This window comes from Ceratotherium simum, chromosome 9 (assembly GCF_057802395.1).
Source record: "Ceratotherium simum simum isolate JZ-2026a chromosome 9, ASM5780239v1, whole genome shotgun sequence".
Classification (NCBI taxonomy): Eukaryota; Metazoa; Chordata; class Mammalia; order Perissodactyla; family Rhinocerotidae; genus Ceratotherium; species Ceratotherium simum.
The window spans coordinates 1,409,706-1,553,884 of record NC_141908.1 but is presented as its reverse complement, the minus strand read 5'-3'; the positions used below and the strand labels follow the sequence as shown (position 1 = coordinate 1,553,884).

At 39.7% G+C, this 144,179-nt stretch overlaps 2 long non-coding RNA genes across 4 annotated transcripts; both read left to right on the top strand.

Annotated features, from left to right (window-relative positions):
- Positions 1 to 32,960: 32,960 nt before the first annotated feature.
- On the top strand, positions 32,961 to 118,844 carry LOC147916209 (uncharacterized). Of its 3 annotated transcripts, XR_015553135.1 has the most exons (5): positions 32,961 to 33,167; positions 90,967 to 91,238; positions 91,572 to 91,773; positions 107,945 to 108,170; positions 111,542 to 115,320. It is a non-coding gene; the product is annotated as an uncharacterized LOC147916209 (long non-coding RNA). The 3 variants fall into 3 exon arrangements; XR_015553136.1 differs by lacking the exons at positions 90,967 to 91,238; positions 91,572 to 91,773 and adding an exon at positions 116,531 to 118,844 and having other exon boundaries at positions 111,542 to 111,660; XR_015553134.1 differs by lacking the exons at positions 90,967 to 91,238; positions 91,572 to 91,773.
- An 11,073-nt stretch (positions 118,845 to 129,917) lies between these two features.
- LOC147916208 (uncharacterized) lies at positions 129,918 to 134,255 on the top strand. Its single transcript, XR_015553133.1, has 3 exons — positions 129,918 to 132,008; positions 132,673 to 132,774; positions 133,926 to 134,255. It is a non-coding gene; the product is annotated as an uncharacterized LOC147916208 (long non-coding RNA).
- Positions 134,256 to 144,179: the final 9,924 nt, after the last annotated feature.

Below are 144,179 nucleotides of genomic sequence, written 5' to 3'. Positions count from 1 at the left end.
TGATAAATTCTGGTGAGTGACTTAGGTGCCAGCTTATTGTCTGTTTTTTTTCTTTTTTGCCTTTGATTGAAGTGTTGAAGGAAACATTAAATATGGTAAAAAGTGTTCTGTTTACTCACTGCCATATCAGTGAATTTCAATGATTTTTCTTGTATTTTTAAAAATTAGTAGATTTTATTTTTAGAGGAGTTGTAGGTTTATAGAAAAATTGAGTGGAAAGTACAGTTTCCATATATCCTGTCACTCCAACACACAGTTCCCTTATTATTAACATCTTGCATTAGTGTGGTACATTTTTTGCAATTGATGAGCCACTATTGATACATTATCATTAATTCAAGTCCATGGTTTACATAAGGTTCACTCTGTGTGGCTCATTCTATAGGATTTGACAAATGAATGATGACATGTATCCACCACTACAGTATCCTACAGAGTAGTTTCACTGTGCTGAAAATCACCTGTGTTCTACCTACTCATCCCTCCCTCCCTCCCCCAAACCCCTGATTTTGCCTTTCTTAGAAAGTCATATATTTGGAATCATACAGTATGTAGCCTTTTCAGAGTGGCTCCTTTCACTCCTTGCATTTGTTTCCTCCATGACTTTTCATGGCTTGACAGTGTTTCTTTTCATCATTGAGTAATATTCCATTGTCTGGATGTACCACAGTTTATCACTTCACCTATTGAAGGATATCTTGGTTGCTTCCAAGTTTTGGCAATTATAAATAGAGCCTCTATAGACATTTGTGTGCAAGTTTCTCTGCAGGCACAAGTTTTTTTAGCTTATTTGAGTAAATACAAAGAAGGACAATTCTGGATCATATGGTGAGGGTATGTTTGGTTTTGTAAGAACCAGACAAACTGTATTCCAAAGTGGCTGTACCATTTTCCATTCCCATCAGTAATGAATGAGTTTCTGTTGCTCCACATCCTTGTCAGCATTTGGGATTGTCAGTGTTTGGGATTTTAGCCATTCTAAAAGGTATACAGTGATATGACATTACTATTTTTATTTGCAATTCTCTGATTACATATGATGTTAAGCATCTTTCCATGTGCTTATTTGCCATGTGGCTATCTTCTTTGATGAAGTGTCTGTCCAGACCATTTGCCCATTTTGTAATTGGGTTGTTTCCTATTGAGTTTTAAGAGTTCTTTGTATATTCAATATCCTAGTCCTTTACCAGGTATCTGTTTTTCAAACGTTTTCTCCCAGTCAGTGATTTATCTTTTCATTCTCTTAACAATCTCTTTCACAGATCAGGAGTTTTTAATTTTAACTGAATCCTAGTTATCAATTTTTTTTTCATGGATTATGCCTTTGGTGTTGTATCTAAAAAGTCATCACCAACCCCAGGGTCACCTAGATTTTATCTCCTATGTTAGGAATTTTATAATTGTGTGTTTTACATTTAGGTATATGATCCATTCAGAGCTCATTTTTGTGAAAGCTAAAAAAATCTGTGTCTAGATTAATTTGTTTTTTTGCATGGTGATGTTCTAGTTTTTTGTTGAAAAAATACTTTTTTCTCCATTGAATTGTCTTTACTCTTTTTTCAAAGATCAGTTGACTATTTTTGTGTAGGTCTATTTCTGGGCTCTCTATTCTGTTCAATTATCTATTGTCTCTTCGGCCAAACTACACTGTCTTGATTAAGGTTGGGTAGTGTCAGTCCTCTGGTTTTATTCTTGTCTTTCAGTACTGTGTTGGCTATTCTGGGTCTTTTGCCTTTCCATATAAACTTTAGAATCAGTTTGCCAATATCCACAAAATAACTTGCCAGGCTTTTGACTGGGACTGCATTGAATCTATAAATCAAGATGGGAAGATCTGACATCTTGACAATATTGCATCTTCCTATCTGTGAACATAGAATATCTCTCCATTTATTCAAATCTTCTTTGATTTCTTTCATCAGAATTTTGTAGTTTTCCTCATATAGATCTTGTACATATGTTGTTACAGTTATACCTGTGTTTCATTTTTTGGTGCTATTATAAATGAAATTTCATTTTTAATTTCAAATTTCAATTATTCATTGCTTACCAGCAATTGATTTTGTATATCAACATTAATTCCTATAAGCTTGTATATACTTTTTGTTTTTTTTTTTTTTGCTGAGGAAAATTCACCCTGTGCTAACATCTGTGCCAGTCTTCCTCTATTTTGTATGTAGGTCGCTGCCACAACATGGCTGCCGATGAGTGGTGTAGGTCCATGCCTGGGAACTGAACTCGGGCCGCTGAAGCAAACTGTGCCAAACTTAATCACTAGGCCATGGAGCTGGCCCCTCAATTTGTTTACTTTTTACTTCCTTCTTGTTTGTTGTATTAGCTTGGCATTCCAGTACAATGCTGAATAGAAGTGGTTAGAAAGGACATCCTTGCTTTGTTCCTGATTTTAGGTGAAAGGTATTCAATTTCTCATTATTATGATGTCAGCTCTAGGTTTTTTGTAGTTGTTTTTTTTTTTCCAAGTCAAAGAAGTTCCCCTCTATTTCTAATTTACCATGTAAATTCAACTTGTTTTCTTTTTCAGCAGGAAAGCTGTTCTAAGAACTCTTGTTCTTTTCTGATTCTGCGTATATAAAAATGCCTCTAAAATTCCATTGTTACATAAAATTTAGGGCTTAATAAGTTCTAGTGAATTATTTAAATTACCACCTTATTTTCTGCTTTTCATTTTCTTTTATTGTTGTGGATTAAAGTGCTGAAGAAATCTGATTTATTAAATATAGTAAATGTGTTCTTTCTGTTTACTCACTGCTACATCTCAGTGAATTTTGGTGATTTTTTTCTTTGTATTTTCTTCAACTGAAATCTTTAAGTTAGAATTTCCTAAAGTGTATTCTGAGAAACACTAATTCTTTGAGATGCATGGTCAAAGAATACTGGATAAGTACCCTATCCTTCTTGGAAAGACCTATTGTACATTATTATACTAAAGGCTCCAAGTCAATCTGCAGCAAAAAATCTTGAATAATTCTGCCAAATATACTTGATTGTGAAACTTATTTTTCATTTTCACTCACCAATATTCCACAGATTTAGTGATTCACAAAATACACCTTGAGGAAAACTTCTCCTAGTGGTTCTGTCTGGGTCAGAGAATAAATAAGGCACAGATTTTTTTTTTCTCTACTAGACATAATGCTTCAGGCACATATGAATGATTAATACATCCTGCATAGCCAACATTTTTTTCTGAATTTACAGGCTGGTTTATTTCCAAGACAAGGTGAAGGATATTCCAGCTTTGATGTAGGTGAGTAACAAATATTGTATTTGGTAGAACCACTCTATGTCACCTTTGAACAACACTGGGTCTGCTACTTGGTCCTCATGAGTGGGGGCCATGCAGAGACACTGAACTACCATCTCTGTCACTGAAACCTGATTTCTGCTCATCTCTGGGCCTCAATGGCTTTGTCTGTAAGAGGACCAGATAACTTCCACATCTTCAAGGTCTAGAACTTGATGGACCTGTCTGCACCTTCGTTCAGACTCATTACACTAGTCCGTGTCCTCGCTTGCTCTGCCTCAGCAAGTGTGTGCTCTGGGGTTGGAACTGCTGGCTTCCCAATACCCAAAGTATACTAGCAGAAACTGTCATGAGGGAAACAAAGGCTCTGTCAGGTCAGCTTCATCAAAAAGGCTTGGAAAAAAAAAAAAAAAACAAGAACTACGCTGTCAGGGTAACATCTTTTTTTTCCATTTTAACTCTATAAAAACACAGGGTACCTTATAACTTAGTGATTCTCAGTGGAATTTGTGTTTAGATTAAAGAGAGCTTTAAAGAATTCTTTAACACACTGAGATTATCATTGAAGTATTTATGGCAAATTATACTGTAAAGTAACAGCCTCACTCTGTGGCTGGTTAGCTTAGTTATAGGGTCATAAAACGGTCAAGTATAAAATTGAAGGGGATCTTGGAGGTCATTGGCCTTACTTTCACAGCAAAGGAGGAATCCTCCAAGAACTCCTGAGAAAGATTATCTACCCTCTGCCTTAACCATTCCAGTGAGGGCAGCTTCCTACTCTCTAGTAAGCTGGCTCCACTCTGGGGGATCCCCCTTCCACTGCTTGGCAACAATGCCGCTTTCTCCAAAGCCCTAGCACTAGCCTGTGATGATGGAGCTCGGTTTCTGCTTGTCTGAAGACTGGACTTTTTACCACCGGGGTTAGTTGGTCGTAAGATACCCCCAAAACCCACTGAAGATTCACCTCAAAATCTGGACAAAGAGTCGCCCACTCACCTCAGGCATAGTCTTACTCCTAACCTGAGGATCAGGATTTCAGCAACAGTCTCCAATTTTCAACATCTCCAATTTTCAACAGACCCCTTCATGGGCTCTACATCATTGGTCCTTCCCAAGACACCTGGGGCAGAAGTTAGGGCAGTGTTGATAGTCATCAAGAGAAAAGAAATCTCAGTAGAGGTAGGTGATGAATGCCAAGCCACACACACCCGGAAATGGCCAAGCCGAGCTCCAGATATGGGGTCTGTTGTGATCTCACTAAAGGGTCTCAGTGGTGCTGCACCTACCAATGGTGTTCAAATGTTAGTGTGCATAGGGGTTGCCTGTGTGCTTCTGCAGATTCCCAAAGTTGCTAACTCAGTGGCCCTGCAACATGTGCTTTCCACAGGCAAATCCATGGCAGGTGGCTCTTGGGCCACACTACCTTGTGCTGCGTGGCCAGGTCAGGAGACTAGACCCAGATCACAGACTGACTCTCAGTTCTCATCAGCCCAGCTGGCAACAGTAGTGAGTATAGGCCTCTATGCCTGCTATGAGGAAAATGCCCCAGAGCGCCCCTCACTGAGGTGGTTCAGCAGGGCCATCTACATCCACGTATATGAGCTTCCCAAATAATCCATGCATAATCCAAATATCCCCACTTCTGATTCCCATCTTATCCTGCCCCGATGTCCTACAATCATAAAAGCTCGGGATCGCAAGGGACCTTGAAGTCCTCCTGATCCAATCAATCTTTTACCCATTTAGTTTTGCTTTATTACTACAAACTATGGAACTTGCTATTTTCTATTTGTAGTACTCTTGGACATTGTGAAACTCCCTTGAATAAGCTATAGTCTTGAACCATGATCATATTTACTCAACAAATACTTATTGAGTATCTACCCAACATGTACTCAATGCCCTGCAAGCCCACAGCCTGGTGTATAACAGCCTGGTGCTGCACTCATGCAGCAGCTAATTTTAGGCTCCATTGTTTTAATTGAGATCTAATTTTAAGGAGAAACCACCTAATCAAAAAATATGTTAGGTTATCTACGCTTTGATATAAAAAGTCTGCTAATGATTATTTGGAGCCACTTAGCTTTATAAGGTCAGACTTTGTAAATAAAGTGGCAGAAAACATCGTACAAGCTCATGCAGGGAGGCAGACAAGGTGAAGCCATACGGCTGTGGGAAGGTGCTGTAGACTGACCAGGCTTGTGCAGAATAAGTGTGATGTTGTGTTAGTGCATCCCGAGAGCAGAGGCCAAGTGTCGTGGTCACAATAACTTCAAGGGCAGAAGACGTGGCCCACAGTCTTCATCTCTAGTCTCTTAGTGAAGTGTTCAGAGCAGAGAGGGTACTCAGTCATGTTGAAAGATGGATGGATGAATGGATGGACAGATGATGGATCAGAGTCTAATTTCTATTAGACCAGAGATTCTCAAAGTTTTCATTACTTACAATACTAAATTTTTCTCTTAAATAGTAAAAAAGGAATCATTCTGCTCTTAATTCTTATCATAAAGGTAAAAAGAACCCAATGGCTGATGTAAAAGTGAGATCTTGGGAGAAAGAGATGGTATCCCCTTAGAGCTAGAACACCCAGCCCAGTTTGATCTTGGGCTGCCATTCACACCAGCACTCAAAGTGCCAGGCACTACTTTCTGAGAAAACCCAGAGCTGCATTCATCATGACGAACTAAGACCACTTAACTTAGTCCACTGCTATCCATCTGTAAAATAGTAAAATCATGCATTTATTCCCTTCTCTGTCTTTCTGGACTCCAAGGTCATCAATGGGAAAAAAAATAAGATGATATAGATATACAAAGAGATATAAGTTTTTCTGAAATTTCAACTCCTTTACCTCCCTCTCCATTATTCACAGCCACTCCACAAAACTCCAATCCTAGATGACTTCAGCATCTGCTGTCGCCACTTTTACAAATATGTTACTAAGCATCATTTGAGAATAACAGAAAACTATGTAGATTGCTGCCACTACAAACTTTTGGTCTCCAACCTAAACTGTGAGAATAGGCCTTCTGTATTTCCCTGAAAAGCCCTCTGTCCCAATCCCCCAGGAATGCTTCATCCAACTTCTAAAACCCCTCTTCTTCTTCTCACCCCACCCCTCTCAAGACGACATCCTTCTTCATTACGAAAATGGACTCCACTTAGTGCAAATTTCACAAACTTCTAGTGCCCACCACAAACATATCTAGATCAGAGCTTCTACTTGCCCCCTTCCCCTTTTGCCCATCCTAGGGGAAGAGATTTGCCTCCTCTGCACCCCATCCTCCCTGCCTACTCTCAGGGGCAGACCTCAGTTATCCTTCCTTTCCCTTCCTTCTGACTCCTTCCCATCAGCATGTTAATTTAACTCACCTTAAAAAAAAAAAGTTCTGCCACAATCATGCATCCTTTTGCTCTTGTTCCCATATCTTCTCGGTAGCCAAACTCTTGGAATTCTCCGTACTCACCGTATGCACTTCGTCTCCTCCCATTCACCCCTCAGCACAGGGCAGCCAGCCCATCCGTCCACTCAGATTGCTTCTGTCAGAGTCACAAAGGCTTCTTTACTTCTAGGGCTGACCAGTATCCCTTGGTTCTTATCCTAGAAGATCTCCCAGCATCAGTCATCACCATTGTCCATGCCCTCCTTATTTTCTTGGCTCCCTTGATACTACACTAGCTTATCTCTCCACACACACGTTCCTGCCTTTTTCACAACCTCTGCATAGAACTTGCTTGCTTCATGTGAGTATTCACAGGGAATCCTATCTTAGGATATTGTCTTTTTAATTTTTCACCTTTTCTCTGGTTGAGCTCATTTATTTCAATGCCTTCAGTTTATATACTGACAACTCAAAAATCTATAATTCCAGTACAGGTTTCTCTTCTAAGATTCAGGCATGTGTATCCAACTTTAAACTGGATTCTCAACTTGGATGTCCATAGGTACCTTAAAATCAGCAAGTCCAGTGTGGAGTTGATCATCTCTCCTCACTTTCCACAAAATCAAAACACAACGAGTCAGACTACAATGCACTTTTCCTTTCGATTTCTCTCTCTCCCACGGAAGACACAGCCATCTAGCAGTTTCTCATCATCTCTGCCCCTCTCCATCCCCACATACAAAAAAGATTCAAGTATTGTTACTGTACTTTCTAAATGTCCTATAAAAAATTTAAAAGTTTTCTTCATAACTGTGCCCTTTTCAAGATGGAGCAGGGTGCTGGTACAGCCTGGAAATGGGCATTTTCAAATTTGTTGATGAGTATTTTGTCTTGGAAAAGTCATAGAATTCATACTGAATATAGTTAGAGTTATATAGGTGCACTAGTCTGGATATGCTGTGTTATGCTACATTAATAAATAAACCCCAAAATTCCACTGGTTTAACAAAGGAAAGGTTTATTTCTCACTCAAGCTAAGTTCAAGGGGATTGGGTGGTCCTCTTGTACCTTGTGGCTTGCCACCTGGAACAGGGAATCCAGGGTGAACCCCATCACAGAAGAGGAAGAGAGGGCTGGATTATCAGGGGGTGCATGTTTAAGATCCAAGCTTGGAAGTCGTTTACATCACATGTGGCTACAACCAACAGCCCACAGTGCAGTCGTTTGACTCCAGCTGATTGCAACAGAGGCAGGGAAATGGACATTTGGTTGTACCAACGGTCTCTGATCAGTAAGGAATATGTTTTGGTTAAAAATACCATATTAAGTGGAAAGAACTCTAGCTGATCAAGTACTGAACATAAAAAGTTGTAAACATTCGTTAAATTTGACCATCTTTAGTAAGATAAAAATGCAGTTCCCTGTTACTTTGACAAAGGTTTAGAAAGAAATGAGGCAGAGATTGATGAGTCTTTCTTCTGCTGCAGCAGCCTTCTGGAAGATGGTGTGCCAGGGTGCTGGCCTTCTGACTGTCAGAAGCTTGGGGAAGAAGTGTACAGAAGCCTGAGTTTGACCAGGGTTGGGACTGACTTTTTGGTCATTTTGGCAGTTCACATGATATTTGAGGATAATTTAACCTCTTATGATTTCCCCTGTGGAACTAACGGGTAAAACCTGGTGCTGAGTGCAGTCAGGGTCTATGACCACCTACTGATAGCAACATCCATGTTGAGGGAGAAATTTTGGGTCTCAGGATTGTCTTGAAATGAGAGAAAAGTTGACAGGAGGGTGGTGGGTGGGCAGTTGGTGCCACTATTACCAACTTTGTCCAGGAAGTCTGATATGCCAGCCACTGCTCCTTCCATGAGAGCCTGGTATTAAGCAATCTTTTATCCCTATCAGTCAGAAAGAATTTTTAACATGTGGCTTTCAAGTTGCCATCTGCCATATTGTCTCTATTATCCAACCATAATCTCAATCTCTGCTGCCTCTACTGATTGATGTTCAGACCACCGTTTCTGGATGATTGAAGTGGACTCTTAAGTGGATTCTTAGCTCCCGTTTCACGGGACCTGCTCTGGAAGAGTAGAGTTACTTCCAGCCTCATCTTCAATACATTCTCCATGGATTGTCTAAATCAGAAATCTAAATGTCATGGCCATCATTAAAATGCTTCCAACTGTCCATACAGTTTGATCTGAGTTCCATGGCCTGGCATGACCAGGCCGCTCTTGCCTCTGCACTTTCACCTCTCCCTCCACTCTTCATGTTCTATACGGATTGAAATTCTACCACTTCCTTGAAAGTTCCAACATTTTCCTAATTTCTTTCACGTGCCCTCCCCTCTGCTTGAAATGTCTTCTGTCCACACCACCCAACTCCTGCCAAGCCTTGACATGTCATCTTAAGACTTGCTTAATCCACATCTACCTTGCTTCTTCCCACCAGGTTCAAGAAATTAAGGTCAGCCCTTAGCAACTTCCATCTCCCCTTTGGAAGCAATTATTACTCTGTGTTTTCACTGCCTCCTTGGACAAAGGTTTTGTCTTATTCATCATTCTATAACCAGAGCACAGGAGAATATGAGGTACTAAATTAATAATTATTGAATTAAGAGCTTCCCCTCTCCCCCTTTTCCATCTGACTAATTCCTACTTGTCTTTCTAACCTCAACTCAGGTGTCACCCCCCTTTATGAGGTCCACTATGACCCTAGTTTGGATTCAGCACACAGTGATTCCCTCCATCAGAACATTCATCTCACTGTGGTATAATCGTCTGTCCCCACCATTCAAAGAAAGGACAGGGATGGTGCTTAATCCACATATTATCCCCAGTTACCATTATAATGCCCAGCACAGAACTAGCATCAATAAGTAACTATGGGATGCAGGAATGAATCCAGAATAGCATCAGTGCCTAAACTGGTACTTTGACATAGTTTGAAATGCAGACAAATAATGGCTGAGATGACCTTATGTAAATGATCTGAATAAAAGGTAACCCTGCTTTATTGACCTAGCTGATAAGTAGCTGTCATCCACCGGTGCATGAAGGTACATTAGAAAGCCCTTCTAGACAGAGCCAGGGTCATTCTCTAAAACCTCTCTAGATCTGCTTCAATGCTCAGAAAGACTCTCAGTCAAAGCCTAGAGGCTTACCACCCCTGGTGTAGATCACTTTTGCTTGACTCAGGCACTATTGAGGGGCCCTTCACAATGACCTTCAGGTCACTGTTATTTCATTTCCTGAAACCCAGAGATCAAGGCAGGCCCATGAGTCTTATTATAGGAGAAATCAGTGCAGAATAAGCAAGATCAATCCTAGTAAAATAAATAAGCCTCCTCAAAGAATATAGATTTTGTCAGCATGTGGTCATGATGCATTCATATTTTTTTCATGAACATTCACTGAACACATGATGCGTGCCAAGGGATGAGTTAAGTGCTGTATATGCATGAACACTTCATTCCTTATAACTTCTTCAAGAGTCAGATACTGTTATCCCTGTTTTAAAGATGAAGAAACTGAAGCTGAGAAAAGTTAAATAAATGGCACAGGATACCCAGCCCCTTCTTTGTATAATCCCAAAGTTTATGCTCACCAATATCCTCTCAAAGACAGGGTCAGTCATTTATTTTACCACCACAAAGAAGTCTCTACACAGGAAATATCTCTCTATGTTGGCCAGGCTCACACTCTTTCTAACTCTTCGCTTCACTCGTTCTTCATGAACTCTCAAGTCCTGCATAGCCTCTTCCTGTCCTGTCTAGGTATCCCCAATAAGAGTCTCACTCATGCTCATGTGTCATCTACTCCTGAAGAACTGCGTTCTTCTGCCTGGAGTTTCCATTAATGTGTGGGGTGAAGGTTTCTCCCTCCATCAACAGGGTCTCACAGTCTCACTGTTTGAAATGTCCTTGTGAGTTTTTAGCGAATCTTAAGTCCAGCCACCCTGCACTCCATGAAACTCAAACACAAGCCCACAGGGAGCATGGGCAGTTGACATCTAGGTCACTGCATGCCATACCATTATTTGCCTCTCCCTGTGTCACTAGACCAGCTTCCTGTGCCTTGATCTTTCTTCTCTCAGCAAGCTCTTCTGTTAAATCTACTGTGAAAGTAGATTTCTCTTGTCCCATCCATGTAGTCACTTTTAGGATCTAGCTTGCAATCTTGATACATAAATATCTTCTTGGGGCCAACCCCAGTGGCATAGTGGTTAAGTTTGCACACTCCACTTGGTGGCTTAGGGTTCACGGATTCGGATCCCAGGCACGGACCTACATACCACTCATCAACCCATGCTATGATGGAGACCCACATACAAAATAGAGGAAGATTGGCACAGGTGTTAGCTCAGGGACAATCTTCTTCACCAAAAATAAATAAGAAAATAAAATAAAAATAAAAATAAATAAATAAATACCTCCTTGATATAGTTGAGGACCCCACCCAGATTCTGTATATACTACCAAGAACAGACAGACACAAAAAGGTCTGTTTGAACCACACACTGTAAAGGACAATGAATTAAACAGTGCTCCCTGGTCTGTTTTTGTGCTTTTAGTTCAGCTCCTATGCTCTGCACTCTCCTCCTTCATGGGGAGGTTGTGCTGTGGGTTTGGAAAGCTTCGAGCTCCAGAATTCTGTTACGGCAGTACATTGATGGTGATATTCTTTCCTCTCATCCAAGAGAATCCAAGGGCATTCTCATGTGATTCCCTCTATTTCTACAGAGTGCTCTGCTATGGCACTGCTCTAGGAGGCACTTATGTGGTGGCTGCCTCCCACAGCCAACTAGAGTGACTCTCTAGGATTAATGAGTGTCCCAACATGTCCACTCTGTGGGGACCTCACCCTTGAGCATTGCTGTGACATTCCTGGTTCTCTGAGTAGGTAGGCAGGGCCTGCTTGAAGGGCTGAGGGCACCTTTGGGAGGAAGCAGAAGTTTTTCTGCTTCTGTGTCTCGGACTCATCCTGACTTGTTATGGCTTTGTCCCTATCAGCACATAAACTGATGGGGGACGGTGTGGCCCGAGAAGCTTGCTTCTGAAACTCTGGGCCTCTTTGCTTGCTGGATGGTGCTGTCATGGGGGATCGCTACTGGCCAAAGCTAGTGACACAAATGTCTGTATGAGCCTTGTGGCATTTGGAAATACACGCACACATAAACACACACGTGTGTGCTGCGTTATTTCACAGCGTTGGTGAAGCTCTGAAACAGATCTTTAAGTTATGCAGCTTGATTTGGGTTGAAGATCTTTAATTATTTTACAATAGCCATCCAAGAAACCCATAAAATGGCCCTGAAGCATTTATAGTGTTTATTTGACTATTTAATAGGAACTGCACATGTCAGTCACTTTGAATCTCAGGCAAAAGGCATGGAGGGTTCTGTCCCTTCCCTGCCCTAAAGCCCCTGGGCTCTGCACATTCACCCTCCATTTCCAGGCAAGCTGCCAGCTCTGCATAGAAATAGTTTCTTGACAGAGAATAAAGCATCAAGGCCTTGACTCAGCAGATTTCCTGACTATGTTTAAAATTAGAATTGTTCTATTTTATTTTATTTTATTTGGCTATTTCCTCAAGAATTCTTGTCATGTTCTTTAAAAAGGCAATGGGAATAAAAAGAGTTATCTTTTCTAGTTCTACAGACTCGGAAATTACTGGGAGCTGAACACCACGAACGCAGTCTGAGGCCGCCCCGACTAGGCGTCACATTGCGCCAGCGATGTAAGGGACTCTGCTGCCCGGAGCCAGCGGAGGGCGGGGCAAAGACGGGCACGGCCAGCCGCTCCGGTTACTTACCTGGACACACTGGGTGGTTTTAATGCTGGTGAACGTGACCATTTACTGCCTGGAGCTTGAAGGTGAGGATAACAGCCTTGCACATTTCACTGAATGCTCCCTTGAGAAGTCAATCAATTCAGAAATTCTCTGCAACTCCCAGGGTATGAGCCTGACAACAGTGCATGTGGAAGTGCTGTGTAAACTGTGGAGTACTGATAAAGGTGAACTGCAGTTAACAGCCATTATTACTGATGACACCTGGGAGACGTCGGGGCTGTCTCAACATCAGGCTGGCTATCTGGAAAGCAGGCAGATTTAAGACACAGATGTGCTTGGCTCTGGGGAGACGCACAGCCCTGGCTCACCAGTACCACTTCCTGGTAAGTTATGTACACATTGCCACCTCAGTTTCCCAGTGATAAAGCTGGGATATTCACCATCCTCACCCTCATCACCATCGTTAACATTTGCCACATGTTCACTCTAGCCAGACACTCTTCTTGGGGCTCATTGTAGATGAATTCATTTATACCTCACCAGAACCTCTGAGGTGGAACAATTATTATCTTATCTCTACTATTCAGATGAAGAAACTGAGAGGTGAAGCACTTTGCTCAAGGTTAAAACGGAGAATGCACTTACAAGGCTAGGAGGAATGCCTGACACACAGGAAGAGTTCAAATCTGTTCGCTATTTCTACTGTCACAGGAAGAGCTGGATTCGTGGTCAGAAGAGGAGCCGTCATCTATGTAGGAGCTTTGAGGAATGTGAACAGAGGGCATAGAAGAACACAATCTGCCCGGCCAGGAGAAACTGCTGTCCCCAGCCTGCTGCTGCCTGCTGCCTTTTGACTTGTGCTGTGTTGTTTCCTATGCCTGACAGACACACACACACACAATCACACACACACATCACACACACACACAGACTACCCTAGCATCCCCTGTCCAGGGCTAGCTTAAGTGTCCCCTCTCTGTGCTTCTGAGCCCTGTGCTTCTCGCTCTGTAGAGCTTACCACAAAGCAGGACCCTGAGAAGACTGTAGGACACTGAGAAGGGCTCCTGTTCTCTAAGCACTTCTGTAAATCCATACCTAACACAAGGATCTTCTCATAGGAAATGCCTCTAATGATTTTTAACTTAAATTAACTGATGCTTGGGAGTAGAATAAAGAAGATATCGTTTGAATCTTGCATATTTATTCATTAATTAACCAGATGCACACTGAGCTACTGAGCACTGAGTGTGTCCTATATAGCCTTTTATTCATTTATCTTTTTGCAAAGTGGTAGTATTCTTTCTAGAAGATATGACCAGAAAAACAATGACAGGCAATATTTGCAAATTACTTGCCAAATATAACATTAGGAAAATTGCTATTGGCAATATGAGGGAAAGTATGAAATACATTGCTATGGAAACTGAAGGAAAGATTAAAATTAATTTAGGCCAATCATACAAAGTTAGAGTCCTCCTTTGGAGGAAAGATAAAAGGCATTCCAATAAAATGAATTTTCCTTTCTAAAGAAAATATGTCCCCCTCACTGTCTGCCCATGGTGGTAGAGTCAAGCATTTCCATTTGAGCAGACACAGTCAGTGGAGCAAGTATTGCTGACTGACTCCCAGGTACTCAGTGCCAGGCCAGGCTCTGGGGCACACAGACACAAACAAGATGGAAATTCACAGCCCCTTGTTTTGGCACACACTAAAACTGGTAATCTGTTCTCCATATCTACAATTTTCTTATTTCAAAAATATTGCATCAATTAAATAATACATTATATAACCTTTGGAGATTATCTTTTTTCACTTAGCATTATTCCCTTGAAGTTCATTCAAGTAGTCGTATAATAATAGTTTCTTGTGTTTATGAGTGAGTAGTGTTCCATGGTATGGACGTATCACAGTCTGTTTAACCATTCACCCTTTGAAAGACAATGGAATAGTTTCCAGTTTTGGCTTTGACAAACAAAGCTGCATGTAATTTATAAAATTTCCTTTGAGACTTTCTTTTTGACCCAAAGATGACTTAGAAGTGTGCTGTTTAAATTCCATGTGTTTGAAGATGTCCCTATTATCTTTCTTTGATAGATTTCTAGTTTGTTTTCACTCTGATTATAGAACATACCCCGCATGATTTCAATTCTTTTAAGTTTGTTAAGTGTTGTCTTATGACTTGGGATGTCTTACATTATTAGTAAAACTTCTATGAATATTTGTGCATAAGTTTTTATGTGAAAATAATTTTTTTCTTTCTCTGGGAAAAATTCCATGATCTACAGGCACTTGAATAGAGTGTAGACTCTGCTGTTGTTACTTGGAATATTCTATAAGTATCAATTAGATCCTTTTGTGTGATGATGTTATGTGATCTTCTCTTTGTCTGATTTTTTTTTTCCAGTAGTTCTATCAATTGCTGAGAGAGGGATATTTAATTCCCCAACTATAACTGTGCGTTCATCTATTTCTCCTTTCAGCTCTGTCAGTTTTTGCTTCATCTGTTTGGAAGCTTTGTTGTTTGGTGCCTATACATGAATCATTCTTCTAGGTCCCTGTTGCTGTTTTGCTCATATCCTGTTCTTTTGGCGAGAGAGAGCAGATTTTTTAATTTGTTTGTTTCTTGGTTGGTTGGTCTATACCTAGTAGAAATTCTTGCTTTCAGGCCTCTCTAGAGCACAGTCTGGGATATACAGCAAATAAAAAGAAAACCCAGGAAACCTACCACAGTGTTTTTCCTCAAATACGAAAGTCTCTACCAGTCTGCCTTCTTCTTTCTACGTTTCAGAGTCATTTTATGATTATCTGTTAAATCACTTCTAGGTTTTTCACTGTATTTGGAGGGAAAAGGCAGGGAAAAGGGAATCTACATCCTTTTGTCCCAGAACCACAAATACTTATATTTAAACATTTTTATTTTCATTTATATATTAGAAACTTAGTAACATTTATAATATTAGAAACTTAAGTAATAAAAATCAGTTATCTAAAAATAAAATAAAACAAAACAAAATAAAAGGATAATACTTTGACTTCTTCTACTCCCCATAGAGAAGAGAAGAGAATGCTTTCCCCTTACCCAACCGAGTCAGGAGGCCCCAGTAGAAAGAGAATAGGAGTGCCTGGGAGTCAGACAAATGGGTGTCCTAGTTCCTTGGCTAGAGACTTCCTGAGAAGCAAGTTTCCATTGCCTGCATTTGTTTTTATTGGTGGGGATGTTTTGTTGATATTGTAGGTCAGAATGAGATTGTAGGGAGGGTTGAGAAATAAGAGATGACCATTAACAAGTAAATTTAGGACATTATCTTCAGGATTTATGCTCTGATCAGACGCCCCCACCCTCCCTGTTTGGGTTGGTGCCCACTGTACTCTATCCTCACCCCCTAGAGTGAAGGATTTATTTGGAGAGAGCTCCTGGAGCATATGAAACCCATTCTCCACACAGATGAAGAAGTTAGAAAGAGAGAATCAGGTCTTGTTTGACCCTGTCCAATAGAACCACCCGAGAGCAGGGGCAAACAGGTGTCAACAAAGAAGCTAGAAATCCACCTTTGGAGTAATAGGAGCTAAAGTTGAAGTAAACAACAGACAAACAAAGAAAAAGCACTTGAACGTGGGTTATGTGGGTCATGTAGGTCGAGGGAATTGCGGGTGTGAGACGCAACAGTGAGGGTAGGAGCACAGAGTGTCAGGGTGAGGTGTTCAGGGAGAGAATCAGCTTAAATACCTTCCAGGCACAGAGCATAAGGCCAATCCAAACCATGCTAGTCAGGGAAGAGCTTTCCTGCCTCCTTTTCCTCCCTTCTCTGGGCGTCCCTTTCTGAGCAAGATGGATAGAGGAGTAGGTAAAAGAGGAAAGGGGATAGACATGAGTCAGACCACACCTCACCCTAAGAATATGAGATGCCCATCCACAACCATGGAGGGAACTGAGAAAAGAAAAGGTCTTATTTTAAAATGTGGTTAGAAGTTTTGATCAATACCTGAGATTATAAAATTCTAATTACTGAAATACACAGTGGCGGGTAACTTAGAGTGATTGTAAGGAATCTCGTTAGCAAAGAGTGACAGAAAAACCTTTGACTATCTCAATGGCAGTGGAAGAAAGAGCTCCACTGAATAAATACAAAGGGGAAGTAGGAGACAAAAATTGTGTTACGTTCTGATTACAACTAAAAAGTTTTGCTAAGCCCTGCATGTTCTGCCATTACTGCCATGCACTAGGTACCGTATTGGGAGCTTTAGGTGTGAAATGTCAATCCTCCTAGGAACCCTTATTTGTCAGTGTTATTGTTCCCACTTCATAGAGGAGTCAACAGGCTCCAAGAGATTATGTAACTTGCCTAAGATCTCACAGGTAGGAAGTGACAAAGTGATACTTTAGACTCAGGTCTCTTTGGTTCCAAATCTTGTCGTCTTTCTATTATGGTGCAGGCAATCATTTACTTGACAAGTAACTATTGGACATCTCCTATTTGCCATTTTAGGTACTGGAGAAATCATAATAAGCAGAATCCCACATCGTCCATCTTCTTAGGGAGCCTGTAGATTAGTGGGTGCGTGAGACGTCAATAGGATACTCACAGATACTCAAGATAAATAAGTGCCTGATTACCAAATAAGATAAGCGCTTTGAAGGAAATGGAGGTGGTTCTAGGTAAGCATGTAAAGAAGGGTCTGGCTTGGGGTCAGGGAGGCCTCCTGATGTGGGGGATGAGAGGATAACTGGGAAGAGAAGGAAGGGAAAGAGGAGGCATTGCTCTTTCAGTGGGAACAGTACACACAAAACTCTTAGGAGGGGAGGAAGCTCAGGGCCTTGCAGTTCAGGGACGGGAATGGCAAGATGGCCCAGGAGGCTGGAGCATAGCAAAGTAGAGGAAGAGGGGTGCGATGAAAGAAGATTGGAGAGTTCTGCAGGGGCAACACATCGGGCCCTGTGGTCCATGGTAAGGATTTTAGTCTTCACCTTAACAGCCAAGGGCTTTCTTCCCATCCTGTAATTGAGACCTTGGATCCACTGGCTCATTGAACTCCCTTTCAGGTAGGTATGAGGCCCATATTAGGGAGTCAGTATACCATATAGGTAAAAAGCAGGGACTCTCAAAGATGCCAGATAGAACTGGCTCTGCCTCTTATTATCCATGAGACTTTGGTCATGTTAAGTTACCTCTTGACTGACCTTCAGCTCCCTCACTGTAACATGGGGACAATAGTGCCTACTTCACAGGGTTGTGGTCAGAATGAGTAAGACTACATAAAGGAAGTGGCACCCAATCAACCCAGCCTGCAGCAAGTGCCCAATAGGTGTTAGCTATGGTCACTACTTCCCTACACAGTCCTCGAGGAGCCCACATATCCTTAGGACGTTCCACCCATAAGGGACTGGCCTCTCCTTTGGCCCCTGGGGAACTAGTGTATGACTCTTCTAAACCACTGGCGGTACTGCGGTTAAATTTTGGAATAGGAAGCCCTCCTCTTTGGCTTAATAAACAGAGAATGAATTTCTGAGCAGTTTCATCTGCCTCTGTCCTTATTAAATGAAACACAAACTTCCCCTTAGGCCATTCTGTCCCACCACATAATGAACACGTTGACCATGTGGTTTGGAAAACAAGAAAATAAAATCAGGTCTATTTAGAACGCACAGGGCTGCCATATCAGAGAAAGGATGAGAACACATCAAATGTGCCCTTGTCCAGGATGAAAGCACAGGCAACAGTTGTTTCAAGAAGTGGTTGGTAGTCGATTAAGGGGGGAGATGACATTTTATATTAACAAGATGAGGAGAGGAGTAGTATTGTCACTCTGATACAGCTAGACATGACGAGATGTGTGAGCCTCTTTCAAAAAATTCTGAATTTTAGAGTGAAGACCAAGAAAGTAAAAAGAATTTGGGAGGATAAACTCAGGGGAACATAAGAGTGACAGTTATGGATATACTTACATTCTTTCCCATCCTACTGGATTCACTAGTAGTGTTACTAAGACTTGCACTGATCAAGTGCCTGCTCTGTTCTTGCACCTGTGTTTTGTGCTTCGGACCAATCGTATGTGGTGGAAAAACAGATTTTGTAGAGTATGGAGATATCTCATTTTTCACCTAAATTTTCACCAATACTTAAAAGAATGACACTGAAGTAATCCTTAAATTTTCTGAGCATCAATTTCTTCTTATGTAAAATGTGGGTAATAATACCTACTTGTAGGGCTGTTGCTGAGAGAAATGAGATGCCACCTGGTCAGATTCCAATATTGTAAGATTGCAAATCCAATGGGCATAGACTGAGCGGGAATGGGTGCTATGAGCATTGCTTAAAATAGGGCTATGCACAGATTGTGAGGATGATATCTAAGGCTTGACAGAGAGCCTTTCCTCAGCACAGGTGTGCCCCTGACCCTTACTGTCCTGGTCACACTTCTATCACCACTTCCTCCAGACTCACCTGGAATGTCTGGATGACCCATCTCTTTTCCACATTAAAGACTGTGATGAATACCTCTCTCTATTACCAGTACATTGCACAAAGCCTGGCAAAGAGCATGGGCTCAAGACGTTTTATCAAACCGAAGTGCAGTCCCCAACATGAAATTCCAGAGCTGTGACTGGATCTCTGGTGATAGGCAACTAGAGATGCCTCAGACATGGAAGTAAACAGAAGGTACGCAAAGTTAGACAGGAGGGGAAACCCAAGCATGGCTTTGGTGGCCAATGGGAAGCCACTGGTGTCAGTTTTATTAGAAGATGTGTGCTATTATCTGCCCTGCAGATAATAGTCTGTCTCTTAAACTGCTCACAGACTTCCACTTCTAGCCAGAATAAAGTAACAGGAACTGGATTTACCCTCCTGCATGAAAAAAGCTAACAACAAAAAATGAGACAAAATATATGAAACAGTGGTCTTCAAGACACTGGACATCTGGTAATGATACCTAGATCATATAGTAGGTATATATTTAACTTTTTAAGAAGCTGCCAAACTGTTTCCCAAGATGGTTGTACCATTTTCTTTCTTTCTTTCTTTTTTTTTTTTTTTGATTTGTTTGTTTCTTACATTTGCACCAGCAGTATATTATAATTTCAGTTTCTCTACACCTTCATCAGCACTTGGTATGGTCAGACTTTTTAATTTAGCCATGCTAATATGTCTGTAGTGACATCTCATTGTGGTTTTAATTTGTATTTCCCTGATAAATTGTGCTTTGGGTGTCATTATTAAAAAAATCACTACTTAATCTAAAGTCACAAGAATTTTCTCCTTTGTTGTCTTCTAGAAGTTTCATAGTTTAGGTTTTACATTAGGTCTATTATCCACTTTAAGTTAAATTTTGTATGTAGTGTGAGGTATGGATCCTTTTACTGTACTGTTGGGTTCCATTTGATAAAATTTTATTTATAATTTCTGACAATACATTTATGAAGATCAGTTTTCAGTTTTCTTGTTTTCAAGGCAGAAATTTTTGTTATGATAGAAAAATTGTCTATTTTCTGCATCCAATTTCTTGAGGATAAAAATTTAGCTCTAAAATAAAGCAATTTGTCAATTCAAGTAAAATGAAGTTTCTTATGTTGTTGAAATTTCTATTTTAATTTGTTTTTGTTTTCCATGGTTCTGTTAGTGGGAAGGAAAATTGGTTCTGTTAGTGAAGGAAGGAAAGCCAACTCTGGTTTACCATGGTTTAATACATAGATTAAATTTCTTTGTAAGCATATTTAAATTTGTAAATTAAAATTAATGCAAATATGATAGCACAATGGAGCTGGATGTACTGGTGTAAGCAATGTCAATCTTTCTGATGGAAGGCATGGCAGGAAATCTGAGTTACCTGCCTCTAGCACCCCATTTACAAAACAAACGCCCAGTAATGAGAGACTGGTGTTGATGTAATTATGATCTGCTTAGAGTAGTATGGATGTTGTATTCTAGGTGGGGCAACAGGATAAACAGAAAATGCCGTGTGGAATGAGCAGCTTAACTAGAAGTCAGGCTTCCATTTGCAGTATTAAAAAGGGGAGAGCAAAAGATCTGGGGGACATGAGTAGAGTGAATCCAACAAGGGAGAACCAATGTAGATAAATCAAATTTAAAATTTTCAGAGGGTGAATGACATCTTTTGATGGCTAACATAATGAAAAAGAGGCATTTGAGTTATACTTTTCTTGCTCTGGATGCTATCTTTGGAGATGAGTTATTGACGGTCTCTGCCCTGCAGAAGGTAACCATCTAGGAGAATAGATGTCTCAGATCACATTCCAGAGGCTGCTTGATGCAGTGGAAAGAGCATAGTATGTGGAGTCAGTATTTTGCCAGTGACATTGGCAAGCAACTTCACCACTCTGAGTGTGTCTTCTCATCTAAAAACTAGAAGTAATTCTCTCTCACTGGAGAGAGGCATACAGCAAGGCTTCAAAACTTGTGCCATCGTCTTTGCTTGTAGAGCTGAGTGACCACTATGTGCACCCACCCCACCTTATCCGTCTACATGAAGGCCCCTTAGGTACCTGCTTGCCCCTTCAAGAACCTGTGCAGGAACAGCTCCAGGTGTGCTCACCCACCCAGTCTGCCCCACCATGATAGAAGCTCTGGACCAGGGGAGGCTCTGGCCTGCAAGTCCACCCGTCACCCTCACTGGTCCACAGCCCAGGCCTGACTCCAGAGTGGGCACCTATGGAGATATTGAGATGGAGCACAACTTTCAACTCATTGCTGCCAAATATTTTTATGAACACTTCAGAAGCCTAAATATGGCATAAAGAACATACATATATATTTTATAGATCTTTACTCCAGAAATAAATAAATCAAGTTTCCTTCCTTGTGAATAGCATGAAAAATGTCTTTGCTTTAGTGGAAACCCCGTAATAGTGGTCTTGGCTTTTTGCCATCAGCAAATGTTTATAAGCTAAGGTCTTAGACGGAGATGAATTGATTATGTTTTTTTTACTTCGAAGCCTCACAAAACATATTTTGCCTGAGAGTTCACTAGAAAAACAGGATTTGTCATTGTTCCTAAAGTTTCACTATTTAATGCCAAACAGCTTAAAGCCACAGTAGTTGTTTTTTGTGTTTCATTGACTGCCTTTGATTACCATGCTAATTATATTGTAAACAGACTCCAAGATTCTTAGAAAGTAGCAACTTTAACGTTATTTCAAGGTAAAGGACTTGTTCAGAGATCATCAGAGCAGGACTCACTCCATCCTTCTGTGCATGGAAAACCAAAATAAGCCCTTCAGGAAAGGCCCTGCAAACTAACGTCATTTTCACATACAGTATGCTGCTTGCTTGCAACACAAGGAGCCAGAGAGTTTCCATCTATAGAGGTCCAAAGCAGATAGCAGTGTGTGTGTGTTTGCGTGTGCATGTGTATGATAGGTGTGATGGGGGTGGGTGCCAGGTCTGGGGAGACTCCTCTGAAGGCTGTGTGAGTCCATTTCATCCCACCTTGGAAGGCCTATGGCAGAGCCATGCTGCTGCCACACCCTCAAGGACTCCCTTGAGCTCCCATAGCACTTCTAAGATCGCATAGATGAGGCACAGCAGGCCTCTATGTGGAAAAATGCCATGTTTCTTCATTGTGATGTCACAGGAGCCAACAAGCCAGAAGATAAAAGGACAACCCTTGACCCGTTATTCTCACTCCCAGGTTTTGAGGGCAAGATTTAATATTCCATTGCTGACTCCCTGCTCTGTGATTTCACGTCACTGATTTCTTCCCATATTTACTTCTTGTTGCTTCTTTTCCTGCTGCTCATCAACAGGGAAAAAAGTAGGGGGTTAGTCTGTGCTCAAAGGTGTGCACTGGCCCCCACATTCCCACCACCTTGTCCCATAGAGATTTAGGTCTTGTGTAAGGAAAAGAGCATCTTTGTCCATGGCCAGATACTGATGATGTAATGGAATCCAGCTTCTCCCTCTCTACATGAACACCAGATGTCACCAGACTTGCACCTCAGGTCAATCGAGGGGCTCTATAGAGCTTCGCCCCTTTCCCCTTCCAGTGAACACTGGCGGAGTGGAGAGGATCCAGGGGTTGGAGTCTGTGGCAGAGACAGGGAAGATCCCAGGGATTGATGTTCCCTTTCCGTGGTGAGTAACTGTGGCTGGGATGGGGCTACCTGGCCAAGTACTGACTCCCACTCTCTTTGCATTGAGAGGTGATCATGTTGTTGGTTCTTGCCAACACAATGCTGGTGGAAATGGTGTGAATGTTTCTCAGGCTGAGGTTGCTAAGTATTGGGCAAGAGATCCTCCATGCCATCCTGCTTTCCCCATCTGGCAGCTGGATGATGCCAAGAAAACCGAAAAGTCACAAAATGGCGAGCCTCAAGGGGAGGCAGCCTGGGTTGCTAAGTGACTGTCTGGGGGAGGGCTCTTCCAGGAACATCACATTGGACTTTGCATGAGAGAAAGAAACTTCATGATATTAAGTCACTGAGATTTGCAGGCTACTAGTTATAGCAGCTAAGAAAACAAACCTGGTAAATACATGGTCACATTGATCTGAATTGGGATCTAGTCTCTGCCATGTTACCCTAGATCCTGGGCAAGCTACTTACCACCTAAGAGGCTATACAACCAGGATTATGATATGTGTTTGTGAACATAATATGTAAGTAGACAAATAAAATCCCACAAATCTTTAATTAAATTTAGCTGAAAAGAGGGGGCACTGGCTCACAAAATCCAAAGAGGCATTAAAGGAAGCCATGAAAAGACCAGGAGTGCTCTCCACTAGGATGTGATGGGGCCCAGGGCTTCAGCATTAGGGCCACCATCGCTGCATCACAGGTCTACCTCTCAGCTTTGCTGACTGTGGATACCATCCTAATATTTGTTCATTTGAGATCATCTTTCTCCACACAGCCAAAAATGTAAAAATAGAGCTGCCAACACCACCTATGCTTTACACCTTACAACTTCCACTCCAGGGAATAATTGATTTGGCTTTCAAGTCCCCAGGTCCAAAATGCCAAGACAGGGATCTTTGGAGCAATTGGCTACAACAGATGGGGTGCAACATCACGGGACGGGCTGTGTCACAAAATGTTAGCTTTATGGAAGCCAATGCACAGGGTGAGAGCTAAACCATCAGTGTCCACTATGCAATACTGACCCCACAGGATTATCAGCAGCACAAGAAAATGGACAGGCAAGCCTGAACACGAGCTCTCTTTCAGCTCTGAAATAATTTCTATAGCCCCTAGGTTTGCAAACATCTAATGAACCTCACCATGACCTGTCTGAAGTTGACTTTCCGTGGCTTCAATGAGCTGGTCTTCCTGGTGTCCCTGCTCTTGTGAGATGCCCCACCTCTCAGCCACCAAAGCTGAAAACCAGAGGCAAGGTGTATCTCTCCATCTCTGGTCAGTCCCCGAGCCTTCTTATTCTCTAGACGATAAAGACCTCATAAAAACTCACACGGTTTCCCCACACACTCAGCAGTGAGGCACCTCTGGCCTCCATTCAGCTATCCCCCTTGAAGTGTTCATCCTGTACCCTCCTCATCTCTCTTCCATTCTCCTCTCCACAATCAGCCGAGCAACAAGTCTCCAGGAAGCCCACGATCACCACCAGGCTGCCCTGCGGACCTGCCCAGTTCACGCCCACCTTGTATTTTAATTGCACCCACCCATCTTCTTCCCCCACTGGACTGCGCCTCCCCAAAGGCTGTGTAGACAGCTGTCGTCGCACGGCTATGTTTCACCACTGACATTTGGCACAGTACCTGGGTGGCAGGCACCCTGAAACGCCTGTTCAGGTGAACTAGGCGCTATGGGAAGAACACGTAACGCATCCAGAGCATCTGTCCCACAGTTCCTCCCTCCAGCCCTCCTGTCAAAAGGTTCTTTGTGGCTCACATAGCATGACTCTCCCCAACAGCATCCCATGTCCTCACACCCACAGGGCGCTCACTCTGGAGCCCGAGGCACTTGGTAATTCTGAGGTTTTCGCTGGTCTCTCTGGAAGGCACCTGGCCTGAGCACATCCACAGTACAGAGGAGGATCTGTGAACAGGTGCAAACCAGACACGATTTCCACGGGAGGAACTGAAATCTACTTTGTAGAAAACAAATCCTACGTTATGTTGTATTACAATGTAGTGTAATAGTAAAAAGCGTGTGATGAGAGGACGTTTATCAGAAATCTTCCCCTTTTCAGCCAAGTGACTTTGAGGAAGTCACTGGCTCACTCCGACTGCAGCTGTCACACCTGTCAGAGTTAAGACTAGGCTCTAGGGAGCTGTGCAGCTCGCGTGGGACCATGACTACAGAAGCAGTGCCGGGCCCGCAGCACACAGAGCCCTCACCCACCGCTGCTTGTCATCAGTACTGCCCCCAAATAGTTTCTCTAGTCTATAAGTAGTATTAATCAATGTTCCGTAGTCCATGAGTAAATACAATGTTAATGATCTTATAATATTTCATGCCATGCAATTATAAAGAGTAATAGTAAAAGCCAACACATATACTAAGTTCATTCCAAACACTCCATGTAAATTAAATCGCTTAATCCTCATAGCAGTGCTAGAAGTAGGCCTACTAGCATCCCTGTCTTAAAGATAAGAAACTGAGACCTGCAGAAGGTAAGTGACTTGCCCACGGTCACCCAGCTTTGGGAGGCAGAGGTGGCATCTGAACCATGGAGCCCCTGACTCTGTGCTCCTAGGAGTGTGTTATGGACTAAGTGTTTGTGTCCCCCTAAAATTCATCTGATGAAGCCCTAACCCCTGGTGTAGCTGTGTTTGGAGATGGAGCCTCTGAGGAAGAGATTAGGGTTAAAGGAGACCATGAGGGTGGGGCTCTGATCTGACAGGATTAGAGTCTTTACAAGAAGAGATACCAGAGAGCACCCCCATCTCTCTCCACCATGTGAAGACACAGCAAGAAGGCAGCCATCTGCAAGCCCAGAAGAACATCTTCATCAGAAACCAAATCTGTGGACGCCTTGACCTTGGAATTTCCAGCCTCCAGAACTGTGAGAAATAAATTTCTGCTGTTTCTTGATTTTCTCCTCTCCGTCCACCCATTGCAGGTGACTCAGACCCCTCGAGGTGAGTGAGAGGTGGGCAGGGTGGGATGTGTGAGGATGGGAGACTGGCAGCCAGTGGGTCTATTCACACCTGCTGCTCTCTTGGAAAGCCTTCCCTGGACTGTGCGTTTAGGGATAAAGTGGACTTAAAAATATTCCCCCAGGCCACAATCAGTTATCATTATTCTGCTTGCACAGACTTGGGCCAGCTAACATCATGCCCCTAAACCGCTATAATCACCTGTGTGAGTAGAGTTAGCATGGGCAAGCTAAACTGTCCACAGCCCCCCGAGGCAAAACTTCTGGTAAGAGGTGCAATGTCAGACTCTGGTTCAGCCTTGTGATCTAATTTTTAGCTCAAAAAAAGATGTGAGGTGGTAGAGGCTATAGTAAGGAGGTTTGATTCTCAGTGGTGTTTCCATTTTAGAGAAATGAACTTTTTAAGTACAAAAATTTCTTAAACCTCCCAGCACTGGGTCTGTCCACACAAGCGGAAAGAAGGGTATAAATGCTCCCCACTAACATAATGCTCAGAGCCTCCCAGCTTGCACAGCCAGACTCCTGGCAACCGGTCTGAGCCTGTCCTGTCTGGTCCAGGGCTCGCTAAGGTGTGCAGTGCAGAGTCCCTGTGCCTGCCACTCACAAAGACGTGCTGGGCACTTCTTGGTGCTGAGAACTGGCTGTCTGCGGAGGACGCAGCCTAAACACAGGGAGGGACAACACTGAGTACTGATTGTAGGGCAGAGAGAAGGTGTGGAGCCAGAGCTCTGACCTCCTGGGGAAGCTCAGAAAAACCTCATCTGTAGCCGGAGACTTTCCTCTCATTTATGGCCTGACAAAGACTCTGAAGGCATTTTATACGCTGTGAAGCTTTCATGAATGGAAAGGAATCTTTGACATGGCCCAGAAGGGAGCTATTCCAAGAATATAATTATGGGGAATATATTTTCATTATTAATTAATTCATTAATTTCTTTATCTGCATTTATCAGATCTCTATAATGGGCCAGATCCTGTATTAGAAATGAGGATAAAATGAGAGGTCAGTTGTGGTCCCCATGTAGAGTTTAGTAGGGGAGACGGAGATGAAAATAAAAACCAAGAATTGTGATATGATTGACTTTTACAGGCACTTTCATCACCAATGACAAGTTTTGTACCAGGCCCTTTGCTACAAATATGAGAAGGCCTGGCGGCTGCTTTCTCAGGCCAGCCTGGCCATGTGCAGAAGACTAGGACGAAGGCGGGTCCTAAAAGCTCTCTCACAACTTCAACCCTGGCAGACGGGCCGTGGGCTCAGCCTGTCAAGGGACCTGACACCTGTGCCAGATCATAAAAGAGGAGTGGAAAGTTATGAAGTGGATAGATGGCAGAGGAGGACAATTGTGACAGAAGGACCAATCACACAAAGGCACAAGGGCACAAATAAGGCATGCTGGGATCTTGCCTGGCTCCCAATAACTTTGTGATAAGCTGGGTGGGTTAACTCTATCGCTTCCTGGGAGTCATTGGCTCATGGACTCACCTGACCTATCCCTGCGGGTAAGGCGTCTAGGATGGTAGAGTTCCTGCCAGAAGGGGTGGTAGGGAAGGTGCAGGAAGGAGAATAGAGCTGGCCCTCACACCACCTGTCTCTCACGTTCTGTTACGCCTGCTGGTGAACACAGCTACTCCTTGCACTAGATGCTGAACCCGGGTAGGGACATGTCCTATTCATCTTCACATCCATCCTTCATCAAAATGTCTTCTTCAGATTCTGAACTTCATAACAGTTTCTTGACTGTGAACTGAAAACTGGACAACTTTCCATTCTCACTGAGGAACACAGACTTTCTGGCAAGTCTTAAGTCACTTTAAGGAAACAAAATAAATTTCAGGAACAAAAGTGCCCCATGCAAATCAAACTGCTGAAGGAAAAGCCTGCCTGGAAATTGGGCTGTAAGGATTCTGAAAAGAATTGCTTCTACATCAGACCTGGCTTGTAATATCAGGGATCCTTGTTCTATTGCCACTTTTTGGTTGAAAAGTTAAAATGCTGGAGAAAATGAAGCAAGATCTTCCAAGTTTTCAAAGTCAGCTGAAGCCAGTATTCAAAGACGTCAAGCGGCTGACATTTCATAGCAGTGAAATTAAACAAATGTAATTTGCAGATCCTCCACAAGGTTTAGTAATGAAATGTAACTTTACATATTGCAGTCTCCAGAAAGATCTCACCATTTCTACATAGACTAAATCAGATAAAAACATCCTAGATGTCTCATTAATTTTTATCTACTTGAGAGACAAGATTTCTTTTGACATATCTAAAGGAATTCAGTTAATGCCATTTGCTTCTCAGCTGCCCTCTTGTGAATTCCAAGAGGGGACCTCATTCTGAGCTGTGTTTCAGATTGCTCAGATGGCCTTTAAGATGTGAATGTGTTTTAGACACGTGAGACTATTGTAATGTGTCTCAAGGAAGTAAGAAAAAAACTAAATTATAACTAGGATTCTACAGTCATTTTGCACTATCAGGACTCTAGGGGAAGGTGAGGCAGGTGGTCCTTCTTTACTTGTCAGCCTTTCAGAGTCACATTTCTAATCCTTGCGCTCTGCTACAGGCCCAGTTTGGGTCCAGTCCCAAGCAGCCTGGGTTCTGTTTGGAATTTCAATAGCCATCAATTGCTTTGTTTTGTAAGCACAAAACAAACACAGTCATCCACTCCAGGATGTAGTTAAAGCATTACGTCTGGAGAAGCAGTGTGGTCTGGGTCTAACCTTAGATTTGAGGGTCCAACTTAATTTTTCATCTTAGTAATTGTGGTTGGCTGATCACATTAACATCATCCTGTCGTCGGCATGTGTGTTCATGTAATTTTATATCCCTTCACTCTCTCATTATGGGCTTAGCCATGCGACTTGCTTTGACAAAAGGATCAGTAGCAAGATTGACACAATAAGTCTTGACAAAGTGCTATGTATTTCATTTCTCTCTTATTTATCTTTCATTGCTATTAAACAAACAAACAAACAATAACAACAAAACAAAATCCCACCAAGGACAGCCTGAGAACATTCCTGGGCTGGCCTGCTGAAGGGAGATGAGAGAGTCTCTACATGAGAGACATACACAGAGGCTCGTGGAGAAGACCCAGTTGCCCCAGCTGAGGCTATTCTAGACCAGCCTGCAGCCAACTGACCTGTGTGAGAGAACCCAGTCAAGAGCAGCAAGGTATCTACCCAGCCTGCAACTGAGCACAGACACAAGAGACCAGAAGAACCACCCAGCCAACTTGTAGACCTGTAAGGGATACTAATGACTTATTATTTTAAACCTCTGAGTTTTGGGGTGGTTTATTATGCAGTAATGGACAAAGATACACTAACTCTGAGAATTTGAGCAAATCATGTGATACCTCTGAGCTCCTGAGTGTACACACACACACAAGCCCATCTCTTTGCATTGCTGTGAATACTGAGATAAAATACCTGGTATTGAGTAGGTCTCAAACAAATAGAAGTCACTCCGCCTATTGCCTTACAGTGACACACTCATTGGCTTTTCTTATCCCTCTCCTATTCAAAATATTCTCCATTTGTTGCTTGAAAAAGTTCAAATTTCCTAATGTGCTGTTCAAAATGTTCTGCCCCATATCTATTTCTCTATTTTATTTCCTCTATTTCTGCCATTGTTAACTTTACTCAGAGAATATTGATTATGAAGGAGAGACGGTGAGACTGACTGTATATGCATTTCAGCATGCATGGCACTATTTGCCAAGCATGTTACTGGATGTTTTACATACATGGTCTCACTCAGTCCATTCTCCTGGACAGGTATGATCGTGTCCCTTTGCAGATGAGTATACTGAGGCTTGGTGAAAGTAAGGAGCCTGTCACCAAAATTACACAGTTGATTAGTGGCTGAACTGGGGTTTGAGCTCAAAATTGTCTGACATTAAAACTGATGCTTTCCCAAATATTCCCAATAACTCTTCAAGATTAGGTAGACTAGACCAAGTTAAAACTTTGAGGAAGATGATAGAAGCAATCTTGGTCAGGAGTCTGGGGACAATGAAAGTGAAATGTTAAACAGCATAAGTGAACAATCCTCAAAATGTCAGGACCTACTACTTGGAGACAATATGCCGAGGGGTTGGGTGGGGAATGTATATAATTGATATTAAGGCAAGTGCTGAATATAAGCATATATACTGGGAGAATCAATTCATTGAGAAAACATGGGACATAAATGGAAAAGGACCCGTGTCTTCTGGCTTGGCGTTTGGGGATCCAAAAGGGCGAGTTTTAGTAGATAGGTTTAAAACCCGACGGTCAACTGATGCTGGAGCCTTGCTCTTCTCTCATGTTCCTATCCATTCCAGCAAAGAACAAAACGTACAGAGCTTTCTCTTTTAAATAAAATCACAATTTCCTCTAATATGAAACTATTTGTATCAAAGTGGATATGAAAACAGTGAACGTTCTTAAGAACCATTCACAACTATTACCATTTTTACATTTTAAAAACACTTTTTATGTTGAAATAAATATGATTTTACAAGAAAGTGCAAAAGAATGTCCAGTGAGATTTTGTGCAATGTTCACTCAGCCTCTCCCAATGTTAACATCTTGCAAAACTATAAGACAGTATCAAACTAGAATACAGTATCAAACTAGAATATAGTATCAAACTATAATACAACATCAGACTAGAATCTGGTATCAAACTAGAATACAGTATCAAACCAGTAGACTGATATTGGCACATTCACAGAGCTCCTTCAGACTATTCACTTGTGTGTGTATACGTGTGTGTTTAACTCAAAGTAATTTTATCACGTGTAGCTTTGTGTAATCACCACTGCATTCAGCATGCTTAACTGTCAGATCGCCACGATACTCCCCATACTCCCTGTATAGCCACACCCACCCTGCCCCCTCCAGTCCTAACCCTTGACAGTCGTTACTCTGCTGTTCATATCTGTAACGTTGTTATTTCACGAATATCTTATAGAAGGAATCCTGCAATATGCATTACCTTGAGATTGGCTTTTTTTCGCTCAAGATAACTTCTGTGAAGTTTACGCATGCAGTTGTGTGTCAATCATCTGTTCCTTTTTATTGTGGAGTAGTGCTCCATGGTACAGATGCACTACAAGTTTGTTTAACTTTCATTCACTGAAGGAAATTTAGGTAGTTTCCAGTTTGGAGGCTGTTTACTAATAAAGCTGCTATGAGTAATTTTTTTACAAGTTTATGCCTGGAAATAACTTCATTTCTCTAGGATATAAGCCCAAGAGAGCAATTGCTGGGTTATAAGGAAAGTCCATTTTTACTTTTGTAAGGAACTGTCAAACTATTTTCCAGAATGATTGTACTATTTTACACCCCTACCAGCAATGTATGAGAGATTCAATTTCTGGTGGTATCCTCACCAGCATTTAGTGTTATCAATTATTTTAGCCATTCTGATAGGTATATAGTATCTCTCATTGTGGTTCTAATTTGCATTTATCTAATGTCTAATGGCACTGAACAACTTGTCATGTGCTTATATAACATCTATATAGTATAACTTCTTCAGTGAACTGTCTATGCATTTCTTTTCCCATTTTCTTTTTAATTACTTGTATTTTACTGCTGAGTTTTGAGAGAATTTTTATGTATTCTAGATATTAGTCTTTTGTTACACACATAATGGGCAAATATTTTCTTTCAGTCTGTAATTTGTATTTTCACCCTCTTAGAGTCTTCCACAGAGCAAAACTTTTTAATTTCGATGAAGTCCTATTTATCAATTTTCCCTTGTATGCATAGTGCAATTGGTTTCAAGTCTAACATTCTCTCCTATGTGTTATTCTAAAAGTTTTATATCTTGCACTTAAGAATGACGATTCATTTTGAGTTAATTTTCATGTAAAGTGTGAGGTTTAGGTGAATATTCACTTTTTTGCCTATGAATATCCAATTGCTCCAGCATCATTTATTAAAAAGGCTATTCATCCTCAATTGGGTTGCTTTTGCTCCTTTGTTGAAACTTAACGGGACGTGTTTGTGTGGATCTATTTCTGGGTTTTCTATTGATCCATGTCTATCCCTCTGCCAACACCACAGTGTCCTGGCTCCTGTAGCTATACAGCAACTCTTAACATAGGGAAGAGTGATTTCTCTCACATTATACTTTTCTAACCTTTTTCTGGCTGTTCTAGAATGTTTCCCTTTCCTACAAATTTTAGTACACATTTATCTACATTTACAAAAAGTCTTGCTGAAAGTTTGATAGGAGTTTTCTTAAATCTACATATCACTTTAAGGAGAATTGATTTCTTTACTCTATTAAGTCTTCCAATCCTGGAACACTATGTTTCATGAAGCATTAAGGTCTTTGATTTTTTTCATGAGCATTTTCTAATTTTCATCATGCAGATCCTGTACATGTTTTCTCATATTTATACTATGGTATTTCATTTTTTTTCCAGCAAGTATTGCATTTTTATTTGGGTTTCCACCTATTCATTGTCAGTATATAGAAATACAATTGATTTTTGTGTGTTTATCTAATATCTTATGACCTAAGTGAACTCACTTATTAGTTCTAGGAGGTTTTTGTTGTTTTTGTAAATTTCTTGGTATCTTCTATGTAGACAGTTGCACTGTCTGCAAATAGAGGCAGTTTTCTTTCTTCTTTTCCATTTTTCATGCTGTTTATTTATTTCTCATGCCTAATTGCAGTGGCAAGAACTTCCAGAACCTTGTTCAATGTGTGTGGTGATACAGGACATGCTTGCCTTCTTCCTGGTATTATAAGCAAAGCCTTTAGTCTTTTACTGTTAAGTGTGATGTTGGCTGTAGATTTTTGTAAGTGCTTTGAGTTTGAGGAAGGTCCCCCTCTATTCCTTCTGTAATCAGATTTTTTTACCATGACTGAATTTGAGTTTTGTCAAATACTTTTTTTCTGTATCAGTTGATGTAATTATGATTTTTCTTCTTTAGATTGTAATATTGTGGATTACATTGATTGATTTTTTAAAAATATTGAACCAGCCTTGTATATCTAGAATATATCCCACTTGATAGAGGACTATATATGTATTGTTAGATTGGATTTAGTAAAATTTTATTGAGAATTTTTGCATCTGTTTTCATGAGAGATATTGATCTCTAGGGGTATGCATGTGTGTCTGTGTGTGTGTGCAGGCCCACGCTACTTGTCTGGTTTTGATAACAGGGTGTCTTGACATGAGTGCAGCCATGTTTGGCCACTCCATTGACCTACAGCCACCAGCACAAAAAGAAGTATAAACGCTGCTTTCTGCGTGGTGGGAACTGGCCCTTCTGCCATGGAGATAGTTGCAATGTGTAAGAATTTCAAGGCCCTTCGGGCGCCGCAGCCTGGGGCAGACTGGCCATCTATGCCGAGCTGGAACGATAAGCAGGGTAAACAATGCATGAACATAACTACTGGGGTGGGACGATAGCTAGGGGCTCAGTGCACGTCCGCCACTGATAACCATTTGTGCATGGGAACACTAGATGCTTGCTCTGAAAAAAGCTCTGTAACTGCTTACTCTGAAAATTATTGATGCTATAAATAACTGCTGGGGACTGAGACCTGGTGAGAGTTCCACCTGTGGAAGGGACGCCTTGCCCAGGACGAGTGATCCTTGCCCAGCCGTGTAGATTGACAGGACTCTCCCGGCAGTAGGGCGTGGATGTTGTGAGTAATTGATTTATTGTGGAGTAATTGATTTATTGTAAAGTAATTGATCTGATGTGTTCTCTTTTCAGTCAACCTGGTGTTTCTCTTTCCGGTTGATTTGTGTCATTTCCCTTCAGTCGATCTGGTGTTTTCCTTTCTGATCCATCTGATGTTTTTCCCTCTTATTATATGACCTATCCCAATCTGCTGCTGTCTCAGCTGATGTGGATGTTTTCCCTTTCCAGTTGAGCTGGTGTGTTTTCCCTCTTATTATTTGACCTATTCGGATCCGTTTGCAGACTATCGCCCTTACTATCCTCTATATAATAAAATATACCTTCAGTCCATTTGTTTGAAGTGAAAAGTTTCTTTTACGTCTCCGATGGAATCCCGGAACCTCTCATAACAAAGGGCAATTTGACCTCGCAAAATGAGCTGGGAGGGATTCCCTTCTCTCCTATTTTCTGGAATAGATTGTATAAAATGATGTTAGTTCTTTTTTAAATGTTTGGTAAAATTATTCAGTGAAATCTTCTGAATCGAAGATGGGAAGAGGGATTTTAATTATGAATTCAATTTATTTGATGGTTATAGGACTATTCAAATTATCTTTTCAACTTGACTGAGTTTAAGCAATTTTTGGGTTGTGTAATTAATTGGTATGTTTCTTCTAAGTTGTCAAATTTATGAGCTTAAATTTGTTCATAGCATTCCTCTATTATCCTTTTAATGTTTGCAGGATCTGTTGTGACATATCCTGTCTTAGTTTGATATGGATGTTTTTATCTCATCTATTTTTACCTTTATAAATATTGCTATAGTTTTAACACTTTTTTTATATTTAGACAAAAGTTTGTCTCATTGATTTTCTCTGTTTTCCTCTTTTCAATTGCAGTCATTTCTGCTGTCTTTATTATTGCCTTCCTCTTCCTTTGGATGTATTTAGTTCTTTTTCTAACCTTAAAGTAGAAACTTACATTGTTGATTTGTCCTTCTGTAAATGTTGATTCAACATTTGATGGATCAGTGTTGTTCAGTTCTTCCATATCCTTGCTGATTTTCTCTCCAGAAGTTTTACAATTGCTAAGAGTAGAATATTGAAGTCCTCAACATGCATGTCTCCTTTCAAATCTATCAGTGTTTTGTTTCATGAATTTGAAGGTCTGTTGCTGGTGCATATACATTAGGGTTTTTATATATGCTTGTTGGATTGATCCATTTTATTGTTATGCAATGTCCAAGTTTGTCCCCAATAATTTCATTTCATCCAAAATCTTCTTTAACTGCTATAAGTACAGCCACATCTACTTTTCTTCTTCTACATTTGAAGTAATTATTGATATGTTAGATTTATATCTACCATTTTATTATTTTTGTTTAATCTTTCTGTTTCTCATACGTCTATTTGTTTTTTCTTGCTTCTGTTACTTGAACATTTGGGGGAATTTTATTTTGATTAATTTATAATGATTTTGAGCATAGTGCTTTGTATAGTTTTTAGTAGTTGCTTTAGATATTACCATACACATATGTAAATTATCACAGCCTACTGGTGTCCATGTTTTACCACTTTGTGTGAACTGTCGAAACCTTACATACATTTAGTTTCCTTTACCTTTACCACTTGTTAAAGTATAATTACCTTAAGTCTTTTGTTTACATTGAGTACCACATCAGATGATGCTATAATTTCTGCTTCAACCCTAAAATATTATTAAAGAAACTTGTAAGGAGAAAGATAATCTACTATGTTTACCTCTACTTTTACACATTCAGTTACATTCTTCTTTTCTTTCTGAACATCCAGGCTTCTTTTTTTTTGTTTTTCCTTTTGTTGGGTAATCTTCCTTTAGTCATTCTTTAAGTATAGGTCTGCTAGCATCAGGTTCTCTTACCTTTTCTTCATCTGAGAATATCTTTTTCTCTCTTAATTCCTGAAGGGTTTTTTTCATTGGTATAGGATTTCTGATTGACAGTTCTTTCCTTTAAGCACTTGAAAAATGTGTCACGCTCTCCTGCCTTGATGGATTCAGATGAGAAATATTTTTGTCATTTAAATTATTTTCTGCTATAGGAAAAATGGTTTCTTTTAGGATATTTTTCTTCGTCTTCAGTTTTCAGAAGCTTAAACATGATATATCATGGCATAAATTTCTTTAAATTTATCTTACTTGGGATTCTCTCATCATCTTGGACATGCAGGTCTATGTCTGACGCTGTATTTGGGGATTCTTGAATGATTATTTAATAGAATACTTTTTCAGCCATGAATTTGTACTCCTTCTACAACTTTCATGATACAAATGTTAGATCATTTTTTAAAAATTTTGTCTTACATATTCTTGAAGCACTGTTCAATTTTTCTCAGTCTGTTTTCTCTCTGTTGTTCAGATTGAGTAAATATTATTAATCTATCTTAAAGTCCACTGATTCTATTGTTTATCACCTTGACTGTGGTATTTTGTCCATCCAGCAAATTTTTTTTTTTTGGGGGGTGGGGAGGAAGATTATCTCTGAGCTAACATCTGTGCCCATCCTCCTCTATTTTATATGTGGGATGCCTGCCACAGTATGGCTTGATAAGAAGTGCATAGGTCTGAGCCCAGGATCAGAACTTGCAAACCCTGGGCCACTGAAGTGGAGTGTATGAACTTAACCACTTCGCCACCAGGCCGGCCCCCGTCTAGCAAATTTTTAAATTTCTGCTATTTTACTTTCAGTTTTATAATTTTCATTTAGTTCTTTTTAATATAATCTATATATTTGCTTAGTTTTTGTATTTTTTCATCTGTTTAAAGAGATTTGTAATTGATTGTTGAAGCGTATTTACGATGGCAGCTTTAAAATCCTTGTCAAACAATTTCATGTTTTGTTGGCATTATTTGATTGTGTTTTCTCATTCTACTTGTAGTTTCCTGGTTCTTTTTTGACAAGTGATTTTCCTGTTGTATTCTATACACTTTGTTTATTATACTAGGAGACTCTTGATCCTATTTAAGTCTCCAATTTTAGCAGATATTTGTCCCCTCTGCTTCATTCCTCAGCTGCAGCTGTGCTCCTCTCATTGCCTGCTGATGATGTGTGCAGTGGTAGAGGCACTTCCCTGGGCCACCTACTGTCACTAGGTGACATTCTGGGGGAAAGAAAGAGTAGAAGCCACTCGACAAGGATTTCCTTATGCCCCTGAGTGCAGAGCTTTTCTGTTGCTCCCACTGTGAGTAGATTGGTCTTCCTGCCAGAGAACTAATTGTGTATCATGGGCTGGGATGACCAGAGTTTTGCTGCTGCTGCTGCTGCTGCTAGTGGATTGGACTCCTGGGCCTAGGCTACGGAATGAGAGAAGATGATCAGAGCAGATCAGACCACCCACTGGGGCTACAGTTGTGGGGCAGGGGTTGAGTCTACACTTGGTCTTGGTTGGGCTTCCCCTTTCCTTGTCCAGTGGACAGAGAGAGCAGGCTTTTTATTTTCTTTTTTGGGGTATTGGAGGTAGGAATGGGGTTTCAGGCCTCCCTGGTGCCCAATCCAAGGATATATAGGAAACAAAAAAGGAAACTCACAACAGTATTGTTACTCAGTCCTAAGATTCCTAGTCTTTTACCTTCTTCTTTCCAGCCTTCAGAACCATCTCATTGCTTGATGTATAATTTCCAGGGGTATTTAGTTGTATTTATAGGCGTCATGCAGACAAAACCACCTGTTAGAAAAAGTAAGTCTATACCACCTTGTTTGGAAACTGGGCAGGAATATCTTTTGCATTTTGTAAAAATGAAAAAATGTGGCCTTAGTGTGGGGAAGGGTGACATTCTCATTTAGTTACAAATTGCTTGTATTTTCCATTTCTTAAGAAAGAGCAAGGGAAGGTTGCCTGTCTGTAATAATTACCAAAATCTTTCCCCAACCCTATTTTGTGATGCCCGAAATTAAATAATGATTTTTCTCTTGAAGTGATGTGTGGGGTTTCTTAAGTTATCCTTCCTTATTGTGAATATATCTGCAATTTTTAGTCATTAACATTGTGGTGGAAATAGTTTTTTTGGCCCCTATGGTCACTGCCAGCTAATGTATGCAAGGTTTAATAAAAAGGGGAAGTCTAACTCTTCATGGGGCCCCACACTGGGGACCCTGGGAAACAAGGAGGCAAGACGAGAGCACAAGTGCCCAAAAGAGCGACGTGAGGGAAGGGTGTTGGAAGGAGACAACTGAGTCTGACTCTACAGGTGTCTTAGGTTTCATCCTGCTCACAGTGGATGGACTGTGGAAGGACTGTCCCCATCCACCCACTCATCACTCTCTACCAGTGACCCAGCTTTATTTTCTTGTTAGTAGTTCTTGTTATCTGGTATTTTAGAGTCTATTTAGGTGTCTATGGTTTGTCTCCCCTCATGGGCATATAAGCCCTGTGGGTGCAGGGCCTTTGTCTGTCTGCTGTATCCTTGGCACCCAGAAATGTGCCTCAAACACAGTTGTCACCCAATTGTTGGCTGAATATGAAAAAGACTGAGCAGAAGTTTGTTCCCTCTGGTCATCACTGGCAATGCCAACTGGAGGCAAATAATCGTACTTCACGGGCAGGGGCAGCCTCTAGGTTCAGCTGAAGATGTGAAAGAGGGAGGAGAGATTGAGAGTGATGAAATCAGACAGTGCTGAACACAGAGGCATGAGCGCTGCAGGAGTGGAATAGAGCCCAGGAAGCAAAGGGAAGAGCATCGTCTGTCTCCAGCATGTCCACAGCATTAGCCCTGAGGCTGAGGGGAACAAGCGAAGGAAGGACTCAGAGTTCAAGGGCTGAGTGGATCTATTTCTTAGGGAATTGGTTCATCCTTGGTAAACTAGACAACATCAATGAGATAAGGTATGAGAATAAACAGAATTGACGTGTCTAAAATAAATATGCTAGGCACCGATGTAGACTTGCAAATAACATTAAATGCTCAATTATTAATATTACTATTCCACAAATGAGATAACTATATTTTTGAGAGCAAAAGCAACTTCCCCAAGGCCACATCACCACTAGGAGTTGTTGGCATGAGGATTTTGAACCAATAACCTTGATTACAAAGTACAGTCTCTTACCTACACCTTCCCACAATCCTACTGTTCACACCTCAGAGCCTATGTTCAAAGAAGAGATAGAACAATATGATTAAATGTAAGTGTATTTAAAAGTATTAAAGGGGATTTAAAAATGACTAAAGACCATAAGCAAACAACTAAATAAAACTTCTAAAAATGAAATATATGTATTTCATCATATATATATATATAAACACACATATATTTTCATTGAATTAAAAAGACAATCGTGGAATACAGTCATGTGCTGCATAAAAACATGTCAGTCAATGAAGGACTGCATATAAAACAGTCCCATAAGATTAGTACCATATAGCCTAGGTGTGTGGTAGACTGCCATCTAGGTAAGTACATTCTATATTTGTACAATGATGAAATCTCCTAACCACGCATTTCTCAGAACATATCCCCATCGTTAAGTGACACATGGGTGTATAGTAGTACTAGAAAGAAAGATCTGAAGATATCAGCCAGAATTCAGTACCAAGGGATAAGACAGAAAATATTTAAAGAGAAATGAAGTGTTCAGCTCTGACATGTAATGAGCTTGGAAGACATCACTCTCATTCTTATCAGGAAAAGCTGGACAAACTGAAAATCAATGACTTTTCTTGAACCCATCAGAGAACTGACATCACAGGGCAAATTGCCACCCTGAAATCTAGAGACTCAGGTACATCCAGAGAGAGCCAGCACCCAAGAGTTGCTTACCCAGAGTTGCTTGCAAGAGTTAAGCCTCTGAAGGCACAAACTTGTAGGACCACTTAAGTAGTCATTGTGACAAATTGCTGGAGGCCAAGTGTGGACTAGTTGAGTGAGAAATTCCCTGGGAGCTGCAGTATTAGGGGGGCCCCCACACTTTCATGGCTTTCCCTACCACCAGGCTCTCATGGTAAGGATCTGAGAAAAATCCACTGGCAGGGAGATGAAAATATTACTCATTGTGAAACATGCCAGAATTTTCTCCATAATAAAGGCTTACTTTCCAAGGGAAATGACCTTACCAGAGCATATTTCTGAAACCTTATCCAAGCTGGGAATGGTATTCTTCCTGACTTCAGCCCCCTCTAGCTTTCTTATCTCACATAAGTGGAGAAAAATACAACATCAACTCCACACAAAGTCGACTTGGCTACAGCCAAGAAAATCAGTCAGAGGGAAGGGGGAAGAGAGAAAGGAACATGCATGAAGGCCATAGCCTGAGACACAGGCCAACTGAAAGAATGAGCGTCCCTCAAAGATTGTAAAATGTTTTCATCTCCAAAACTCTGTCCCCACACCAAGTCTCCAGTGTAACACAGGATTACGTCAACAAGAGTTACAAGACAACTTCTCTTTGAAGAGTTGTTTATAAGGAAGGCTCAAGCCAAGATGGAGACAAAAATAAGAATACTAGAGGATTTGAAGACTCTGGCACAGACAACTACAGTAAACATTAAACACAGCTGAACTTATAGAAGTATTAGCATAAACCCTCACACTAAAGGCCTGTTTACCTCAGTACCAGTTACCTACTATAACATGTATGCTTTCAATAAAAAAATTACAAAGCATGCCAAAATAAAAGAGCAAACAGTCTGAAGAGACAAAGAAAGTATCAATTACACTCACATCTGACATAGATGTTGAAATTTTCAGACAGAGAATTTGAAATAATTATGATTATCATGATAAGGTCTCTAATGGAAAAAGAACATAGTATGTAAAACCAGACAGAAAATGTCAAATGACAAATGGAAATTATAAGAAATAATCAAAAGAAAATCATTGACACCAAAATCACAGTAATAAAAATGAAGAACATCTTTGATGAGCTCATCAGTTGACTCAACACAACTAAATAAAGAATCAGTAGACTTTAAGAAAAGTTAATAGAAACTTTCCAAGTTAAACACAATGAGAAAAAAAGAATAAAAAACAAAAATAATCCTGAGAAATCCAAGAACTGTGGGATAAGAGATATAGCATACATGTAATTGAAATACAGATGGAGAAGAAAGAAAGAACAGGACATAAGAAGTACTTGAAGTCACCATGACAAGAAATGAATGTCAGCAATGTTCCAAGGAATGGAAGAGGAAAACTGTAAATACAAGGTGCCTGCACTACATGTTATGTGGCATAGTACTATTTGAAGATGAACTTAGGTTGGTTAAAAACGTATAGAGTAAACTCTAAGACAATCACTATTTTTTAAGTAGAAATGATATGGTGAGAGGAGATAAAATGGAGTCATATAAAATGCTCAATTAAAACCAAAGAAGGCAAAAAATGAGGGGGAAAAAGACACAAAGAACAAATGCAGTAAATGAAAAATAGTTACATGATGGAGGATAATCTAGCCACATCAATAATCACTTAAAATGTGAATGATCTAAATGCACCAATTAAAACATAGAGATTGTCAGAGTGGATTAAAAAAAAACCATAACAGCTATATTTGTTGACTACAAGAATCTTGTTTAAATATAGGGATTCATGTTAAAAAATAGAGGAATAGAGTAACACATGCCCTGCTAATGCTAATCAAGAGAATGCTGCAGTAGCTATATTAATTTAAGAAAAAGCAGACTTCAGAATAAGAAGGATTGTCAAGATTAAAGGGGGGTATTAATTATAAAGGGGTCAATTCTCTAAGAAAACATAGCAATCCTAAAAGTGTATGCATCTAATAAAAGAACATAAAAATATGTGAACAATCATTAACAGAAGTGAAAGGACAAACAGACAAATCCACTATAATAGTTGGTAATTTCAACATGCCTCTTTCAATAACTTACAGATTAAGCAGGCAGAAAACCTATAATGGTATATATGAAAAACAATGTGAATCAACTTAATCTAACTGACACTTTAGAATAGTCCATACATCAACAGCAAAGTATACTTTCTTGTCAAGCTAACATGGAACATTCACCAAGATAGACCATATTCATGGCTATAGAAAAACCTAAACTAATTTAAAATAATAGAAATCATATAAAGTGTGTCTTAGAAGATAATGGAAATAAATTAGAAATCAATAACAGAAAGATAGCCAGAAATTTCCCCAATACTTGAAGATTAAACAACATACCTCTAACACTAAATAACAAAGAAAAATTTAGAAATTCAAGAGAAATTTAAAAATATTTTGAATGAAATGAAATAAAAAGGTAACATCAAAACGGGAACAGCTAAAGCAATATTTAGAGGAAAATTTATACTATTAAGTGCATATATTAGATGAGAAGAAAGGTCTAACATCAATTACTTGAGCTTCAACATTTGGAAATTAGAAAAAAATGAGCAAATTAAACTTAAACATTCAGAAAAAAGGAAATAATAAAAACTAGAAGAGGGCTGGCCCCATGGCTTAGCAGTTGGGTGGGCGCGCTCTGCTACTGGCGGCCCGGGTTCGGATCCCGGGCGTGCACCGATGCGCCACTTGTCCAGCCATGCTGAGGCTGCATCCCACATACAGCAACTAGAAGGATATGCAACTATGACATACAACTATCTACTGGGGCTTTGGGGAAAAAAAAAGGAGGAGGATTGGCAATAGATGTTAGCTCAGAGCCAGTCTTCCTCAGCAAGCAGAGGAGGATTAGCATGGATGTTAGCTCAGGGCTGATCTTCTTCACACACACACACACAAAAAAAAAAAACTAGAAGACAAGTCAATGAAATTAGAAATAGAAAAACAACAAAACCAAAACTATGTCTTTAAAGAGAGCAATAAAGTTGAAAATCTTCTTGCCCATCTAGCCAAGAGAAAGAGATAGGACATAAGTTACCAATATCAGAAATGAAAGAGGATTCACCCAGCACTGATCCCATGGACACTAAAAGGATAATAAGGGAATATTATGAACAGCTCTATGCCCACAAATATGACAACTTAGATGAAATGGACCAATTCCTGGAAACAATCAAATGTTTAAAACCCACTCCAGGATAAAGAGGTAACTTGAATATCTCTACATCTATTAAAGAAATGGAATTAATAATTCAAAGCTTTCAAGGCCCAGAGAGTTTCACTGAAGAATTCACTCAGGTATTAAAGGAAGAGCTAATATCAATTCTCCACAATCTCTTTCAGATAATAAGAGTAGAGACACTATCCAATTCATTTTTTGAGACCAGGATTACTGTAAAATCAAAACAAGCTAAAGACATTAAAAGAAAACTACAGATGTTGATATTAGTAAATCAAATCTAGCTACATATATAATATATATATAAATGATAATACATCACAACCAAGTATGGTTCATTCCAGGAATACAAGTCTGGTTCAACACTTATAAATCAAACAAGCAATCTAATACATTATATTAACAGACTAAATATGAAAAGAACATATTATTATCTCAATAGATAGATGTAGAAAAAGCATTCAACATAATTCAATATGCATTCATAATAATAATAATAATAATAATAAAACTCCCAAAAACCTAGGATTAGAAGGGCTCTTCCTTAAATTAATAAAAGAAATATATGAAAACATACAATGAACATCATACTTAAAGATGAGCAACTGAACACTTTTCCTCTTAAGATAGGGAAAAAGGCAAGGATTTCCTCTCTTACCACACCAATTCAACATTTTCCTGGAGGTCCTATCTAGTGTAATAAGCCAAGATAAAAAAATAAAGGGAACACAAATTGAAAAGAAAGAAACAAAACTGCATTTATTCCCTGATGACATTATCATTCCTGTAGAAAAACTATAGGGAATCTAAAAAAAAAAAAAACTAGTAATAATAATCAAATATAACAAGGCTGCAGGATACAAGGTAAATATACAAAATTTAATTGCTTTCTCATATACAGTAATAAACAATTGGAATTTTAAATTAAAAAAACATCTTTTACAATAGTGTCAAAAAATGAAGTGCCAAAATATACATGGGATCTACACACAGAAAACTAGAAAACTAATAAAAGGAATCTAGACACAGACCTGAAACCTTATGCAAAAATGATGTCAAAATGGATCATAAACCTAAAAGTAAAATGCAAAAGTATAAAAATTCTTGAATGAAACATAGGAAAAAAATCTATGTGACTTTGGATTTGGTAATGAGATTTTAGATAAAACAATAAAAGCATGATCCATAATATAATAAATAGATATGTCGCACTTTATTAAAATTAAAAACTAATTCTCTACAAAAAATGTCTTTAGGAAAAGACAAGTAACTTAGTGGGATAAAATACTTAGAAAACATGTATATCTGCATAGCATTTGTATGATACTGCACAGTACAATATTGTATGATTCTGTACAATATTCTGAGGATAGATACATAACAACATGCATTTGTCAAAACCCATAGAACTTGTAGCACAAAGAGTGAACCTTGATATATACAAATTTTTAAACATTATTTAGGAGGTTGGGGTATCCCAGGATGGGCTACAGACAGGGACAATAGAATCTAACTGTATTACAAATGTATGATACATCCTCACTGAAGGGAGTTTGGGAAAAGGAGTTGACCTAAGTAACTTTGGAAATGAATGGGCACTAATATTAAAAGGCAAGAGGAACAGTACATAACCACTCTACTCTAGTTGGTGAAGTTGATTCCCACGAGCTACAGTTTAACAATTCTGAAACCTCTAACCATGTGTGACATTATGATTTACAATAAAATATATATATATGGTCTTCATTCCTGTTTCTTGGCACAGAGCTCCTCAAATACTTGGAATTTCCTAAGAGATGAGAATAATCAAAGTGTCTTTTGTTATGTTAACAAGGTGATTTTTTGAAAGCACCTCAGAATAGAGGCTGGTTGTCAGGAAAGCCATGTGATTAGAGAATTAGAACTTTCAGTCACACCCCCCTGGGAGAGGGCAGAAGGGTTGGAGATTGAGTTCAATCACCAGTGGCCAATGATTTAATCAATCATGCCTAGGTAATGAAGCCTCCATAAAAACCCAAAAGGACAGGATTTAAAGAGCTTCTGGGTTGGTGAACACGCCAAGATTTGGGAGAGTGGTGCCTGGAAACAGAAGGGAACTTCTGGGGTCTTTCCCATACTTTGTCCTATGCATCTTTTCCATCTGGCTGTTCCTGAGTTATACCTTTTTATAATAAACTGGTAATCTAGTAAGTAAAATGTTTCTCTGAGCTCTGTGAGCCACTTTAACAAATGAATCAAATCCAAGGAGGGGTCATTGGAGCCTCCAATCTATAGTAGTTTGGTCAGAAGCACAGGTCATATTCTGGACTTGCAATTGATGTCTGAAGTGGGGGAGGCAGTCTTGTAGGACTGACCCCTTAACCTGAGAGATCTGATGCTATCTCAGGGTAGATAGTGTCTGAATTGAGTTGAATAGTAGGACACCCAGATGGTGTCCAGAGCATTGTTTGTGGGGGTGACACTCTCCCACATTCGGATTTGGGAGCAGAGCTGTTTCACCATGTGTACTGAAATCTAAGTAAATGAGTGGCAGATGGAGAGAGCTAGTTTTCTCATTGTTGAAGTGAGAGGTTACAAATAAGCAAGGGGCTAGAATGATCAGTGTGATACTTGATTGGATTTGGATATATCAGTATCAGCTCATGCTTAGCTTGATACAGGCATAGATGGGTGCATACAGAGATACTAACAGATATGTGTATATACATAGAATAGTATATGCACATATATTCCCTTGCTATGTCAGCCGAGAGGGCCTGGAAGCAACACTTCCCTATTAGTATGAGTGCACTTGGTGTCCAGATCTTCACTGTACTACTATTCTCCTATAAAAGAAACCAGGACTCTTCTGAGAAATAACAGATTCTAGGGCTGAGGCAGAGAATATACAAAATGAGTCTGGAGCAACTTGTAGTTCCAGAAGCAAGGAAGTGCTCAAAAAAATATAAACTCACATTGATGGGAGTACGTCAAAGGGTCACAGGACACAACTGAAAGAACTTTCAATGGCCAAAACTGGAATAATTTGAGCTACTCAATAAATAACGAAGTATAAGATTGTAGCCCAAAGCATAAAATAAATGTCTATGAGTCTATACTCATATAAATAACTTATTGAATAAATATGGGAGAAAAGAGAGCAATCTCCTGTGCAGAAAAAAATTCCCCCCAAATTTATGTAGATTTCCCCCTCAAATATTTGGAGTATCACTCTCCTCTTCTTAAACGTGAGTTGTGCATAGTGACTTCTTATCAAAGAGTCCACTATGGTAAAGGGAGAAAAAAGTAACTTTATAGTGGAGAAACCTGACAAACACTCCTTCAGCCAAGTGATCAAGTTCAACATTAACATTGATAAGTCATGTTGATAGGACAGACCCTGGATACGTTGTGATGTACTTCTGTGGTCTTCCTCCCCAAAACTCATAACTCTAGTCTGATTATGAGAAAAATATCAGATAAATTCCAGAAGGCATTCCACAAAACACCTTGTCAGTACTCCTTGTGAATATGGATAAGGAACATTTTGACAATTCAATTAATGTGTCTGTTGTAACAGACATAGGTAAAGCTCCAAAAATCAGAAAAACAAAAAGAAAGGAAACTTGAAAAAAGTGCAGAAACAAAACAAAAATTAGAGCCAAAAATAAGGAAAAATTTAAAAGGTGGGGACTTCATTAAGAAAAAGCTAGTTTAATAATCAATTCATTTTTGTATTAAACAGCTATGTAGTGAGGGACCACTCTGTGCCAGACAATATCCTAGCACTAGGGAAACAGCACAGACAAAATAAGACAAACACCCCTCAAATGTTTATGCTCTGGGTAGGAAGAGAGATTATCAACACCACTAAGTCAATAGTGCAGTGGATCAGTTGATGATAAGTACTATGGAGAAGAAACAGGCAGGGAACAGGAGCAGCATTGTTGTTGTAAATCAAGTCTTTAGGGAAGGCCTTGCTGAACACTAGTATTTGAACAAGAAAGGACAGGCAGGAGGATGAGCAGGGCTAAATCTTGGGATGGCAGTGTGCTTGCAGTCTTCGAGGAGCAGCATGGAGACCTGAAAAGCAACACAATCTGCGAATCCACAGGTACTGCTGTGACTGGTGTGGGTCCCTACTTGTTTAAAATACATTCAACTTTAAATGAGAGGGCTGGACTGCATTAGATGGCAAATACGTAACAGTCTTCCCATCTCAGCACCCTTTAAGAGATAGTGCTGATTAATCATGCTTCCATTTCCAGACATGTCCTCAAAATGCTATTGACATCAAGTACTGAAACCCACTGTCACCTACCGATCAGAGGTGATAGAGTTCTCTTCTGAACAATGATGGCTTTCCTGAAGGAAGTTGGATGCATATCAACCCAGTAGCTACCTGTCATCCAGGAGTGCCTTAGGACACCTGGGACCCAGGATGGGGGCTGTATTAGAATAAGGTGAGGGAGGAGGAAAGCTGGGCCCCATGTGTAACAGGTCAGCTGCTGTGGGAGGTCACCCAACACCCAAGATGAGCCTTCCCCAGGGTGGACTCGAGACACTAGACTTTTGGATAAAGCAGATAGTGCCCGACTGCTCCTGCAAAAGGTCTGCAAACTCCAGGCTTAGAACCATCATTTAGCCTCTCACTTTGCTGTGTCTTCCTTCTGTTCTGTGACCAACAGTACATTTTCACCCTCTCTGCATTTTCTTTAATTTAATAAGTAAATAAGTAACACAGCTTTCTATTGCAAAGCACCATTTTATTGAAGAAAAAAATCTGCCCTTTTTTATTTGCATTCTGGACACTGCTAAAACAGAATGATTATATCAGTTGGTATCTTGAGTGGTCAGATTTGTAATTTCTACCAAGAAATTGGTCCGAGATTGAAAACATTGCAGGGAAGAATAAAATGGCAACTTAATTGATGGTAAAATAAAACCCAGCACCAGATATTAAAAGGCTTTCCTATTGATGTTATATTGCTCTTCCCAGGGAGAACAGACAGGTACCACTTGGTACCTAAAGAAAAAAGTAAATTCCCTTCTTTGTGTAGAGCAGAGCAGCAGCCTTTATAGGAATATTTAAAGCAAAATCAAATAAAAAGTGCTGATTATGTAAAGGGCTGATGAAATAGGCCTAGACTTGGCTGGGATAGTTCAAATCTAGGGACCAAAAGTCACCGCAAATTCGTCTATGACTCTCCTCCTGCCTTTGTGTGAGGCTCACCAGAAGACTTTGGGTTCCAAACCCGCTCTGGCCTTCACTCTGGGGCCTGATTTTTTCTCTCCTGCATGGTAGATGTCTCAGATTGCTACTGATCAGTATAGACAGGATGAATGAATGAGAGACAGTTCATTTATTTAACAAATACATATGACCACCTCTGTGAGCCTGGCACTGCACTAGGTGCTTGCTACAGGATGGAAATATAAAAGACATGATCCTTGCCCTCATAGACCTTAGAGCCTAGGGGAGGCCCCCAAAGGAGAAAACTGCCTCCGACATGCAGTTGTTGCTGTTAGTATTGTCAAGTCTTTTCTGACTTCTAGCGCCTGGTGAACAGCAGAGGGGAACCCTGCCTGGGCCTTTGCGCCATCCTGTCACCTTCTGGCACTATATCAGACAATGCTCTGCTGCTATTCATAAGGTTTTGTTTTGTTTTGTTTGTGGGGAAAGATTCACCCTGAGCTAACATCTGTTGCCAATCTTCCTCTTTTTTTTTTGTACCTCCCCAAAGCCCTAGTGCATGGTTGTATATTCTGGTTGTAAGAACTTCTAGTTCTTCTATTTGAGCCACCACCACAGCATGGCTATTGACAAATGAGTGGTGTGGTTCCATGCCTGGAAACCGAACCCAGGCCACCAAAGTGGAGTGTGCCAAACTTTAGAATCTAGGCCATCAGGGTTGGCTCTATTCATAAGGTTTTTATGGCCAATTTTTTTGGAAGTTGGGGGCCAGGTCATTCTTCCTAGTCTGTCTTAGTCTGGAAGCTCTGCTGAAAACTGTCCACCATGGATGAGACTGCTCGTATTTTGAAATACTGGTGGCATAGCTTTCAGCATCACAGCAACACACAGCCACCACAGTATGACAACCCACAGATGGGTGGTGTGGTTCTCTGAGATGCAGACCACAAGTATAATCATCTACCAGAGGATACAAAGAGGTGGTCATTATACAGACTGGGGACACAAATCATGATTTTTTAGGGTCTTCTCAGAGTTTTATTTTAAATTGAATTTAAGTGTGAAAAATAGATAATCTAGGGGCCAGCCTGGTGGCATAGTAGTTAAGTTCGTGCACTTCACTTTGGCAGCCCGGGCTTCACAGGTTCAGATCCCGGACGTGGACCTATGCACCGCTCATCAAGCCATGCTGTCACAGCATCCAATATACAAAATAGAGGAAGATGGGCACAGATGTTCGTTCAGGGCTCATCTTCCTCAGCAAAAAGAGGAATGTTGGCGGTGGATGTTAGCTCAGGGCCAATCTTCCTAACCAAAAAAAAAGAAAAAAGTAATCTATTCTTTTTTTTTAATGACAACCATATTCATATACCAAAAGTTCTCCATTTTAAAGTGTACAATTTAGTGAGTGTCAATGTGAATAATCCATAATCAATCTACAAATCAAAATTTGCAGTGAGTTTCTCATGAGCCAGGTCTAAGGACTATAGCCTGGGGAGCTTCCTCCCCCAAGGAAGGAAGCACATCAAAGAAGTGGGGTGTACAGAGTGGTTATATACCATTTTGGAACAAAGAGCCTATATCACATATGATAGGAATACCTCTTTTGCTACTATCATGAGATGCTTAGCTAGCACAGTATGTCAGTGGTCACCAGGTGAGCACAGCAGGTCAGTAATTAGTCCTTAGTTTCCAGGAAGAGATAATAATCCTTAAGAAAATGATGATATGGGGGAAAGACACATCACTCTCTTTAAGGGCATCATTCTTGTCTTTGGGACAGTGTAAATGTTTAAAGCAGATATACAATGCATGCTCAACAGGCCACATCAGGCCCTTTTAGAAAAACAAGGTCAGGCCAAATTAGTTTTAAACCAAATGGTTTCCTCATATACTGCAATATATCCTATTGCTTTTCATTTATTCATCATGAGTTTTAGTATACTCACAGAGTTGTGCAACCACTATTTCATGTTGGAATATTTTCATCACCTTTTAAAGTAATGAAACTCTGAACCCATTAGCAAATACTTCCTAAATCCCTCTCTCTCCAGCCCAGAAAAACTACTAATCTACTTTCTGTCTTTATGGATTTGTCAATTACAGACAGTCCATATAAATGGAATCATATAATATATATTCTTTTGTGACTACCTTCTTTCACCTATCATTATGTTTTCAAGGTTCATCCATGTTGTGGCATAAATCAGTACTTCATTCCTTCTCCTTGACAGATAATATTCTATTGTATATATGATACTGTGATTTGTAATAAGAAACTTATGTTTGGTCTTTGTCCCCTGTCTGGCACAGAGCTCCTAAAACCCTTGGAATTTCCTAAGGGATGAGAGTGATAAAAGTATCTTTTGCTATGTTAATGAGGTGACTTTTACAAAGCACCTCAGGATGGGGGCTGGTTGCCAGGAGAACCAATCATGTGATTGGAGTGTTGGAACTCTTATTCCCAGCTCCCTGACCTCCAGGGAAGAGAGAGGGGCTGGAGATCGAGTTCAATCACTAGTGGCCAACTAGGTAATCAATCATGCCTAGGTGATGAAGCCTCCATAAAAACCCAAAAAGTACTGGGTTCGAAGAGCTTCTGGGTTAGTAAACATGTGGAGTTTTGGAGACAGTGTGCCTGGTGAGAGCAAGGAAGCTCCTTGCTCTTTCCCCATAGATCTTTTCCATCTGACTGTTCTGAGTTTTATCCTTTTATAATAAACTGGCGATCTAGTAAGAAAAATGTTTCTCTGAGTTCAGTGAGCTGTTCCAGCAAATTAATCAAACCCAAGGAGGGGGTCGTTGGAAGCTCTAATCTATAGCTGGTCTGTCAGAAGTACAGGCGACAGTCTGGTCTTGTGATTGGCATCTGGAGCAGAGGACAGTCTTGTGGGCCTGAGCTCTCAACCTGTGGAATCTGATGCTATCTCTGGGTAGATAGTATCAGAATTGAATTGTATGGCAGGACACTCGGTGCGTGTCAGAGTATCGCTTGGAGGTGTGGGAACCTCCCACCATTAAAATTGGGGTGCTCAGAACTTTTAGCATGGATATGCCACATTTTATTTATCCATTAATCAGTTGTTGGGCATTTGGTTGTTTCTATTTGGGGCTACAATAAATAATGTTCCTATAAACATTTATATAGAAAATTTTATGTGAATATGTCTTTTATTTCCCTTGGGTATATATCCAGAAGTTGAGTTGCTGGGTTATGTGGTAACTCAAATTTTAACATTTTGAGGAAATACTAAACTATCTTCCAAAACAGATTCACCATTTTATATTCACAAAAACAATGCCTGAGAGTTCCAATTTCTCCACATCCTTGCCAAATCTTATCACCTGACATTTTTATTTTAGCCATCTTAGCCCATATAAGTAGAATCTCATTATAGTTTTCATTTGCATTTCTCTAATAACTAATGATGATTATTATATTTTCTTATGCTTATTGGCCATATGTATACCTATTGTGGAAAAAGGTGTATTCAAATATTTACCCCTTTTTAAAATTTGTATAATTTAATGCAAAATTAAATAGAAAGTGCTAATTATATAAAGGGCTAATGGAAGTGACATAGACTTGGCTGTGTTAGCTCAAACCTAGGGAGCAGAAGTCCTATAAACTCACCTATGATGGGTCACTCCTCTTGCCTTCTTCTGAGCTATGGCCAGGTTCACCAGAGGACTTCAGCTTTCAAGTCATTTCTGACTCCCAACCCAAGGCCTATTTTTCTCTCCTCCATGGTAGATGTATTTGTTTGCTACTGATGATTAGCAGCAAATTATTGTTGAATTATGAGTCTCCTATTTATTCTGAATAGGAGTCCCTTATAAGGTGTATTATTTGTTGGTGTTTTCTCCTATTCTTTTTGCCTTTCAAACTCTTGATGGTGTCCACTGAAGCATGAAAGTTTTTAATTTTGATGAAATCTCATTTTTCTAATTTTCTTTTGTTTTCTTTGCTTTCGTGTTATATCTAAACTTAAATACCAAACCCCAGGTCATGAAAATTTAATCCTACATGTTATTCTAAGAGTTTTATAGTTTAAGCTCTTAACTTTAGTTTTTTGATTAATTTGTGTGTATGTTTATATTCAGTGTGAGGTACAGGTTCAACTTCATTCTTTGTGTGTGGATTTCCAGTTGCCCCAGCACCATTTGTTGAAAAGACTATTCTTTCCCCCAGTGAAATATAACGGCACTCATCAAAAATATATTGACCAAAAATTTAAGTATTTATTTCTGAATTCTCAATTTTATGCCACAGATCTTTGTTTCTATTCTTATGCCAGTAGCATAGTATCTCAATAACTGTCCATTTATTGTCAGTTTTGAAATCAGGAAGTGTGAGTTCTCCAATTTTATCTTTTTCAAGATTGTATGGTTTTTCTGGATCCTTTGCATTTCTGTATGAATTTCAAAGTCAGTTTGTCAATGTCTGCAAACAACAATAACTTGGGGATTATACTGAATCTGTAGATCAATTGGGGGAGTATTTCCACGTTAACAATATTAAACTTCATATCCGTGAACATACAATCTCTTTCCATTTATTTAGGTCTTCTTTAATTCCCTTTAATAATGCGTTGTACTGTTGAGTGTAAAACTCTTGCAATTTTTGTTAAATTTACTGCTAACTGCTTATTCTTTTTGATAATAATGTAAAGGGAATAGTTTCCTTAATTTAATTTTCACATTATTTATTTCTAGTGTATAAAATACAACTGATTTCTACCTATTGATCCTGTAGCCTGCAAACACTGAAATTCTTTATTAGTTCTAGTATTTTTGTGGATTTCTTATGATTTTTATATATACAAAATCATGTATTCTGTGAATAGAGATATTTTTATTCCTTCCTTTCCAATCTGAGTACCATTTATTTACTTTCTTCCTTAATTATCCTGGCTAGAACCTCCAAAACAATATTGAAAACAAGCCATGAGAGGAGACATCCTTGTGTGTTTCCTGATCTTAAGGAGAAAGCATTCAGTGTCTCACCATTAATATGATGTTAGTTATGGAATTTTTTTAGATTCCCTTCCCTGGCTCAAGAAATACTTTTCTATTTCTAATTTGCTGAGTTTTTGTTTTTCTGTTTTTATCAGGGAAAGATGGAAGAGTTTGTCAAATGCTTTTTCTATTGAGATGACCTTATTTCTTTGTCCTTTACTCTATGAATATGGTATATTACATTTATTGATTTTGTTGTGTTAAATCAGCCTTGCATTTCTGTAATAAATCCTTTTACTTACTTGTGGTTTATAATATTTTTTATGTACCATTCTTTTCAATTTGCTAGTATTTTGTTGAGAATTTTTGTGCTTATCTTCAAAAGGAACACTAGTCTGTAATTTTTTTTCTTTTAATGTCTGTATTCAGTTTAAGGGTAATATTGGCTTCATAGAATAGGTTGGGAATTATTATCTCTTCTTTTGTTTTTGGAAAAAAATTGTGATGAATTAGCATTACTTCTGCTTTAAAAGTTTAGAATTCACCAGCGAAGCTATCTGCTCCTGGGATTTTCTTTGTACTGGGTTTTTGATTACTAATTCAATCACCTTGTTTGTTATAGGCATTCAGATTTTCTGTTTGTTCTTGAGTCAGAATTTAGAGTTGATATCTTTGAAGAAATGTGTCCATTTCATCAAGGTAATCTAAATTGTTGCCATAAAATTGTTTATAGTATTTCTTCCAAGTGCTGCTTTAGCTGTATCCCCTTAATTTTGGTAATTTATGTGTTTGTTTTCATTCATCTCAAAGTATTTTTTAAGTTTCCTTGTAAAATCTGCTCTTAGTTATTTAGGAGTGTCATGTTCAATTTTCACATTTCACCATATTTTTGTGAATTTTCCTGTTATTTACATATAATTTAATTCTATTGTGGTCAAGAATACTCTGTGTATGATTACAATTCTTTTAAAATTTACTCAGGCTTGTTTTATGGCCTAGCATACAGAGTATCATGGAGAACGTTCCATGTATGCTTAAGAAGAGTATGTATTCTGCTGTTTTGGGGTGGAATGTTCTATAGACATGTGCTCGGTCTAGTTGATTTATGCTGTTATTCAAGTTTTCTACTTCCTTGATTATTCTGTCTAGCTGTTATATACATTATTGAATGTGAGATATTGAAGTCTCCAATTTTTTTGTTGAATTATCTATTTTTCCCTTCATATCTGTCAGTTTTTGCTTTTTGTAATTTTGGACTTAGATTTATTAGACTTAATTATTGGACTTAATTTAGTCCAATTTTTGGACTTAGATTTACATATGGCTATAATTTTTATGTCTTCCTGATTTATTGGCCCTTTTATTATTTTAAAGTATTCTTTTTCTCTAGTAATAATTTTTGACAAAGTCTACTGTGTCTGATATTAATATATCTACTTCAACTCTCTTTTAGTTACTGTTTTCATGGTATATCTATTTCTATCCTTCTATCGTCAACCTACTTGTGTCTTTGAATTTAAAGTCTGTCTCAAATAGTTGGATCATTTTTTCAAACTCTTCCTGCCAACCTCAGCCTTTAATTGTAGGTTTTAGTCCATTTACATTTAAAGTTAATTCTTGGAAGGTAGGATATATATCTGGCATTTTGCTATTTGTTTTCTTCCTGGCATGTCTTTTTCTTTTTCTATTCCTTTATTCCTCTTCTTCTCTTGTGATTAGTAGTAATTTGCTAGTCTAGCATTTAAATTCTTTTGCTGTGTCTTTTACTATATCGTTTTGTGTTCTTACTTTTTGTTGCCCTTGGAACTGCAATTAACATTTTTATCCAAAACAATCTAGCTCAGACTAATATCAATTTCATTTAAATTATATCTAAATATAGCTTCATTCTCTCCCACTCCTTTGTGTTATTATTGTCATACAAATTATACCTCTATACACTATAAGCCCATCCACACATTATTATAATTATTGTTTTATGCAGCTGTTGGTTTAATTATATGGGAGTAGAAAAGTGTTACAAACAAAAATGTATCTATACTGTCTTTTATATTTACCAGTGTAGCTAACTTTCCTGGTGTTCTTTATTTCTTCACTTAGATTCAAGTTACCATCTAGTTGTTTTTCATCTTAGCCTGAAGGATTCTCTTTAGCATTTCTTGTAGGACAGTTTATGCTAGTAATGAACTCTTTCCATTTTTCTTTATCTGGAATGATTTAATTTTTCCATCCCTTTTGAAGGATACTTTTGTTGGGTATAGAATTCTTATCTGACAGTTTCTTATATGACAGTTTTTCCTTTCAACACTTTGAACTTGTCCTCTCACTGCCTTCTAGCCTCTCCGATTTCTACTGAAAAATCAGCTGTTAATATTTTGAAGATCACTTGTATAAGATTAGTTGATTCTTTTTTTCTGTTTTTAATACCGTACGATTTCCTTCATTAAGTAGTAGATAATAACAACAATAAACAATCACATAGAGACAGAGATTGGATTGTTGGTTACCAGAGGGGAAGGAGGGAGGGAGGAGGGTGAAAGGGATAATTTGGCACATGTGTGTGGTGATGGGTTGTAATTAGTATTTGGGTGGTGAACATGATGTAATCTATGCAGAAATAGAAGTATAATGATGTACACCTGAAATTTATACAATGTTATAAACCAATGTTACTGCAATAAACAAAAAATTAAAAAAAAATAAGATTGTCTCTTCATCTTTGGCTTTGGATAGCAAATTAATAAATTTGCTGGGGCTGTTATGAAACATACCACAGAGTCAGTGGCTTAAACAATGAGAAATTTAGTTTCTCATAGTTCTGGAGGCTAGAAGTCCAAGATAAAGGTGTCAGCATGGTTGGTTTCTCTCACAGATGGCCACCTTCTCAATATATCATCACATGGTCTCTCCTCTGTGCACATGCATCCCTGGTGTTTCTCTGTGTGTCCAAATCTCCTCTTTATATAAGGACACCAGTCAGATTGGATTAGGGCCAACCCAAATGGGCTCATTTTAATTTAATCACCTCTTTAAGGGCCTATTTTCAAATACAGTCACATTATGAGGTCCTAGGTGTTAGGACCTCAACATATGAATTTGCGGGGGTGAACACAGTTCAGTCCATAACAGACAGCTTCACTCTAATGTTTCTTACTATGAATCCTTTTGTGTTTCCTACTTAGAGTTCATTTAGCTTCTTAGATATTAGACTAATGTCTAGATTAATATTTCTCATAATATTTGGACAATTTTTGCTATAATTTCTTCAAATATTATTTCTAACATTTTATGTCATCTGCCCTTTTCATTTTAGCCACTCTGGTGTGTGTGTAATGGCATTACATCACTGTTTTAATTTGCATTTGTATTTAATTCACATTTCTCCAAAGACCAATGAAGTTGATTACTTTTCTCTGTTCATTATCTATTTATTTGTCTTCTTTTATGATGTGCCTTTATAGAGTTTTGACTATTTTTTCTATGGATTTCTCTCTCTTCTGCTTACTGGTTTTTAGAATTTCTTTATATATTGGGGATGTGAGCCATTTCTGGCCCTAACTGTACTTAAATGTTTCTGTAAGGAGAAAAATTTCCTCTTACATATAATACCCTCAGTCTTCTGTTTTTTGGATACTGTTTACTGGTTCTTTTGTATGAGAAATAATGAAATGAGCTATAATCCTCTCCCACATTCCTTTCCTCTTCTCTTTTACTATAAAGTGATATCCTTACTCTCCAATAACACTTACAAGGTAATCAGCAAACTTTTTTTCCATTTTCCGTACATCCTCCCTCCTCACATTTTGTTATTTTTGATATTTCTTTATTGCTACATGCTATGGATATAGATATACATTTTGTATATGTATTACGTACATATAATTCTGTCACTTTCATCACCATCATTGAGCTTTAGTTATAAAATTAAATATATATAGTACTCAACAACAGACTTTATGCCAAAGCTTCTCCTATGACTTCTTGATGGTCTAAATCTCATTTTTTTGATTATTTAGGAAGAGCTAAAAAGAAAATAAATTCCATGAGTTCTTGCAAATGCATAACTGATTATTTGTAGCTTTTATAGTTGTAGGTCAGTTTGACTAAATATGATATTCTCGGGTCAGGTGTTCATTCCTTAAGCATCCTTGGTATGTGGCTCTACTGTTTTTCTCATATGAAATCTTGATTTCAAGAAGCCTGATACTTATCTGATATTTTCCTTACAAATTAGACTTTTTGCCTTAATGCAGACTATTTTTTTCTTTATATTTAAGGAAGTTCTTTTAATTTTATTGAAACATATCTTAGTGTTGATTTTTTTGAATTGATTCTTATAGCTACACATTGTGGCATTTCAATATGTACCTAAAGTCTTATATCATATAAGGAATATTATATTTTGGCTTTTGTTTGCTACTGTTTCTTATTTTTTCTTTGAGAATCTTATATATAGATATACATATACATATTCTTTTATTTTTTAAACATATCATTTTCTCTCATTCTTAAATTTCTCTTTTCATTGTCCTTTTATTTCTCTATTTACTATACTTTCCTTGTTACTTATTGATGTTGTCTTTGTAATTTACTTTTCATTTCTGAAATAATTATTTTCAAACTTTTTTTTAGCAGTGTCTGCTATTTTTCATATTCTCCATTTGTTGAATAATTTAAATTCTGAGCTTTTCTAGTTCTCATCTTTGGCCTTTTTTGTGGATTTTATACTTTCTTAATTTAATCTTATTTTTTTATATTAGATTATGGTTTATCTACTCTGAGTCATAATTTTATGGTATGCCTTTATTATCTGTCAGGTTATAATACAGTTATTCATTTTTATCTTTTTTATCATTTAGCTCATAATATCACTGTATAGAGTTCATTCACCATTTGTCATTGTTTATTGAAAATGAGGTGGTTTCCTGGACCTTTAGGTGGAAGTTTATCCATAGATCAGAGAGATAGGTCAGAGTAGTTTTCCTAGCTTCACTGCTCAAGGATTCTCTCTATGTGGTCATCTCCACAATTCTGAGATCTAACTCCCCCAGACATTTTAGCCTCTGTATCAGAATCTTCTCTCTTATTTACCATATTGTCCTTATTTTGCTAAATTAGGGTTCTATTTCTGACTATTTCTCTTACACTTCTGGAAAGTATTTTTGAAAGGTTTCTGAAAGTTCGGATGGTCGTTGTTTTTCATTGACTCATTAATTAAAGCACATGCTACATTCTCACAGTTTCACTGATTGTTCTCAGATCTGTCTCTAGCCAGAATAGGCTCCTCTGTATTCTAATGGGGCTGTTGATAGTGATTCCTGGGTATTTTTTTAGCAGCAGAACACCTCACCATCTTAAGTCTGTTATCTCCACACAGTTGCTTATTTTGCAGACTCTACATAAGTTCTGTTATTACAGGTGGTTTAACACCACCCCTGCATATTCTGGGTTAATGGGTATGATTTTTTACCTAGTATTTTGAAGATCATTTTCTAGAAGTTGTTTTTGCTTGTCCATTTTTTCTGTTCACTTTTTATTATTATTAAGATATAATTCACATATCAATAAATTTACATTTTAAAAGTATAAAATTAAGTGTTTTTAGTGTATTCACAGGTTGTACAACCATCACCAATATCTAAATCCAGAATATTTTAATCACTGCAAAATAAAGCTCCATACTTATAACAGTCACTCCCCAATCCCCCCTTCCCCTATCCCTTGACAACCAATAATCAACTTTCTATATCTGTAGATTTTCCATTATAAACATGTAATATAAATGGAATCATACAATATGTGGTCATTGTGTCTAACTTCTTTCATTTAGCATAATGTTTTCAAAATCAATCGGTGTTGCAGTGTATATCTGTTATCTGTACTTCATTTTTAATGGCTAAATAATATTCCATTGTATGGCTATACCACATTTTGTTTATCCATTCATCTGTTGATGGACATTTGGGCTACTGTGAATACTGTCACCTTGTACAAGTTTTTATGTCAACATATGTTTTTAATTATCTTTAGTATAATCCTAGAACTGCAATTGGTGGGTCATAGAGTAATTCAATGTTTAGTTTTTGAGGACTGTCAAACTGCTTTACACAGCAGCTTCACCATTCTACATTCTTACCAGCATTTTTTAATTTCTTCACATCTTTGCTGACACTAGTCATTTGTCTTATTAATTGTAGTTGACCTAGTGGATGTGAATTGCAATCTCCTTAGGGTTTGTATTTACCTAATGACTAATGAAGTTGAACATTTTTACATATGTGCATTGGCCATTTGTATATCTTCTTTGGAGAAATATCCTTTGCAAAAATGTAAGAAATGTGCTTACTTTTTTCATTTTTTTATTTTTGCTGAGGAAGTTTCACCCTGAGCTAACATCTGTCACCAATCTTCCTCTTTTTTGCTTCAGGAAGATTTGCCCTGAGATAACATCTGTAGCCAATCTTTCTCTATTTTGTATGTGGGTCACTGCCACAGCATGGCTGATGAGTGGTATACATCCACACCAGGGATCTGAGCCCATGAACCTAGGCTGCCAAAGCAGAACATGCCAAACTTAACCAGTAGGCCACTGGGCTGGCCACCTGTGCTTACTTTTTACTTGGGCTAATTATATTTTTATTGTTGAGGTATAAATGCTCATTATATATTGTAGACATTATACTTTTATCATACATAATTTGAAATCATTTCTTTCATTCTGTGGGTTGTCTTTTTACTTTATTGATTGTGCCCTTTGATGCACAGAAGTTTTTAATTTGGGGCTAAGATAGTGGTGTAGGTGGACTCTGAACTCACCTCCTCCCATGGACACAACAAATTTACAACTACTCTTGGAACAATTACCCATGAGAGAGAACTGAAAACTGGATAAAAAGTATTCCCACAAAAAGGGGCAGTGCTGACTGAGGGGAAAGAGGCAGAAATTCCTTTCTGGAGAGAAAATCAATACCTTCCAGCTGCAGCACTTCCAGTCATGTCCAGCCAGAGCAATTCTAAGGAATGCAGCCTTCCCTGGAGGACTGAGGGTCTGAGTGGGAGAACATTACCACAATAAGCAGCTTTCAGAGTCATCACAACTGAGACAAGTGTCATATCTGGTTTGCTGGCTATTATCAACAACAGGGAATACCCCCAGAAAGGCTATCAAGGAGAACAAGGGGGAAAAAAAGCCTGCTCTTAAGGGGACCATGCACAAATTCACCCATTTCAGAAAGCCACCTAAAATCAACAAAAAGAAAGGTGCACAGTCTTTTGATGAAAAGAGACTCACTGTATAGGCTCTGGGGGCATCTCAATGAGAAGTGAGACCTGCCCAGGCTGGGACCACCTCCAAAGGGACTGAGACAGTGGCAGCAGACATTATTGTGACTTAGTGCAGGCATAGTGACACAGACACTGGCAGACATCATTGGAGATCTTCCCCTGGACTGTTAGCCCAGAGTCTACCCCACGACTACAGCACCAATTTAATCAAGCTCAGCTGGGGCAGGCAGCCCACCCTAAGGACTGTCCCCACCCAACAGCAGCTCCTTGGGAAACTTGTGGGCCAGCATAGGTGAGATTCCTGGAACATCTGCAAATAGGTGAGTGGGTCCAGCTCTTCAGGGCAGGGTATGTGCGAGGGGCAGGTCTGCAGTGGTGGAGTGCATGGGGCCTCTGAAGCAGAGCAATTGAGTCTGCTTCAGTGATCCGGAGCATGCACATGGGGCAGGACTCCATTGATGGGGTTTTTGAGCCTGTAAGCAGTGGGGCTTATAAGCTGCAGCAGATTTGTGCTTCTCAAACAGCCACATAGGGGATTGGTCCTACTCTCCAATGCATTAAACAATTTGGTGCTTCCATGCCTGGAGCCATTCCCACTCAGCTGCAATCCTGAGAGAGTTGACAGCAAATGTAATCCCCTGAGCCTAGCAACCAGGAACACTGGGGGCCTACTCACTTAACAGAAAAACTGCAACAAGAATGTGCTATTAGACATTCCAGCCAACTGTGCTGGGGCTCCCCATACCTGATAAAGTGACTGAAAGTATCATAACAGCCACATACATCTGAGCGTTACAACCAACTGGCCAGGGGGACAGCCTAGCCTCTCTGGGCAGGTGCAGCATGAGCAACCTTATCACGACAGAAGGACATATGTAGCCCACACGGGAGACACTCCTGGAACATTTGGAACTGATGATGAGAGGGAAGCACACTGCTCGGCCTTATATGGCATTGCTTACATAAGATTACCTCTCCAAGACCAGAAGACATAGTTGACCTACCTAAACATAGATATAAGCACAGAGAAAGAGGCAAAATGAGGAGACAAAGGAATACATTTCAAGTAAGGGAACCGGGCATAACCACAGAAAAAGAACTAAACAAAACAGAGATAAATAATCTACCTGACAAAGAGTACAAACAAAAATGTCATAAGGAAGCTCACTGATCTTGGGAGAAGAATGGATGAATTCAGTAAGAACTTTAAAAAATAATTGGGAAATATAAAAAAAGAACCAATCAGAAATGAAGAATGCAATACCGGTAATGAAAAATTCACTAAAGGAACTCAACAGGAGAGTAAAAGATACAGAAGAATGGATCAGTAAACTGAATGAAAGACTAAAGGAAATCACCCAAGATGAACAGAGAAAAGAAAAAAGAATCAAAAAGAACAAGGACTGTCTAAGGGACTTCTGGGACAATATCAAGTGTACTAACATCCATATTATATGTGTCCCAGAAGGAGAAGACAGAGACAAAGGGGAAGAGAATATATTTGAAGAAATAATAGCTGAAAACTGTCTTAATCTAAGGAATGAAACAGACATCCAGGTACAGGAAGCACAGATAGCACCAAACAAGATAAACCTGAAGGGGCTTACACCAAGACATATTATAATTAAAATGTCAAGAATTAAAGATAAAGAGAGAATCCTAAAATTTGCAAGAGAAAGACAACAAGTTACACACAAAGAAACCCCATAAGGCTATCAGCTGACTTCTCAGCAGAAACTTACAGGCTAGAAGGAAGTGACACAATATATTTAAAGTGCTGAAAAGAAAATCCTACGGCCAAGAATATTCTACACAGCAATGTTATCATTCAGAATGGAAGGAGAGAGAAATCGTTTTCCAGACAAGCAAAACCTAAAGGAGTTTATCACCAAGAAACCAGCCTTTCAAGAAGTGCAAAAGGGACTTATTTAAGTGGAAAAAGAAGACCAGAAATAGGAATAAGAAAATCATCAAAAAATAATGTTGAAAAAAAAATTTAAAAACTGGTAAAGGCAAATATACAGTAAAGGTAGCAGGTCAACCACCTATGAAGTTAATGTGAAGGTCAAAAGACAAAAGTACTAAAATTATCTATTTCCATGATAAAAGGGTAACAGATACACATGCAGAATAAACAGGTTAGACTTGATGTAAAAAAACATAAAATATGGGAGGAGGTGAGTAAAAGATTAGAGCTTTAAGCAAGAGATCAAACTAAAGAGACTATCAACTTAAAATAGATTGCCGTATATGTAGGTTATTATAAATTAACCTCATGGTAATCACCAACCAGAAACCTACAATAAATACACAAAAAAATCAAGAGAAAGGAATCCAAGCATAATGCTAAAGAAAACCATCACAGCACAGGGGAATAGAGCAAGAGAAAAAGAAAGGAACAGAGAACTACTAAAACACCCAGAAAAAAAGTAACAAAATTGTAATAAGTGCATTCTTATAAATAGCTACTTTAAATGTCAATGGACTAAATGTTCCAATCAAAAGGCCTAGGGTGGTCAATCGGAAAAAAAAAAAAAAAGATCTATATATATGCTACATTCAAGACACACACTTCAGACCTAATTAAACTTACAAACTGAAAGTGAAGAGATGGAAAAAAAGATACTCCATGCAAATGGCGATGAAAAGAAAGCTGAGGTGTCAATACTTATATCAGACAAAACAGACTTTAAAACAAAAACTGTCACAAGAGACAAAGAAGGGCACTATGTAATCATAAAGAGAACAATCCAACAAGTGGGTACTACACTTGTAAATATCTATGCACCCAACTCAGGAGCACCTAAATATATAAAGCAATTATTAACAGACATAAAAGGAGAAATAGATAGTAACACAACAATAGTAGTGGGCTTTAACACTCCACTTACAACAGGGATAGATCATCCAAACAGAAGATCAATAAGGAAACATTAGCCTTAAATGACACATTAGACCAGATGGACTTAGTAGATGTATACAGAGCATTCAATCCAATAACTGCAGAATATGCATTCTTTGTGAGTGCACAGGGAACTTTCTCCAGGATAGATCACATAAGAGGCCACAAAACTAGTTGCAATAGATTTAAGAAGACAGAAATAATACCAAGCATCTTTTCTGACCCTAATGGTATGAAACTAGAAATCAACTACAGAAAGAAAATCAGAAAAGCCACAAATATATGGAGATTAAACAAAATGATACCAAAAATGATGGGGTCAACGAAGAAGTCAAAGGAGAAATCAAAAAATGCCTGGAGACAAAAAAAAAAAAATGAAAATATGACATGCCAAAATTTATGGGATACAGCAAAAGCAGTTCTAAGAGAGAAGTTTATAGCAATACAGGCTAACCTCAACAAACAAGAAAAATCTCAAATAAACAATCTAACAGTGCACCTAAAGGAACTAGACAAGAACAAAGCCCAAAACCAATAGAAGGAAGGAAATAATAAAAATAAGAGCAGAAATAAATGAATTAGAGGCCAAAAAGACAATAGAAAAAATCAATGAAAGTAAGAGCTGCTTCTTCATAAGGAGATTGAAACGGTAATTAAAAACCTCCTAAAACATACAAGTCCAGGACTAGACAGCTTCCCTGGTGAATTCTAACAAATATTCAAAGAAGAATTAATACTCATCCTTCTAAAACTCTTCCAAAAAATTGAAGAGGAGGGGAAGCTTCCTAACTCATTCTACAAAGCCAATATTACTCTGATACCAAAACCAGACAAGGGCAACACAAAAAAAGAAAATTATAGGCCAATATCGCTGATGGACATAGATGCAAAAATCCTCAACAAAATACCAGAAAATCACAAACAACAATACATTAACAAGATCACACACCATGATCAAGTGGGATTTACTCCAGGGATGTGGAGATTGTTCAACATCTGCAAGTCAATCAATGTGATACACCATATTAACAAAATGAAGAATAAAAATCACATGATCATCTTAATAGATTCAGGGAAAGCATTTGACAAGATACAGCATCCATTTATCATAAAAACTCTGAAAAATTGTGGGTGTGGAAGGAAAGTACCTCAACATAATAAAGGCCTTATATGTTAAACCCGTAGCTAATGTCATACTCAATGGTGACTGAAAACTATCCCTCTAAGAACAGGAAGCAGACAAGGATGCCCACTCTCACCACTCCTATTTAACATAGAATTGGAAGTCCTAGCCAGAGCAATCAGGCAAGAAAAACAAATAAAAGGGATCCAAATTGGAAAGGAAGAAGTGAAATTGTCACTGTTTTGGGATGACATGATTTTATATCTAGAAAACCCTAAAGAATCCACCAAAATATTTTTAGAAAAAATAAATGAATCTGGTAAAGGTGCAGCATAGAAAATCAACATACAAATATCAGTAGTATTTCTATACACTAACAACGAAGTAGCAGAAAGTGAAATTAAGACTACAATAACATTTACTATTGCAACAAAAAGAGTACAGTGTGTAGGAATAAATTTAAGCACATAAGTGAAATTTCTGTACACTGAAAACATTGCTGAAGGAAATTGAAGAAGACACAAAGAAATGGAACTGTGCATGTTCCGTGCTCTTGGATTGGAAGAATTAACATAGTTCAAAAGTCCATATTTCCTAAAACAATTTACAGATTCAATGCAATCACTATCAATATTCCAATGACATTTTTCACATAAATAGAACAAAGAATCCTAAAATTTATGTGGAACAGCAAAAGACCCTGAATAGCCAAAGGAATCCTGAGAAAAAAGAACAAAGCTGAAGGTTTCACACTCTCTGATTTCAAAATTTACTATGAAGTTATAGTTATCAAACAGCATGGTAGTGGCAAAAAAACACAGATCAATGGAACAGAATTGAGGGCCCAGAAATAAACTCACACATTTACAAACAGCTAATTTTTGACATGGGAGCCAAGAGCATACAATGGAGCAAGGAAAGTCTCTTCGATAAATGGTGTTGGGAAAACTGGACAGCCATATGCAAAAGAATGAAAGTAGACCATTATCTTATACCATACACAAAAATTAACTCATAATGATTAAAGACTTGAATGTAAGATCTGAAACCATAAAGCTTCTAAAAGAAAACATAGACAATACGCTCTGCCACCTCAGTTTTAGCAGCATATTTTCAAGTACAATGTCTGACTGGGCAAGGGAAACAATAGAAAAAAATAAACAAATGGGACTACATCAAACTAAAATGTTTCTGCACAGCAAAGAAAACCATCAACAAAATGAAAAGACAACCTAACAATTGGGAGAATATATTTGCAAATCATCTATTTGAAAAGGGGTTAATATCCAAAATATATAAAGAACACATACATCTCAACAACAAAAAAACAAACAACTCAATTAAAAAATGGGTGAAGTTCTTAACAGACATTTCTCCAAAGAAGATATACAGGTGGCCAAGAGGCACATGAAAAGATATTCAACATCACTAATTATTAGAGAAACATAAATCAAAACTACAATGAAATATCACTTCTTACCTGTCAGAATGGCTATAATTAACAAGAAAAAAAATAACAAGTGTTGGAGAGGATGTGGAGGAAAAAGAACTCTCATACACTGCTGGCGGGTTTGCACACTCATGCAGCCACTATGGAAAACAGTACAGAGATCCTCAAAAAATTAACAATAGAACTACTGTACAACCCAGCTATCCCATTTCTGGGTATTTATCCAAGGAACATGAAAACACACACGCATAAAGATATATGCACCCCTGTGTTCATTGCAGCATTATTCACAATAGCCGAGACTTGGAAGCAACCTGTGTGTCCATCAAGGGAAGAATGTATAAAGAAGATGTTGATATACACACAGCAAAATACTACTAAGCCATCAAAAAGGATGAAATCTGGCCACTTGTGACTACATAGATGGACCTCGAGGGTATTATGCTAAGCAAAATAAATAAGAGGGGGAAAGTCAAGTACTGAATGTTCTCACTCCTAAATAGAAGATAAAAACAACAAACAAACACATAGAGACAGGGATTGAATTGGTGGTTACCAGAAGGAAAGGGGGGAGGAGGAAGGTGAAAGGAGTGATTACACACATGTGTATGGTGATAGATTGTAATTAGTCTTTAGGTGGTGAACATGATGTACTCCACTCAAAAATCATAATATAATGATGTACACCTACAATTTGTATAATGTTATAAACCAATGTTACCACAACAAAAAAAATCTTGAAAGGTAAACCAGCTGGTTGGCCGAGAGGAGTCCTGGGTTCTCACTGAGTCACCACCTTCTTTCTGATGAGGATGTGCTTACATTGCACCCTTGCATACAACTCACCATCATATTCCTTCTCACTACCTTAAAATGTTCCCTGTGAAATGAGGGTATAATCATGCTCCCTAAGTGACCCTTTGTGCAAACCTAGCCCTGCCTCAGTTCCCTTAAATGAGGTAAATAATCTATGCTTTCCTCTACTCAAATGAGTGAATTTTTCCTTCCTGAATTTTGCTTTTGGTGACTCATTTTCCCCAAAGATATCCTTCCACATTTTTCTTCAAAAGTTTAAAATTTTGCTTTACTCATTTAAGTCTGATATTTGCCAATTGTCCTAGCATCATCTACTGGCACCCCTCTTTCCCACTGATTTGTCACGAGTCCACTGTCTTATATCAAGTTTTTATATATGCGCAAATCTATTTTTGGCCTCTATATTTTATTACATAGTTATTTTTTCCTACTTTTGCAATGGTAAGTTGTTTTAATTACTATTGCTTTATAATACATCTTAAATCTAACATGGTATGCAATCCCTTCTTATTCTTTGGTAAAAATCATCTTTAATATTCTTAAGCTTTTAAAATTCTATTTATATATTAAGATCAGCAGGCAAGTTTCAGGAAAAACTCTGTTGGAATTAACATTAGATTTACATTGAATTTTTAAATTAGTTTTTGGAGAACTGACATATTTAAACTATTGAGACTTGACAGACATTAGCATGATATATCTCTCAATTTATTGAGGTCTTTCTTATGCCTTTCAATGAAGTTATAATTTTTATACACAGAGATCTTGCCCATATTTATTTAAAATTATATTTATATAATTTTTCTTTGCTATTGTGACTTGAATCTTCTATTTTATTGCATATTATAATTGATTATTAGAAATGTTATTAATTCTGCATATCCATCTTATATCCAGCCATCTGCCCTAACTAGTTCTAGTAGTTTGTAGAGTTTCTTGGATTTTCTAAGTGAGTAATCATAATGTCTCTGACTTTTTTTTTTTATTTTATTTGACATCATGGTGACCATGACTTCTATGTTAAAGGGAAAGTTTTTAATTAGTAACCATTATATTTAATGTTTTTGTTTGGTATTCTTTATCAAATTTGGCAATTCCATTCTGTTTCTTAATGATTTAGATTGTTTATTTATAAACAATAAATAATAGTTGGCAATCTTGATTAAATCTTTTCAGTATCTATTGCTATAATCCAAATAGTTTCCTCCATTAAAATGTAAGTAAATATATTAATAGATTTTTCTCTGATTTATTTTAATTCTTTTAAGATATACCTTTTTCACATTTTAACACTTCTGAAATCAGAATGTCTTAGAATTAATAGTCTACCACACTATTAGAATGGAAAAGTTTTTTTCTTTCATAGAGGTATATTTGATGTGTATTATAATCAATAGCATCTTGTATTAAATGAGATGCATTAAGGGCCGGCCCTGTGGCTTGGTGGTTAAGTGCGCGCGCTGCGATGCTGGTGGCCCGGGTTCGGATCCCGGGTGCGCATTGAGGCACCACTTCTCCGTTCATCCTGAGGCCAAGTCCCGCATACAGCAACTAGAAGGATGTGCAGCTACGACATACAACTATATCCACTGGGGCTTTGGGGGGAAAAATAAAATAAATAAAATCTTTAAAAAAAAAAAAAAAAAAAAAAAAAAAAAAAAATAAATGAGATGCATTAATAGGTTTCCTAATGTTTAAACATTTAACAGTTCTGATATAAACCCATCTTAATATATTTTATTTCAGGTCTTTGTATTTATTTAATGAATGGGCTATAATTTTTGCTTTCTTCAACCATATTTTATTTTATTATTTTGTACCGAGGTATAATAGACATATAACATTGTATTAGTTTCATGTGTACACCATAATAATTAGATATTTGTATATGTTGTGAAATAATCACCATAATGAATCTATTTAACATCTGTCATCATACATAGTTACAAAAATTTTTTTCTTCTGATGAGAACTTGAAAGATCTATTCTGTTAGCAACTTTCAAATATAAACAATACAGCATTATTGACCATAGCCACCACGCTGGACATTACATCCCCATGACATTTATTTTATAACTGGAAGTTTGTGCCTTTTGACCTCCTTCACTCATTTTCCTCTCCTCCCCCCACCAACTCCTGCCTCTGGCAACCACCAATATGTTCTCTGTATCTGTAAGCCTTTATTTTTTTATTCCACATATACGTGAGATGATATGGTATTTGTCTTTCTTTGTCTGACTTATTTCACTTAGCATAATGCCCTCAAGGTCCATCCATGTTGTCTCAAATGGTAATATTTCCTTCTTTTGTATGACTGAATAATACTCCATTTTATATATGTACCACAACTTCATTATCCATTCATCTGTCAAGGGACACTTACATTGTTTCCATATCTTGGCTATGTAAATAATGCTGCAATGAACTCGAGAGTGCATATATCTTTTTGAGTTAGTTTTCATTTTCTTCAGATAAATACCCAGACTTGGAATTGCTGGATCATATGATAGTTCTATTTTTAATTTTTTGAGAAACCTCCATACTGTTTTCTGTAGTGGCTGCACCTAGTTACATTCCTACCAACAGCGTTAAGTGTACCCTATTCTCCACATCCTCGCCAACACTTATTTCTAGTCTTTTTGATAATAGCTATTCTAACAGGTGTGAGGTGATATCTCATTGTGGTTTTGATGTGCATTTTCCTGATGATTAGTGATGTTGAACACCTTTTCACAAACCTGTTCACCATCTGAATGACTTTTTTGGAAAAATGTCTATTCAGATTCTCTGCCTATTTTTTATGTGAGTTGTTTGTGGTTTTTTGCTATTGAGTTGTATACATTCTTTACATATTTTGGATAATAACCCCTTATCAGATATATGATTTGTAAATATTTTCTCCTGTTCAGTAGTTTGCCTTTTCATTTTGTTGATGGTTTCCTTTGCTGTGCGTGAGCTTTTTAGTTTGATGTAGTCTCACTTGTTTATTTTTGCTTTCTTTGCTGGTGCTTTCGGTGTCAAATCCAAAAAATAATTACCAAGACTGGTGTCAAGTTGCTTACCACCTATATTTTCTGCTAGGAGTTTTATGGTTTCAGGTCTTACATTAAGTAAAATCCATTTGGATTAGTTTTTGTATATGGTGTAAGATAGTGGTCCAGTTTTATTCTTTTGCATATGGCTGTCCAGTTTTCCCAATACAGTTTATTGAAGAGGCTGTCCTTCACCCATTGTATGTTCTTGCCTCTTTTGTTGTAAATTAATCAAACATATATGCTCTCTCCTTCACAGCACTTGTCACAGTTTTTATTATCCATATGTCTGTGCATCTTTTATTAATCTCTGCTTCCCCTAGCAAACTGTGTTCTCCATGAGGCCAGGAACCATGTCAGTTTACTTACCATTGTAACCCTAGAATCTAGCAGAGTGCTTGGCATATAGTAGGTGCTAGATAACTATTTGTTGTGTGAATGAATGGAGTTTATTTATAGGCTCTCTGTCTATTCCATTGTTCTATGTGTCTGTTTTAATGCCAGTACCATACTGTTTTAAGTTCTATAACTTTTTAATATAGTTCAAAATCAGGGAACATGATACCTCCAGCTTTGTTCTTCTTAAGATTTCTTTGGCTATTTGGGGTCTTTTGTGGTTCAATACAAATATTAGGATTGTTTTTTCTATTTCAGTTAAAAATGCCATTGGAATTTTGATAGGGATTGCATTGAATCTGTAGATGGCCTTGAGTAGTATGAACATTTTAACAATTTCTAATCCACGAGCATGGAATATTTTTCCATTTATTTGTGTCATCTTCAATTTCTTTCATCAGTGTTTTATAGTTTCCTATGTATAAGTCTTTCACCTCTTTGATTAAGTTTATTCCTAGGTATTTTATTCTCTTTGATGCAATGGTAAATTGAATTTTTTTCTTAATTTCTATTTCTGGTAGTTTATTATTAGTGTATAGCGAAGCAATAGAGTTTTGTAAATTGATTTTATATCCAGTAACTTTTCTGAATTTGTTAATTAGCTCTAACACTTTTTTGGTTGAATATTTGGAGTTTTCTGTATAATATTGTGTCATCTGCAAATAGTGACAGTTTTACTTCTTTTTCTATTTAAATGATATTTATTTCTTTTTCTTGTATAATTGCTCTGGCTAGGACTTCTAATACTACGTTGAATAAAAGTGATGAGAGTGGACATCCTTGTTCTTGTTCTTGATTTTAGAGGAAAAGCTTTCAGTTTTTCACCATTGAGTATGATGTTTGCTGTGCGTTTGTCTTATATGGCCTTTATTATGTTGAGATACTTTCCTTCTATACCCATTTTATTCAGAATTTTTATCATAAATGGATGTTGAATTTTGTCAAATGCTTTTTCTGTATCTATTGAGATGATGATATAATTTTTATCCTTCATTTTGCTAATGCAGTATATCATATTGATTGATTTGTAGATGTTGAACCACCCTTGTATCCCTGGAATAAATCCCACTTGATCATGGTGCATGATCTTTTTAACGTATTGGTGAACTCTGTTTGCTAATATTTTGTTGAAGATTTTTTCACCTGTTTTGATCATGGATATTGGTCTGTAATTTTTTTCTTTTAGTATTCTTGTCTAGTTTTAGTATCGGGGCACTGCTGGACTTATAAAATGAGTTTGCAAGCGTTCCATCCTCCTCTACCTTTTGGAAGAGTTTAAGAAGGACTGGTGTTAATTTTCCTTTGAATATTTGGTAGAATTCATCAATGAAGCTGTCTAGTCCTGGACTTTTGTTTCTTGGGATGTTTTTGATTACTAATTGAATCTGCTTACTAGTGATTAGTTTTCTCAGATATTCCATTTCTTTGTGATTCAAACTTGGTAGGTTATATGTTTCAGTGAATTTATCCACTTCTTCTAGATTGTCACATTTGTTAGCCTATAATTGTTCACAGTAGTCTCTTAGGATCCTCTGTATTTCTGTGGTTTCCATTGTAATATCTTCTCTGTCATTTCTGATTTTATTTGAGTCCTCTCTCTTTTCTTCTTGGTGAGTCTAGCTAAAGGTTCATCAATTTTGTTTTTCTTTCAAAGAATCAGCTCTTAGTTTCATTGATCTTTTCTATTATCTCTTTAGTCTCTGTTTCATTTATTTCTGTTCTTATCTTTATTTCCTTCCTTCTACTAATTTTGGGCTTTGTTCTTCTTTTCTAGTTCCTTGAGGTTTAATGTTAGGTTGCTTATTTATGATTTTTCTTATTTCTTGATCTAGGCACTTATCACTATGAACTTCCCTCTTGGAAATGCTTTTGCTGTATCTCATAAGTTTTGGTATGTTGTATTTTCATTTGTTTCAAGGTATTTTTTGATATCTCTGATTTTTTCTTTGATCCATTGGTTGTTCAGTAGCATGTAGCTTAATCTCCACATATATACGAATTGTCTAGTTTTCTTCTTGTAATTGATTTCTAATTTCATAGCATTGTGGTAAGAAAAGATGCTTGATATGATTTTAATCTTCCTAAACTTTTTAAGACTTGTTTTGTGGCCTAACATATAATCTATCCTGGAGAATGTTTCATGTGCACTTGAGAAGAATGTGTATTCTGTTGCTTTTGAATGGAATGTTCTGTATATATCTCTTAAGTCCATCTGGTCTAATTGTCATTTAAGGCTGATGTTTCCTTGTTGATTTTCTTTCTGGATGATCTATCCATTGATGACAGTGCAGTATTAAAGTTCACTACTGTTATTGTATTGCTGTCTATTTCTCCCTTTATGCCTGATAATGTACACTTTATATATTTTGGTGCTCCTATGTTGGGTACATAAATGTTTACAAATGTTATATCCTGTTTTTGGATTGACCCCTTTATCATTATGTAATGATTTTCTTTATCTCTTGTTAGTTGTTTTAAGCCTATTTTGCTTGATATAAGTATAACTACCCCCAGCTTTCTTTTGTTTTCTACTTGTATGGAATATCTTTTTTAATTCTTTCACTTTCAGTCTATATGTGTCATTACTTCTGCAGTGAGTCTCTTGTAGGCAGCATATAGAAGGGTCTTGTTTGTTTGTTTTTTTCCATCAACCAGTCTACGTCTTCTGATTAGAGAATTTAGCCCATTTACATTTAAAGTTGTTATTGATAGGTATGCACTTGTATACCCCTGGTCGTATAGTGGTTAAGATTTGGTGCTCTCACTACCACAGCCTGGGTTTGTTTTCCACTGAGGGAACTGCACCACCCATCTGTCAGTTGTCGTAGTGTGGTGACTGAATGTTACTTTGAGGCTGAAAGCTATACCACCAGCATTTCAAATACCTGCAGGGTCATTCCTGGTGGATGGATTTCAGTGGAGCTTCCAGGCTAAAAGAGACTAGAAAGAAGGACATGGCCACCCGTTTCCAAAAAAGTGGCCATGAAAATCCTATAAATAGCAGCAGAATATTGTCTGATATAGTGCCAGAAGTTGAGAGGATGGCTCAAAAAGACTGAGCAGATTCCCACTCTGCTATACACAGGGTCACTAGCAGTCAGAATTGACTCAACAGCACTAGCAACAATGTACTTACTGCCATTTTATTAATTGTTTTCTGGCTGCTTTGTAGTTCTGCTGTTCCTTCCTTCTTCTCTCGCTCTCTTCCTTTTGTGGCTTGATAACTTTCTTTAGTGGCATGCATAGATTCTTTCTCTTGTCGTTTGTGTATCTACTATATGTTTTTGCTTTGTGAATATCATGAGGCTTACATATAACAACTTGTATCTATAACAGTGTATTTTAAGTTGATAACTTGTTTGAATGTATTCTAAAGCTGTATATTTTTACTCCTCCCTCTAAGTTTTGCTCTTAGTGTCACATTTTACATCTTTTTATCCTGTGAATCCCTCTAGTATGTTTTCCAGTTCAGGTATTGTATTCTTCAGCTCTGTGATTTCTATTTGGTACTTTCTTATATTTTCTATCTCTTTGTTGAAGTTCTCATTTTGTTCATCCATTCTTCTCCCTAGTTCAGTAAGCATCTTTATGATGATTATTTTGAACTCCTTATCAAGTAAATCACTTATCTCCATTTCATTAAGAATTTTTTTCTGAGGTTTTTATCTTGTTCTTTTGTTCGAAACATATTCCTCTCTTTCTTCAATTTCCTTGACTCTCTGTATTGGTTTATATGTCTTAGATAAAACAGCCACTGCTCCCAATCTTGAAGGATTGGGCTCGTGTAGATCAATATTGTTGTTCAACTTTCCCTAGGTCTTGGTTGTGATTGTCCAAGCAGCCTGTTTTTTTTAATGGCTCCCAGTAGTTGAGAGTGAGCCAAGGCCTATCGGTGTCCAAAAGGGGGAGAATCTCAGTCGGCACCAAGATTTAGTCTGATTGGAAGCCAGACCCTCAGGAAGCAGCTTTTAAAGAATGTAAATATATACAGGCTTATGGGACCACAAATGCAAGATTTGCTGGCCACCAGAGTGTCCCCTGGGTGGCAGTTGGCAAAATCAGGGCACCATACTTGTGTACAATTTCCTTTCCAGGAGATATTGGCAACATGGAGTATAGCAGAAAGAGAGCACAAAGATGGTATCCACCAGCTTCTGCTCCCAGAGTGCACCTAAGTAGGCTTCAAGATGTGTTCCAAACCAGATTCCTGCCCCTCAGGCAGAAGCCCTAGGACAAGCAGATAAACCTCGTTCACAGAAAGACTTGGGGCGTATTTCAGTCTGTTGTCTGTGCAGTGCCCTGGGGTGGTAGCCAGCCAAGAACTATCTCTTTCATTGTTACAATCTCATGGGCCCAGGATCACAAGCCCCCTGGCTACCAGAGCCAGGTGACCAAGAGATGTCCATTCACAGACCAAAGGTTTTTAATTTTGATGATACCCAATTTAATTTTTCTTATTGTATCAAGTTTAATGACTCTTTATCTAACTTTAGATCCCCAAAATTTCCTCCTATGTCTTTCTAAAAGAGTTATAGTTTTGTGTGTTCCATTTAAGCACATGATTTTTTTTTTCCTATGGACGTCCAATTGCTTCAGCACTATTTTTTGAAAAGTCTATTCTTCCTCCATTGAACTGCTTTTGAAACTTTGTAAAAAATTGGTTAGGCACATTTGTATCAGCCTATTTCTGATGTTCTGTTCTGTTCCATTAATCTATATGTATATATATCTCTGCCAGTACCACACTATCATGATTACTGTTGCTAAATAGTAAGCCTTAATTTTGGGTCAAAAAAACCCTTCAATTTTTTCTTTTAAAAAATGTTTTAGCTATCATAGGTCCTTTGATTTTCCATATATATTTAATAAGTTCGTGTATGTCTACAAAAACTTTTCTGGAAATTTCATTTTTTTCTAGCAGCAAATTCTTTTAGTTTTCCTTCATCTGAGATCATATTTATGTCCTCTTCTTATCTTTCTATTATTTATTTAATATTTCTTGACATATAATCAACATTCCACGAAATTCTCCATTTTAAACTGTAAAATTCAGTGTTTTTTGGTACATTCATAGAGTTGTGCAACCTCACTACGATCTAATTTCAGAATATTTTCATCACTTTCCAAAGAAACCCCTTACGCATTAACAGTCTACTCATTCACTGCTTCAAACAGCACCTGATAATCACTAATCTATATTCTGTCTCTAAGGATTGGCATATTGTGGATTTTATATAACTGGAATCATAATGTGTGGCCTTTTGTATCTGGCTTCTTTCACTTGGCATAATGTTTTCAAGATTCATCCATGTTGTAACATATACCAGTACTTTCCCTTTTTATGGCTGAGTAATACCCACTATATGAATAAACCACATTTCATTTATCCATTCTTCAGTTGTTGGGTATTTGGGTTATTTCCACTTATCAGCTATTATAAATAATGCTCCTATACATGTTTTTATATGAAAACATGTTTTCATTTCTTTTCAATTTGTATCTAGGAATGAAATTGACGAGTCCTATGGTAACTCTACGTTTAACTTTTTGAGCAACTGCCAAAATGTTTTCCCCAGCGTTGAACCATTTTACTTTCCCACCTGCCATATGTAAGGATTCCAATTTCTCCATACCTTTACCAAGACCCATTATTATTTATTTTTTGTTTTAATTAAAGTCATTCTGAAGAATAAGAACTGATATCTTATTGTGGGTTTGATTTGCGTGTTCTTAAGGACTAATGATATTGAGCATCTTTTCATGTACTTATTGGTCATTTGTATATTTTCCTTGAAGAAATGTATATTGAAATTATCAAAAATTTTTGTTGTAAGAGATCTTATATATTTGGACACTAGACACTTTTCAAATAGTTTGCATATAATTTCTTCCATGTCTTGGGTTGTATCATTATTTTCTTGATGGTATTTTTGATGCATAAAATTTTTCAATATTAGTGAAGCCCAGCTTGTCTATTTTTCTTTGGCTATTTACACATTTATTGTAATATCTAAGAAACTTCTACGTAAGCCAAGATCACAGAGATTAATATCTTGTTTTATTTTAATGCACTTATAGTTTCAGCTCTTACATCTAGGTCTTTGTTGCATCTTGAGTTAAGTTTTACATATTGTGTGAGGTCGGGGTCCAAATTCATTCTTTAGCATGGGGATATTCAGTTCTACCACCACTGTTTGATGAAGAGACTACTCTATCCCCTTGAATGGTTTTGGCATGCTTGTCAATATCAATTGACCATAAATGTATAGACTTATTTGTGGATCCTCGAAAACTTCATAGTGATCTATATTTCCATCCTCATGCCAGCACCATATTTTCTGTATTACTGTAGTTTTATAATAGGTTTTGAAATTGGGAAGTGTGAGTACTCCAACTTTTTTTCTTTTTCAATATTTTTTCAGTTATTATGGTTGTTTCTTTGCTATTCCCTAGGTATCTGGCTATTCTCTTGCAATTTCATATGAATTTTAGGATAAGCTTGCCAATTGTTTTAAAAATGGCAGTTGAAATGTTGATGGGTATTGTGTCAAATCTCTAAATCAGTTTGGGAAGTATTACCATCTTAACCAATATTAAGTCTTCTAATCTATTACACAAGAAATCTTTGCATTTTTAAGGTCTTAGTCAATTTCTTTTAGCAATGTTTTGCAGTTTCTGGTGTACGTCTTTTGTTGAATTTGTTCCTAATTGTGTTATGATTGGATTTCTTTTGTTGAATTTGTTCCTAATTGTGTTATGATTTTTTATGATATTGTACTTGGAAATTTTTTGTTAATTTAATTTTTGGATATTTCATTGTGGTGTATAGAAATGCAAATGATTTCGTATATTGATCTTGTGTCCTACAATCTTATTGAATTCATTTATTAGCTTTAATCTTTTGAGGTGATTTTAAAGGATTTTTCTCTATAAGTTTGTGTCATTGCAAATACAGATAGCCTTGCTTTTTTTCTTCTTATATTCTGAATAACTTTTATTTTATTTTCTTGTCCAATAGGCCTGGCTAGCATATCGTCATACAATGTTGAATAGAAGTGGCTAGAGTAGGGCCGGCCCCGTGGCTTAGTGGTTGGGTGAGCGCGCTCCACTGCTGGCGACCCGGGTTCGGATCCCGGGCTCGCACCGACGCGCCGCTTCTCCGGCCATGCTGAGGCCGCGTCCCACATACAGCAACTAGAAGGATGTGCAGCTATGACACACAACTATCTACTGGGGCTTTGGGGGGAAAAAATAAATAAATAAAATCTTTAAAAAAAAAAAAAAAAAAAAAAAAAAAGAAGTGGCTAGAGTAAACATCATTTACTTTTTTTTTAATATAAGGGGAAGATTTTAGTCCCTCACCATTAAGTATAATATTAGCTGTGTTTTCTTCATAGATGTCCTTTTTCAGGTTGGAGAAGTTCCCTTCTACTCCTACTTTTTTGGTATTTTTATTATGAAAAGATGCTGGGTTTTGCCAAATGACTTTTCTGTCTCTATTGATCATGTGTTTTTTTCCCTTATTCTATTAATATTACGTATAACATTGATTGACTTTTGTATGTTGAATGAACCTTGCATTCCTGGGGTAAACCCCAACTGGTCAAGACATATCAATTTTTTTATATACTGTTGGATTTGATTTCATAGTATTCTGTCGATGAGTTTCACATCTATATTCATAAAGGCTATTTGTCTATAGGTGCATTTTCCAGTGATATCTTTGGCTGGTTTTGTTATCAGGGTAATACTGGCATCATAAAATACATTAGGATGTGTTTCCTTTTCTTCTATTCTTGGAAGAGTTTATGAAGCATTGTTAATTCTTCTTTAAATGTTTGTTAGAATTCTCCAGTGAAGTCATCTTTTCCTGGGCTTTTCTTTATGGGGAAATGTTTTGTAACTAATTCATTCTATATACTTGTTATATATCTATTCAGATTTTCTATGTCTTCTTGAATCATACTTGGTAGTATGTGTCTTTCTATTTTATCTCAGTTATTTATGTTGTCATACAATTGTTCATAGTATTCTCTTATAATACTTCTTATTTCTGTAAGTTTGATGGTAATGCTCCCTCTTTCATTCCTGATTTTAGTAATTTGTTTCTTCTTTCCTTTTTCTTCATCAGTGTAGCTAAATGTTTATCAATTTTTTGATCTTTTCAAAAAACAATTTTTGATTTTGCTGTTTCTCTCTATTGCTTTCTACTTTTATTTTGTTTCTTTCTACTCTAATCTCTATTTCCTTCCTTCTGCTTGCTTTTGAGTTAATTTGGTCTTCCTTTTCTAGATTCTTAAGGTTAGGCTGCTGAATTGAGATCTTTATTCCTCCCTCTTCATTTCTGAAAGATATTTTTATGAATATAGAATTCAGAATGGACAGTTCTTTGCTATAAGCACTTGAAAAATACTGTGCCACTTTATTCTGGCCTCCATGCTTTCAGATAAGAAATCTGCTGTAATTCAAATTAGTGTTCTCTCATAATAGGTCATTTAATCCTGGCTGCTCTCTTGATTTTTTAAACTCTTCTTTAGTTTTCAGAATTTTAATTATGATATGTCTTGACATAGATTTTTTTCTGTTTATCCAATTTGGGGCTTGCTCAGGTAAGGCTATTATGATGGTTCTTATGTTGGAAGGGGTTTGCATAGTTTAAAACTCCCACTGGCACTAAAGGAGAGAATATCTGGGATTTCTTATCAGTTTTCCCAGATCTAGTGCAGATGAGAAAGAAAGAGGGGTGAGGCTTGCAAGATGTTAGCAAATATCAAATGTAGTTGGATTTATTTTTACAGTTAAGTTGTTTTGTAACCCTGAATGTGGTCTATCTTTGTTCAGTTCCGTGTGAGCTTGAGAAGAATGTATGCTCTGCTATTGTTGAATACAATATTCCATACATTTCAATTAGATCAAGCTGATTGATAGTATTGTCAAGGTCAACTCTATCCTTACTGATTTTCTGCCTGTTCGAGCTATCAATTACTGAAAGAAGGATGTTGAAATCTCCAGCTATAATAGTGAATTTATCTCTTCCTCCTTGTAGTTTTATCAGTGTTTCCTCATACGTTTTTACACTCTGTTAAGTGCATACATGGTAAAGATTATTAGATCTTCTTGGAGAACTGACACGTTTATCATGTAATGCCACACTTTACAACGGATAATGTTCCTTGTTATGAAGTCTGCTTTCTCTTCAATTAATATATCTACTCCAGCTTTCTTTTCTTAGTATTAGTATGGTATATATTCCTCCACTCTTTTACTTTTAACCTATCTGTGTCTTTATGTCTAAAGTAAGTTTCTCGTAGAGAATATTTAGTTGGTTTTTAAAATTCTCTCTGACTTTCAATTTCTGTCTTTCAATTTGTGTATTTAGACTATTAACATTTAAAGTAGTTATTTTATGTAGTTGGATTAATATCTACCATGTTTATAACCACTTACTTTTTGTTTTTTGTTCTTCCTCTCTTTTTCTTCCTTTTCTGGTTTTAATCAAGTATTTTATATGATTTCATTTTTTTCTCTTCTCAGCATATAAATTATATCCCTTTTAAAAATTGTTTTAGTGGTTGCCTTAGAACTTGCAATATATATTTTTAGAGCCAATCTAAGTCTACTTTCTGTAACACTATACTGTCTCATGGGTAGTACAGGTACCTTAAAATAGAGTATTCTCATTTCTTCCCTCCTGTCCCTTACAACATTGCTATTATTCATTTCATTTATCTATATGCAATGCTATAGTGTTGAATTATGTCTCCCCATGAAAGATATGTTAAAGACCTAACCCCTAGTACCTCACAATGTGGCCTTATTTGGACATAGTGTTGTTGCAGATTTAATTAGTTAAGATGAGGTCATAGTGGATTAGGGTGGTCCCTATATCCAATATGACTGGTGTTCACGTAAGAATGCAGCCTTGTGAAGACAGATACACACAGGAAGAATGCCATGTGATGACAAAGGCAGAGAGTGGGGTAATGCAGCTGTAAGCACAAGAATGTCAAAAATTCTGGCAAACCACCAGAAGCTAGGAAGAGGCAAGGAAAGATTTTCCTACAGGTTTTAGAAGGCTCTACTGACCTTGATTTTGGACTTCTAGCCTCCAGAACTGTGAAAGAATAAATTTCTGTTGTTTTAAGCCATGGAGTTGGTGGTACTTTGTTACAGCAGCCTTAGGAAACTAATACATAAGATAATCACATAATATGTTGTTCTGAGGTTCTGATCTACATAATTTGCCTTCTCCCTAAAGAACTTCTTTTAACAATTTTTGCAGGGCTGATTTCCTAGTGATGAATTCCCTAAGTGTTTGTTTGGAAGCTTTCTATTTCTCCCTCACTTTTGAAGAGTACTTTTGCTGGATGTAGAATTCTAGGTTGGTGGATTTTTTTCTTTTAATGTTTTAAATATTTCTCTTCAATCTCCTCTTACCCTCATGGTTTTTAATAAATCCACTGTAATTCTTAACTTTTACCCTTTATAAGTAAGTTTCCCCATAGACCCCCTTCCCTTCTCCACAGTGATCTTTCTGACTTTTGAATACAATATGCCTACATGTAGATTTTTTGGTATTTTTCCTGCTTAGTGTTCTCTGAGTTTGTGAATCTGTGGTTTGGTGTCTGCTATTGATTTAGGAATGTTCTTGGTTCTTTTTACATCAAATTTTCTTTTGCTTCATCCCCTCTCTTATCTCTGGTATTTCAAGCATGTGTATATTTTACCTTTTTATATTGCCCCACAGTTCTTGGATATATATTTCATTATTCTTTTTTCTCTTTGAACTTCAGTTTGAGAAGTTTCTATTGACATATTGACATCTCTTCAAATTCACTGATTCATTCCTTGGCTGAGTCTAGTCTATTAATGGGTACATCAATTGTATTCTTCATTTATGTTACAGTGTTTTTGATTCCTAATCTTTCCTTTTGATTCTTTCTTAGAGTTTTCATCTCTCTGCTTACATTACCCACCTGTTTTTGCACATTATCTACTTTTTCCATTACAGCTTTTAGCACATTAATCATAGTTCTTTTAAAATCCCTGTGTGACCATTCCAAAATCTGTGTCACATCTGAATCGGGTTCTGGTGGTTGCATGGCTTCTTCAGACTATGATTTTTCTTGTCTAAAATTTAGAATGCTTTGTAATTTTTTTTGTTGAAAGCCAGATATGACATATAGGATAATAGGATTTGAGGTAAATAGGTCTTTTGTATGAGGTTTTATTTTAATCTGACTAGGAGTTAGGCTGTTTCCTAATGTTTGCTGTAGTTGTAGGGCCAGGGGCTTTAAATTACTCTAGTGTTTTTCTTTTTGTCTTTCCTGTAGTTTTTGAGTTTCCCTAAGAATTCTTTGTTAAATAAAATCTGAGCCACTCTTTTATCTGTAAGCCATTGCTGTTATACTGGAAAGCTGTTAATGTAGTGGTAAAAAGTGGGAATGGGAAAGTGTCCCATAATCTTATGATTAAATCTCAGTCTTTTAGTGGGACTGTGTCCCTGGGTTGACACCTACATGAATGTGTTTTAGTTGTTTTTTCCTTTCTCCTTTAGGTTAGGTAGGAAGGCTAAAAGGGGCTCAAGTTGTGTAAATATCCTTCTCCCTACATGGAATAAGGCTCCACTAAAGTCTTTCTTATGAAGAGTAGGGCTTTGTTATGGAGAACACACTGGATATATATCAAAATGATTGCTTTCCCTTCCCACTGCCAGAGACACAAATGATTTTCTTAATTCTTTACAGTGACAACTTGATGAGGCTTCTGGAGGTAAAACCTATGAAAGTATGGGCCCCTCCCTAATACCATGGCCCCAGAAGTTTTGCACTCAGCCTCCAGAAATTTGTCAAATTATCATTTAAGTGTTCCTACAAGTTTATGATTCCAGCAGCATAAGCTGATCTCAGCTATGAATCTCTGCATTCACCTGTCTCTCCAAATTTGGGGGTTGTGATTTTCTCTGTGACCTTGATTCTCTGATAGGTCCAAGAAAATTCACTGTTTTTTTGGTTTGTTCCACTTTTTTCTTGTTGTAAGGATGAGAGTGATAACTTCCAAGCTCTTTCCATATCACATCTGAAACTGGAGTATCCATATATTTTTCTTGTCTGGTGATATAGATTTCATCTCCGTAAGTTTGGTTTTGGTCTTTATTATGTCTTCTATGTTTCAACTTACCTTTTTAAACATATGCATACCTATGTTTCAACTTACCTTTTTAAACATATGCATATAAAGGTAACATATGTTACCTTTATAACATATGTTATAATAAGTGCCCTTATGTTCTTGTCAGCTAACATGCATATCAGTTCTAGCTTGATTTCACTGGATTGATTTTTCTTTTCATCTTGGGGTTTTGATTAGATGATAAATATGGAGAATTTTATGTTGTTAGTTCCTGGATATTTTTGTATTCCTATTAGTCTTATTGAACTGTGTTTTGGGACACAGTAACATAGTTTGAAACAGTTTTATCCTTTCAACTTTTTCTTTGAATATGTTTTACATGAGTCCAGAGCAGTGTTCAGTCTAGGGTTGATTATTGCTCATTACTGAGACAGGATTTTTCTGAGAATTCTATCCAATGATCTATGCATTCTGGAATTTCCAGTCTGCCTGTGGGAAACAAGCTTTATTCTTGGTTTTGTGTTTGTGTTGAAGATTTTCTTCTAATCCTTTGGGGTAGTTCTTTTCCAGCCCCAGAAAAGAACCATATGTACTGATCAGTACCTTGTTGAACACATGTTAGGGACTCTCTGCATATCTCTGGGGTTCTCTCTCCATGTGCAGCTCTGTCCTTTCCAGTGCTATATCCTTCAAAATCTATCTACCTTGGTCTCCCCATATTTTCAGCTCCATCTCCTCTACGCAGGGGGTGTACTGGGCTCCACTAGGATTCTTCCCTCCTGTGCCATGGAAACTCTCTCAATGTCATAAGCTGGATGAACTGTAGGGTTTATCTCATTCATTTTCCATCTCTCAAGGATCCTTGTCCTTTGATGCAGTGTCTTGAAAACTATAGTTTATATATTTGGTCCAGTTTAGTAGTTGTTTCAGCTGAAAAAGTAAATTCAGTCTCTGTTACTCCACCTTGATTGGAAATATAAGTCCTGGGAAAGTATTTTTAGATAGAAATTTCTTGAATATTTGGTAGAATTTCTTCCTAAAAGTGCCTCAGCCTGATGCTTATTGTTAAAATTTGGTAAGTAGATTTAAGACTACTGATTAACTCATACAATTTTTTTCAAGGTTAGAAATCTATTCAGATAGTGCCATCTATTTTTGATTTATTTATAAGGTGTATTTTTTCTAATACATTTGTCATTTTTATAGTTTTCAAATTAAGTGGTATGAAATAGTGTATATATCTTATAACTTAAAAATTTCTTTATATTTATAGCTCCTATTTATTCCTAGTATTATTTCTTCTTTCTCTTGATTTTTAGAATCTGTCCCTGTTATTAGTCTTTTTATATAGCATAAACTTTTATTTTTCATAATCTTCTTTAATATTTATTTATTTTCTACTTCATAAACTTTCATTCACCTCATTTTCTTCCCTGTTTCCACATTTTAAGTTTTGTTTTTTGTCCTTTTACTATTCTTTTGAGTTTCAAGCTTGGATAATCTTTCTTCTTTTCTAATATATACAACTAAACTAGTAATTAAATTTAGTTCATTAATACTTTCTTTAGGAATCTGTATATATATACATAATATCTAATAAAATATTGTTGAATTCTTACTAATTCGTAATTTCCATTAGGATTGCTTCTTTGAGCAATAAACTGATTTGATTATCTTTTCATATTTCCAAAGAAATGTGAAGGGTATTTTTTTACTGACTTTTTGTCATTGATTTTTAATTTTATATATTATACCCAGGAAAATATGTAAACTATTTAAAATCTGATTACCCTTGCTTTGTATGTGGTCTATTTTTGAAAATGTGGCATTTTTCTAATTACTGTTTGCACCATTCTTTATGTCCATTATATCACTCATTATATTGTTTAGTATTTTTACTCATTTTTTTATACAACCAATTTCTCAGATTCTGAGACGTGAGTTAAATACTCACATCTATATATTTTGATTCTTCAATTTCTCCTTGTAATTCTGTCAGTTTTATTTTTATATACTTAAAAACTATCTTATTAGATACCTATAGGCTCTGGATTGCTATAGTTTTCTGGTGAATTAGTCTTTTATCATGTTTAAGGACACTTTTTCTCAAGAACAATTGCCTTTTGCCCTAAAATTTATTTCATTAAATCATTTTCTTTTCATTAATATTTTTCCTGATATATCTTTTTCTATCCTTTTTTTTTGTTTTTCTTAACTTAATATTTAATATTTGCAAGTTATACTTGAACATTGTTTAAAGGTTAAAATAGTCATAAGTGAGTGAAATGATAAACTTCTGGCATGCTTACTCCAAAATTATTATGTCATCCAGTCACCAGCCTGTCTCAGAAATTATTTTGGATAGAAAAAAAATCTTAGACTCTTGAGTTGAGCATTAGAAAACTACAGTAATCTAGCCAAAACCTGTATTTTAAAATTTAACTTTTTGCCATACTAATTCTTTTAAAAAAGTTTTTGATATGTAAACAAGAATCCTTGACACTACACTAGATATTTGAGTAAAATTAGTCCAGGTTGACACTGTCCCAGCCATTAGAGACCTCACTGCTTGACTGTCTGTGTACCTATGGGCAAATAGTGCTACTCCTCTTACTGTCATGTTTCTTGAATTAGTCTCTCTGTTGTTTTGCTTCCATCTCCTGCAAAATCCAACTTTTCAATCACCTATTTCATAGAATGCTGAAATGGAATTGCCCATAGTGAGCCTCTAATGTTTTATCTTAAGGATGGGTAAATGGAGTCTCTGTTAAGGAAAGACAATGGCTCACACTGATTAGTGCTAGCCTCAAGTTTCCACTTTGCCATCATGTGCTCTTTTTCCCAAAGCCTGATGCCTCCTCCAGACTTTTTTGTCCTGTATCTACACCCAACCTGCTCTTCACTCTTTAGCTCAGGTTCTATGACTTTGTTGAAACAAAATAACCAATAACCAATCTATAGATGAGAGAGATAAAGTGACCTTTACTTGAGCCAGGGTGAGGACCATAATCTGGGAAGCCAGTCTTCACAAAGGCAGAAAGGATTCCTGTGAAGCATGGTTTTCAGTACCATCTTATACCTTCTTAGAACAAAGGACATATATTAAACATGTCAAGGATATATATTCATCAAAGTTTCAAAGAGGTATTCAATTGCAAATTAGCAGGTCAACATGACCTTGATGTCTGGGAAAGGAAACTTATCTTCAGGAGTACTAATATGGGAATTACTGATAGTGGCATTGTAGGAGGGGAAGTGTGCGTTCTTATCTTAAGAGAGTGTATTCTTTTACTTTGAGATAATGTTTAATGCACTCTTTACTTTAATGGCTAAAACAGATGTACAATGTATGCTTGAGAATCCATAAGTCAGACTTCTTTAGTTCAAGTTGAATCAGCTGTGAACCACAATAGTAATCCCATATACCTCAATACGTGAAAATCTCTTGTCAACTTCAACAAAGTTGTTCCATTGACATAATCTGAAGTACTTGTTCCATCTTCTGATTTTGAAACCAGGGGCTAACTTGTTTTAATTATACTCAGTTAGTTGTCTGTTTGCAAAAGTAGCTAGATAATGCGTTACCAAAACTCACCCTATAGATAATCTCTGATGCCTGGGTCACCATGGTAATAAGTGCTTGAGTTTTTCAGGAACTGAGAGTCCACTCTTTGTCCAGTTCAGCCTGATTAAGACCCCAAGTCATTAACTGGGCCTGCGCTTTTGACCAATAGGTGACCCTTTGACATCAAGGAGCTGAAAACTCCACACTCAGATCACAGTAATGCTGCCATTTTGTGAAGATGCATCCCGTGAAGAGCCATAAGCTTGACTACACTCGCGCGGATCTTCAATTACCTCACTTCTCCTTACCTCCAATCATATATTCCCACTTCAGACCACCCTACCCTTCATCCCATAGATATCCCTAATCCTCGTTTTTCGGGGAGGAGGATTTGAGATTGATTCTCCCACCTCCTCACTTGGCTGCCTTATGATTAAAACCGTTCTCTTTGCAAACTCATCATCTCAGTGATTGGCATAATTGTGCAGTGGGCAAAATGAACCAGGTTCAGTAATGATTTCTTTTAGTGACCACTGTAGTACACACACTATGCCCTTCTTCATTATCTTGTGCTACTAGCAAGCTTCTATGATGTAATTGTGTGTGGGTTTGTGAACTATTTTCCAGGGATGCTGTAAGCTTTTGTGGATAGGGAACAGCCTCCTCTACCTCTCCATGTTCACCAGTGTCCTGCAGATACTTAGATGACTATTTATCTTTTGATAGATTCCTGCTTGATCTTCTACTTCCCACAGTGAGCTCCTGGGGGGGTTGGGGAGGCAGAGCCTTGGGTCTGGTTCTATTTTCCCAACTCCCAGCTTAGCAGCCTGCACCTAGGTGTGGTGCTTACAATAAATATTTGTTGATTTGAGAAGCTAGCGCAATCCATTTTCTTTCCTTCTTCACCACATCTGCATATAAACTGCTTTCTTTTCCCAAGATGCTCTACCTTCATTAAGACTGTAGGATTTCATGAAAATGCTGCTCTGTCTGCACCAAGACAGCACAAAGCCTTGGGGAAACCACTTCAGGGATGAATATACCCAGTGACGCTTCAAAATTGCTGTCCCAAATGTTTTAAAAATTCTCCAAATTATTAATAAAAAATTGTAATTTTTAATGCTTCACTTTCAATCCCCCACATAAATTATATCCGTTCCTTGGCTGCTATTGAAGAAATCTCCCCTGGTTCATTTGTGAGTCTGACATGCTCTGCATATAAAATTGATAGATGGAGATTTTTTAATAGTAGTCAAGATTAGAGTTGTGTTCTAGCCTTTTCCTCCCCCCTCTTCTCTAGGCTTGAGTCATTTTGCCTTTGCCCCAGCTCTGGCATCACACGAGCCTCTCCAAATGCAGCATCTGAATTATTAATGCTGCTCAGGCCATCAACAGTGACAGTGAAGCTCGTGTACAGTTCAACCTTAAAGAGTGCACCAAATCATTGAATGCTGGCTGCCCACTATAAACTCTGGAACCACACCTGTCTAGAGATGTTAATTTACTAGATTACTTTCCTACTGCCAGTTTTTAGATTACTTCAAGCTTGGTTCAATTAAATTTATTTTAACACACATTTGTTAACCACCTACATTGTCCCAGGAGACTGAGTCAGTAGTAGTGTTCTTACCAGATCTCATAAATTAGTGAGGGAGGCATACACACCAACCACAAGGCAGGTGGGGGCACAAGGGTGTCAAATAGAGAGGCAGGGTCACCACCTCAGAATGTGGTGTTAAAAACAAAATTCATCTGGGTAAAGTTGAAGATCTAATTGGCTTTATTAAGTGATTCGTGCATTGGGTAGCATCTCATCAAACAAGTATAGAGAAACTTTGAGGAGGTGTACAAAATGGAAGGCTTTTATAGGAAAAATGGTGGGACAAGAAAGTTAATAGCAAAATAAAAGAAAGGATTGTTTCAGGCCAAGTGATCTTTTGTGGGAGAAGGGAAGGCAGAGGTCTTATTGTGCAGACTACCTCACTAGTGCTAATCAGGAAATTTCAAATTGACTGTTTAAAAATCACATTCCTGAGCTGGCCTGGTGGCATAGTGGTTAAGTTTGTGTGCTCCACTTTGGCGGTCCGGGGTTCACAGGTTCGGATCCCGGACATGGACCTACACACTAGTTATCAAGCCGTACTGTGGCAGCATCCCATAAAAAGTAGAGGAAGATGGGCACAGATGTTAGCCCAGGGTCAGTCAAAAAGAAGAGGATTGGCAATGGATGTTAGCTCAGGGCTAATCTTCCTCACAAAAAAAAAAATCACATTCCTGGGAGAGGTTGAAACTGCAATTATGCCTTGATTTGCTGTCTTGGGGGCAAATGACTCCACTTGGTCCTGTTATTTCTCTTTTAACATGGGTAGAAAATGATCCTTGGAGGAAGAAAGATTTCATCGTGTCCCTAAGGACCTAGAAAATGGTGGGAAGGGTTGGTCTAGAGAGCATTTCAGATGGAAGGAAAGGCATAAACAACGTAGTTGATGTGAGAGCCAGTGAGAAATGCTGAACATGAAGCACACAATTTCCACAACAGTGTTATGTTATCTTTCTTTCCACCAGAAGGGGGCTTCTCTGCTCAGACCCACACAGGGGGTTTCTTTAACTATAAAAAAGTGACAAAGGTAAACACCTGCCTGCCACTGTAAGAGACAAACCTGTACACAGAAGAGGAAAAACCAAAGACAGGAAATATGAGGATAAGTCAGGGCTGAGCCCTCTTAAGAGCAGCAAACATCCAGTTGGGGGCTTCCTTTCCTGGTAGTGATGGATGATGGACACAGTCAGTCTTATTTCTGCAAGAGTCTGGGAAGAAGTCAAACAGCGGCAACACAGGTTATACACTTGAGAATTACTCTAAACTTAGATCAAATTTATGACAGGAGACCAAGAATATATATATTTTTTCTAGTAATATATATATTTTTTCTAGTAATATTTAACTAGAAATATTACTAGAACTATGTAAAATGGAAATGAAACTTCAATGCTGAGCTGTGGGGACAAGCAGAACCTGGTAGTCAAGAGAGAAGAGAACCAGAGCAGAGCCAGACAGATTCTTCCCTCAGATACACCTGGCTAAGGGCCTACACCCGTTCTTCCCTGGGAAGTGTTTGTTAAAACACTCTTTGTGCCTCTGTCTTTCAAAGTTCCTGTTTCAGAAAATCCCACTCAAATTGGATGGATTTTGTTTGCTGAAATAACTGAGTAGTCCAAGGCCAAGTCCTGCTTTGTTGCCTGTATTGGGCTCCGTGTTGGGTCAGGGTGGGTCTGCTTTATCCTCTGCCTTCCAGGCTCACTCTCCTGCAGCTACGTCCAGGGAACCAAGCTGACGTCCTTCCCTGTGCACCTCCAGAAGAAAGAGAGGCTCTGTTTCCAGCCACACCAGCATGAGCCCGAGCATCATTCTCATTAGCCCTGATTGGGACTTGTGTCCACCCCAGGAGCAATCACTGTGGTGAATGAAATGGACTGATGGGTTAAAGGGGGTTGCCTGAGAGAAATCCAGGTGCTGGGAGGGAAGATGAATGCTGGATGTGCATGGACTCACTCAAGCAATGTGTAATATCTACAAAGTGACATTTAAAGACCCAGCTTGAATCTCACCTCTTCCAGGAAACCCTCTCTGACTTATTGAGTGTCTGCTTGTCCTGTAGTGTTAACCTCTCCATTTGTTACAATCCCATTTTCACAGCCAAACTCTGTGATCCTTCAGTGTGTGTATCCCACATCTACAGGGCACCAAACCCAGGACAGAGTGCACTGAGGTACAAGTGCACAGACATGGGAAGCACACGTACATATTACATATGTGCCAGAGACATGCATTTATTGGTGGTATCACTGTACTGATTTTTTTCTTTATTTTTTTTTCATTTTTGTTTGAAGTATAATTGACATATAATATTATATTAGTTTCAGGTGTATAACATAATGATTTGATATTTGTATATGCATTGATTCTTTTGGAGTAAGGACATGAACACTTCAATATTTCTTACCAATACTTGTAATATAGGTATAATTTATTACAGGTAATATTATTTAATGAAACAGTTCTTGTCACAGAGAAGGTACTCAATAAATAGTTTTTGAATGAATAAATGAATGGGTGAATGCAAGCCTGACATAAAAATATTAATTAAGACCGTAGCTAATATTTACTTATTATTTACTCAGTACCACGCACTATGGAAATAGCTTTTTCTCTCTCATTTGTCACAAAAACACTGCAAAATAGCTGTTATTTGCCTTATTTCCCAGGTAAGAGGAATGAGGTTCTGAGAGGCCTCTTGATATACAAAAGGTCACACCACAAGTGGGGAGGAAGCTGAGATTGAAACAAAGTTTGTCTATGTCCAAAGTCAATGCTTTAGTCATCATGCCAATGATGATTAAGCAATTTTGGGTGAAATATCTATCCCTAAAATCCAGCCTGCAGTAGAACAATTGAGAGCAAAAGTGCCCTGATATGGAGTGTGTGTGCGTGGGAGGGGCCGGGGTGCCCCCTATAGCCATGCTGAGGTGCTTTGTGGAACAACCAGGGCTCCCTGGGACCATCTGAAAATCACGCCCCCTTCGAGCTGCTGCTGCCTGGTTTGAGGTTAGTCCCTCTGACTGCTGGTCTCCATGCCATCCCCAGCTGTTGGTCGTTCAGGCAGTGGGAGGGAGCTGTCTGGAAGAAAGAGGCAGTGCTCTCCAGCTCCTTGGTTTTCTTAAAGGAGGCCTCATCTGCTCATCCTGTATCTCATAAGCTGGATCTCAGTGCCTCAGTGACGGAGGAGGGCGAGTCCCCTCCAGGGCCTGGTGCACCCACACGGGTCACACCAGGGCATTGGGAGGCCCTGCTTGTGAGACCTCAGATAAGACACCTACATTAGCTTGGACTTTGAGGCTCTTGGCCTGGTTATCTCATAATAAGAAATATTTATGATTAAAATAATAACAATAAATTGAAAAGTACAAGATGAGTTGCATGTGTCCAGGGGACTGTGACCATACTTCCTACTACTCCTGGATCTGGAGTTGGGGGCACATTGTTAAAACCCTTATCAATGAAGCCCACTGAGTTCGTTGCTGATGTGAATTATCAGAACATGTTTGGTGTTATAATATCTACATTCTTCAGAAGATGTGCCCTCCTTGGCAGGGCAGTACCTAGGAAAATGTTTCTCTTAAAAGAAGAATTGCCACAAAGAGTTCATATTCTTTCATAAGGTAAGAGGAACACAAATAGGAAAGCATGTTTTCAGATGGAAAATTATATTTTACTCTTACTTCTTTCTGTTCAGAGTAAGGGATATGGAGTCAATTCATTACCAAGTAAACATATTTCTTTTCTAGAATTTCTAATGAATGATTAGGTAAAACTGAATCCACTAGAGGGCTTCCACACTTCCAGCAGATGGCTTGGGCTTGGGAGAGGCAAATCTTCTCTTGGCTCAGCTATGTGCTTCTTTCTTCAATAAGCCAGAGTTTGGAGTGCACACCACAAAGTCAGAACTGAACCCAAATGGGAGCTGCAAGCATGACGCTGGCCACTGGCATGGACCCTAGTGTGATCTGACAAGATCAGTCCCTCGGAGCATCATTGCAGGAGAGCAAGAAGGTGCCAGGTGCAGCAGCACATTAGGAGACAGTGTGGACCAATAGGGGGGAAACCGCACATTTGGATGCAGAGGGAGAACCCACTGGCTCCCTGAACTTATTGGGGCTCCACATTGAGGGCAGAGGGGAGGCCACAGGGATGCCAGCCTCTTTGACTATCCTGGAGCCTCTCAGGGCCAGGGTGAGGGTGAAGGAGGAGAATAAAGACCAACTGAGCAGCCTCGCTCCTGGCTGAGGAGGCTGGAGGCAAGCCTCCAAAAGGGCCCAAGGGATCCAAATCAAAGCAACGTTTTCTGACATCTTGTGTTTAAATGTAACATTTTGTGTGAAGTTTTTTTCATCACATGCTTGTATTAATAAAAAAATATTTTGTCTCAGACCTAAGCAAAATTGACATGTTCCAGTGGCCCCTGGCCCATGGAGTATACTCGGAGGAAGAGCAACAACAACATAACGATGAAAGGTGGGGTTACTTGACCCTCTGCAAAAGCTGTGGGATTGGGCAGCAGGAAAATGCATTTGGCTGAGCCAGAGATGGATGCAGCTCATCGAGGAGCCCTCCTGGTCCACCCTCTTCTGCACTGAGTCTCCCCTGATTCTCACTCTTCCAGGTCTTCTGATCCCGCCAGGCCCACTGCCCCTCTGAGAAGGTAGCTGCTTATTCCCGCCCCAGAGCCTTAACTCTTGTCATTCCCCACCCACGCCCAAGCCCACACACACACTCACAGGACTCCCAACCCCACCTCCTCCAGAAGCCTTCCTGGACTGTATCAGCCCATGTTGAGCTCTATAGGATTTATTTTCTGAGGAATTCAGTGTATTGCTTCATTATATGCTGTGCTCTATTCTAAAACCGCCTTACCCAGGGCTCACCAGCAGCAAGCAATAGACCAGATTCAAATCTGGGTGTGCCTGGCTGAGAGCCCACAGCTTATCCTCTGCAGAGAGACAGTCTCCAGCTGCAACTCTCCTGTCTTACCCAGATTTTCGGTCATCTCCTCACCGAGTCTTCAGGTGCCTATGATAAGGTTCTGCTATTTGTGATTCTGGTCCCTGAGAAGGTATTCAGAAATACTCAAGAATTCGTGGGAAGAACCTCAGAGACAATGTAATCCCACTTCTTGCTTTTACAAAGAGGAGACAGAGCACCAGAGTGGGCCACAAGACGAGCTGTGGCAGAGCCAGGTAACAAGCTCATTCTCCTGCTTGGGTCCCATGTTCAACTGAGCTACAGAGTCCCGTGACAGATGGAGGGCAGGGATGGGGGAGGCACGGAGGGCAGTGTTACAGGCAAGCACGTCTGCCTCCATCCACTGCTGGCCGAGAGGGGTAAGGCCCCTCAGAGGGGGTGCCCAGCACAGCATCTCACCTCGATACCCCTGCTTTGTGCCCGAGCACTGGCATTTCGCCTTTCTGAAATTTGGTCCTCCCTTTGAAATTGTTTCCAGGCAGATACTCCTGGCTTTATTTGCTCAGAATAATCTGGTTTATTTAGTTTCATTTCCAAATGCTCTTGAGGAAATAGCATCACTCCTGGTGCACTTCTAATGGAAGTGATGAGGTCTGGCATCTTCCTTCCAGCACCCGTTCCTGCTCCTAACCTCCTGGTCCCTGCCTCTTCCCCAGTCGCCTGGGACTCGGAATCTCCTTGGACTCCTCTTCTTCCAGGTCACCTCCTCCTCCTTCCAGGCACCAGTCAGGGGTCAGCCCCTCACAAGGTCCCCCACACCCATTCCCTCTTCTTTCCTCTCCTCTCTCCTCTTCAGTCCAGACTGCCATTCTACCTGCATATAGGATCATCTCCTAAGTTGCCCACCTCACTCGGTTGCCCTGTACCCCTTAATGCTGAGCACCAGTGTGAGACCAATCTTTATAAGACACAATTTTGATCAACCTTTATAAGACATAATTTTGATCAGATCATTTAATCTTCTTTGTCAAAAATATTCCTTGTTGTCTAAACCACGAAGCCCATCTACCCAGCCTCCCATTTCTCATACACGCAGTGTGGTGCAGATCCCGTCTGGTCTCAGGGCCTGCTGCCTGGAGGCCTCTCCTGCAGGGCACAAGGTGGGGACAACAGGTTTCAGAGGAAGCAAGGCTGGTTCTAGCCTGCTCTGCTACATCCATGCTGTGCTACTTGTGCAGGTTCATTGACCTCTCTGGACTCAGTGTCTTCACTGTGACACTCAGTTTACAGCCAGGCTACTATTCTCACATAGATAGTGGAGCTGGAATTGCCTAGCACACACACAGATGGCCACTTCACAGCTATGAGCCCTCTCACTTCCTGACACAAAGTCTCTGCTCTGTTCGTGCCGTCTGTCCTCTAGTCTCACCTGCAGGCTCCTCCTAGTTTTGTACTTGTTAATTTGTTAGGTTGCCTGCCTTAGTCTCTTGTCTAAAATCTCCTCAGCCACCAAGTTCCATGCCCATGCCTGTGATAATCTTGGTCACCCTGGCCACAGGGGCCCACCCATCGAGGCCCGGCAGGCTCGCTGTCTGCCACACCTGGGCTGGTGTGCTGTGCTCATGCCTCCTCACTTAGGTTGTAAGCGCTGACATCAGCTTGTCTTGTCCCCCAGAGCAGGGGCAGTGTCACATTCATGAGCAGGGCCTGACAGCCATCCCCGCAGTCTGAGCGCTCTGAAGGGAAAGACTTTTCTACCTTATTCACATCCCGATGTCTGACATGGTGCCTGGAGCACGGTGAATGCTCACTGACAGTGACACCTGAGCAGCACGTGGGTCAGGGGAAGGAGCCTGAGGCTTTGCAGACAGGTGACTCGAAACTCGCTCTGCTCCTGCCTAGCTGCAGATCATGACAGGCTACTAGGAAGCTCTCTGTGCTCATTTTCCACGTTTAATCAATAGGGCACTTAGTGATTCTTTGGGCTGCTGGGAGGAATAATGACATAACATGAAAGAGGCACCTAGCCTCAGACAGAAAACACTTATCTCTTCAGATCCTACCTCTAGGTGGTCATGGCTGCCTGGGGGGTTCATGGAAAGGATTCTGGGGCCTGGTCTGGGACACGGAGAAAGTTAGGGTAGTAATGTGTGTGCCTACTACCTGTATGTTATTTCCCTCTAGACCATGCCTTTGTAGGATCTCAGGAAAATGGTGTTTTGTGGTTCTTCTCTGGAGCCCAGAAGGGCTCCATCAGGCTGTATCCACTCCTGCTTTGGATCTGGGTCTCCCTCTTCTGTGGCCCTGCCTTCCACAATGTCAGAACAAATTGTCCAGTTAATGGGTTACGGGGAGAAGAGCTAAAGAAATTGGGTGGAGATTGACAATGAGACAGAAATTATTCACTAAGCAACTAGTTGCTTTGGCATGTAGTAGACACAGCCTCGGTCTTTCTCCCAGCATCACAACCCACACCAGTCCATTAGGAAGGGGATTTTTTGTATAGATTATGAAATATTGATTGTCCATCTTCCTTAACGTTTTAATTGCATTTCAGAGAACACTGAGATGCAGTAAATGTGGGGCAGCCTGGTTTCCCGTTGCCCCCAGGGGAACAGAAAATGTGGAGAAGCAAGAATGCAGAAAGCAGCCTTATAAATAAACCAGAGGAATTACAGTGAGGGCAGCTACACATAGCCTGACTGGCAGCAACACTGTAACTCTGAGTATGAGGAAATCTGGTTTCTCAGGTGTAGTAGAAAAAAACATCCCCAGGAGGTGCCCAGTGGGAGGTAGCAGTGGGAGAGCACCCCGAAGAGCTGACAAATCCTGGGCTAAGGGGGAAGCATAGAGATGGTGTCTGTTCTTTTGGAGAAATGTGCTGGTCTGGGAGACGGGTTCACAAACTGTTCACCTGATAGGAGAGATGTAGGATGAATTGTAATCACGGGGGACCTGGGGCAGACACAGAGCCAGCCACAATTGCCTCTGGTAGCCCCTTCTGTCATCACGTTACATCAGTGCTTTCCTCAGGGTTCTAAGGCCCCGACCCAAAGAAGACTGCATCGATCCAGTTTTAATCCATAGCAAAATGAGCCTGGGGCTGTAAATTAAGTATAAGTAAATGAAGTGCCTCCAGAAGCTGCCTCAAGTACCCTTGTGTTTAGAAAGCTTCTCTCCAGGCACTGACCCAGGGCGGGAATGAGTGCAGGCTCCATTTACTCCACGTCTATCATTTTCTGCTTGGTGATTTATTTTATGCTGGTTTTGTAGATAGAGACTTAAATTTTCTTGAGTCACATGTCTCGTCTTTCTGCCTGTGTTGCGAGTGCCTCGGAGTAGTGACTGCACCATATGCTTCAGAATCAACATTTGATCTTTGTTCCAAAAGGTGTTCTTCTCCCCGGGCTTTGCTTTTCTGGTGAAGGAATGGGCCTGAGAGTTTAGATGAGTATGGCTATACGGAGTGTACAGGCAGGGCTGGGGCCGGACTTGGGGACGGGTGGCTCTCCTTGACTGCCAGGGACGTGAACTGCTGCCTGTTAACACCTGGCTGCAGGGGCACAGCCAGCACAGCCTACGTGTATGGTGCATCGTTTCTGTCCTTCCTCTACTCAACGAAGTCATCGTCGTTAACAATCATGTCACAACCACTGATACTATTTTCTTAAGTAGATTTAATTTTAAATATATTATTAAATTAAATTAAATGTTTCATGTATGAGATAAATTTTGCATTTACCAAACAAAAGATATTATACTTTGTAATCTCTACTATTTCACTGTTTTAAATTTTCAACCCAAACGAAGACTCCATGTGGTCACAGAATTACAGTTGAAATAACTCTAGTTTTGTGTATTTGCCATTGTGTTACCACTGATTATTTTAAATGTGCTGTTTAAATAAAAGGATATGAAGTACCGTACGGGCTGGAGTCACAAACTACCAAAGGAAGATTTGGATGATTTCCATCTTACAAGTGAAATAAACTGAGTTGGTGTGTATTGGGACATACTGTATAAGAGAGCTCTCTGAACTGACTTCCATGGAGAATACAATGTCTATTTAAGGATAAGTCATGAAAATGTGCTAATCTGAGGCTAATACTTATGTTATTAAACTCAACAGTAACCACACCAGTTGTTTAGAACTTACACAAACATAAGATTTTTCAGAGGAGAATCATGTTATCACTGACATTCTTTAGGATGGTGATAATAAAAAGCAGATCAACTCTTAGTAAGTTTTCTTGTTGTTTTCAACTCCTCTACCAACAACATGCTCCATATTGCCTATAGCTGGCGTGGGCTGCTCCCACCACTCCTCCTTGGTTTGGCTCTGTTGCTACAGATAGTTTGTGGTAACAACCATATTTTCCCAGAGATGGGGTCTCCAAACACTCACTTTTCTCCTAGTCTAGCCATATCTACCCATCAGGTCCCTTACGGAAGGGAACAACAGTCAGCAAATGAGCACTTGGTCTTGGGCTTTGTCCCTAAAACCATAAATGGAATCACAGAGAATATGGCTGGGCCAGCTGGAGGTTTCCTGTTAGACCAGAGGGGCTATAGGTCCTAGAATGAAATCAGCTGAACTAACCACTCTTTCAACTAGAACCTACCTGGACATGTGTGACTTCTACCTCTGCTGGCAAAGAACATGTTAATATTGTCAAAGCAGTTCAGCTGTTAAGAAGAGTGAAAATTAGAGAAAAGGAATTTGAGCATCTGCCTGTGGCTGGAGCCCATCCCCACACCCCCAGGTCAGCATAGCAGCCCCGTACCACTGGACCTGACCACCAGCATTGAAAGGGGGGCTTCCCCATTGAGGGGAAGAGGAAAACTTACTGTTTACTCAAATACTGGAAAATTGGGGAGACTTCTTTCTTCTGCATAATGTACCCAGTTATCTCAAGCCCCGCTGCACCTTGGATTCGCTTCTTAGTGGACTTGGAGAAAAGCTAGATGTCTTTCAACCAACTCCAGATCAATTACATAATGTGTGTGACCTGGGGCCCCAGCATCTGTGTTTTAAAGCACTCCTCATGTGGTCCTGTTGTGTCGTCTAGGTGGATATCACTGTTCTATCCAACAAGAAGTGATGTGAGAAAGTGGTCAGCTTCTTTGGGGCCATTCCTGCCATCACCACCCACCACATTCAAGTGGCAAGTCACTGAGGCGCTGAATATATGGGCGATGTATTCTAGGCAAATGATAAACTCTCCACTTTCAAAGTCATCCACTAAATTACTTCTTGAAGGCAAAGAAATTAATAAATGGTTGACATTTCAGATAATTTTAGCAAGTCTGAGGCCATGATAAAGCATTCAGAGTTCTCAATGCCCAGTGAGCCACACCAGCATGGGAGAGGAGGCGTTGGTTTGGAACATGCCCTGTGATGACATTAGCATGCTCAGCCGAGCAGAAAAACATCCTGCAGTCATGGAGGCGATATCTTCTTTGGCAAATACATGGAAGTGAAGATCATAATCCTAGGTACACTTTTTGCATAGATAACGCATCTTGATTTATTTTTCTTATGTTGTACATTGTAGAATATTGTTGATTCTAAATGAACCAGCTCTTACTCTTTAATTCTCGATTGAAATCATGCATAACAGTTCTTTTTGATTCCTTTGGGTGATCGCACAGGTTCACAATTTTTTTGTGATCTCTTTAAAATCCCTGAGAGTTGCTGGTAGCCAGGGTGATTTGACTATCCAGTTTAGGAAGACTTGCTTTGATACCTTCTATGAGGTGTTGCAAGATCTCCCCACTCTTGGGGAGAATTTGGGGAAAGGTTAACGCAATTTAACAAGAGAATCTGCGAAGCTGCTTTTGGCTTCTTCTGGCCCCCCTGTTATTTTTGCTGTTTCTGAGTACACAGAGTTCAACAGATGTTCCACTAATGTTCAAGGCATATTTCCTTAGCACATAAATATGCAACCCAGCAGGATACTTGTGACAAAGGCCTCTGTGTCCTGAAGCTTCTTGTGTCTTTTAACTATGATCAAACAGGACTATGACAGAGGGCAGGGTCCACGGTCACGCCTGGTTGCACTGTCCTGGTGAAAATAGTCAAGTAGCTTTCATGGTTAAGATTGGAATTTTAAAATAACAGACAGATTAGGGCATGGGGTCTTCACTGAGTTCTGCCTACCACCATCTTATAAAAGATACGACAACGAGCAAAGCACTTATGGCTTTATTTCTTCAACACAGAGAGAAAAGCTGGGACAGAGTATAATCATGGCAATAACCACCGAGAGTCATATCTATGTTATCAGAACCACAGCTCTAACACATTTTCATTTGCATGCATGTCAGGAAACAGCTCCTCATGGTGGTACTGATTCTGCTCTGAACACACCGCTCTTGAAGTGGCTCACCTCTGTCCAGCTGGGATTCACGTACAACCAGCACATGGTAGCTACCAGAAGACACTACTTACCAGAGCTAGTCATTCTGTATTCTAAAATAAAAAGCACCTACCAACTGTCCATGCCTGTCATGTGAGGGAAACAGAGCACACACTGTGACACACACAGCAGGAGGTGCATGGGCTGGTAGGCAGGTGTGAGTGTGTGGTGCTTGCCTTTAGTTGGGCTGTTACTGGTCTACGCGTGTGCACCACATCCTCACTCCTAAACCATGCTGGCAAGTTTACGGGCTCAGAAACTGTGGCTTTTATTTTGAGAGCTATTGCCTCAGAGCTAAGAGTAAGGATGAGGAGAGATGCTGGGAAGAAATAAAATTAGGAATCAGGCTGATGAGCCCAGGAGTTTGAAACTGTGGGAATGTAAGCAGACTAGAGCAAAATCTCATTCCATCAAATCACTAAAGGAAACTCCATATGCATCAATCAAGTGGAAGTGCCAGCCCTCTCCATGCATATGTCTGGATGGAATTCAATTCCAAAGGAGACTGACTTCCCTCTGGGCTGGCAGCCGGCATGAGTGATTTCACCATCTGGTTGGCAGTGAAGTGACAGTGTAAATCAGCTGCTGAGCAGCGAGGACAAGTGCAGGCCAAGGATTGACCATGGGGCTGGCAGAGAGAGCTCTCACCTGGGAGGCAGAGTGGAGAGGCCAGCTGGGTCCTGGATCGCAGATGGTGGACGCAGCCTGTGGCCACAGAGAGTTTTCAGTATAGCAGTACAGCAGTACAGCAATACAGCTCCATGCTTAGGACTGCTTTGTGAAGAGAAGGGTTTGGGAACAGGCCCTCTGCCCAACAGGTCCTCTTGCCTCTGGGACATTTTCACAAGAAGACAAACTTTGGATCTTGGCCCTAAGGTGTATAAGGTAACTTCAGTCTCATTCCTCTCAGCTCTATTCTCTGTGCTGTTCACATGGTTAAAAGCCATTTCCCAGCCTGTGACTCCCCAGGCTGACAGCAGACTTCAAACTTTACCTCATCACCAGAGGCCCCCACAGGGCAGCGTGTGCTCACCTCTCTAGCCCTCTCTGCCAGCCTCTCCGCCACTGCACAGTGGCGGTTCATAACAAGCTATGCTCCTTTCTACTTTTGCAGGCCTAAAGGAGGCCCTTCCTCCCAACTTAGCCCTGTTTCCCTCTTGCCCAGCCAACTGCTATCCATTCCTCAAGACCCAACTCAGTTCTCAGCCCCTGCAGAAAGTTCTCCCTGACTTACTTCCCAGAGCTGGACCCAGGGCCCCTTGTGTGAACTGGCTCACTCCTATCATATAATCCTGCTTCCATTTTCTCTTACCCTATAGCCCCCAGACTATGAGATTCCTGAGAAGAAGAGCAAGGTCTGATGTTTCTCAATTTCTCTAGCATTTAGCATGTTTCACTGATGTTTAAATATTTCCTTGTTGCCTGTGATAGAATTTAATCTATGTTTTTCTGTTTGGGCAATTTGTTTCCTTTCATAGTATGTGAAGTCACTAAAGAAGAATTTAAAGGCCCTTCATTGATCAGAGCTCTAACAGCAAAGCAGGAGAGTATGAAATACGCCCACTGTGGCCAGTTATAAATGCCAGCAGGAAAGTCAGAGCATCCTCTCTGCAGTTGTCATTTCTTCATCCTCTAACCCCCAGGCCTACTTAGAGCTGAGTGTTATGACACTCTTGCAGGCATTAGAAAGTGGAGGTGGTGCAAGCACAACTCCACCAGCCTCTGTGCCGGGTGTGCAGCTGAGCTGACCAAGGGAATACAGCAAACTGTTCAAGGACCTATAAACCAGGCCGTGGAAGCCGGCATCTCCAGTTATGAGGGCTTAAGGAAGAAAATAGGGATGCTCTATTTTTTATCAATTGCATTCCTAGGCCTGGCTCATAGTATAAGATTCAGGCATAGAGGGTAGCTAAGGTTTGCACTGTAATTTGTTGCTGCCTATCATAATCTTGTCATTGTATCTCAGGTCTGGGTAGCAGAACCTCTCGCCAGACTACAGGACGCAGGACTGTTGCAGGGGTGTTGGCCTCTTCTTAGACATGCACTAGAAAGCAGCTGCCCCCACCTCTTGTTAGTGATGATGTGGAAGGAGGGGGGCACTTTAATTCCCAGTTACTTCATCTTTGGCACTGATTATTTAATTATAGAACCTGTTGCATTCTCCTAGTGGAGGTGTGTTTTCATCTCATTTATCTCATTCATTAGAATGAAGACATGGGAAGTGTCTTATTCATCACTCTATTCCCTTCCATTAGCAGGGCACAGGTGCCTAAGAAACGGCAACTGTGAATGAAGTTAGATCATCTTCAATGATTTTTTAGGGATTTAATGTATAGTGATTATAGTTATATGGCTAACGTTTATGGGATAAGTAAAGTACAAAGTGCTTTGCAAATGCCATCTTCACGATAAAAGGAAAGAAGAGGTATTATTATTCCATTTCACAGACGAAAGTGCATAAAGGTTCACATAGCAGCATGCAGTGGGGTGGTGCTTTGTGTCCAAGCCAGGTCTGCCTATATGCTCATTTTCCTCCTCAAAGCCATGCTCATCTCTTGTCCCCAGAGAAAACAGTCTGCCTCTAGCACACACCTGCATGGTCCATATTCCTTAGATTGCATATCACAGTGCATTATGATTTGTGGGTCCAGCTAGGCAGTAAGATCTTCAGAGGCATACTTGTTCCTCCAGCTCCTGGATGCTCCTGGGTTGGCTCTGATTGGGTGGGACAGGTAGATGAGAAGTGCTCCTGGAGTTCCAGAAGGAAGGGATTGTAAGGCCTGGAACTATGGTCAGAAAGGGGCACTGAAGGTAGGGGCACTGAAGGTTGGGGCACAGGAGAAGCAGAGATGGGCAGGGACCTGGGTATCTGGGATGGCCTCAAGGAATGTGAAAGCCAACAGAGAGAGGAGAATAAGCATCTCATACAGGCAACAACACCTCAGAGACAAGATCTGGTGCTGTTTGTAGGAAAGTGAACACAAGCCAGTTGGTCCTCCCCAAGGAGTTTATAAATCTTTGACTTTCGATGACAGACCTGAACCTAGGAGGGTTTTACTTTTCACTTGGAAAAGGAGGAATTTTGGAAACAATCATAAAAATTATTTTGGAATTTGAAAAGCAGCAGGAGACATATTACCTTGAGTAGGATTCTATGTAGCAAAAGTTTGGTGGGAAAGGGGAAGTGGCCAGTTATGAGGTGCATCTATAATTTGTAGGCATTACTCTTGCACAATGTGGCTGGTTTGTTTGTTCCACATGGATACAGAGCATATCTCTGTTTGCATAGTCCTGTTCTAGCAGAAAAAAGTTATTAATAAAATAGTTTCTAAATGCGTGAGACATTCTGCAAGCATTATTTCCAGATGTCTTTTCACTACTTCTTCATTGATATTATCACCAATTGACAGCAAAAGAATCTGAAGCTGGACCCAGTTGAGTATCTTGCCCAGGTATCACAGAAAGGAGTAAATAGAGTACATTTTAAACCTATATCTTTCTAAAGCTCAAGCTCTAAACCTGTCTGCAATTTAAAGAAAAAGAAAAAAAATCTTCAGTGGACTTACATCTTGATTAAAGGGACAAAAATGAACACATATGACATGATGGCACAATAAGAATAAGAAAAAGTCTAAGAGAACTGCTAAAGTTAATCAGCCAAGAGTTTGAGAGCAGAGAGACTCACCATAAGACAGAGAACTATTTAGGCGGCCAGCACAGTGAGAACAGGAAGCCTGAGTGTCCATGCACTGAGCCTAAGGAGCATCTTGCCAGCCTTCAGAAAACACACAGGGTCAAATCAGAAGCAGCTCTTTAAAGCCTCTCCCTTATCTGATGTGGGCTGGGCCAGGACGGGCTGCCTGGGAGGTGTGCTGGTGCCTGGCAAATGCCCTGGGCTAGGTAGGTCTCATGGACCTGAAGTTGTAACAAATGGAGGAAGCAGGTAGATGCCAGAGAGGCTCGTGGGAAAAGCTATTGTGGTAATTCTTCTTTTAGAAGTGTTGAGCATAGAGGAGACACCAAAGAATACAGCCAAATGGGAAGCAAGGAGCATTTGGCAGAGGAGGGAAATGAAATGCATAAAGACACATGGAGGGATACCTGGAAAATTCTGGAGATTATGTTGAGAATATTTATAGATGTTGCACAGAAGCAACAAGTAAGCTTGCTGGAGAAAGTCCTTCAGATATAGAAGCTTAGGCCATTCTGGACTTGGCAGAATAGGCAAGCATGAGCTACCTTTAACATATAAAACTGTATGCCTTTGGTAGAGTTAGAGGTACCTCTTTTGCAGGCTCCTCAGAGGCACAGGTGATGTTGGATGGCTCTAGTCACCAGATGGACGAGCATCTTGTAGGAGAACACTTACACCTCTGCACTTACACCATCCACATGAAAAAGCCTGCGATCTAAGTCTGGTTTGCATTCTTCTCTTAAAACAACACTTGGGGCCAGTCCAGTGGTGCAGTGGTTAAGTGCACGCACTCCACTGTGGCTGCCCAAGGTTCACAGGTTTGGATCCCAGGCGTGCACTGATGTCACACCACTTGTCAGGCCACGCTGTGGCGGCATCCAATATAAAGTGAAGGAAGATGGGCACGGATGTTAGCTCAAGGCCAGTCTGCCTCAGCAAAAAGAAGAGGATTGGCAGTGGATGTTAGCTCAGGGCTCGTCTTCCTCACAAAAATAAAAAAATTAAAAATAAATAAATAAAAATTTTAAAAAAACTACACTTAGTGTATTTTTTACTATAACCACTATGTAAGAGGTGAATCAACACAAAGTTACCTCTATGGTGATATTTAAAAGAAATAAACCTAAGGTCCTCCAGGATCAAGATGGTATCCTAAGTGAGAATGTTTAAACACTCTCCTCTACCAATTTCCCACTAAAATAACTCAACTGATGTTAAAAGGCAAAATTCTGTATCACAGTGAGTAGCCATAAAACATTGAACACTGACCCACAAAATCTCTGACAGAACTCATCTTAATTCTCAGTATGAATGAAGCAGATACCCCCGTGCAAATGTTTGCAAAGAGCAAGATCACAGAACCCAGGAAAACTACTATTCCCAAAGAACACCACCACTGTGAGCATTTAAGGCAAATAATTTCCTATTAAATAAAGATACCACTGGAGGGAGAAAAGAACAGTAAAAAGAGAGAGCAAACTACTTCAACAATAACAACCAAAACTCTAGCTCATCTTTTTTGAGAGATGCAAGAAAGACAGAGCACTGGTGAAACAGCAGTAGACAATTATAAAAAGCTGCAATCTCAAAAAGAGTTATTAGATGTAAAAAAGATGGCATAATTGCTGAAGTAAACAGCACATTGGAGACAGAAGAAAAGCAAATTGTTGCATTAGTTCAGGGGATTCTCCTGTAGCTCAGATGAAAGAGATAAACAGGAAAAATTTGAATGATAAAGAGAAGAACAGAAGACTCCCAAGAGTCCTGATATATGAACATTGGGAATTCTAGAGGATAAGATGGAGCAGGTAGAAGACAGACAGAAACAATAGTTTCGCTGAACTAAAGGCTGAGTTTTCTGATTGAAAGAGCTCATTAAATGTTGATCAAGGTAATTGAAGAAAATTACGAAAACTGGGCAGCTCCTGATGACATTTCCAACTTTCACCCACACTGAAAAATGTTCTTCAATCAATCAAAAAGAGAGAGAAAAATTATTTTTAAGAAAATCACCAAAAATAAGCAAGCAATCTACAAAAGAAAAATCCTTAAATGGAGATAATGACTTTCTCAACTAAAATATTGAAAGTTAGAAAACAATGGAGCAATATTTCCAGAGCTCTGAATGAAAATTATTAAGAGCTCAGAATTCTTTACTATCCATCATATATAAGGAAAAAAGAAAGATATTTCCTGAAGTGTGAGATGCAGTCTCAGACAAACTCGCACCACTTGTCTACCCTCTCTGGGTTGGCAGTAGCAAATGCTGATGCACATCCTACAGGCAAATGGAAATTGACATAGACAGTTCAAGACGGGAACAGTTTCCCCAATGAGTACCTATACCACTGGAAAATGCGAGAGAATTTTAAATTGTGTAGAGCTGAATATTTTTATTTTAATAGCAATATATTTTTGCATAAATTTAAAAAAAACTTTCAAACTCATTATTTCACAGGATGTGGCTTAATAAAAGAACAAGTTAATTTGAAGTAGATGTAAAGAACAATATCCCACAATGACATGGGAATGTAGCAAACTGAAGTGTTAAGAATCACTAACATAAAATAAATAATGTTAAATAACAAAACCAGTAAAAGTTAGAGTAATACTAAATTACTGGTTTAATGTCTTTAATGTTTTTTGTGAAACTTGATGCAAATGTTGAGAAAGAATTCTCAAATTAATTGTTGATCCAGGTCTTGGCTGTAAGCAACATAATCCATAGATTAAAATACAGGGCAGTTGTTAAGGGATAAGTTTAGACAATAAGAAATTAAATACTGTAAGAAATTAGACAACAGACAATGAGAAAACTAAGAAATAAAAATAGACTATAATGCAGCCAGGTCTTCAGGTTTCACATCTACAAGGTAAGCCGTGTTAATAATATATTCCCTTGATACCATGTGATGAAAATGTCACTTTGTCTCTCTGGTTTTCCTCCTCAAAACCCATAGCCCCACTCTAATCATGAAGAAAAACATCAGACAAAGGCAAATTGAGGGACATTCTACAAAATACCTGATCAGTACTCCTCCAAACTGTCAAGGTCATAAAAACAAGAAAAGTCAGAAATACTCACTTATCAGAGGAACCTAAGGAGACATTATGACTAAATGTAATGTTATAGACCATGCTAAGGCTTTTATTTTTCATGCTAAGAGTAATAAGAAACCATTGACGTGACATGTTTAAATTTTAAAAGCCTTGTTCTAGCCCCTTGACAGAATAGACTGCATAGGTGCAAGAGAGGATTCACAGATACTGAGGGGGAGGCTATTATATTTTATTTGCCAGGATGAGAAAGGTGAGAGTGGTTTAGATGAGGGTGGTGATAAGAGAAGCAGTCAGATGTGGGATATGTTTGAAGGATAGAGTTTTGGACAGATTAACTCTTAGAGAAAGGCAGAAGGCAGATAGTAAAATTGTCGATGAGTGATCCCAATAAGGGATAGTGAGGAAGGGGAGAAAGCAAGCAAGAAAAAGACATAGGGGAGGTGCATTATGATATTTACTTCAAAGAACCTGGGAAGGTACAGAGAAGAGGGAGAGAGAGTGTTCTAGAAATTGCAGTGTGGAGCAAGGATAACCAACTGCACCTTTATACTGAATGGCCAGTATATGCAATGTAGGAGGGAAAAAGACCACTACTTCATAGGGCAATAAGTGAATAAGTGTCCTCAGGGGAAAGTTAGAACAAAAGTGAAGGCAATTTTCAGCAAACAGATTTATTGTATAGAGGATTTTGCTAGTGAGAGTTTGTAATCCATGGGGCAGAGTAGAAGGGCTTGGGTGTTGAGGGCATGTCGAGAGATTGGGTAAGATTAAGTGAAGGAGAGAACTCACTGAAAGTCTGCATGAAGAGTACCTTGGGATTCTTGTTATGACAACATAAAGAGAGACATAAGCCATGATGAAATTATTCCTAATGGGCTGTTATGAGGAAGAGAAAAACCAGTTCCAATTATCCCCTTCTCTAGGACTGGTCTCAGTCTGTTTAATAGTCGTGAGGCATAATTGAATTATATGTCCTTCAGAATTAAGCAACATCTGTCGGGGAAGAGGGAGAATCCCCCTCCACCCTTTCCCTTAAGGTTCTTCTGGCTGGCCAAATAATTAAAAAGACAGGTTAGCAGGAGAAAATAATACCAAGTTTAATAACATGTATACATGGGAGAAACCAGGGAAACTGAGTTTTCTCAACACAACCCAGAGATTCTCGTCTTAAATATCATGTTCAGCTAAAGACAAAGGAGGATGTTGGGGGTGGATGGTGTTTTGGGATTTCAGAGGGGAAGAAGACAATTTACATGAAGAGGGAAATGTAAATGTTTGTCAGACAATTCTTTGCAGGGCCACCTATAGAGAATGTGGCCGGAGAGACAGGAATTATAGTAATCAAGAGTACGTAGATTTATGTCTTCTCCTTCTGTACTGGTAAGAGTTTCCAGAGACAAGATCATCCCCCTCTTCCCACTACACAGAGGGAGATACCCTTTCAAATGTAAATATTTGGTAAAAAGGACTTTGTCAAGAATGGGCTTAGCGAGGACCCTCCCAGTCTGTCCATACCCAGAGTTAAATTCTTTACGCGGTTTGGGGGAGGTCAAATGTCTGTCAGAGAAAATAATCAAGGTAAAGAGACATATTTCAGGGTGGTCAATTTTGATCTCCCACACATCCCTCACAAGTTATTTGGAAACTTCTGACAGATGACTGTCCATTCCCTGAGTCTTAGTCAGTCATTTATAATAAAAGAAAAATTGGTCGCACCAATCTCCTAGCTCTGAAATTTCATTTACCTATTCCAAGAGGTCTGGCAGTGTCCACTAACTGCAGTGATAACATAATTCTCTTTGTTCTTCTCTACGTAAGGTTCCCTTTTCTTTAAATCTGATTTTAAGATGTCCTTGGTTTGCAGCAGATTGACTAAGTTTTCCTTGTTCTTCCCCAAGGACGAAAGTCTTTTATTTATATTCTTACACCAGACAAAGTGTATCTTTGCCTAGGCCCCAGGGGCAGGAGATTTTTCTGTCCCTTCCCCAGTAACCTAAGGTTTTGCTTTGCGTGAAAGTTGAGTCTGGGGAAGCAGTGTGTTTCATGGTTACCTCTCAGCAGCAGCCAATCACCCATTACCTTCATGCTTTCTCTGGTGTCCTGCCCAGCTCTCAGTCTTTTCTGTGAGCCTGGTGGAGGTTGATTGAAAAAAGTTTGCAAGTGACTGGAAGCTTTCTCTTTATCTGGGATCCTAATTATTTCAATTGATATGTTAGTACGTAGTTAAAATTTTAAAATGTGATAAAATTTTTATTCTGACTCATTATTTGGTGGCCACATTTCGCTTTGTCAAAAATGAAAGAGTTCATATGCCCTGTCTATTCTTAGAGGGGCTTTTTATTCCTTACAATTCAGTCCACTTGGTTGCGTTCTGTTCTCAGCTCTCTCATGAGTTCAAGAAAAGTTATGATTTTATGGATTATCCAACTTTACCACATTGTTAGGACTGAAGTGGCATTATCTTGCATTTTTCTATATTTTAAGTGGAAGCAGGACCTTCTTAACTGAAAGTTAGGTTAGACTAAAATCTACAGAATAAATGATAAATATTAAAAATACACGGAAAACACAAAAGGTAGAGTGAGAGATGTGAAGTAGAGGTATAAGTGTAATTAAGGTCCACTAGGCGAGGTGAATGAGAATGAGGAAGACACAAAACTTGAAGACTATTGCTGAGAATATTTTCAAAACTAACAAACTGTATCAAGTCAAAAATTCAAAGTCCCATACACCATAAGTAGGATATCTTTTTTAAAAAATTAAGCTATTAAAAGCAAAATAAAATGGAAAATCTTAAAAGCTACTGGGGATGAATATTATCTTCAAAAGAGAATTATTAGACTGTCAGTTGATTTCTCAACAAAAATAAAAGAATCCAAAAGACAGTGGAATAATATCTTCAAAGTGATAAAATAAAAGTTCTTCTAGAATACAAAACTGAGGAAAACTACTCTCAAAAATAAAGGTGAGGTAAACTTCCAGTGGGAGCAAGCTCATGATAATAGCAGATTTTTTGAATATTAAAATATCTCTTTTCCAAACAAACATAGTGATGCCAGTGAAAATGGTAGAATAAGGACTTCCAAAAATTCACCCCTCCAGAAAAGAAATTTTTTAAATGACAAAAAATGTCAGAATCAATTTTTGCAGAACTCTGGAAATTTACCTGCAGCTTCCCAGGGAGTGTTTATTCAAGAAAAATACTTAACTATCAGTAAGAACAGCAAACTTTGCGGTGTTTTACCTTGCCCTAATCCATCTGTCCTTCTCTAGGTCAATGATACTCTCGAAAAATAACAGCCCATATTTCTGTGGAAGCTTCGTAGACACTGGAGGGAGCAGAATGGTGTTGTAACTGTTTCAAAACCTCATTCCTAAAAATGGTCGTTGTTTGACCTGTCTGAAGTTTCCACAAAGACCTGATTTACAGTGGTGACTCAGAGCTCAACCTGTGTGAACAGCCAGCTCCCTGGGGAGCTTTTGTTGAAGGAAATTAGAGGTAAGTGTTTTCACTTGGCAGCTGTCAAAGGTGACAAATAAGAGTTGGGTAAGCAATAGACTAACTAAAAAGCTTAGAAGACAAAGTTGAGAGATGAGCTGTCCAGAGGGTCTTTAGAAGCTCTGACATATTCCTGAGACTCTGTTAGGTCACACACATGGGTGGGCCTATGTTTCAGCTCAAGAAAGACCTAAGAATGCCCTAAACTCATGTCTCTAGCTGATCTTGAGACCCTACACAGGCAGAAAGTGAAGGTAAAGTTGGAGTTGTAAATCACGTAGCTGAATGTTGAACGCACTCACAGAACTCCTAGGCGTAAACTGGGAAAATTGATTGGTTCTTTGCATCCAAGGTGATCTCTGTCCAGTCATTACTGATCACTAAGCTAACTGAGTAAAGACTTCAGTGGCCACATGTGAGAAAATACAGACTTTACAGAATTACTTTAGAAAAGTCAGTAAACAAATCACAACCACCATGAGCAGTATCAACAACAAACCCTGGGGGGAGGGAAGAATTTTGTTTCTAGAATTACTACATTAAAATGTACAGTACTCAACAAAAAAATTACGACTCATGCAAAGAAAAAGAAAGTATGACCCAAAGCCAGGGAAAGCAGTAATGAGTGGAAATTGTCTCTGAGAAAGTCCAGATACTGTTCGTACTAGACAAAGACATTAAATCCACTATTTTAAATATGTTCAAATTGCTAGTGGAAGCCACGTCTAAAGAACTAAGGGAAAGTATGAGAATTATGTCATAACAAAGAGAGAATATCAATAAAGAAATGGATATTATATAACAGAAATTTTGGAGTTGAAGCGTAGACTTTCTGTATGAAAAATATTAAACAGTCTTTTAGGCTCAAATGAAAGGACACAAGACAGTAATTTAAATCCACATTAAGAAATAAAGAGCCCTAGTAAAGCCCTAATAACGAGCCATAGGTAAGTATAAAATACAGTATAAATGCATATTTTTGAATTTTTAAAATATTACTTAAAAGATAACTACATAAATAAATAATTATTGATTTATGTTAATGGACATACAATGTATAAAGATGTAGTAATAATATCATAAAGGGGGAGAAAGAAGCTATATTGGAGCAAAGTTTTTGTATACTACTGAAGGTAAATCGGTACCAATCTGAATTAGATTGTTATAAATTAAGATAGTTGCAATCTCCAAGGCAAACAATAAAAAAAAATTAAAAATACACAATAAAAAAACAACAAAGGAATTAAAATGGTACACTAGATAATGTGTATTTAACACAAAAGAAGGTAATGATGGAGAAATAGAGGAACAAAAAATACATGACATATAGAAAATAACAAAATGCCAGATCTGAGTCCTATCTTACCAGTAAATTCATTAAATAAAAATGAACTGAATTCTCCAATTAAAAGGCACAGAATGGCAAAATGGACAAAAAACATCATAAACTATGTACTGTCTACAAGACACATACTTTGGTTTCAAAGACACAAATAAGTTGGAAGTAAGAGGATGGAAACAGATAAACCGTGCAAACAGTAAAAGAGAGTTAGAATGACTATACTAATATCTGTCAAAATATACTTTAAGATAAAAATTCTTAGTAAGACAAAAAGAACATTTTTATAAAGATAAAGGTCAACACATCAAGAAGATTTAATGATTAAAAACATATATGTAGGGGCCAACCTGGTGGCGTAGGAGTTAAGTACACTCCACTTTGGCAGCCCGGGGTTCGCAGGTTCAGATCCCAGGCACGCACCGATGCACCTCTTGTCAAGCCATGCTGTGGCAGCGTCCCATATAAACTACAGGAAGATGGGCACGCATGTTAGCCCAGGGCCAGTCTTCCTCAGCAAAAAAGAGGATGACTGTCATGGAATGGTAGCTCAGGGCTAATCTTCCTCACACACACATGCAAAAATATATATGTATGTGTATATATACATATATATATATATGTATTGTATACCTAACAACAGAGCCTCAAAATACGTGAAGCAAAAAGCAAAAATTGACAGAATTTAAGATAGAAGTAAATAATTCAAAAATAATAGTTTGTGACTTCAATAACACACTCTCAATAACGGATAGACAAACTACAAAGATTATCAGCAAGAAAATGGAAGGCTTTAACAGCACTATATACCATCTAGACCTAAGAGACAGCCTTAGAATACACCACCAAACAAGAGTAGAATACACAGTCTTCTCAAGTTCACATGAAACATTGTTTAGAATAGATCAAATATTAGGCAATAAAACAAGACTCAATGAATGTAAAAGAACCACAATGGAATGAAATTAGAAGGCAATAAAAGGAGAAAATTTAGTAAATTTACAAATATGGGGGCCAGCCCAGTGGTGTAGCAGTTAAGTTTGTGCTCCCTGCTTCAGTAGCCCGAGGTTTGCCGGTTCGGATCCTGGGCGTGGACCTACACACTACTCATCAAGCCATGTTGAGGCAGTGTTCCACATACAGCCACTAGAAAGATGTGCAACTATGACATACAACTATCTACTGTGGCTTTGGGAAGAAAAAAAATTTTATAAATATGTAGAAATTAAACAACACACTCCTAAATGACCAATGGGTCAAAGAAGAAACCACAAGGTGATTAGACAATACTTGAGATGGGTGAAATCTGGAAAAGAGTATACCCAAACTTATAGGATTCAGCAAAAGCGGTACTCAGAGGGAAATTTATAGCTGCGAACACCTATACTAAAAAGGAAAGGTTTCAAATCAATAACTTAACCTTTTATTTTAAGAAACTAGAAAAATAAGAGCAAACTAAACTCAAATCAATTAGAAGGAAGGAAATAAGAGAGATTAGAGTGTGTTAAAAGGTAAATGGAGACATTAAAATTTTCAAAAGTTAGTTTGAACATATATTGATTCGAATTGGGCAGTGCCAAACCAAAAGTGATTAGGAGTGCTCCATTTTTATAGAGAAGACATGGAAGCAATACAAGGAAATTATTTAATTGGCTATAGCTTAAATGGTTGCCTTATTCAGGAAAGCCTAACTGACTATTTGTGAATGGCTATTAAGTTTCATTTTCTCAAATTTGAGTGCATTGACTCTGGCTTAGGTTTTGGGTTGCTTACAGAGGTTATTGGGACATTAGAGTCACCCTAGTCCAATGTTGTCCTCATTTAATTACTGTCACAATTTCCTTCTTTTGATCATCCTCTCATACATGAGAGATTGACCAAAAATTTGGTTTTAGCATCACTTTCAGTCACTATCAGGGTTAAATTGTTCTTGTCTTGTCATGAAACTCATAGATTTGATGTCAGGCCTGGAGAAGAATTGTTTATGCTGTTCACCTCATTGTTCATTTTGTTTCTGTTTCTCCGAGTGCAGTGAGACCATCTGATGTACTGCTGATGGCTTCAAACATGTATTTAAGACCTTGAGAGAACATAAAGCACCAGGGAAGACTACAATGATGACTACCAGGAGGATAATACCAAGAGACTGAAGTATGCTCCTTACTCAGGGCCCCCAAGAACCAAACAGTTGGTATCAAATAAATCAAAGAATGTACCTAAAGAGGTATCAACCTGTTTTAGCCAAGTGACTTGTTTGTAAATTTTTTGCATTGAGTTTCTATAATACCAGTGGTGTTGATCCAGGTACAGCAGGAGGTAATCATTATGGCACAGGTTCCTCCTTGTTCAGCCAACAAGTAATCTAATGTAATTCTATTATCTAAAACCAGCCTTCTCAGCTCAAAATAATCCTTATGCCAAAGACATATATTTTGGAGTGGCGTATTTTGCTACCTTTCATTTCTCATCTTTGAAAGTTCCTCAAGAAGTTTCATAGTCTAGAGGTTGAGTTGGTAGATTGCTCCATCTGACTGGACCAGTGTCTTAGTCCTGAGACTAGGTGAGTTCAGTTCAACAGCTGTGTCTCATTTCAGTAGGCAGTGTTGCAAGTGGGTTCCCAAAGTAAGGCCTATAGCATGTGAGCAATCATATATTTGGTAAGAGACATTGCTATGGATACAAAAGAAAAACAAAAGTTAATGGTTAGAGCAGACTACAAATGAATTTCTGTGTCCAGAGGGCAGGCAGCCAGTTGAGAAAATTTCCAGATATTGGGCTCCTAGACGTTGGGCTTGGAGCATCTTTTGTAGTTTGGATGTCTCTGGTAATGTCATTAAGTGTTCTGTTGAACTTTCTGAGTGGCTCACATAGCAACAGGCACAAAGATTGTCTGTACATGAGTAGCTGTGGTGATTTCTCTAAACTTTACATCAAGTCATCCAGCTTCAGTTTGTAGGGCTTTGGGAAAAAAGCAATTTTCTTTTCTTTTTCTTTTTTTTTTTTTTTTTTTTTTTTTTTTGCTGAGGAAGGTTCACCCTGAGCTAACATCTGTTCCCAAGCTTCCTCTTTTTTTTTCTTTTTTATATGGGTGGCTGCCATAGCATGGCTGCTAACAGATGAGTGGTAAAGATCCACACCCAGGATCTGAACCCAGGCTGCCAAAATTGAGCACTCTGAACTTAACCACTAGGCCACCAGAGCTGGCCTGTAATTTTGTTTTTAATGATTCCACGTCAGAAGGGTGGAAGAAAATTGGGAATGTTAGTTTGGAGAGCTGTAGCCAGATATTAGAGGAAACCAGAAGAGTTTAGGATCTAGTGCATTTTACAGGTAGATAACAAAATCTCAAAGACAATGAACAAGACTGGAATCTGATATCCAAAAGGGTATGTTATAGTTTTTTATTTAAATATAATTTTTCTCTATATGATTACCTCAATTTCTAGCTAAGATAATCATTGCAAGACTAATTTGTTTGCAAAATAAATCTAGTCTCATTAAACTTGGCCTGATTATATACATAAGTACAGTAAGAATAGTGGTTTTATATATATTCTCAAATATGATATCCCCGTTAAATCTTGGTAATAGCTAAGGGGCTTTATTGCCTCCATAAACTCCACCTGAGTTTCTTAAAATTGTCGTGTAATAAGGAATCTTGGATTAGATTTTTAAAAGCATCTTTAGGCTAAGATGCCAAGACAAGGACTTGCCCAATTGTGTCCTATTACAAGGAGAACAGATTCTTATTGAACTTATTTACATTCCTCTATTGTCATGAAAAATAAGAATATTCAATAAGAGGTTCTGAATTCTGGAGGGATCAGGTAGAGAAAAAAGTATATATATTCCATTTTTGTTTACAAAAGGATACTTTACCAAATTGTAATAAGTTATAGATAGCTTAAAATAAAGGAGAAAAATGGTCTTCATATCTGGAAAGCAAAACATTGAAGATCCAGCAATATTTCAAACAACATCATAAAAATTATAATCATCCTCATCAGTTCGTTTACTCCCATGTAATTAATTCTTGATTAATGCTTAATCTTTGTTTAGCGATTTTATGAATCTGTCAATTTCTCTGTTAGAGTTCTGAACATGTTCAGTGGTGTGATCTTAAGTTATCAGAAATCTGTACTTGTCAGAGTCCTTTCTGTGAGTCTTTTTGAAGAGGAAGCACTTTCGTAAAATCAGAGTAAAGCAATAACTGTCTGATGAGAGTTCATTAAAATGCCACTATTTCTGTGACATACAACAGTTTAAGATAATAACTAGAATTATGACTGATAACATTACACCAGGACATATCAGATTTCTAGGAATTTCATACAATTTATGAAACAATTACATAAAATATATATACACAAATATAACCCAGAGAAGGTTTAGCATCACTTATATGACAGTGCTTCCATGTATTTTAACACATCAAATAAGTTTAATTAGTTTAACATCTCTCTTTTATAAGGAGAGAGAACAAATCATTTGAGATGTTCCAAGGGCACTCTGGAAAATCCTCAAGTTAGTTTGAGGTCAAAAAGACTTCATTTAGAATTTTATTATGGGAATTTTGTAAAAAAAAAAAAATGAAAAGGTTTGAACACTTGATTAAATATGATCTTGATTATCTATTCAACAAAAATAAACAGTTCTAAGGCAAACACAAAAAGTTGCACAGTTGTGTAAAACTTTAGCTCTTATGAACAAAAATCTTAGGTCTTGGGGCCGGCCCAGTGGCATAGCTGTTAAGTTCGTGTGCTCTGCTTTGGCGGCCTGGGGTTTGCAGGTTTGGATCCCAGGTGCAGACCTACATACTGCTTGTCAAGCCATGCTGTGGCAGGTGTCCCACATAAAATAGAGGGAGATGGGCAGGGATGTTAGCTTAGGAACAATCTTCTTCACCAAAAAAAAAAAAAAAAAGTATTAGGTCTTTTAATAGAAAAGACTCAGTTCTTCCAATAATAAAAGACCTGACAATGACAACATGAAGCACAGGAAATTATTTTGGTAAAACAGAAAATCTTTACCTGAAAGATAAAGAAAAACTTTTCCTAACCTTATGAAGAGCAGACCAATAGTCCAAGAAAACTTTGTCCTTTTAACAAATGAAAGAGAATTACTTTTTAATTTTGCATGGACATGCTGTTGACATTCAAGCTTACTTTTAAAACCCCTATAATATGTTCATCCAATTTTAGCCAGCTTGACGACATAAGATATTCTCTCTCTCTTCTTACTTTCTATATCCATTTAGTTTTTGTCCTTTATTTTTCTCCTTCTCATCCTGAAACAACTAGCTATTCTACTTTAGTATAAATTTATCTTTTTCCTTAAAAAGTGCATTCTCAGACCTCATACCTATTCTTACTGAAAACACATCCTACTCTCACTGCATACAGAGTTGTTTCTCTTATTATTTCTAATAGTTTTAAAATTCTTAACCTTTAGAAACCTTAATTTCTATTGAAAACTAAGAAATAAGTAGTTGTGGACTGTTCCAGCGCATTCTATAGATCGGCAAATTTATGAATACGTTTCATAATTTCTGGAAGTATTTTCTTCCTCACAGTAAATTTTTCAATATGGCAAAGACATGTTTATTGACCAAATATCTTTAGTTCCTCTGTAATAAGAAGCCAAAAGTAGATACACTTATGTTTAGTAATTAATGTTCTAGTATTTTATCTCACTTGGAGACTGTTGTAAAGGTGGTCTCACATTTGCAGTCCCTTGACCCCCACTCAGCCACACAAAACAGGCCTTGGGTCTGGACACTTTCCCGCTAAGAGACAAAGAGCCCACTCAGCTCATGCCAGGCTCATCACTTTGTGTGGAACATCCGTCCATGTTTAACTTGATGGGTACTCCTTTGTCTCTGTTTAAAGCATATGCATCATATGGCACCCGGCCAGTCCACTGTTATATCTGTCCTCCACTGGGAGGGGACAGGTTTTCTCCACTGCACTGTAGAGGGGTGTGCTAGGCCAATTGTCCTGCTGGCCAAGGGTGACTGATATCCAGTATAGAAGCTGATCTTACTCTATCTCTTTTTATGTAGGTAAAGCATTGTTCCATCCAATGTTTGACTGTGTTGTGTTCTCTTGGTGACTCTGATGCCAAGATGTAGTGGGCAGAAGTGTTCAGAGTCCTCCCTTGGGATTGGCAACTGGTACATGGTATTTCACCCCTTTAGGATTGGTAAAAGAATAGGTGGGCTTTGAAAAGCATCCAGAGCCACATTTTTATTCTTCTCAAGACTTGATTTGTAAGACAAGGACAATTGTTTTTAATTCCTCAAAGATTTGGGGTGCAGCCTGAATGATATCAAGGGGCTGACCCACCCATCCAACTACTTTATCTTCAATTTTCTTCTTTATATCAGGGAGATTATTTCAAACTCAGATGGAAATCATGATTACTATGCTCTGGATTTAGAGCTGTGTGCATTTTGAACGTTTTAGTAGATTGTTCCACCAAGGCCTCAGAATATTGTCTTTCCCTCTGGGTATAGAATTCTATTCTAGCTTAGGAAAGAAGGATTTAAAAATTTTCCTTTCAGCCTCTTAATATTATTCTCCAATTTGGCCAACTTCTGACCATAGAGCTCCCTTTAGTGAAAAAAAAAATCCTTTCAAATATTTTATTATCAGGTTTCCGCTGGGACAAACAGTGAAGATTCTTGCCAGTACTGAACTCTTTCAAAGACACAAATTTAGATTCATTTAGTCTTTGAAGCTTCTGCATACCAATCAAAACTTTATCTCATTGTTTTTGGATGTTCAAGAACCTTTTTTCTCTAGGGCACCTTGTAAATGAATAAGTTTTTCTGGGTTAAACGTTCCCCACTGTGGCCACAGTAATTCAGGATTATCTTTGGTAAGCTTAACCCACCTGTTGAAGCAAACACATGTCCTGGGCTTGTAATTTTTACACATATAATTCGCCAGAGTCCCAGATGGAGGAATTCAAGACTCTTTGGACTTATAGGAATGCATTTTCTTTCTATTTTTTTCCTTAGAACAAAATTTTACCTGTCTGAGGCCTCAAATTGAAACCAATTTAGTCTAAGTTGAACCCAGTCTGGTTAAGTCAGATCCAGTGCAACTTTGGATCTAGTTCGGATGAAGAAACGCTCAATAAAGTCAGGACACTCATGAAACAAAAGCTGAGGAGCGCAGACGTCAGAGAGGAACTTACCCACAACCTTCAGGCACAGCAGGAAAGCAGTGAGTGCAAAGGCTCATGGGGCACTTGTGCCCAGTTGCTCATTGCCCCTGGAGCTGTCAGGGTCTCCTCCAGATTCCACTGCTGACACCAGAACTGCTAAAAGGTAAACTGAGGTACATCAGAATTTTTAAGAGTTTATATGAGCATACGTTGATTCAAATTGGGCAGCGCCAAATCAAAGGGGGTTAGGAGACTACTGGGAGAATCTAGAGGAGAGGTTTTTATAGACAAGATGCAGAAGCAAAGCAAAGAAATTATTTGGTCTTCTATACTTAAGTGGTTACCTTACTTTGGAAGGCATGCTGGCTCTTTGTGACTGGTTGTTCTTGGATTCTGGTGCATCAACTCTGGCTTAGGTTTTGGTTTGCTTACAGAGGCCACCAAGGCATTAAACCCACCTCAGTCTAATGGCCCCCTTGTATAATTACTTGACAAGTGGAAATAAATTAAATAGAGAATAGAAAAACAATAAATAAAATCAATGAAATCAAATTTGGTTTATTGAAAAGATCAACAAAGTGGATAAAACTTTAGCTAGACTAACCAACATGAAAGGAAAAGAACTCAGAAATTACTGAAATTACAAATCAAAGAGGGGATGTCTCTATAGACTTTACAAAAAGAAAACCTATCATACAGGAATGTTGAGAACAATTGTATTCTAAAAAATCAGATAACTTAGTTGAAGTGGAAAAATCCTTTAAAATGTTGACAATGCTGAAACTCACTCAAGAAGAAATAGACACTCTGAATAGATGGATATCAAGTAGAGATTGAGTAGTAATAATAAAACTTCCCACAAAGAAAAGCCCAGGCCCAGATGACTTCACTGGTGAATTCTATCAAATGTTTGAAGAGTTACCACTAAATTTCACAAGTCCTTTCAAAAATTTAAAGATGTGGAAATACTTTCCAATTCATTTTACGAAGCTAGTATTACCCTGATACCAAAACCAGAAAAATTTATCACAAGAAAAGAAAACCACAGACTAATATTCTTAATAAATATTAGCAAACCAAAATCCAGCATCTTATTGAAAGGATTATATACCATGATAAAGCGGGATTTATTTCAGGAACTCAAGTTTGGCTCAACAAATGAAAGTTAATCAATATACCACATCAAATTAATAGAATAAAGAAAAAAAACATAATCATCTCAATAGATACAGACAAAACTAACACATTTTCGTGGTAAAAACACTAAGAAAGCTAGAAATAGATAGGAATTTCTTCAATCTGATACAGAGCATTTATGAAAAAAAGAAAAAAATCAGCTAATATCATATTTAACAGGGAAAGACTGAAAGCTTTTCCCCTAAGTTTAATCAGGAACAAGATCGGGATGTCGAATCTTGCCACTTCTATTCAACATTGTACTAGAGTTTATAGCTAGAAAAAGAAACAAAATGAACCAGAAAGAAGTAAAGACATCTCAATTTGCAGATGACATAAACTTACATAGAAGATACTCTCCAAATTGATGTAGAGTCAATGCAATTCCAATCAACCATTTTTTTTGTTTGTTTGCACAAAAGGACAAGTATATCCTAAAACTCTATGGAAACGCAAGATACCTAAGTTAGCCAAAAAATATTGCAAATTCAAAAAGGTCCAACCGTTCCTTATTCCAAACTTACTATAAAGCTACTACAATCGAGACAGTGTGGCAGTGACATATGGAGAGATTATAGATCAGTATAATGCCGTTGAAAGCCTGTAAATAAACCCATACATCTGTGCTCAATTGATTTTTTGATGAGAATGCCAAAACCATTCAAGAACTGTCTTTTCATCAAATGATACCAGAATAACAAGATATCCACATGTAAAATAATGAATTTGGACCACTAACTCAAATGACATGCAAAACAATTCAAAATGGATCAAAGATCTAAATGTAGGATCTAAAACTATAAAGTCCTTAGAAAAAATATCAATGCAATGATTTCTCCAATGTGATAGCTAAAGTACAAGCAACCAAGAAAAAAAAATAGACAAAATGGACTTCATCAAAATTACAAACTTTTTTTTTATTGTGAAAACAGTGGTTTATAACATTATATAAATTTCAGGTGTACATCGCTATATTTCTATTTCTGTGTAGATTACATCATGTTCACCACTCAGAGACTGATTACAATCTATCACCATACACATGTGTGTAATCACTCCTTTCACCCTCCCCCCTCCCCCCTTCCCCTCTGGTAACCACCAATCCAATCTCTGTCTCTATGTGTTTGTTTGTTTGTTGTTGTTGTTATTACCTTGTATTTATAAGTGATCATATGGTATTTGATTTTCTCCCTCTGACTTATTTTGCTTAGCATAATACCCCTAATGTCCATCCATGTTGTCACAAATGGCCAGATTTCATCCTTTTTTATGGCTGAGTAGTATTCCATCATGTATATATACCACATCTTCTTTATCCATTCATCCCTTGATGGGCACCTAGGTTGCTTCCAAGTCTTGGCTACTGTGAATATGCTGCAGGGAACATAGGGGTGCATGTATCTATATGCACACATGTTTTCATGTTCTTTGGATAAATACCCAGCAATGGAAGAGCTGGATAACATAGTAGTTCTATTCTTAATTTTTTGAGGAATCTCTGTACTGTTTTCCACAGTGGCTTCACCAGTTTACGCTCCCGCCAATAATGTATGAGAGTTCCATTTTCTCCACATCCTCTCCAATACTTGTTATTTCCTGTCTTGTTAATTATAGCCATTCTGACGCATGAGGTGATATCTCATAGTTTTGATTTGCATTTCCCTGATAATCAGTAATGTTGAATATGTTTTCATGTGCCTGTTGGCCATCTGTATATCTTCTTTGGAGAAATGTCTATTTAGATCTTTTGCCAATTTTTAAATTTGGATATTTGTTTTTTTGTTGTTGAGATATATGTGTTCTTTATATATTTTGGATATTAACCCCTTATCAGATATATGGTTTGCAAATATCTTCTCCCAATTGTTAGGTTGTCTTTTCATTTTGTTGATGGTTTCCTTTGCTGTGCAGAAGCTTTTAAGCTTGATGTAGTCACATTTGTTTATTTTTTCCATTGTTTCCCTTGCCTGGTCATACATGGTACTTGAAAATATGCTGCTAAGATTGATGTCAAAGAGCCTACTGCCTATGTTTTCTTCTGGAAGTTTTATGGCTTCAGGTCTTACATTCAAGTCTTTAATTCATTTTGAGTTAATTTTTGCCTAAAGTGTAAGATAATGGTCTACTTTCATTTTTTTCCATGTGGCTGTCCAGTTTTTCCAACATTGCTTATTGAAGAGACGTTCCTTTCTCCATTGTATGTTCTTGGCTCCCTTTTCAAAAATTAGCTGTCTGTAGATGTGTGGGTTTATTTGTGGGCTCTTGGTTCTATTCCATTGATCTGTGTGTCTGTTTTGGTGCCAGTACCATGCTGTTTTGGTTACTATAGCTTTGTAGTATATTTTGAAATTAGGGAGTGTGATATCTCCAGCTTTGTATTTTTTTCTCAAGATTCCTTTGGCTATTAGGGGTCTTTTGCTGTTCCATATAAATTTTAGGATTCTCTGTTCTATGTCTGTGAAAAATGTCATTGGAACTTTCATAGGGATTGAAGTGAATCTGTAGATTGCTTTAGGAAGTATGGACATTTAAACTATGTTAATTCTTCCATCCAAGAGTACAGAATATCTTTCCATTTCTTTATGTCTTCTTCAATTTCTTTCAACAATGTTTTATACTTTTCAGTGTATAGGTCTTTCATCTCTTTGATCAAATTTATTCCTAAATATTATAGTCCTTTTATTGCAATTGTAAATGTTATTGTATTCTTAATTTCTCTTCCTGCCACTTCGTTGTTAGTGTATAGAAATGCAACTGATTTTTGTATGTTGATTTTGTATCCTGCAACTTTACCATATACATTTATTACTTCTAAAAGTTTTTTGGTGGATTCTTTAGGGTTTTATATATATAAAGTCATGTGGTCTGCAAATAATGACAGTTTCCCTTCTTCCTTTCCAATTTGGACCCCTTTTATTTCCTTTTCTTGCCTGATTTCTCTGACTATGACTTACAAAACTTTGTTAAATAAGAGTGGTGAACATGGGCATCCTCGTCTGGTAACTCTTCTTAGAGGGATAGCTTTCAGTTTTTCTCCATTGAGTATGATATTAGTTGTGGGTTTGTCACATATGGCCTTTATTATATTGAGGTACTTTACTTCTATCATCATTCAGAGTTTTTATCATAAATGGATGCTGTATCTTGTCAAATTCTTTCTCTGTGTCTATTGAGATGATCATATGATTTTTATTCTTCATTTTGATAATGTGGTGTATCACACTGATTGATTTGTGAATGTTGAACTATCCGTATATCCTTGGAATAAGTCCCACTTGATCATGGTGTAGGATCTTTTTAATGAGTTATTGTATTCAGAAAGGTAGTATTTTGTTGAGGATTTTTGCTTCAATGTTCATCAGTGATATTAGGCATGTCATTTTCTTTTTTTGTTGTTGTTGTCCTTGTCTGGTTTTGATATAAGGGTAATGTTGGCTTTGTAGAATGAGTTAGGAAGCTTCCTCTCCTCTTCAATTTTTTGGAAGAGTTTGAGAAGGCTGGATATTAAGTCTTCTTTGAATGTTTGGTAGAATTCACTAGGGAAGCCATCTGGTCCTGGACTTTTATATTTTGGGAGAATTTTGATTACTGTTTCAATCTCCTTGCTGGTGATTGGTCTATTCAAATTCTCTATTTCTTCTTGATTCAGTTTTGGAAGGTTGTGTGATTCTAAGAATTTATCCATTTCTTCTAGATAATCCAATTTGTTGTTTTATAGCTTTTTCTAGTATTCTATTATAATCTTTTGTATTTCTGAGGTGTCCATTGTAACTTCTCCTCTTTCATTTCTGATTTTATTTATTTGAGCCTTCTCTGTTTTTTTCTGGTGAGTCTAGCTAACGGTTTGTCAATTTTGTTTATCTTTTCAAAGAACCAACTCTTAGTTTCGCTGATATTTTTCTATTGTTTTTTAGTGTCTATTTCATTTATTTCTGCTCTGATTTTTATTATTTCCTTCCTTCTACTAATTTTTGGCTTTGTTTGTTCCTCTTTTTCCAGTTCCTTTAGGTGCACTGTTAGATTGTTTATTTGAGATTTTTCTTGTTTGTTGAGGTAGGCCTGTATTTCTATAAACCTCCCTCTTAGAACCACTTTTGTTGTATCCCATAAATTTTGGCATGTCGTATTCTCATTTTCATTTGTCTCCAGGTATTTTTTTATTTCTCCTTTGATTTCTTCATTGACCCAATCGTTGTTCAGTAACATTTTGTTTAATCTCCACATGTTTGTGGGTTTTCTGATTTTCTTCCTGTAGTTGATTTCTAGTTTCATACTGTTGTAGTCAGAAAAGATGCTTGGTATTATTTCAATCTTCTTAAATGTATTGAGACTTGTTTTGTGGCCTAATAGATGATCGATCAGTCCTGGAGAATGTTCCATGTGAGTTTGAAAAGAATGTGTATTCTGTGGTTTTTGGATGGAATGTTCTGTATATATCTACCAAGTCCATCTGATCAAGTGTGTCATTTAAAGCCAATGTTTCCTTGTTGATCTTCTGTTCGGATGATCTATCTTTTGATGTACGGGGAGTGTTAAAGTCCCCTACGATTAGTGTATTATTGTCTATTTCTCCTTTAATGTCTGTTAATAATTGTTTTACATATTTAGGTGCTCCTATGTTGCATACATAGTATTTACAAGTGTTATATCCTCTTGTGGATTGTTTCCTTTATCATTATGTAGTGCCCTTCTTTGTCTCTTGTTACACTTTTTGTTTTAAAGTCTATTTTGTCTGATTTAAGTATCATTACCTCAGCATTATTTTCATTGCCATTTGCATGATGTATCTTTTTCCATCCCTTCACGTTCACTTTGTGAGTGCCTTTAGGTCAGAAATGTATCTCTTGTATGCAGCATATACGTGGATCTTGTTTGTTTATGCAGTCAGGCACCTTATCTTTTGATTAAAACATTTAATCTATTGAAATTTAATGTAGCTATTGATAAGTACATAGTCATTGTAATTTTGTTACTTTTTTTCAGTGTGTTTTAGTAGTTCTTCTCTGCTTTTTTCTTCTTGTCTTGGTCTCTTCCCTTGTGGTTTGATGGCTTTCTTTAGTATTATGTTTGGTTTCCTTTCTCTCAATTTTTTGTGTATTTATTATAGATTTCTTGTTTATGACTACCATGAGATTCATATACAATAACCCTCATATGTAGCAATCTATCTTAAGTTGATGGTCTCTTAAGTTTGACCTCTTGCTAAAAGCGCTACTCCTTTATTCCCATCCTCCCATATTTTATATTTTTTAGATACATCTAACCTCTTTTTTGTGCATGTGTATCCATTACTCTCTTATCATAGAAATAGATAATTTTAGTACTTTTGTCTTTTGACCTTCATATTAGCTTCATAGATGGTGGATCTGCTACCTTTACTGTATATTTGCCTTTATCAGTTATTTTATTATATTTTTTATTTTTTATTTTTGATAATTTTCTTATTCCTATTTCTGGTCTTCCTTTTTCTACTTAAATATGTCCCTTTAGCATTTCTTGTAAGGCTGATAGACTCCTTATTTTTTGCTTGTCTGGGGAACTCTTTATCTCTCCTTCCATTCTGAATGATAACCTTACTGTGTAGAGTATTCTTGCCTATAGGTTTTTTCCTTTCAGCACTTTAAATATATCATGCCACTCCCTTCCAGCCTGTAAGGTTTCTGCTGAGAAGTCAGCTGATAGCCTTATGGCGTTTCCTTTGTATATAACTTGTTGCCTTTCTCTTGCAACTTTTAGGATTCTCTCTTTATCTTTAATTCTTGACATTTTAATTATGATGTGTCTTGGTGTGGGGCTCTTTGGGTTTATCTTGTTTGGTGCTCTCTATGCTTCCTGTGCCTTCCTGTGTTTCCTTCTTCAGGTTAGGGCAGTTTTTGGCAATTATTTCTTCAAACATATTCTCTGGCCCTTTGTCTCTCTCTTCTCCTTCTGGGACACCTATAATATGGATGTTAATGTGCTTGGTATTGTCCCAGCACATTGTCCCAGCACACTGTAATGTGCTTGGTATTGTCCCAGTCCCTTATACTGTCTTCACTCTTTTTAATTCTTTTTTCTTTTTTCTGTCAGCCTGGGTGATTTCCTCTAGTCTTTCATCTAGCTCATTGATCCATTCTTCTGTATCATCTACTCTGCTACTGAGTCTGTCTAGTGAATTTTTCATTTCCATTATTGTATTCCTCGGTTCTGATTGCTTCTTTTTTATATTTTCCAATTCTTTCTTGAAGTTTTCACTGAATTCATCCAATCTTCTCCCAAGATCAGTGACCATCCTTATGACTATTAGTTTGTTCTCTTTATCAAGTAGATTGTTTATCTCTGTTTTGTTTAGTACTTTTCTGAGGATTTGTCCTGTTCCCTTATTTGGAACACATTCCTTTGTCCTCTCATTTTGCCTCTTTTCCTGTACTTATATCTATGTATTAGGTAGCTCAGCTACGTCTCCCCCTTATGTAAGAGATTCTTTATTAGACCCAGCAGTGTGCTTCCCTCCTGTCACCTATTCCAAATGTTCCAGGAGTGTCCTCTATGTGAGCTACCTGTGTCCTTCTGTTGTGACAGGATTGCTCTTGCTGCAGGTGCCTGGGGAGGCTAGGCTGTCCCCCTGTCCAGCTGGTTGTAATGCTTAGCTGTGTGTGGCTGCTATGGTTCCTTCAGTCACTTTATCAGGTGTGGGGAGCCCCAGCACAGCTGGCTACAAGGTATAATAGCACATTCCTGTTGCAGTTTTTCTGTTGAGTGAATAGATCCACAGCATGGCTGGTTCTTAGGTTCAAGGGTTTACAATTGCTGTAGACCTGCAGTCTGTAAGGCTATTGTCAGCCCTCTCAGGAGTGCAGCTGAGTGGGGCTGGCCCCAGGCATGGGAGCACCCAATTGCTTGGGGCTTTGGAAGGTGAGGCTGATCTCCTATGTGGCTATTTAAGAAGCACAAGTCTGCTGCAGCTGACAAGCCCCACTGCCCACAGGCCCACACACCCCATCAATGCAGTCCTGCCCCATGCACATGACCTGACCCTCTAAAGCAGACCCACTTGTCTTGTTGCAGAGGCCCCACACACTCTGCCAATGCAGGCCTGCCCCTCACATATGCCCCAACCCACAGAAGCATACCAACTCACCCCACTGCCGAGGTCCCAAACACTCCACCTATGTGGGCCCACAAGTTTCCTGAGGGCTTGCTGTTGGGTGTGGCTAGCCAGTCCCTGCTTGCTCTGGCTGAGCTGGATTAAATCCATGCTGTAGTGGGTGGGGCTGATCCCTGTGCTAACAGGCCAGGGGAAGAACTCCAATGGCTTCTGCCAGCATCTGTGTCAGCACTCTTGAACTAGGTCACAGTAATGGCTGTTGCCAATTTCTCAGTCCCTGGGGAGGTGCTCCCAGCCTGGAGAGGTCTCACATCTCACCGAGATGCACCCAGAGCCTGTCAGGTGAGTCTCTTTTCATCAAAGGACTGTGCACCTTTCTTTCTGGTAATTTTAGGTTGCTTTCTGAAATGGGTGAATTTGTGCATGGGCCCTTTAAGAGCAGGCTTTTCTTTCCCTTATGTCTGATAGCTTTTCTGGGAGTATTCCCCATTGTAGTTAATAGCCAGAAAAGCCAGGTATTATGACACTTGTCTCAGTTGTGCTGAGTCCAAAAGTTGCTTATTGTATGGTACACACCCTTGCTCAGATTCCCCACTCCTCCAAGGAAGGCTTCATATCTTAAGATAGCTCCCAGCCAGCTGTGAAGTGCCATGACTAGAAGGTGGCTTTTTTCCCTCCAAAAAGGAATTTTTTCCTCTTCCACCTCAGTCAGCACTGTCCCTTGTTGTGGGGGCTCTTTTTATCCAGTTTTAGTTCTCTCTCAGGGCTAATTGTTCCATGAGTAGTTGTAAATTTGTTGTGTCTGTGGGAGGAGGTGAGTTCAGAATCTGCCTACACCACCATCTTGACACCTTTCAAGATTGACATTTTAAAAAATCCATAAATATTTGTTGTACGCCAAATGAATGAATGAGAAAACACCAGATGTGGTGTGCCACCTCGTTCCCATTCACCAGAAACCCAGCCAGGACCATCCTGGGAGTAAGTGAGCTGTGAAATCCAGAACTGGCATTTACTCTGGTTAAAGATTGAGCATGCTTCTCAAAGCTAATGATTGTTGAGGCTGTGTCTAAGGGACAGGAAAGAGGGTTGAAGGAGTCATGTGGGATACTAACCCAGGCTGACTAAAATCAACAGGACAGTAAGACTTCTGGTATCGTGAGGATACACAAGGAGAAAAATGAATGTGTAATCTCATTGTCAATTTAGCCTCTAGCATAATGCCTTTCAAATAGTAGGCATGAGATAAACTTGTTGAACAAATGCATGGATGAGTGATTTGATATGGCATATTCACATGAATGCTATATAAAATGCTATATAAAAAGGAGGAGATCTCTACAAGCCAGGAATTTTATTATTATAACTCATTTAATCCTAAAAACACCTCTTAGAATGAACATTGTTCTTCACATTTTAGAGATGGGCAAATGAGGTTAATTGACACAACCCAAGGTGGGTAAGTAAAGATTCTGGCACAAAAGCCAGCACTCCCCCTCCTTCCCCTCAATGCCGTCTCCCCAGGGAGATAGGTGGAGCTGCAGAAAATCTAGCAAAGTCTCAAAAGTGTCCGGAGCCCTTGAAGAGTCCACAGGAGCACTGCAGATGGGATTCAGAGCTGGGGCCTGAGAGAAGGACCACCTCCCATCTTGTGTGTGGGTAGCAGGCAGAGAGGACCCAGCTGGGGGGAGAGAAGGCATGAGCTCTGCTGGCTAAATGGCCTTGCCTGAGGCTGAATACTGGAGGTACAGCTTCTTCCCAGTGGAGGGAGGCTTTTGCAGCTGATATTCATTCAGCTTGACACAGGTGCTATTTGATTCTCCCTCCCCAATTAAAGTTTGCGCTTCTATCAGTCATGGATATCACTTTGTCATAACAAATATACAATTAAGTTGTTATGTGTTGATGCTGGTTTGTAATAGAAAAAGGGATCGCTTATATTGGTAATTCTGGAAGGAAAAAATCCCAGAGAATTCTCCCTGCTCCTGATTCAAACTCTTATCTTATTTTTGCACATTTTCTCTTTTCTAATATGTTATGTTTGAATTGCCATCTTGCACAAGGAATGAGTTTGAGTCATTAAAATGTTCCCAAACAGCCCATCTGTGCTTTACCCACACTCCCCCCTACACACACACCTGTGCTCCCCATCCACTCACCTACAAGGCTTGACTCAGCTCTCATCCATGACTCAATGACTCCCCACAACACTGTCCTCACCTAGAAAGGGCCCTGGCAGAGAGCTACAGCCCCCCCCACACACACACACATACACAGCACAGGAATCCCTGTGTCCTGCTAACACCCTCAACCCCGCAGTCCCAGCCCTTTGCTCTGGCTTCCACAGAAGTGAGAGGTGGAGCCATTCTAAAAAGCTGCCAAAGGGCCCAAGCAGGGAACTAGATAAGAAACCCAATCCCAGAGCTGACTTGGAGTAGATGAGGGAGGTGTACCCAGGTGAGAGACGGCATTTTGTGAAGGTTTATGAAATGATTGTTGAACCAAAGCAGCGTTTAGGCCAATGAATGAAAAGGAGGTCTTCTGAAGAAAGTTTTGGTGCCAGGGACGGAAAGGAAGAGAAGCAGACAAAGGACATGGCCAAGCCTAGATCGAGGCCCAGGGAGACAGTGTGGTGAAGATGTGTCCATGCTGTGGGGTTGTGGGGAATGGGGTACATAAAAAGGAGGGGCCCTGGAGAGTGGAGGGAGCTTTAGAATTAGTGTTTCTGCTTCTGTGCCACTGGTTTACCTCTAAGTAACCTCAATACCTGGTTTTCATCTTCTTCTGAGTGTCCCCCATGCCTGGAAGAACACACATGCAGACACACACACACACATACACACACACCAATTGTTGCAAGATTGCAGAGTCACGCACAAACTTCTGAAGGTTCTGTGGAGGAGGAAGCTAAGGGGCTTTCCCCACCAGCCAACACCTTGTGGATAATAAATTGCCTTCAGTCCCTTCAGTTCTCCTAAGTCCTGTACTTCTCTCTCCCCTCAATCCCTGTCTGTTGGCAGGAAAGCCAGCTCCCACCACCAAGAACCAAAGCTCCAGCCTGAGGCTACCACCCTCAGTGGGCTTATCAAAGGTGCTTGCATAGATGTTAGCTCAAGATTGGTCTTCCTCAGCATAAAGAGGAGGATTGGCATGGGTGTTAGCTCAGGGCTGACCTTCCTCACAAAAAAAAAAACAAAACAAAAAAAAAAAAAAAACAAGGTGCTTGCCAGGTGGAATCGCCTTGCCAGCTGCAGATGAGATCATGTGTCTATCCGTCTGCATCACTAACTTGTACTTGGCCTTGCTGCTATCAGGCCAGAACTGATGTGGCAAAGCTGTGACAAATGCAGCTGCTGCAATCAAGCTCCTGGTAGGACTCTGGAGTTTCAGAGTCACTCTGCAGAGGAGGGTGGCCTGGGAGAATTGTTGTGGGGGAACTCAAGAAGAGGATCAGGGGACCTGCCCCAAATGTTTATAAATTACAGATGAGTCACACAATCTCTAAACCTCAGTTTCCTTGGCTGTTGAATGGGGATAGTTAATAGCTGCCTGCCATAAACTGCAGGGTGAGTAGGAGGTACAGAATGTGCAACAGAAGAGAAACTCAACAATGAGCGGATGTCACAGGGTTCACTAGTGTGGGGGAGGAAGACGCTTTAGGTTCTTCTGGATGGTCTAAGAATCAAATTGACATGAGAAAGAATAACAAGAGAAAATCAAACTAAGTTTAATAATATGTATACATGGGGCAAACCCAGGAAATCTGAGTAACTCACCAAAATGGCGGAAGCCACTACTTTAAATACCATCCTCAGCTAAAGACAAAGGAGGATGTTGGGGGTAGTATTTTGGGACTTCAAAGGGGAGGAAGAAAATTTACATGGAGTTGGAAAAGCAAATGTTTGATAAACAAGTGTTGACCATGCCTTGCAAAGACAATGAGGAATAGAGAGGACTTTGATTACAAGGCCCTTGGTAGGTTCCTTCCTGTCTATCACATCTAGCATATATTATGCTATAGTTATCTTACAGTATTAGCTCCTTCCTACAACAGGCTTTCTATCTTAAATTCTTTTAGGCAGTTAGGGGGAAATTCAAAGTTTCTTTCAGTCTTTTGTTCTTAAAAATAATCAAGCCAAAGTGACACATTCTGGGGTGGCAAACTCTTATCCCCCACACTAGCAATGCCCTGCATCTAATCTACATGGGATTTGTACCAACCACTGCCTGCTCTGTGAAATGAAACCCCCTTTGACTTCTTTGACTGCATCCCCTTTTGTGTTCCCCAAACTGTGTTATTCTGCTTAGGCTGTCATAACATTACCACAAACTGGGTGGCTTCATCAACAGAAATTTATTTTCTCACAGTTCTAAAGGCTAGAAGCCCCAGATCAGGGTGTGAGCAGGGTTGGTTCCTTCTAAGGCCTCTCTCTTTGGCTTATAGATGGCCATCTCCTCCCTGTGTCCTCACATGATCTTCCTTCTGTGCATTTCTCTGTCCTAATCTCCTCTTCTTGTAAGGACACCAGTCACACTGGATTTGGGTCTACTCCAATGACCTCATTTTACATTAATCACCTCTTTAGAGACCCTATCTCCAAATACAGTCACATTCTTAGGTACTAGGAGTTAGGGTTTCAACATATGAACTTACAGGGGACAGAATTCAGCCCATCACCCCGGCCACTTCCCCTTCTCTACTTCCTGTATGCACCCCTCTCCTCTGTCTGAGTTCTAAATGTTGGAGCCCTGGGGCTCTCTACATTTATTCCTTCAGTGATTTAAGCCAGTCTACGGCTTTAAACTCCATCTTTAGGCCATACATTTGATGTGTGTGTTGAAGTGGGATGGTGGCCCTGTCCTGAGAGGGCAGCTTGTGAGGGGCAGTTCACAAAGGGCGGGAGAGGCTAACTGTGGCTGCATGGGGTGGGGTGGGTCAAGGTAGAGGTCCAGGAGGGGGTGCACAGCTGCTCCGTTCCCTGGACCTGTGCTTTGTGGCCCTATTCTGAAGGATCAACAACCAGAGGTGGAACTGACTTGATCAAAGACCACAATGAGCTGGGACTCCATTGCTGTATTGCTTGGCTCTCAGCAGCCGTGCTGTGGGTGTGTCTAGTGCCTTTACTGGTGACCTTCAGGGACAAATGTACAAGGGAGGGGAGTGTGATATACTCCATGGGCACTAGTGTATGTTAATGACTTTGTCTAGGGCAGAACAAAAGGAGAGGCCACCGCCATGTACAACCATTTCCAAATGATGTCCATGGTATCACTTCCCATCCTCCCACTAATGTCACCATGCTGGCCCAGCCAGCCACAGACTATGAGGTGCGTGCTAGACACACCCGGCCTGCCAGAAGCAGGGGCTACAAGCCTTCAAAGACCTTAGAGCCAGCAGGCTCCTTCCTTGAAGTCTGTAAAGGAGTCTATCCAAGACCCATAGCTTTGCTACTGGCTGTTCTTTTTACCTTCGGGTGTGCCCCCTTCAGATACACAGGATGTCCTCTTGGCCTATTGGAGAAAAGCTCATTTATTTCCTGAGACAACCAGCACAGGGTGACAGCAGTGCCCTGGCTCTCCTGGTTGCGGTACTCAGAAGTGGAATGGTGCAAGTCCGAGTTCACAGAAGTTAAGGCTGAGCTTGAGGAGAGGACCAGCAGGTTCTGCCTGAAGGCCTCTGCACAGACTTGAGAGAAATGGGCTGTGTGCTTTGGGGGAACCACTAATGCTGCCCTGCAAAACCCCGGTGCTCCTTGAGGCTGGCCTGGAAATTCATTGCCTCCAGAAAGGTCCAGGGCCAAATGAGCCACTGCTGTGAACTCAGCACCGAGAGAGGGTCCTGCTGCTTCTCCAGAGCTTGCCATAAGCGTAGTTTCAGGGGTCTCCTGGATGCCAGCCACTCTGATCATGTACCCCATGTTTAGATCCCCTCTACAGCATCCTGATGGCCCTAGCACTTGAACACTCATTCCTGCAACCAGGCAGTCCAGTGTGCTGAGGGACAGTTTTGTCAGAAAGATCTTTATTCATTTGAGCCCATAACTGCCATGCACTTATTCTTGTTCACCTTGTGTGTGTGTTTTAATGTGCAGTTAGCAGGTATCAAAATATGAAATGTGCACACCCCTTGACCAGCAGTTCCACATCTAGGAGTCTGTCCTTCAGAGATACCTAAACAAGTGAGTAAACTAGCAGCATTCTAAGGTGTTTATTGAGGAATTATAGTAGTGCTCTCCCTGGCACTGGGACTGTTCAAACAAAGCTCAAATGGCCATTTGACAGGGGTGCTGTGGCAAATCCTGCATCACAAAAAAGATTGGAAGTGGTGATGTTGGGTTTATTCCAATTCTAAGCCCTTGAGGGGGCTCAGCTACAGAAAGGGAGGGAGCAGGCCCTCTAGTCTCACTTTCTGTCTTCTCTTCCTCTCTTGTCATGACCAGTCCTATCCTGTTCCGCACCACCCCCGTCACCCTCCCATCCCCTGGAGCTCCACGGAGAAGGGGATGGGCATCAGTGTGCATCAGTGGGCACCAGGAGCCCTGACGTGGTCCCTGGGGCATCTGGGCCTCCTCCCTGGTGACTCCACAGGGAAGGAACCCAATGTAGCTCCACTGTGCTCTCCTCTCAGAAGGGCGGGGAATGGTCTAGGCAGAAGGAGGCCACAGCAGGGCAGGCACAGGCCAGATGTGGCCCTGCAGCAACAGCGCCTCCACGTCTGCCCACCTCGGGCAGGTAACGCAGCAAAGCCACCATGCATCAGGGAGGAAGCAGAACCAGCACCTCCTCAGAAGTTGAATGGCCAAGGAGGGTACTTCCAGCATGAGTGCAGCGTGGCCTTGGTGATTGAGGGGCAGCGGCTACCACAGCCTGCTGTGGAAACAGTGAAGGGCAGTGATGGTACCCTGTTGCAGCCTTGCAGAGTGAAGGCTACCGCGTGAACAGAGGGAAGCCAAAGGTCTCCCAATTCAGTGCAGAAGCCCACAGGACCGGAGAGAAGAGAGAAGAGGACAGAGCCTTGGGAGGAGGAGTGCCCTCATTGCAGGACCATACAACAAATTAGAACACGGTGAGAGAAACATCCATATAGTCTCCTCACCAACTCTGTGCAGATGGACATTTACCCCCTCATTGGGCAGAGATTCCATTTGGTCTAAAGGATTACCCCTCCTTTCTGGGTGTCTGGGAGTGGCGTGTTCCACCTGAACGAGCAATCGACCAGGTATTCTGCATGGATTCAACCGAGACACGGCAGTGAACATCCCCTCCCCCAAACTGCCTGTTGTCAGGGGGGAAGAAGAAGGCAAACAAGAGCAGGCCAGCCTGACGAGGGGTGATCACCAGGACAAGGCACTGTGGAAGTGCCAAGGAGGGGCCCCCAAACCACAGGACTAGCCCACCTCTTCCCTAGGCACTGACAGCTCAACCTGGGCCCAAAGGAGGAAGGAGTGAGCTTGGCCAGAACAGGGGCTGGGCCAGGTACACAACTGGCTGCACAGCATACTCGGGTAGAAAGGGCATGGTGTGCATGTGCAGCGCAGCAGATTGGTGTGCAGGGAGCCGGGAGGCGGAACCAGGAAAGTGGGCAGAGGCCTGAGCAGGGCACATTAGGAATCCTGATCTTTTATTAAGGGCAGTGGAACCCCCGGAAGGCTTTTAAACTTGAGAGTGACGGGATTAAATTTACACCTTCGCTTTAATTGTCCTAGCCACATGTTTGTTTATTTTGCCAGGAGGAACATGAAGCTAATTGAGGAGACCTGGCTGCACCCACAAGGCCTGGGGAAGACCCTAGGGACTGCATGGGAATGCAGTTCCGAGGGTTTCTTAAGCAGGTGTGTGAGCCCTGGGCAGGTCTGGCTCTCCTGTGGTTTGATTATGCAGACGAAGGTTTGCTCCCAGACATGTTAAAGCACTGTCCTGAAACCACTGTTGGATTTCCCATGATTGGTTCTTGTTTTAATAGCCGTTTTGCATATGTGTTCAGCCTCAGAGTTCTCTCTCCCATTACTCCAGGGATCCCAAGAAGGAAAGCCAGGGGGTGGAGAAGAGCTCTGCAGAGTGGCCAAGGCTCTTGCTGTAGCAGAAAGCACAGGCCAGTCAGCTCCTGGAAGCTCCATTTTCCTTCTGCATTTTATTCATGGGATTTCTTGATCAGAACTGGTTGGGAGCAGGATTAGCATTTGCCTGAAGCTGTTTTGAGGTTTAGCATTCAGAAGTCTCCTAGCAATAGGATCCGTGGCGAACAACCTCGCTTCCCTGTAAAGCTTACTCTGGGTTTAGGAGCACACATGGTCTCAGCCAGCAACAGTCCTCGGCCTCCCCACACCCCACCAAGGCTGTGCCTGCGTGTCCAACACTGCCCTATCTGAAAATGCAGGAGAACCAAGCCGTAGAAAGTGTCAGGACCCTTCCCACAGCTACAGGGGAGGGGGAAGGGAGGCAAACAATTTCAGCTACTCACCACAAGCCAGAAACTGTGCTGGCCCTCTAGTAGTCATCATAATGAACACTAAGGACACACCGGCGGGGCAGCACGTAGAAACTTTTCTTACCAGTTTATCACTATTGTCCCCTTTTTATAAGTGAGAACACTGAGGCCCCTGCCTGATCCCCTGCTGTGTGGACTTATTGCCCCTGACAGGGGTTCTGACCCGGTTTCTTACCCGAATTCAGTTTGGCTGTTTACTAGGGTTCTGATTAGAGTTGCCACTTAAAATACAGGTCACTCAATTAAATTTAAATTTCAAATAAACGACATTTTTTTTTGTATAAGTGATACCGGCTCAAGACAAGGTTGACGTGAGGGAAGCCATATTGTAGAAAAGAAGCCCTATTGTAACTTTGAATGACCTCTGACAGACTAACCCAGCTGGATATGCACCCTCCAGGAGATCTAACTGCTCTATAGATTTTACGACCCCTGCTTGTACATGTACCTCCCAGCTGCGATCAGATGATAACTGCGTTTTTTTGAGTTCCTTAGGAATGTGATGACCCCTGAACAGAGTCTATGCTGATAGCCATCATTGATGACAACTGAAAGATCTAGTGTGGCGACTCCCAGTCTGTAACACCAGAAGGTCAACACTCCTAACCCCCGCCCCTATAACCCACGGGCCTATGTAACTGCTGTAAGATTTTGTGCCCCCTTAAGATGGTTCTTTGAGACATTAGCTGGCCGCCACTTTCCCCCTTGCTAGCAGGCCATAATAAACTGCCCTTTCCTTTCCACCATCTTGCCTCTTGACAATTGGCTTTTGTCTCGCTGCGAGCAGATCATGCCCTTTGTGCAGTAACATATATGTGTTAGTTTCCTACTGATGCTGTGACAAATTACCACAGACTTAAATGGCTTAAATCAACACATTTGTTATCTCCCAGTTCCGGAGTCAGAAGTCTGAAACGGGTCTCACTGGGCTAAATCAAGGTGTCTGCAGCATTGCATTCCTTCTGGAAGCCTAGGAGAGAATCCAAGTCCTTGCCCATCCCAGCTTCCTGAGGCTCCTGCATTCCTTGGCTCTGACACTTCTCCATTCTCAAAGCAATGGGCTGTTGAGCTGTTCTCATCCTACATCACTCTGATGCTGCCTCCCTTTTCCACGTTTGAGGTTTCTTGTGATTCCATTGAATTCCATCAGATAATTTGGATAATGCCCTTATTTTAGGTTCATTAGCAACCTTAATTTCCCTTTGCTATGTAAAGTTCATAGTTTCTAGGGATTAGGACATCTCCTTGGGAGGTTTATGCTGCTGTCAAAACAAATAATCTATAATCAATCTATAAATCAAAATTTGGGATTTTATTATGAGCCAGGTCTGAGGATTATAGCCCAGGGGTCTTCCTTCCCCAAAGAAGAAAGCACATCAAAGAAGTGGGCTGTACCGAGTGGTTATATACCATCTGGAACAAACATCATGCATCACATATGACAGGAATGTCCCTTTTACTACTGTCACAAGATGCTTAGCCAGTACAGCAGGTCAGTGGTCACGAGGTGAACACAGCAGGTGGTAATTAATCCTTGGTTTTCAGTAAGAGATGCTTATCTTTAAGGAAATGCTAATATGGGGAAAGGCAACATCCCTATCTTTAATGGCATCATTCTTGTCTTTGGGACATTGTAAATGTTTAAAGCAGATGTACAAGGCATGCTCAACAGACCACTTTAGGACTTTCTGGAAAAACAAGGTCAGGCAGAATCAGCTGTAAACCAAATGGCTTCCTCATATACTCCAATATATCTTATTGCCTTTGGCTACAATATCACAATAAATATGTCCCAAATATTGCATGAAGCATAATTACAGCAGAATTTATCATATGTGTTATGGGAGATCAAGATTTGGCCACCCTGAAATCTATCTGTTTACCTTGGTTGTTTTCTCTGAGGACATTTGACCTCCCCCACTAACTGCCTAAAGAATTTGACATAGTAACTCCTTCCTGGAACAGATCTTCTATCTGATGGTTGTAATATAATGTAAAATAGATGTTACAATAGAAAAGGCACCAAAAAGCCCATCTTATGTCTCTCTGGCCACATTCTCTGGATGGCCTTGCAAGGAGTTGCCAGACAGAAATTTACATTTATAAGGGAAATCTCCATTTGTAAAGGTATCTCCCTCTCTGTATTGGGAAAAGGGGGGGTGGCCTCATTTCTAGAGACTTATCAGTGTGGAAAGTGAGGCCTTAAATCTGCATAATAACATTACTCTTGTTTACTGTGCTTTAGTGGTAATCTCCTGTAACTGACTCCCCCCCCCAACATCTTCCTTTGTCATTGGCTGAACATGGTATTTAATACGAGAATTTCTGCTATTGTGTTGAGAAACGCAGTGTCCCTGCTTTCTCCCATGTATACATGTTATTAAACGTGGTATTATTTTCTCCTGCTAACCTGTCTGGTTAGTTATTGGGCCAGCCATAAGAACCTTAAGGAAAAGGGCAGAGGGAGATTCTCCCTCTCTCCCGACAGTGTATTTGAAATTCAGATTTAACCAGGCCTCTGTATTTCACTTGACTTCCCTGGCAGCCCTCACTCAGACCCCAAGGCCCAGTTTCTGTCTGTCCTCTCCTGGAGGGCACATGCCATGTGGCAGACTGCGTTCCACATCAGGCCTGTTGGGCTGGCAGCTCCCTGATAGCTCCTTGTTCTGGATCCACTGGATTTAGGTACTTGGACTGCCAGCACCTCCTTGTGTTGTTCCTGCATCCTGCAGGTCTCCTGTCTGATCCCAGCACACTTCAGGTGGAAACCAGGATGCAGGTGATGCCAGCACTCCACATTTCCCAGGGGAGAGATGTGCTCAGAACTGAGGTCCAGATCAAGCTGGGCAGGGGACATCAGAAAGAGCTGTACCAGGAGGGGCATGTGGTGAAGGCAAGGGTCTGGGTCAAGCCCAGTGCTCCCAGAGTCAGAAGGACTGCACGGGGTTTGCTACAGCATAGCTGGTGGGAAGATCATCAAGGAGGAATATGTTGAGGCAAGGCTCACCTGGGAGGGTGAGTGGGAAGGATATGTGGGAGGAGGCAAGGGAAGCAGACGGAAGAGATGAAGAGGTGAAGGAGAGGAGACAGAGGAAGATAAGTAGTTGAGTTAAGAAAGAAAGACTCAGGCAGCAATAGAGGCAGGAGACACAGCAACGTCTGAGCTGTAAAAGGGTGAGGAGGGAGCAGCTTCCTGCATTCTGGGTCCCTCCCACCACCTACAGAAACCTCCCTGAGGTCTTCAAGAGACGACAGCCTGTCCTATCCTCCTGAGGCAGGATCGTCCTCAGCAGGTGCCTGTGCTACCCTCTTCTTCCGCCTGGATAAACCTCCAGGGGTCCTGAGGCACTCCAGAGGGCTGCCTGACACTTCAGTTGGAATTGCACATCCTCTTGTTACCAGGGCCCATTTTTCCGAAAGAAAAGTGCTGGCTTTTCAAGGCTTGTTGAGGAGAGATCAAGAAGCACATCCGTGGTCTGTTCCGAAGCTAGTCTCAATGTCCAAGAGGCATCCCTGGCAGAGGTGGCCATAGAGCTGTGGACCTAGGAGACATCTCTGTGTCATCCTCCATCCCCTGTGAGGAGGGACATGCTTGACATCCCTGAGGGATTCATTGCTCATGCCTTCCTTGACCGTTGTCTTTTGTTTTAGATGGTTCTGGGCTTGTGCAGACCACCTCACTGGGAAGAAGACATGCGTTTACTCTTAGTTGTCGTCCTTTTGGCTTCAGACCTTGGCTGAATCTTCCCCTTCTCCAGTTACCCTTCGCTTTCTGACCTCCGCAGTTTGGAGACCAAATTCTTGGGCATTCCACATCTCGGGAGGGGTCCTGAAGGTGTTTCCTTGAGAAAGAACTCTAGATGAACTTTGACAAACCAGAATGAACATATCCTGGAAATCTCAACTACCTATGAGGGTTTCCGTCCTCCCCCTTCAGGATAAAACTGCAGTCACACACACCCATAGACATGCACAAACCACAGCAAGCTCTCTTCAAGTAAGGCTGCAAAAGCAGCTCTAAGGAAGCTTCTGATCTCAGGGCCTCTGTAGGGTAGAAGCCTCAGAATCTGAATTTTTAACAAGCTCTCAGGTGGGTCTTCAGGAAAGATCGGGAAACACGGAGACACTGCAATAGGGAAAAGCTTGTTAGCCCCTCCTGGACAGAGTTCCAGGTACTTTAAGCCATTGTTATGTTTTATCCCCACACCAAATCAGTAGACAAATATTATTATTTTGTCCACTTGGCTACGAGGAAATGGACACACAGAGGTTTTAAGCAACTTGCATGAAGTTTATACTGAAAGTAAACAGTAGGGGCCAGAATTTGAATTCAGGTTTTAAGCTTTTGCACTATGGCACTTATGGACCTTGGGACACACTTACCAATATGGGATGGGAGCCAATGGACCCTTTGGTCCCCCAAGTGGACAGTCATACCATAAGTTTACTCAGAAGACCTGCCGGTAGAGCCCAAGTCGACGGTGGCCATGGCCAAATGCATATACTGCTTCCCTATATTGGCTTCACCCAGTGCCCTCCCCTGCTGCTCTCTCTTGAGACCTGAAATCCTTCCCAAATAAACGACCTGCATGCAGACTTTTGTTTCAGACTCTGCTTTTCGGAAAATTAAGTTAAGATACTATTTACTTCAATCTAAGTTTCACAGTTGAAAACAAAATTCTATCAACCTTAGATGGAAGAGCTGACATACCTGGCTGACCACAGCATGGGCATATTTCCCTGACTGTGACTAATGCAAATGTGGAGCCATAGTAGAATTGTGTCATTGCTGATTTCAGCCTAATCCCTCAATGACTTACATGGTTATTATTCTTCTTTCTAATGAACAGTATTGGTGACTTTTTGATAGACTTTGAGGGACTAGAAGTACTTTGTTTATGGATTCATGTTTCCAGGGCCTTCTATGTGCCAGGCTCTGTGATGTGGTCTGGGAATGTAATACTGGACAGAACTAAATTCCAGTCCTGGAGAAACCCGCATCCCTGCATCCTAGAGGGCAGAACAGGGGTCTTGTTCACATTTATGCTTCCTCCTGGACCCAAAGCCTGACCATCAGTGTGCCAGCTGTGTCCTTGCCTCGCTCTCTCAGAGCTCCTAACTCCATGATGACAATGGCAAGACAGAGAGGGAGGTTGGATAGCAACCTGTAGAGCCAATGCTGCCACCAAACTCCACGGTGCCAGGGCCTCGGCTTCCTCCCCTGGTCTGGGCACAGCCACACGTGGTCACAGTCGAGAAAGCAGTGGCTGTCTATCTGTGTGTCACTGTGTGAGTTCTAGAACACTATAAACAGGTCCACTTAGCTAGACTCTGGGCTACTGGAACTACATCCCAGCAGCCTAAACCAGAAGCCAATTATACAGATTATTAGCCAGTTCATATGAAAAGCAGCTATGAATGGCATGATCAAAATAGGAAAACTGCACATATCGCCTACCCACCTCTTGTCCTTGGTAAATAGCGTGTTGGTTCAGTTTACTGAAGTCAGCAACTATTGAGGTGGTTTAGGGCATTCCAACCTGGGTGTATTATGCATTACTTGTGAAAAAATGAAAAAGAAAGCAATATGTCAGGCAGGATCTTCCCATCTCAGTGCCTCTGAGAGAGGGTGGCGTTCATCCACTAGCTTCCCAGAGAGCCTCCATGTGCCTTCTGATAAGCCCTGGGTCACAGAGAAGGCTAACACCAGTCCTGACTAGTTAGTGCCCTTGGGCCAGAGCCCGTGTTGCTGACACCCTTGTGTCACCCAGAGTGATAACTTATTTTCCTGTGTATCAAAGATATTTAGTAAACGTTTGTAAAATGAATGAATAAATAAATACGTCTTATGCCTCAATCATTTAGCACATTTGACGTTTTAATGGTTACTCTCGTGACCAAGAAAATTATGCACTTCTGAAGAGGAAAGAAAGGGGAATATTCCTTTCTGTGTCTGATGGGTATCCACATTTTGTGCATCTCCAAGTCATATTTACACTCCGAATTTACGACTTTTCAAAGTGCTGTAGATGGTAACAGCCTGGAAGCCATCTGGGCACCTAACTTTGGTGAAAAATCAACTAACACAGCATATATAAACAGTCCTTAAAGCCCAAATGCAGGCATCATCTCAAGAAAGGCTGCAAAGAGAGAAGTCTTGACCAAATGTGCCTGGGAGCTTGGGAGAGGGAAGAGCTTGGAGATGCAAGGTGACAGGAGGGCAGGCCCTGAGATCAGGAGGTTCCCAGTCATGTCCTGGGGCTGGAGGTCAGCCTTTAGAACGAGCATGTCCAGAAGGGCTCCGTCAGGCTGCTGTGCAGGCCATGTCACCCAGAAGCCAGCCCTGTCAGAGGAACCCCTCAAACCCACACCCTCCTCAAGCACAGACTGCACGGATTGTCAGATCTGCCGTCTTCACTACTCGCTGCTGCCTCTGGCTGTCCTCTCAGTTCCTTCCACCTCTGGCCTTTACTTCTATAGCCACAATCCCCCAGTGCACACCTGATCACCATCTGGGCCTCCAGCCTTCCCTAGCCGCGCTCTCCCCTTCTCCAAGCTCCTGCCACTCCCTTTCAGCCTTATTGGGAAGGCCTGTTCCAGTCTGGCCCAGCTTCTCTCTGTCCACAGGTTCAGCCAGCCTCAAATGTCCACGTCCAGTCCTGAGGCTGGGACAGAGGTTTCCAGTGATGTGGTCACATGGCCCCAAGTGACCAGGCCACCTTGGCGCCCCCCCCGCCCTCATTCTCTATGTATACCACCTTCCCTCAAGGATGGGCAGCCCGGAGACCATCATAGAAGGTGGATGCATCATTTCAAATTTTTAACATGTGTAGAACAATCCAGAAATCTCATAGACCTTCTTTCATTTTTCAAGAGTTACACAGATCACTGAATTCCCGAGGCCATCCACGTGACCACTAGGGAGATATATGGCCTGCCTGTCATGGCAGCACGGTGCCAAGGCTGGGCTGCCAGCAGCGTGGGGCTGGAAGCTCCAGGCCTGTGGAGAAGGCCACCTTCTTTAAAGATGCCCCCACTTGTAGTACAGGGTGTTCTTTCATCATCAAGACTTTCATTTAGTCCACTAGTGACATCTATTCTTTCCCTTTGGCGACTTCCTGGGATGAGTAGAGTGGTCGATGTAACATTTCAAAAATGCCTGACTGTTCACTCTGTGCGGAAAGCAGCTTTTTGGAGGAAATAGGCTAGCGGCTGTGCTGTTGCCAGGCTGCCATCAAAGATGTTTTGGGGCTGATCTAAGAGCTGCTCCCTCTGGCCACTTACCTCATCTGCAAGATGCACTGGACACAGGCTGCATAGAATCTGGCTAAGCCTCTGCTTGGGCTGGGATAGACCCCCGGACCTGATTGTATGGACTTCGGTGAGGTCATTCCTGACAACGACATGCCTTGGGACAGGCAGGAGGAGAGGTGTCACACTGGATCCAACGTAGACACCAAGACAGGGCATGTGCATAAGGCATAAAATAAGAGCCTCAGTGACTTGGCCTCGGCTAGTACTCTCAGCTCTGGTCTTCAGACCAAGCCTAAGGGGTGGAGGGAAGCACAGATGTCTCCAGAGCACTGGGTGTCTTTGACATGCCACCCGCTCTGCTCCCAGCTCCATGGAGCCGGAACCCTCCTCATGATTGACAGGCCTGAGGCATTGTGTTTGCAGGGCCATCCAGGAGCCCTTAGGTGTGTGTGGCTGTTTATACCACATTAGTCCAGATGTGAAACCCAGCAGCCTCGTTGCTGCTTTCCACCAAAGGGAGCAATTTAAGTACATGGGACACTTGAGAGAGCCATACATTTTATTGAAAAACCAATAGCTGGGCATGACAGAGGGAGGTCAAGCTGTGCAATGCACTGCAAATACTTTAGGGACTGCAGTAAGTCTCCCTGTCCTCACAAGTCCTTGTGGCCACCCACATGGTGACGTCCTCTCCTGGCTTCCCAGCAAGGCTGGTCTCTCACCCTCCTGAACAACTGGGGGGCCCACTCTGGAGAGACTGCGAGCCCCAGGAAGAAGAACTTTCCTGAGCACCCAATTTACAGTAGACAGTCCCTCTCATGGTGACACCCACCTCCCGTGGTTCTCATTTCATAGTACTGGGTTCTTTTCTTTTCCTTCCTTACACATCACAATCATGTTTTTTGTTATTTTCTTACTAATTTTTGCCTCCCTCACTAGACAGCCATTTCTACGGCAGGCGGTCATCACTAGCACTGGCCTGACAAAGAGCTGGCTCTCAATAAGTATGTGCTGGACACATGGGGCAAATTGGTACCCTCCAGGGTCCCAGGAAAGCCAGTAAAGAAATCTAATAGATGTGGCTGGGCCACTGAGGAGGAAACGATCTGTCCTACCAGGAAAGGACCACAAAACTGAACTGAGGATGTGACCTTTCCCTTCACTTTCCACAGAAGCAGCTGAGCATCCAACAGATGGTGAGGTTGGAAATGGGAAGGAGAAAAGAGACTTTGGGAGAAAGAGATCATCTCTGTGTTTGAGGATCTACACACAGGGTGGCCCGGCAGGCACACGGGTACCTGGAGGCAGGGGAACGTAAGGTGCCAGGGCTCATCCTCTACAGAGTTTGCAGTTCTAGCTGCTGGTGGTGTAACTTGGCCTGAGTCTGAAGGCCTGAGAAGCAGGAGCTCTGATGTCTGAGGGCAGGAAAAGATGGACAGATGTCCCAGCTCCGGAAGAGACAGAAGAAATTATTCCTTCCTCTGTCTTTTTGTTCTATTTGGTCCTCAACAGACTGTGTGACGCTCAACCACCTTGGTGAGGGTGCTCTTCTTTACTCAGTCTACTGATTCAAATGTTGACCTCTTTTAGAAGCATCCTTGCAGACACACCCAGAAATGTGCGGGTGGTCCTCAAGGCCAGATGCAAGCATACAGCCCCTTTCTCTCTGGTTCTGAAGAGACTCTTTCCTCACTTCCTTAAGGGCTTAGCAGTTTTTAATTTGATATAGGTTGGGAAATCAGGCACCTAAGGCTGTTAGCATTACATTGAAACAGGAACAGATTGACTTGAGGAGGAATGAAGATATTTTCTGACTGGTAAGTAAAACACATGAAGTATAATGTATGGATTTTGTAGGTTTTTTTCCTACTTAGGGAGTTTGTTTGCTACCACCCTGATCTTCAATGTTTTCTAGAGACCCAAGCAGACCATGTGACATCAGATAAGTATGACCTTGTTACCCATTTGGGCCATAGGTTGACAGCTCCTCAAAAGACCATGAGAATAACTTCTGATCAAGCAAAGCTGTTTATTAAATTACTGCTGTAAGGAAGAGCACCACCTTGACAGCATTCTGGTAGCTTCTCAGACAGGGGACCTTAGGAAGGATAATTATCTGGTTTTAGGGATCACTTTAAAGCAGGCTTTGCAAGGAAAGGAACTGGTAGGGACTGGAAAGGATTTTTGTGTAACAGATTTGGCCTGGTGGTCACAGACGGGCAAAGGTCTTGAAGCGAACATTGACATATCAAGCAGCTAGTTTGGATAAGTAAGGTCTTTTGTGTGGCTCCCAGTCTTACCTTCCAGGAGCAAGTGCTTTCCAAAACAAAATAGCTAAGTTACATTTGCTTGGTCCAGTTCAGCACAGGAAACAGGTCAGCTGTTGATTACAGTTCTCAGGTACCATATCTAACTTTTTAAGAACTGTTGTTAGGGCAATTAAAATTAAATAATAAGTAAGAATGCTTTGGAAAGTGAATGCACTCTCTCAGGTAATACACCTCCTTCACATCTATCTTGTGGGTTGGGCCAGGCTCATGTCCTAAACTGTGTTGACTTGGTCCTTTCAGTGGCCAAGGAAGCCAGGTGGGCTTGGGTTCAGCAGTCAAAATTAATGTATCTGGTAAGGTCATTAACAAAGTCAGCATTGAAGCCAAGGGGTTCGAATTTTAAGTCCCTTGTTGTTTCCACAGCATCCAGCCACACACCACTTTGTGCAGGCATTATCCCTTGAACAAATCATATCTTCACAAAATCAAGACAATAGCTTATTCTGCAACTTTGCAACACCAGGCACGATGCTAGAGGCTAGTGACAAGAGATAAAAAGAGATCATATTTCTGTGCTTCAAGAAGCTAGTAGTCTAGCGGGGAAAAAATGACAGTAAAATGTGAAATATACAAAAATTTGGCTTTTGCCAGGCAGGGTAGATGTCCACTTGAGATATTGTTTTCATTTTGTGTATCTCTTTTTTCTGGGGCGAGGGGTGGTGGTAGTCGTGGGAGCAGGCAGATAGGAGGAGTAGGACAAGCTTAATAGAGGATTCCACTGGAATGGGCTCTGAAAGGAATGCCTAGAGTTTCCCAGATAAAGAAGGGAAGCAGTGGCATTCCTGGTGAAGGGACTCATGCGTGCAGAGTGGGTATCTTCAGGGCATTACACATCGTTCAGGAGTGACTTGGTTCATTTCTGCAGATAAAGTTCCCTATTGAAGTCCCCACTGTGCAGAGCATCATCGTCCTATGAGCAGAGAAGGATTCCATCTGGGGAGTTGCAGCAGCATTGCTGAAGGGCTGGAGAGAGCCATAGTCCTGTGATGCAGAGAGCAAAATGATGTTTGGAGGTTACATTTACTCCAGAGGCCAGGAGAGGCTGGGTTTAACTGAACTTCAACTTAAAGCTTGAGAAGTCAGCACATTCCAGGACAAAAGACAGGACTAAAACCTAAAGACCTGACTCAAAGGGAGGGGCAAATGGGAGAGCAGCCTCCCACTT